The sequence below is a fragment of the Spermophilus citellus genome, assembly GCF_964194105.1.
Source record: "Spermophilus citellus genome assembly, chromosome: 5".
Taxonomy (NCBI): domain Eukaryota; kingdom Metazoa; phylum Chordata; class Mammalia; order Rodentia; family Sciuridae; genus Spermophilus; species Spermophilus citellus.
The window spans coordinates 102244288-102388466 of NC_138186.1; positions in this window are offsets into that span (position 1 = coordinate 102244288).

The window sequence follows — 144179 nt, forward strand, 5'->3', positions numbered from 1 at the left end:
TGTTCATAGTTGCTCTCATTATATCAAAGAAGTCATTTGGTATTTGTTTTTTAGGGATTGGCTAGCTTCACTAAGCATAATCTGCTCTAGTGCCATCCATTTCCCTGAAAATTCTATGATTTTGTCATTTTTTATTGCTGCATAGTACTCCATTGTGTATAGGTGCCACATTTTTTTTTATCCATTCATCTATTGAAGGGCATCTGGGTTGGTTCCACAGTCTAGCTATTGTGAATTGTGCTGCTATGAACATCGATGTGGCAGTATCCCTGTAGCATGCTCTTTTAAGGTCTTCAGGGAATAGTCCGAGAAGGGCAATAGCAGGGTCAAATGGTGGTTCCATTCCCAGCTTTCCCAGGAATCTCCAAACTGCTTTCCAAATTGGCCGCACCAATTTGCAGTCCCACCAGCAATGTACAAGTGTACCCTTTTCTCCACATCCTCGCCAGCACTTGTTGTTGTTTGACTTCATAGTGGCTGCCAATCTTACTGGAGTGAGATGGTATCTTAGGGTGGTTTTGATTTGCATTTCTCTGAGTGCTAGAGATGGAGAGCATTTTTTCATGTACTTGTTGATTGATTGTATATCCTCCTCTGAGAAGTGTCTGTTCAGGTCCTTGGCCCATTTGTTGATTGGGTTATTTGTTTTCTTATTGTCTAATTTTTTGAGTTCTTTGTATACTCTGGATATTAGGGCTCTATCTGAAGTGTGAGGAGTAAAAATTTGTTCCCAGGATGTAGGCTCCCTATTTACCTCTCTTATTGTGTCTTTTGCTGAGAAAAAACTTTTAAGTTTAATTAAGTCCCATTTGTTGATTCTAGTTGTTAACTCTTGTGCTATGGGTGTCCTATTAAGGAATTTGGAGCCCAACCCCACAATCTGTAGATCGGAGCCAACTTTTTTTTCTATCAGACGCAGAGTTTCTGATTTGATATCAAGTTCCTTGATCCATTTTGAGTTAACTTTTGTGCATGGCGAGAGAAAGGGATTCAGTTTCATTTTGTTGCATATGGATTTCCAGTTTTCCCAACACCATTTGTTGAAGATGCTATCCTTCCTCCATTGCATGCTTATAGCCCCTTTATCAAATATAAGATAGTTGTAGCTTTGTGGATTAGTCTCTATGTCCTCTATTTTATACCATTGGTCCAGCCGCCTGTTTTGGTACCAGTACCATGCTGTTTTTGTCACTATTGTTCTGTAATATAGTTTGAAATCTGGTATCGCTATACCGCCTGATTCACACTTTCTGCTTAGAATTGCTTTTGATATTCTGGGTCTTTTATTTTTCCATATGAATTTCATGATTGCTTTATATATTTCTACAAGAAATGCCGTTGGGATTTTGATTGGCATTGCATTAAATCTATAGAGAACTTTTGGTAATATCGCCATTTTGATGATGCTAGTTCTGTCTATCCATGAACAGGGTATATTTTTCCATCTTCTAGGATCTTCTTCTACTTCTCTCTTTAGGGTTCTGTAGTTTTCATTGTATAAATCTTTCACCTCTTTTGTTAGGTTGATTCCCAAGTATTTTATTTTTTTTTTGAGGATATTGTGAATGGAGTGTTTTTCCTCATTTCCATTTCAGAAGTTTTGTCGCTGATATACAGAAATGCCTTTGATTTATGCGTGTTGATTTTATATCCTGCCACTTTGCTGAATTCATTTATTAGTTCTAGTAGTTTCTTTGTAGACCCTTTTGGGTCTTCTAGGTATAGAATCATGTCATCTGCAAATAGTGATAATTTAAGTTCTTCTTTTCCAATTTTTATGCCTTTAATTTCTTTCGTCTGTCTAATTGCTCTGGCCAGTGTTTCGAGAACTATATTGAATAGAAGTGGAGATAGAGGGCATCTCTGTCTTGTTCCAGATTTTAGAGGGAATGCCTTCAACTTTTGTCCATTCAGAATGATGCTAGCCTGAGGCTTAGCATAGATAGCTTTTACAATGTCGAGGTAAGTTCCTGTTATCCCTAGTTTTTCTAATGTTTTGGACATAAAGGGATGCTGTACTTTGTCGAATGCTTTCTCTGCATCTATTGAGATGATCATATGGTTCTTATCTTTAAGTCTATTGATGTGGTGAATAACATTTATTGATTTCCGTATGTTGAACCATCCTTGCATCCCAGGGATGAATCCTACTTGATCATGGTGCACAATTTTTTTGATGTGTTTTTGTATTCGATTCGCCAGAATTTTATTGAGGATTTTTGCATCTAGGTTCATTAGAGATATTGGTGTGTAGTTTTCTTTCTTTGAGGTGTCTTTGTCTGGTTTTGGAATCAGGGTGATGTTGGCCTCATAGAATGAATTTGGAAGAGCTCCCTCTTTTTCTATTTCCTGAAATAACTTGAAAAGTATTGGTATTAATTCTTCTTTAAAGGTTTTGTAAAACTCCGCTGTATACCCATCTGGTCCTGGGCTTTTCTTGGTTGGTAGTCTTTTGATGGCTTCTTCAATTTCATCCATTGATATTGGTCTGTTCAGATTGTGTGTATCCTCCTGACTCAGTCTGGGCAAATCATATGACTTAAGAAATTTATCGATGTCTTCACTATCCTCTATTTTATTGGAATATAGGTTTTCAAAATAATTTCTAATTGTCTTCTGTATTTCTGTAGCATCTGTTGTGATATTGCCTTTTTCATCCCGTATGTTAGTAATTTGAGTTCTCTCTCTTCTTCTCTTCTTTAGCTGCTTTCTGATAGGTGGCACCAGTAAAGGCTCTAGGACAGGCCTGAAAGGCTGGACTTGCTCTATCTTCTTCACTTTCTGGTCCTGACGACATTTTCCCAGTAATGACCCTTCTCTCTGGCAATGACAGTGTTACCACTGCCTACTTTTTGTGTTGTCTTCTAGAGCCCTTGAGGTGCAAAGAGCTAAGTTCTTACATCAAAATTCTGAGTCCTATTTCTTTGGGGTCCTCAACTCATCTTCTCTCATTTTTCCAAGCCCTAGAAATGGTGGTTACTTTTAGAAGATTCTGTGTCTGTGTTAGCTCAGTGTTTCCTGTTTTATTCTTTTCTAGTTCTCTAACATATACTGAATTAATTCTTGATTTTGACTTCTTTGTATTTAAATATCATATATGGTTTCTGTTTTCCCAACTGGACCTCTGCTGATATAGTAGTGTAAGCAATAATTTATGGCTATTTCAGAACCAATAAATTATGACTATATTTGATTGTAACATGATTTACTTAAGAAAAATCTTTTCCTGCAGCCTGTTAATTAAAAATAATTTTCTTGGTTATAGAAGAAAAATAAATGTTACCATTTGGACTTATGAAAGTCTGCATAAAAGTTCTATTCCAGAATCCTGCAACTGCTTCAAAAAATCACAAGGGGTCATGCTTGTTAGATAGTAAGAATAACATTCAACAAATATTACTAATATTCATACTTCTAAGAAGGCATATTGCCAGAGTATAAATTATAAATAATCTGTATTTGTAATATAAATTAAGTGAGGAATACAATTTCATTAACCATTATAAAGAAAATAAACAGCATACTAATTTATTTTCAGTGATAATCAAGACAGTGAAATTCAAATATTTTATCTATGTTTGAATGTTTACCAATCTAAATATTATCTTCGATTAGATATTATTTTGAAAAATACCAATAAAAAGTTTGTTTCAATATGTAAATGTGATTTTTTATAATAGTTTTAAGTAGTTGGAATGACCACTATATTGGGATTCATAAATTTGATGCCTGTGAAAAAGCTTTGTCATAGTTTCAAAAATCCTTAATATACATTTAATATTTTATATCAAAATTAATTTCAGTCTACAATGTGAAAATCCGTATATATGATAATTTGTAACATATTTGTCTGGAGAAAGAGTACAATAGCAATTCTGAATATAATTTATTGAAAAACACATATTAAGAAATTGGTCCATTGTACTGTAAATTTTAATAGATTATTAGTCAGCATTTTTGAAATTAGAATACTTGAAAGCATTGTGTTATTTTGTTTTCAATATTTTTAAGCAAGCAGTGAAATACAAACTGATCATTTTAATATACAACATATATAAAATATAGTAGGATACAAGCTATAATTAAATGATAGGATATTATTTGAGAAATGAAAAGGCATTTGTGTAGCATATGAGTTAAATGTTTCTATTGTGGAAAATCCCAAATCTGTTGGACTTTCCTTATTTATTAATGGAAAGAGTGCTTCTTAGTGAAAGGGTTTGTATTATTATTTACTCTATTGCAACTGCTCTCTGAATGTCTAGTAATTTTTAATTGCTAAATCCACTGTCTCACTCTGAGTCTTTAGAGGAGCATTGGCAATGATTTTATTTTTTTTTTATTGATTATTTAAAACATTACATAGCTCATGATATATCATCTTTCATACATTTGACTCAAATTGTGTTTTGAACTCCCATTTTCACCCCAAATACAGATTGCAGAATCACATCTGCTACATATTCACATTTTTACATAATGCCATATTAGTGACTGTTGTATTCTGCTACCTTTCCTATCCCCTACTATCCCCCCTCCCCTCCCCTCCCCTCCCCTCCCATCTTCCCTCTCTACCTCCCCTGGTGTTGTTCAATTCTCTCCCTTTTTTTCCCTCCCCCTTGCCCCTCATAACCTCTTATAATTTTATGTATCATTGAAGGTCTCCTACCATTTCCATATGCTTTCCCTTCTCTCTCCCTTTCTCTCCCCACATTCGTCTTTGTTTACTGTAGTCTTTTCCTCATGCTCTTCCTTCCTGTTCTGTTCTTAGTTGCTCTCTTTATATCAAAGCAGACATTTGGCATTTGTTTTTTAGGGCTTGGCTAGCTTCGCTTAGCATAATCTGCTCTAATGCCATCCATTTCCCTGCAAATTCTATGATTTTGTCATTTCTTAGTGCTGCATAATACTCCATTGTGTATAGATGCCACATTTTTTTATCCATTCATCTATTGAGGGGCATCTAGGTTGGTTCCACAGTCTAGCTATTGTGGATTGTGCCGCTATAATCATTGATGCAGCCATAATATCTGATACCACATTATAGTGTGGTATCAGATATAGATATAGATTATAATGTGGTATCAGTTCACCAGGATATATTTTAATATATGTCCAAAATCACTCCTTAACAATTTGAGTGAACTTGTTAAAACTGTCATTAAGATTTCATTAACAAAATAGTCTTTCGGTATCTTTTGAAAGATGCAGATGAGTGGTGGTATACAGGATTAGATGAGTGAAATATTATTCCTTTTTTTAAAAAAATAATTTTTTAGTTGTAGATTGACACAATACCTTTATTGAATTTATTTATTATGTGGTGCTGAGGATCAAACCCAGTACCTCACACATGCCCGACTAGTGCAGTACCACTGAGCCAGAACCTAGCCTGAAATATTATTCCTTTAATGCAAGTAAAGTGCACTTAGAAATTCACTGCCTTCCCCTAGGGAAAGCTGGCCACCGGTGTTTTCTTTTTAAAACAGCCAACTGATTTTATCCACCCCCAAGAGGTATGATAAGAAAAAAAAATGAGTGTAAGGTTCACTGTGATCCATTCTTTGAGAATCATGAAGGTGTATTTACATAAACAATGGGGAACCCAGGATAAATAACTACTTTTCCTCCTTTCACTCCCAGGCAAAATGGTAGAAGATTACCAGTGGTGATTCTCTGCAAGGCAGGAAAGCATTGAATCCTGTTGTTTGTTTGTTTATTTATTTACTTATTTATTTTAAAAGGCTGTGTTTCTGTGCTATCCGATGCGTATACCTGTCAGAAAGACTCCTTGAATCACTTTTTTTCTGTCACATAAAACCAATGATTTCACTACACCCATTAACACATGTGAAATGATCTGGGAGTAGGTAAAGACTTGAGGCCACTTCAGTTTACATTGAATTTATCAGGCTCTTTGTTTATGACAATGAATAGATTTATTATTATTGTAGTTGTTATTTCTAACTTATGGTAAGAAATTGTCTTTTTAATTCTAAAATGTGAGTCATATAGCACATTATTACCATAGTCTTTTCTTCTGTTTGCAAATGAGCAGCTACTATATGGGTAAATCAGATTGAAGCCCTCATTATCATCAGTGATTATGACAGTTGTACAAAGATGCTGAAAATTGATAGGAAACTGAATATTCTCTCACAATGACAGTCTGTGAGTGCTAGAGGTCCTGATTTAGATCTGGAAGATAATCAGAAAAGAATGTGCTGCTCTTCTTTTCTTCCCTCATGAAATTTTGAAGGAACAGGTTGAAAACTACTGACTTATTGCCTCATGAATTCATTTGAGGTGGCATATATTGAAATTGAAAGCACTATTACATGGGTACCTCATTGTACATGGTGATAAGAAAGCTATTACTTAACTTGGCTGAACACCTGTCAAGAATTGCTCTTGAAATCATCTTGGAATTGCACACTTGCACTCTACTACAAGAAATGGAAACTTATTCTTCATAACAAGAGATGCTAAGTCATGGTCCAAATAAGAGTGCATGTCCACTTCTCCATGCTCCTGTGAGATGGATGTCAGTACCATTTAAAAATTAAGAACTGGAAATTGTGGTTTATACAATAGAAATAGTGAATACTTTTTAATAAATTATTGCTATAATTATTCAAAGTTGATAGTTTTAACAGTCAGGATAGATTAAGCACTGCTGTGGTAGCAAATGAACCCTGAAATCTCAGTGGCTTTAAAGTACAATGATTCACCATGTTACATGTTCACTGCACATTAGCTTTGGCTCCTTTCTGTGCCTCTTCTCTCCACCTAGAGCCCAGTATGACACAGAGCTTCTTTTATAAATACTGTCATGCCAATGAGCAATTGGAGGGAAAGCAAAGTGACCAGACCTGTCCTTAAATTTCTGGAGTTTGCTGCATCTCCACTAAATATTGAAGTGTTCAGAGAAGTTTATTAACACAAATATATTTTAAATATATCACTATTGAAAATAAAATTATAAGGGAAGGGATAGAGTCACGAAGATATGTTATCAATTTAATACATCTACACTAAAGCACATGTGCATGCACACGTGCACACACCATCACATATCACAGAAAAAACTGGCAGCCAACCTTGGATGTAATTATGTCATCACATTTTCCACAGCATTAAGAGGTGTGCATGTTTGCATTTGTGTGAAAAGTAAAATTACTCTTAAAATTTGAAATTTTACTACTAAGGTTTTTTTTCATATTTCTAGTATGCATTCTTATTTATTCTGTATTTCTCTTCTTGCCCATTTCTGTTAGTCTGTTTGGGCTGCTAAAACAAAATCCCATAGATTGAATCTCTTAAAATTAAAAACAGTTTTTTTCTCATAGTCTGCAATCTGAGAAATCTAAGATCAAGGTTTCAGGAGATTCTGTGTCTGCTGAGGGCCTGTTTTCTCTTTCATAGACCATCTCTTCTTCTCTGTTCTCCGATGATGTAAGGGGGAAACAAGATCCTATTTGCTTCTTTCTAGGGACCGTAATTCCCCATCTGTGACATAATCACTTACTCACCTCTTCATACCATCATATTTGAGATTGGCATTCAACATAGGAGTTCTGAAAGGACCCATACATTGAGATCATAATATACTTTTTCTTTTGAAGTATTACTGTTCTCATTTTTATTGCTGAAAACTCCTGTTTTAAATATCAAGAGCAGTGATTCCTTGTCATATTTATTGTCCTTGATATTTAAAACAGGAATTTAAAACTATCAATTTGTATTTAATTTTTATTTCAGTTTTGGTTTTGACTTAAAATATTGACACTATTTCTATCCTTGTTTAATTAGTTCCATTTAATGTTAACTCATTCAACTGCCTGAACAGGCTACAATTTTTATATCTTTCATTTGAATCCTTTTATTGAACAATTGCAAAGTGTATATTATTTGGTGAGTACATAAATAACATTGTTATATGGGTAAATATTATTGCTACATATTTCATTTTTTCTACTTAAAAAATGAAACACTTTAAAAATATCCATCTTTATTAATATGTCGCCTTTTGTATTTAGCCAATTGCTGCTAAATGTCACAAAATACCTCATTGTGGGCATTTGTTGTATTTTATCTGACCATCTTTCTGATTTTGGACACAAAAATTGTTAGTACCTTCTTTATACTGCACACTCCATGAACCATGTTTATATACACTCCTTCAAACGAGAGATTTTGACCAGAAATATATATCTACAAGTGGATTTGCTGTTTCCATACTGTGTATACATGGTTTACATAATATGGCAGAGTGTTACTTGAAGGCTTTCCAGAATGGTTGTCTCACTTTACACCAGCAGGTTATGAAGGATCCTAGATCTTAACATCCCTGCTAACAATTAGCATCTTCAAAAATTTTTTGTTCCCATTACAGTTTAATTTGCATTTTTCTGATTATTAATGATTTCAATTGTTTCATCAATTACTAACTGAGCTGAACTATATGAAATTGTTGATATCTATATTTTTACTTATAAAATATAGCAGTGACATACATTTCAATCTAATAACTTCATGGGTTTCTTCTGCTCTAAGTAACCTGTTTTACCCCTTTGCTCTCAGTTCTACCAAGTAGTTCTCTTGTAATGTCTTTTTAGAGTTTTTTTTTTTTTGGTAGATTAAATGTTTATCACTTGTGAGTTTTAGACACTACAAATAATCTTCTTCCTTTCTCTCACTTATTTTCTATTTTGCCTTTGGCATCTCTCCTTCAACAGAAATCCTTGATTTGGGCACAGTAGTAGAAGTCACAGCATTTGCTCTTTTTACATGTACATGATATTATATCATTTAATGAATATTTTAAAATTGAGAAAACTGAGGTACAGAGAAGATAAAGTATTGTTCAAATTCACGTAACTAGTAGGTCATGGGTCTTTTAATCAATGAGAGAGAAATTTCTTATGATATGTGTTCTAAAATTTGTTAAATGACACTTTGTACTTGGCATTATAAAATTTCACCTAAAACATATATTAAGACTTCATCTTTTATATGGTTTTGGCAAAATTTCTATTTTAGTTTCCATATACTAGAAATCTGTCCTTTCCATACAGATCATAGTTCCTTTTAATTTTTTTTTAAATTCTCTTCAATATGGACCCATCTCTATTCTATTCCATTGGTTGATTTTTCCATTTGCTTTGCTATTCATGTATCTTTATTCATCCATATACATTTCAAAGTAATTTAAAAAATATGTTTTAAAAAGTCAGATCAGGTATATTTAAGAAAAGATTATAGTAATAAAATAAGAATTTTAAAGTAAGAACACTTGGGGAGGCAAGACCTTGTAGGGATCTAGTCAATCTAGAGAAGAGTCAGCTCAAAATTTTTTTGAATCAGATTTAGCAAAAATTAAGACAAATGGTGGCAAAGAATGACTATATGAATATTTCACATCATTTATGTGGGGGAAGTCCTTAAGCTTTCAAGCTTGGAAAGTTACTGTGACCATCTCTGTTCTTATACAATTTTTAAAAAAAATACACTAATAAGAATTATACTCAATCTTATAAAATATGATAAAAATATAAAAATTATTCAAAAGATATTTCAGTAGTATAGAAAATGATACTAAGTTGTTGTCACACAAAACATGAACACAGTATCCTAACATTTCCAAATAACTTACCCAAAAAAGGTAAATCCTTAAAGCCTGCAGGGAATGACACAAATCAGAATGGTAGAAGAATAAGATTACAGAAATACAAGGAAAAGTGAAAGAATTCAGGCTTAAGAACCAAAAACTGGGAGAAAAAAATATTATGAAGTAAAGAACAAATAGAGAAAAAAGTTATAGTTCATAAATAATCATGTAAAACATAATGATTAAGGTAAAAGGGACTGCAAAACTAGAAGTAAACATAGTGAAAAAGTGATTGATATAGAGAAAAAAGATGTCTGAAATATGTAATTGTAGCACACCAAGAAGTGAATCGAAGCCAGAGGATAATATTTTAAACTATAATTTAAATAAAACATTACAAAAATAATTGTGAATTTTATTATTATGATGATGATGATGATGATGATGATGATGATGATGATGATGATGCCAGGGAGTTTGAATCCAAGTGGCAAATTCTGAGATATACACACATAAAATAATCAGATTTTAAAGTTTTAAAGAATATCTTTTGGAATATCCAGGAAAATGATTAATGATGACCAACCACTGATCAAGACATTCATTACATAAAGTCAAGAAAATCAAAGTAGCACTAGCTTTCTTTGTTAGGATGTTTTCCATTTATGTGGCAGGAGAAGTTAGAGCAACATTGGTTTAGATTATTAAAAAAGGAAATGTGAGCCACTCTGAGGTTTGACCACTCTTCTGAGATCACAGACAAACATTTTTGGACATGGAGGGACTTTGAGAATATTGCTCCTATGTGTCCCTCTTGAATACCCAAATGGAAGACAGCTTTAAAAGATGATTGATGGATCTTTACCTGGGTTCTGTTGAGAATCAAATAATTTTATCCCTAAAATGAAACAATGGGTACAAAGACTACAGAAATGATAATAGAGAATTAGTGTCATGGTCAGATGTAAGAAGAGGATAGGGAAGGTCCCCAGAGACTAGAATTAGCTCACTAAGTACTCCCCAGGTATAAACTGGGATTAAATGATGATCAATTTAAATTGGCTAAAATACATGAAATTATTTTGAATAATGGTAAAAATAATTGCTCTACTTCTTTTGCTCCTAATTATATAGGGCCAACTTTTACTGGTCCACCCTTAATTTTTTTTTCTATTTTTAATCTGATACTAGGATTTCATGTAAAAAATAGGAATTTGGGAGGAGGGATTTTGTAAAAGCATTTATAAGTTATTTAATTCACATAAACTCATAAACTTTTTAAAAATTGTAATTGTAGATGGACAGCATCCCTTTATTTTGTCTATTTATTTATTGTTTTATGCAGTTCTAACAATTGAACACAGTGTCTCATACATGCTCTGCCATTGAACCCCAGCCCCAGTCCTAATATAATAAAGTTTTTGTTTATGCAAGAAATAAAATGCATTCTACTAATAAATTTATTTAACAATCTATTGACTCTTGTAATAAATGCTAATCATTACTGTCTTTGAAAGTATGAAACAAATTAAATTAAACTTTCTAATTGAAAATCTTTTTTAATATTATTGTCTGAATTTTGGTTTCTTCATATTATCTCTTCCTATTTTGCTCTTTAAATATGTGTGTAGCTTTTAAATCAATTGTGACAATTGGCAAAAATAGCAACGAATTTTAGCTTTTATTTATATTGACCAGCTTCCCCAAAATAGATTACAGAGATTTCAATTTTGTTTTATCAGAAACTTTATGGTATAATTGATATTTCCTTATAGCAAAATTATATAAGCCTACCGCTAATTGCTATTAGGATCATCTGCTTTGCAACCAGTTACAGGAAGATAGAGGAGTTGAATTCCAGAAACGTTACAAAAATACTGTTATAATTAATTGGTTTAAGATATGTAGCTGAATAAGTGCTATTACAAAGAGAAAATATACATAAATTCCTTTTAAAGTTTGGTAGCTGGGCCATGCTTTTCAAAGTTACTTTTAAAATTCTTGATTAGAACAGTTTAAGAAAATCAGCCAAAATTTGGTGAAAAATCATCTGTGTATTCTTTTTATAAGGTTAACTATTTTGTGATGTAAGAAAGTCAGAAGGTATTTTTATGTGTCCTGCTCCATTTATAAGGTTATTTATTAACAGCATATTTTAAAAAATTAGTTATAGATGGACACAATAACTTTATTTTGTTTGTTTATTTTTATGTGGTGCTGAGGATTGAACCCAGGGCCTCACGCATGCAAGGCAAGTACTCTACCACTGAGCTACAACCCCAACCCCTTAACAGTATATTTTTTACAGTGAATTGAATCCTATTTCAGATATCTATTAAAAGAATATTTTTAATGTTAGTAGAATGTAGAATAGAATCACCCTAAACACCTTGATGTTATCATGGTTAGAGTTCACAAGGATGCCACATTGGTGAGAAAGATTGTTACCTTCATCATTGATCTTAAATGGATCAGAATATCGTCATTACTGCTTTGTTTATCCAGAGTAGATTTTCTGTAATTGCAACTCTTACCTTAGCCGCTCACCAAATCTGGTGTGAAAACTTTTGGCTAAAGATATGCAATATAAGTGTGAGGAACTCACTGGAGACCCTAGCCTATCTTAGGAGTATAATACAGCTTTAACACATACCAGATAATTGACTGATTTTAAAATGTTTTGCATGAACAATTTTGTCTTCTGACAGCTCAAATAGAAATACATATTTTTTCCATTTATCTTATCACCAGGTATCACTACTTGCTCTCACAGTCTCCTCAGCGTTAGATGTATCTCTTCTTTGGTACTTCCCCGAATACCATTAATATGAATATGCATTCAGAGTGATGTTTACTCACCTCAATCTATTACTTTCTGACATTGCCTTTTGATCTCTTCAACCTTGGTAACTATTATCACATTAAGTAACCTTTTACAATTATTAGTATTTAGAAAAGAATAACCCAAGGAGCAATTAAATGTGTTGGCCTTCTTACAGTCTGTAATTTTCCCCTTTCCTATTAAGTAGTGGACTTAAACTCTTCAGTGACATTCTTCTGATTCTCAGGCACTTACAGTAAATGTTTCCTTATTTCCTTCAATAACCTCTGCTAATCGGGTTTCCTTCTGTGACTCTGTCTCATGACTTTGCCCTAACACAGACCAAATAATTATTACTCTTACATTTTTACCTTGTAACTACATTTTCCATGACTTTTTAATGTAATTTCAATAGTGCCCTATACTCAAGTTAGGGCACTCTAGGTTTCTGAAGGTGATTTTCTGAGATGAGACATATAATCAAAGTCCTAACTACTTCTGTTCACAGCACTTACTGCAATACATTGCACACTAATCTTTCTGCACTTAAAAACATCAGAACTTGAAACATTTATTTTGAAAAACAAATTAATATTATGATGAATATTTAGTTTATTTTTCATGAGCAATCTTCTACTAAAAGTCCATATTTGAATATATAAATATGTAACTAAATAGGCACAAAAAGAACAAAATAATGCAATTATACTTCACAAGTATGTTTGGTTGGTTTTACATGCATATATTTAATTGATTCTGTAAAAGCATAAATAGCAAGAAAACAAGAGGGAAGGAAGGAAGGAATCGATGGAAAGAGGAAAAGAAAGAGGAAAAAGATAGGCACTATAATATGAAATATTGTCAATTAAGTTATATGTTTCACAAAAGTCTAGATATAACAATTGTTTTGGTTCATTAAGAAGGGTGTTCATGAAGAACTGTAGTTATGAAATTGAAGGCTAAGCTATTCATATACTGCAGGGGGACAATCTAGTCCCAAACCTTATTCAGCATGGTCAGCCACAAGTCTGGCCAGTAGACTTTGACAGTAGCATAAAAACTCCATGAAAGAATCTACTGTTTATACCCAAAGTGGTTGTTCCTAGAACTTTAAGTTTACTATCTTTTTGTATTATCATTGGCTTCTAGGGCTTATAAAGGTAATTTTTCGGTAGTAAACATCCTGTAGGTAATTTTATTTCACAGAGAAGAGTCTTTCTTTCTTTTTTCTCTGTCCTTCTCTCTCCATTTAAAGTTTAATTTTAGAGTCACTAAAAGTCTGTTCATTGTAATGCTAATCTAGTGTTCTGTTCATCTTTTCTTCAGTTTTCAGATGCTCTGAAAGTACCATTTGAAACACTAAAAAGTCCCCTCAAACAGAAAACAACCACCTATTTTCTTTTGGAAAGTGGTAATTGGGATTCATCAAAACCTAAAATAGAATGTGCAAAGATACATTTGCTTTGATTTATGGCAATGTGTACATTTCAGCTTAATGAAGATTTTGCTGTTGGAAAGGGAGAATGGATTGTAGTGTTTTGATACAGAAGGGCAAAGATGATCTTGTTTTGTTCTGATTGGTTTCCCTCTTTAATCTCAGACAGTCTTCGGAATTGTGAAGCAATTGTAAAGCAAAAATTGAATATTTTTTTAAAAAATGAGCCAAGTTTTAGAAATATTTTATATAGAAACTAAAACAAGGAAGCCAGCTTTGATTGGATTATGAAACATTTGTTTTTTTATGCATTTGCACAGTAACTCATATGGGAGAAAAATGCAATTGTCCAGCAAAATCTTTGTCCCACCAGACATCTTTTCATATTATGAATTTTTATCATTTTTCGGGAATATAAAAGAATCATGATTGACAACTTAAAACCTAAATATGCTGCCGAGGCAGCACCAGGGCAGCAATGGCGCAGAAGAGAGGGAAAGAGATTGAGTGACTGTCAATGATCATAATTGTGTGCATAGCACAGTCTAAATCAAATGTCTCTCTCTATGGGTCTTAGAGTCTGACGTGATCACACTGACAACCAAAAAGGAGCTGCCTTATTTTTTTTCTTTGAAAAAGGAGTTTCTTTTTATTTCCCTTTGTCATTCACTTGGTAGTGGCATCTCCCTGTCTGAAGGAAATGCCTGAAACATATTGGAATGATAAGCATTCAAAATAGAGCTAAATAAACTTTGGTTTTTGAGTTAAGCTTTAGTGTCTTTTTGCTATACAAATCAGTATAGTCTATTTTAGATAATTCAAAGTAGCACAAAATAGAATCTCAAACTTACCTATACCCATATGATACACAGTTACTGTCTGTTAATATTTTATTAAGTCTTTCCAAATGATTATTTATCAACCATACATCTAAAATTGGTAATTTTTGACACAAATGTAACCAAAGTCTATATTTTTGATATATTGTAATTTTTTAACTCCATGTATCACTAACAATTCCCCACTGTTTTAAAAATTCTTCTCTGTGATGACAGTCCTGATTTTGGCAACGTTGTCTTACAGATGCACCAGAGGTTATTCATAAATCAAATATATAAAAGAAACACTTTACTTCTCAGGGCCCAGAATAAGCATGTCTAAAATTGTAAGCATTTTGTTGGTAAGTGGAGAAACATATCACTCATTTTTCTTCTTTTTCTGTCCTGTGTGTTAAAGATGTCTTGCTTTTTGTTTTTCCACAATGTTTCAGTTCATTGTGTGTTTTATTAGCACTCATTCCAAAAAGAACATCTTCTCCTTTTAGCCAGAGAAGATTCTATTATACCACTCATAATTTCTTGCTGTTAATTTTATCAAGAAATCATTATTATAAAAAGGAAATTTATTTATAATATATATACATAGAAAATCTTATGCCTTAATATTTAATGACTCTTGATAGCTTAAGAGAACTTCTTTAGTGTTCCTATTTTTTATTAAAGGGTACATTTTTGTTACAAGTCTGCCTTGTATTGTGCAAATACATTCATTTTACATTGACATAGCAGAAGCTTTAACCATCAAATTGTGTGTGATCTTAGAAAAGATAATTACATTAATACTATTTCCTTGTTTAAAGTAATGAAGCCTTTTATCCTTTTTGTAGGAAATGTAATATCAAGTTCATATGATTTTTAGGAAGTTTAAGATATATTAATTACATGTTTTATCTATATAGAAGTTTGCTTAGGTGTAAAATGGGTACTATTAAAAAACTGAGATGGAAGCCACAGTTTAGATATCCGAAGGCAAGCCACCTATAACCATGTAGCTGAAACTAAAGTCACCCCAAAATGCTAGCTAGGTCTATCTGTACATAAGCACAACACAAAGCTTATAATTTTGACAGCAAGCTTCAATGAAATTAAACCAACTGTTTATAGGTAAATCAGTTTAAATAGTTCTGCTTGTTTAAACAGAATGATAATGTATAATAACTATTATAAGTTCAAAATTTCCCCTTTTTATTTTTTATGAACTTCTGTTACTGTTAAGTGGGATTTATCACTTTTGGTTTGAGGTTTCCTGATTTACAAACTGTTATTTTGTGCACACAGCAAGCTTGAATGTTTTTTTTTTGTTTAATAATCTAATTTTATTTTTCATAGTACTCAATGAATTGTAGATATTAATATATTAACAGTCCATTTCTGCTCATTCTGTTCATAATGAAGATACTTCAGTAGCTCAGCTTCTCTTTTTTTTTTTCATCTTACTCCCCATAACTATAGGGGTAGGTTATATTTCTTTAACAAAGAGCCACCCAGAAGCCCTATAAAAACGATCCAAACGTTACAGAAACATTTTTTCCCCCCACACAATACATTCTTATTTCCCTGTGAAAGTCTATATACCTGATTACTTACCTAATACTGTTTACCACAACCTTATTTCCAAGGACATGGGTTGCCACTGTTAAATGTTAATTGTGCAAATAATTATGTTCCTTCTGCCACAGCTGATTTAATGTATTTTCTTCCTTGTTAATGAACATGTAACAATCCAAAGTGGTGTTTTGAAGTGGTAGTATAAAAATATAACATTCTACCATTTTCCCAAAGAATTATATCATACAATCGATAAGCACATATTTTTGGTTTGGTTTGAATGCCATGGCTTTCAATATTTTTCCTGGTTAAATGTCCATTAAATGCAGAACTGTGTCTAAAGAGTCCTATTTGCAGAAACAAGCAGAATTTCCAGATACTTAGAGGAGAGTGGAAAAAAACAAAACAAAACAAAAAAGACAACCACGACAAAACATTGGGTTTAACATGGAAATTATAAAATGATATTAAGGGGGGGGGGGCTATGTTAGAAGTTCTGCTAGGATGAAGAGAAGAAAGGTCACGCAGCTTGAAATCTGAAAACCTGTGTTCAATTCCCAGAACTTCTACTTATGTGTGTTATGGTATTACAGAAGCCACTTAACCTTGCTTAGCTTTGCGGTATTGTGAGTCACTTAACCTTTTTAACCTTAGTTTCCTCATTTATAGATTAAAGATAAATAGTATCTATTTTGAATAACTTATGAGAATTAATCGAGGTATTGTGCATTTAAGTGGTTTGTATACTGGCAGTGTGTGTGTGTGTGTGTGTGTGTGTGTGTGTGCGTATTTTTTTTTTTTTAATAAGCATTTCTTTTTAAATAGTAAGAGGCAACTGACTGGGTGGTTCAAAACTAGCATAGTCATCAGCATAAGGAATGGATGTAAGATAAAATTTAAAATTGAGTCCTTACATGTAGTCCATGTTAAAGGAATTATGCAAATGGACTAACTATAGGTGAGGGTAAGGGACTCACGAGTACAAAAGGCTTTCAAATTTAATAGGCATATTAGATACTTTACTCATATCATATTTCTCAATCTTTAGGACAACTGGAGAATAGATTTTATTTTATTTCACAGATGAATAAATAGATAGAAACTAAGTTTTCTAAATAACTTATCTAATATTACATAGTAAATGGAGAGGAAAAATCTTGGAATCAACCAAGTCAAGACAATTATTTCAAAAACATGTTCTTTCCATTAGATCACTATTTCAGCACAACCAGAAAAAAACATCCAAACGTATAATGACAATTTACTTATTATTTTATTGGATCTTCTATTGGCCAATAAGATAAATAATGAGTAAGAAAATGCCCTTTCTTTAGTGAAGCTCTCAAGTAGAACAAGTTCTCATTAATACAAAAGTCCAAATATTAACACATCATTTAAACATATTAACAAAGAACTCCCCCTTTTTAGTGACAAATTGCACAAAAAATTCACTATGAGCTGGGTATGGAGGCACATGTGAATTGGAATACTGAAGATGGCATTTACAAGTTCAAAGCCAGTCTCAGCAACTTATCAAGGTCCTCTGCAACTAAGTGTGACCCTGTGTCAAATAAAAAATTATAAAAGGACTGAGAAAGTGGCTCAGTGATTAAGCACCCATGAATTCAATCCATAGTACAAAAAATAAAAATTAAAAAGTTAAAATTCAGTGTCATCTCAAAAAAAGAGATTTCTGATATACTCAACTACTTGAGAATTGTTTTCTTCAGTTTTCAAAAGTGAGAATACTTAGCAATCTTTGATTTATAATAAATTTGTATTCTCTCAGAGATGAGCAATCTGCACTGTGCTATAATCAATATTAACTGCTTTGATGTGCTATTTTCATGGCAATATGTGGGAACCAATAACTAGATTATCATAAAAGTTTGAAAGAAATCATATTTTCCAATATACTTTCTTAAGAAAATTGTGATAAGGATAAATATTTGAGAACAATAGTAAAATAAAATTGTTCTTAGATGTGTAAACAATTACCTAAAATATCTCATCCCAAATGGTGGCCCGTAGTTGCTGCTTTTCACCAATTAAACCCTTGGGAAATGACATGACAAAGCAGTAGCTATGAAGATCAAGGAAAGATGAATTAAAGGACAAAAAGGAAAGATGAAATTACATATTAGGAATAAAGAAACGTATTTACACCTCCATAAGAAGACCTCACTTTACTTTCCCCAATATGGACTGCATAGAATTCCTTTGATTTAAAGTAGTTGAAACTTTTTAAAAATTATACAAGTAAAAATTAATTTAGGTCATAGTCTGGATTCAACTTAGGAGCATAAAACTTTCTATTTGCCTCAAGTAATTGAAGCCAAGAACTCTAAAGGAATCACTGAACTAAATGGGTTGGTCATTTCTGTATTACAATTTCTCAGGCTGCTGGAGGCTAAGCTCTGTGGTACTGTGTCCGAGAATATGAAATGAACATATGACATGAAAGCATTATGATGTGTGATTGCTTTGCATGGGGTGTATGATAAAGGTTAACAGACTCCTCTTTCCATTTGGCTTTTCAGATTTGCACACACTTTGAGGAAAGTTGCCAAAAAGCTTTCTTCTTGTTTCTCTATTTTTTAAATTTATTCATGCTGAGAGGTGAATCTTTATATGTTCCACTCTAAGGCAAAGATCATGGTTACAGTACCTTTCCTAGGATTTGCAGGAAACATATGGAGAGCAGATTATTCAGGTTGTAAAAATTACCACTTCAGATTTGGTTCACTTGACTTGTCATCCTTCCTGTCAGCCAGTACTCTCTTTTCACCCACCATGTAAACATCACTTTGGCACAAGGTTTCACTTCTTAAGTTGATGAGATCTCATGGGCTCTCTCTCTCTCTCTCTCTCTCTCTGTGTGTGTGTGTGTGTGTGTGTGTGTGTGTGTGTGCACGCATAGGTGTGTAGGTGTGTACAAATATGCTGCAAATTATGAACTTCTGCTTTAAAATCAGAGGAAAGGACTAATTGATTATTTATCCTTCTTTTTATAGATAAGTGCAAAGTCAGTATTCATTTGCTTTTAATTGAACCTCAACTATATTTAAGGAAAAAGGGCAGAGACAAAATTGATATCATCACTGATACTGATGAACATGAATCTACTGTCAATGAAAGATACATTGATTAAGACTACAGTATAAGGTGGAAGAAAATATCAAAAGGAAAACTTAGAGTCTTGATAATTAAAAGATGGAGATCGTTCTGACCTGGAACTTAGAAGATTTATTGGAAGAGACAGACATTGAAGAGGGTTTATAAAGATATATACCAGTCAGCCTGGGGTATAAGAAGTTTAAAAGGATAATCTTTGTATAAAAAGATGTGATCATAGACACAGAGGCAAGAAAGCATTAAGCAGATTTGTAGAGTTGCCACTTTGATAATTAAGGCTATTGGAAAGCTGATTTGGGGCATTCTGTAGAGTCCTTTGCTTTGAAGACTATTTCTAGTCAGGCATGGTGACACATGCCTGTAAGGCTGAGGCAAGAGAACTGCAAGTTCGAAGCCAGCCTTAGTAACTTAGTGAGACCCTAAGCAATTTGGCAAGACCATATCACACAGTAAAATATAAAAAAGGCTGGGGATGTGACTCAGTGATAAAGTGCCCTGGATTCAATTCTAGTATCCCCTCCCCCCCAAAAATAAAACCAAAAAAATTCTGTGAAAATGGAAATAATGAAGATTTTAACAACAAAAAAACTATGAAAAATATTAATTAGTAAAACTATTTTTGTAATAATGTAAAATGTAGATCAGGGAAAGGGAAGTTATAGTGGGAAAGGCTGTTTAATAGGCTATGTCAATATTCCAGAAAAAAAGCAAAGCAGAAATTTGTGTGGTTGTGGAAAGAAACAGCAAAGAGGGATTATAACAAAAGAATTGCACAGAGACTCTGCACAACATAACATATCAGATGAAGATATAGTTGGAGGGGTTAGAAATTAAAAATTCTCAGTCATGTAATACTTGAGGTGGGTGCAGAATCTGAATAGATAAGTAACTAATATGGAGATCAACTCAGTTTACCTTAAGAGTCCGCTATGTTAGGATGAGGCAGGGATCTGAAAATATAGTTTTTAAGATTAGAAAAGATCAATGTTTTACTAAAGGTCAAGAAAGAAACAAATGAAGAGAAAGTGTTTGAAATACAATGAAAATAATGTTATTGATGGCATAAAGCAACTAGAAGACAATAAAGAGTTAAAAAGGGCTTGGAAAAGAGGAGGTCTTTTTGTTTTTTGTTTTTCTTTTCTTTTCTTTTTCCCCCCCTTTAAGTCAGTAGAGAAGAAAAGAATGGGTGAAATACATGCAGCTATTTTCAGGTGAGACGGCATAAATTTGAGGAATATAGAGTCAAATAGCCTAAATCAAAATAAAGTGCAGGTGAAGTTATTTTCCAAATTATGAGAGAATTATATTTGTAGCTGAGAGTACAAGAGTGGAGTAAAATGGAGAAGACTCACTGGGGAGTGTGCAAGATATGCAATGGCATCCAGGAGATTTTACAGCTGCATACTCTTCTTGAAGAAGTTCACACCTGCTGTGGAAAATTGGATTCACTCAATGTGTCTGTGTCAACAATTTTGCTATAGTTCTCATGAAGTTTGAATACCAACCACAATAAGTATGTCATAACAATTTTTGAAAATATGTCTTTTCTATGTTTGGAGCAATTTTTCTTTCATTTTTCATTTATAATCGTCCCTTTTAATATCACATTAGATGTATCATCTCATTTAAATTTTTTGAGGAATATACAACATAAGTATATATCTTCCCTCTTTAATTGCAGATTTATATTGCTATAGTCTTGCTCAAATGTTGTTCATTTAAAATCCTTTTTCTTTTCTAAAATAGAGATAACAGTCCTATTACTTAAGCTTCATTGAAGGGTATATAGGGGAAGAGCTGGTTTTCAATTTATCTTTTTTTGGGTAAATAATACATACTTCTATTCATATGGAGCTTTCATATACATAGAGATTTCACATATGTCCCATGAAAGTCTTCTAGCAACCCCGATGTAGGTATTGCTTTATTACCTCTGACAAAAGTGAGTTGTAGAGAGGTGAAATACTTCCCTCCATCTCTCCACGATGACTTCACCCAAACTTTGATCTTCATGTTTCCAGTCTGCAGTATGTCATTTAATTAAATTGGAGGTTGGGGGTCCATATGTAATTATTACTCATTATTAGACTTGGATTTACATGCAATTTGACTAGTAAATCATTAAATTATTATTAAGTACTCACATTTGAAGATTTCCTTCAGAAATCAACTACTTAGGTGGGAGGAATATCATTGTGTTCCTAATGAATTGATATTCTGTTTAGGAAATTTCAACATATGTATGTATTTTTTCTCACTACAGGGGTCTGAGAAAGAAGTTATCTGTACTACATATTCCTTTTTATTTACTGATTTCCTGTACAGTGTTCATTTCATATATATATATATATATATATATATGTATTTTTTACAAAAAGATTTTTTTAGTGGAATAGATGAATTTGGCCTCAGATTCATCAAATGACAAAATTATTTCATTTGTTCAGGAAAAATAAACTTATTTGAGTCTTATTATGACCAAACACAGTAAATATCTGCTAAGATAATTCTGTTACATTGAAAATATATTTATAAATAAAATAATTCTCATATCTGATCTGCTGTGTGACTCAACACACTTTTCTCAGTCTCTGTAAAAAACAGTACTAAAACTGTACATGGGCAAATAAAAGATAATATCTAGCACAAAAAGAATTCATCAAAATTATACCTTTGGTACAGAAATTTGCTTTTGGATTCCTTTAGAATATGAATTACCAGTTTCCTATTCATTCTCAAAATGCTACTTCTTTTTTCTTCCAATTCTAATTAAGATCTATTGCCTTTCTTCATCTTTTGGGTAAAAAGAAAGAGTAAACAAGCTACTATCTTCCAAATATTTGGTGTTAGCCACATGGTACCCACTAAAATAAGCTTTCAGCCTTAGTAAAATTTTATTATGATATGTTCCATTTTTCTTATTTACTCCTGCTTAACTCTCCGGACACTTAGTTTAGAGTAATGAAGACAAAAAAGAACATCCAAAATGATATTGATTGCTTAATGTTCCCAAATTTAAAGAGAAAGGCACGTTCTTTCTTGAGCCAAAAATTGATTTCCTTTTTATGGATTCTATGACAAGTGCACTAGACATAGAGAAATTTGCATGTCCTATATATTATATAAACCCAAGCTTTCCCAATGGGTATAGGATTGAATTCTATGTCCCTATTTCAGCAATATCCATGTCATACACAAAGTATGATTTAGATATAATTTAAATTTAATCCCTAATGCTTATGTAGTCTTTCCTATCATCTGACACACAGACCTTGTTTTATGTTTCCTTTAGTATTGTCAAGATGTTCTACATCAATTGATCTTGACCAAAAAATATGTATAGTCAATGGCCCTGAGCCAATGATGTCTTTTGCTTAATAAAATTGCACTCTGAATAGTTTAAAAGGTGCCTTATTTAATGGCGAATATAACACTGGCCACTCTTTCCTTGCCAAATTGCCTTCGGGTTCAAGGTGTTAAATAGGATAATGAGTTTGGTCTCTTCTAATACTGAAAATAAAACCCAAGAGAACTTCCACTGACAGAGAGTTTTAGAATGGAAGAGGATAGATTGTTGTGAATAGGACTTTTCCCAAAGAAGAGTGCTTCTAATTTTTCAAGGCCATGCTCATCCTCCCAATCCATTAGGTGACCAGAAAGCTTTGTCAGGTAAAATTGTTAATGTGTTTTGAACATTGGCTCCCAATAATGTTCATCTTTCTCTCTTCTGTTTCTGCTTGTGTGAACAGTGCTTCACTCAGATCAGGTGATTTAGTAAAATAGCTCTATCTTCCTAAAAAAATCAATTCTGTGTACATGTATGAATTAAATCCTTCATAAATCCTAAATTATAGTTTTAGTTTGTATTGAAAAGATGTTTTTCATCATTGTGGAACCCTTTTGGGGAGGGGGAAAGAGAGCAGTATTGATTATAAGGCATGACTTATACTTGAAAATAATTCCTGTAGACTAATAAACACTAACACAAATATAAAAATTGTCCTTTTGTTTTGACCTTTAAAATTACTTATTAACTACTGTAAGGGAATTAATAGCTAAGATTAAATACCATAAAACATTGTTTTAAAATAATTCTTATGATATGGACATTATTACCCTGTATACATGTATGATTACACTACCAATGTGACTCTGCACCATGTACAGCCAAAGGAATGCATTGTGCTCTGTTTATGTACAATGTGTCAAAATGCATTCCATTGTCATGTTTAACAAATTATAACAAATTAAACATAAAAAATAAGGTAAAAAATAAAATAATTCTTGTGCCTTTTAAATTCTTACTCTATTGAAATTTACTTCTTATATACTTAGAAATCAGGCTAAGTTTCTACAGGAAAAGACAAACTGAGGATCAAGAAGTGAAACCCAAGGTAAGAAATTTCTAAAAATAAATTCCTTAGTAAGCAATAAGAATGATATGTGTGTGTATTATTATATGTATATACACAAAGAATTCTGTAGGTTTTTTATATCAAGCTATACATTGTAATATACAGTGATGATGATATAAAGCAGATGTTTCCTAAAATGGCTGAGAAAATTAAATGTTATTTTCCAAACTAATTTCTGATAAAATGTATTTGACACAAACTGAATTAAAAAAAAAAGTTAAACAGGTTTTATATTTTATTGCAGGACTTCTCAGAGCCTTTTTTAATGATGAAACTCATTGTGATTTTCTAAAGTAATGAAAAGTTGGAGTGTACTTCCTAAATGATTTAGTTAAAAAAAAATGTAATACATAAATCCTCTCTTGGAATATTCTGTACAAAGCCTAGATCTAATTCTTACATAATCTCACAACAATAACAACAGCAACCAAATAATAAGAGCAAAACCCATAAAACCCATAATAGTTTCAGTTGGTTTCCAGAATATACTTCAAATTCTAGCACCACTTATATTTTCCTCTTGAAATTGCTCTCAATCTATTGTAATTCTTTATTATAAACATCCCATTATATCTTCTTTGTATCCATTAGAATAAAATAGAAACTCTTAATTTTCCAAACAATCCAGAGACTCATGACTCCTGTTTATTGAATGATTAACTTTTGTCTTTTTAGTGAAGAAGAGATTGCTGTACTTGAGAGACAATACAGTATTTCCCTTGGGGTGCATGGTCTGAGACTATCGTCCAAATGATCATCTAAGGCTTTTTCACTGAAGTTTATAACAATTATGGCTGCATAAAGATCGTCACAACAATAAATGATACTGTAGCAAAATTCTAGTTTTCATGTGTGTGTATAACTGATATATTCAACTGATTTAATTAAGATATGCTAAAATTGAAACCCTATTATCTTTTCTTTGTTTGATGAATTCCTCAGACAGATACCAGAATAAAATTATGAGGATCATAATGCCAAATTTTTATGAAAATAATGAATTTTAAATGCATTAATTTTTAAATTAATAAATATATAAATTAACGGTCTCTGAAGGAATTCCATAATTGTAATTAAGCCTCAGTAAGTAAATTAAAATTTCTGTGAAATTGACAAAGCTTCATTTATTAAACCTCTGCTAATTTGTGATCATGTTCAGAAAATATTGCATTCTATTTATGAATAATGGATTTGGTACATAAAAAGTGAATGAGTTATATCTAGTCACTCAGAGAGTAGGTCTCATAAAATCATTGAAAATACTTTGTAATTTATTTCAAATTATATGAGTTAAGTAAACAGTTATTAGCTAATTTATAGTTGTTTCTGTGAAACAAAAATAACTAAAAAACCTTTTCATTAATTTTATCAAATTTATAAATAATATGTATGCTGTGTGATTATAATGTTAAAGAGCAGGATATTTTCATGACATTAGTTACCAGTTCAAATTCCTTATCTTTTAAAAATTAATATATTCATGTTCTCTTATTTATTTAAAATATTTACATTTTTAATCCCCAAATACTCTTTGTGTTGTAAATATTTTTCCCAGAATGCCTCTTGCTTTGTGGCTTTCTTTATCAGGTCATTACAACACAGAAGCTTACACTTTCAACCTGACCGGTAATTGTTCAATGCCCATTCTCCAAAACTTTAGGATCATTTTCCTGACACTTTGCCATGTGTTTGCATTAGTTTTGTTGTGAATACCTGATATCTAAACAATTTGCTGATAATAAATCTAATCAATTGAATCTCGGATAAATGAAGAATTTGACTGTTTATATTCCCTTACACTGCATCTTCAGCTCCATTTGGTTTGTAAAACAGTCTTAATTTCTGCTCTTGCTTAATATTGGGTCACTAATTCATATCTTTAAGCCAATGTGTTCTCGATGCTCTTGTAATTGCAAATATACTCATCCAGGATTCTGCCTATTTGTTCCCTCCTGTCCTTCCTTATTTCTGTATTTTTAAAACATTTTTTAGAATTAATTTTTTTTTAATTCAAGGAGTATAATGATCCTAATTTGGTTAATATTCAGAACACATTTCTGTTTCTGTAACCAAAACTGACTATTGCTGATTAAACTGAAAATTACCATTGGCAAATTTGGGGAATCCAGGAGATGAGTCTCTTGACAAATTAGTTTTTACACATTGGTGTTTCCTTTCTTTTGATGGGGCATCAAGCATTGTAAGTTTTTTAGGCTGCAAGGTGATTGGCTGCTTGAGTTATAAATGACAAGGCAAAATTTTGTGCAGCCCTGAGGAGTACAGGCTTTGGTCAGACACATGTGGTTTTGAGGCTGAGCCCTGATACTCAGTGGACACACGTGACTTGCTACCCAAGTCTTATTTCTTCATTTTTACATACCTTATGATGCTTTATCTGGAGGATGGTTCTAAGATATGAAATTAAGAATTATTATTTATGTGATTGTGTGATTATGATTAAACGGACACATTTCATTACAGAGTCCTATAGTTTTCTACAAATACACTTTCTTCTGTGTTTTCAACATCACAACCCCACGAGCACTCAAAGAAGTATGTGCTAGAATCTAGTAGGTGCCTAAATATACCCTTCTTATTTTCTTTTACATCTGTATCAATCAGTATTTTTCTTGAATTATACATTTCTCCTGTAGTTGCTAATTACCTTTGTTTTGCTGAGAAAAATATTAACACATATTTTATTTCTCCATAATTATGTCATTCTATTTCTATTTGTACTATAACTATTTCCATTCTGTTTTTCTTCTTGGACTTGTACCACTCCTTCTTTGTTGTACACTGTCACCCAAAAAAGTAATCTGTGGCTTTTAAATACAATCATTTATTTTCTATGAAGGGTCAGATTGTCTGTTTTCCCCCTGGTATTCTGTGTTGGTTTCATATCTCCTACTTCCTAATGTTTCCATTATAATAACTATTTTGTAGATTATCATCCTCTTGAGAGCTAATGTTTTCGCCTGTGTGGTGGATCTAAAGGGTTAGATCAACTTATCCTTGGATTCTGTAACTGCTTCATGCATGTTGTACTCCTTTGTGTGTTACATATATCCTCAGAATCCTCCTACAAGATGTACCCAGGAAGTTAGAACATTTTCAGGAATGAAATGTCTTTGTTTTATCTTCATATTTCAGAATTTGAATAAATGAAGAATAAAATACTTATTTGTTCCCTCAAACAGATAAGTCAGCTCAATATCTTTGTTATTTAATTTCCATATTTAACTTGTTATTCCAAAAAGGGACGCATAGTGTAAGGTGTGGATCAAAGTTAATTTTGCTTCTGATTGGAGACATTTTTCTATACCCATTTGTGAATAATCTACTTTATCACCTAACTTAACCAGTGACATGTTTTAAATACAACTGTCTCTATCTAAATAACAACAATAACAATTTTGGGCCTGTCAGTTGACTTTATACTAGTACTATATTATATAAATTATTAAATTGTTTTTAAGACTTACTACCTTAAAGTCTTTCACTTTCCATTTTATTATGACTATCACTTTTTCTAATTAAGATATTTATGTGTTTCATTTGTCATTCAATACATAAGAATAAAATGAAGATCTAAAACCACTTTAATATACAGAAAATGTTAATATATAGTGTATAGCTTCCATTTATTGTTATGTATATGGACACAATAAAAAATGCATACATCCATCTGTCTATCCTGGCTGCATCACACTCCTATGAAGCTGCACCATTTGTGTAAATGATGCACTTCTAATGGACATTTTAATTAAACCTCATTTCATCTATAGAAATATACTATTAGTATGGGTTGCCCTGTAAACATGGCTTTACAGTTGTCAGATGACTTAATCTCATAAGTAAAATTCCAACATATGCTCATGTTATAATTGTGATAGATTTTCAAATGTCTACTTGAAAACAGAATTAAAAACTTATTAAAATGCTTTGTTTCTTTATTATACTTTTAAATCATTACTATTATTGGAAAAATAAAAAGGTGTTTCTGATAAAAATGTTATCTTCATTATAATTTGTCCCTATTTTATTACTAATAATGATTATTAATCATAATTTATGCTCAATTCTATATTCCTATTATTTTTCTATTTTCTTTTAAACAGTAATATTTTTGTAATTATATGTGGAAGCAGCCTGTAGTTGACTGCCAAATGTTGTACATTTCTGTTGGTTTATCCTTTATATCTTAATCATGCTGTCATACTTTTACACAAGTAGTGTTCATTTTAAAAATCAATTTTATGTTTTCCTTCTTTCTGGTTTCAGTTTAGAATTAGAAGGGTTTTTTTGAGACCCATATGGCTTTTTATTTCCATTTTCATTTTCTTTTAGAGATTTTAATATTATAGTTTTCATGTTTTATTTAAAAATGAAATGGGATTTATTCAGGTATAAGGAGTAAAGTAGTGATTTAGCTATTTTTCACAAATGGGTAGTCATTTGTCCTCATGTCATATTTTCCCCACTGATCTTAAATATTGTACTTATCCTATTTTTTATAATCTATTCCTGTTTCTGGTCTTGATTCTGTCTCAGCAATATACATTTTATTTTTGTGCTAGGTTAATGTTTTAAAATTCATAAGGTTCCTAAAACATTATGTTATTATCAATTAGCATGATATGTCCCCAGTGAGACATTCTCAATTTGTACATTTGAAGGCCTAAGTTCTCTGTCCCAGTATGCCTAGTAAATTTGCTTTCTTTTTCTGTTTCTTGTATTGGCATATGGAAATTACTGGTCTCCCTGGGTTCTCAGGCACCTTGTGATTTTTTCGGAGTTCTAGGCTTTTAGATTCCATTAGGAGAGATTGTACAATCTCACACAACTTTCACAATGTTTACAGAGAATTATCCGAACTGAAAATAACTTCTATTGATGACCCTTTCTAATACTTACAGAACACATTGGTGTACCTGGAACTTCCAAAGCAAGGGATACCGAAACCAAATTAGAATTCAAGTTTTCCTGCTTGGCTTCCCTGATTGACACTAGCAGTCTCCCAGAGCACATGAATACCCATATCTATTGTCATTACAGGGCTTTAATGAAATGCCACACAACTCACTTCTAATGTAATTAATCTGAATCATACTCTGCCATTTTATTAAGTGTTTCAAGTAAGAATACTTGATTCGTTTAATAAGATGTTTTTAAACTATGAATCTCTGGGGCTGGGGATGTGGCTCAGGCGGTAGCGCGCTCGCCTGGCATGCGTGCGGCCCGGGTTCGATCCTCAGCACCACATACCAACAAAGATGTTGTGTCCCCCGAGAACTAAGAAATAAATATTTAAAAAATTCTCTCTCTCTCTCTCTCTCTCTCTCTCTCTCTCTCTCTCTCTCTCTCCTCTCTCACTCTCTCTTTAAAAAAAAAAAAAACTATGAATCTCAATAAACACATCTTTCTTTAAACATGTGTAAGATGTTAGTTACCTTTACGCATTTTCTAAAGTTGGGCTCACCTTCTCTACATTATACAATAAGTAATAGTTTATGACTTACAATCTCTTTAAAGTATTGTTGTATATAGTAATATTTATTATGTCTAAAGTCACTTATTTATATGTAACATCTATATATGGTGTCTACAAGTCTATTAAGAAAAAATAACAACATTTACTAATATTCACTCAGGCTCAGCTATGTGGTTAGTAGCTGTCAAAATACTGAGGCTTCCACTGTGTCTCATAGAACTTACCCTCCAGTGGTCAGACATGCACAATAAACATTCTAAAAAATAAAATCAAAAACTTTCACATTGTCATTAGACAAAATGTGTCTGTGTGTTTGTGTGCATGTATGTGTATGGTTGATTGAACTGGTTAGAGTACCTGGGCAACAGGAATTTTGAGCTTTCAAGGAAAAAACCTGTAGACTTGCCACTTGAATTGGTACTCTAGTAATGAGGTTTGGACATCTATTTTTTTTAAATATATTTTGGATGGTGCATAATAATTATATGTAATAAAGGGATTGGTTGTCACTTGTTTGTACATGTACACAATATAATAACATAATTTGTCCACTTGAAAATATTCTGAAAAAAATGTTCTAGGCAAGAAGACACAATCAAAGTCACAAGAGAGTGTTTTTTTTTTAATTTTTTATGTAACCTTGTAAGTTTAGTTGCTCAGAAATTATAAAGTTATGGAGGAAAATTAAAAATTTTCTGTTCTCTGAGATGTGTTGCCACAGTCTCGGCTGGGCACAGAATCACGAGCCACCACACAGCTTTGTAGATTCAAACAGCAATTCTTTATTCCCGAACTCACACCGGCCTCCACACACGTTCTGGAGCAATCCCAGTTCTTCTGCCACCCAATTCACAATTCCACGAGGCTTTTTTTTCCCAAAATGCTCTCTGAATCTCACGAGAACTCAACGGGAGCTCAGGCAGCAGGAACGCCCTAATTCCAGCAGCAATAATCCTCAACATCGAACTTCCCTAAAATCCAAGGTCTTAAACTGGGAACGCCCTTAACCCAAGGAGCGGGATACTTCCTCAAACTGCAGGATACACCCTAATCCTGGATCCTCCCTGGTCCTTGAGCAGGGTCACCTTTCTCAAACACACATGCAAGGTCAACAGCGAATTTAACATGGGGTACACTGGCAAGGAAATTTCCTACTTCGTAATGGCCCTCAGCAATGTGTTTCAGTGGGAAAAAAGAATAGAGTTGTTTTTTTCTTTTTAAATTTTCTATATTTAAAATAAATATGAGTTTGAGTTAATTCAGATTTTCAAATTATTTCTACCATGTGTGGAATATTTTCTCATAATTTTTCATATACACTCTGATAGCTAGCTCTTTGTAATTTCTTTCATCAAGTAATTTTCTTCTGGAAATTTTTCTAAGATTTGCTCTTCTTATTTTTATTGGTGAGTTCTCATACTTTGTAAGATTCAAGGTTATGAATCATCAGTTCTTTTCTCTTTATTTGCTTCCTAATTCCTTTATTCTTTAAGCATTATTTTCTTATACTTTATTTTGAACATCTTAGATAAATGTTTAACTAATAAGTTACTTCCCTGTTAAGAAAACTTTCTGAAAGCATCACATAAGTTTTGATATATAATATTACAATAAGCAGAAATTTTATCTTCCCTTTGATCCAATATTATTTTAGTAAGAGAATCAAATATTTTAGGTTCACATCATTCTTTACATAGGCTGCATTTGGCCATTTTATTATTAATTTATATTGATTATTTTAAATTATATATAACATTAGGTACAGTTGATATAATCCAAAAACATGGTATATAATTTTTCCTAATTCAATCCCCAGCATTCTCCCCCCCTTCCCCCATTTCAATCCATCTATTGGATGTTGCAGTCTCCTTTTAAGTTTCTTTTGTTTTTAGGTATGTTTGTCTCACGGTTCATAGAAAATTGTATCAAGCTAAAGTTCATGAAAATTGCTACATCCTCATTAATAGAGTTGTGGATACAAATAAACGTACATAAATGTACATAACATTTGCAAAGTTCTGCAAATTCCACTTATTACACCTTAAAAAAAAAGGAACTGAAAAGGTAAATGCAACAACAAGTATACACACAAGACACTAATTAAAAAAAGTAAATAAATTGTAGAAACATTCATTCATTCATTTATTCATTTTTTTTTTAAAAAATTAGTTGTCAAAGGACCTTTATTTTATTTATTTATTTTTGGGTGGTGCTGAGAATCGAACCCAGTGTCTCACACATACTAGGCAAGTGCTCTACAATTGATCTACAATGGTAGATCCCAGCGCCTTATTCATTCATTGTTAACACATATATTGATTGACCCCATCTGTCACTAGTCATTGTCCCAAGAAATGGAATAAAGCTACAAGTAAAAGAGAAGAGCTTGGCTTTATGTGGCATTATAACTATAATTTATAACATAGATAAAGTGAGAAAAATACACACACCTAGAAAGATACTTCATCGCCCACAGTGCAAGTCCCCAGGATGATCAATCAACATGTTGTTGTGTTCATTTTCTATTTTTCTTTAAAAACTCTTAAAATAAAGATCTATTGGGAAAAAAAAATTCAGTCACCTTTCCCACCTTTTAAATAAAACTAGCCAGATTTATAGACAAATGCACTTTAAGAGTCTCAAGGTGGGTCAGATAAGAAACCCAAACTATTTGAACCAATGTCCTCAACCTTTCTGAAACTGGAAATGAGCCAGACTTTCTTTACTGCATGTTTTCCATTAGCTGTTGCTTAACAGAGAACATTTTGGATGCCTCTTTTTGCATTGCTGTCTTGAGTTCCTTTTTTTTCAATTTCAGCAGAGTGGCTCATAAATAAACATGTTCACGGCTCAGTTTGGGAGTGACAGTTTATTCCTACTATTTTGATGGATTGTACAAGATATCTACAGTTCTCTTTTCTAACTAAACATCCATGCATGGACTGTAAAATTAATCATAACATGGCAGAATGCCTAAGAATTTGGAACTGCTTCACTATTGGTGATGCTTAGTGTCAAAGTGAAACTTTCATTGTAGTAACAATAATTAACAAAACCTTATTGGAGGGGGAAATTTCCCTTCAACTGCAATATACACTGCCCTTCTTTGAACTACAGCTGCTCTTACACACAGTGTCACATGTGCTCAGCTGTTGTTAGATTCTACTTGATTAGAACGTGAATATCTTCCTTTGGTCATTGAGTCATTACTGATGCTTTTCATAGAAACTTGTTGTGATATTTTTCACATATTTGCTGATGACCTTGATGTCTGTGTACATAGGCAGGGTTGCCTCATTAAAGACTGGCACCCAACTGTGGTAATGCCCTTCTGTGAACTCCAGCTGCTCTGTACCTTGAGAACAGGCTTTGCCCTAATTGCAGGGGAAATGGGAGGTAGAGAGAATGCTGCATGTATAACTTCTGTCCAACACAAGGGGATGTCACACTTGTTCAAATGTTTACACTTTCTTTTTATTCTTCTTCCAGCTGAAGCCTTTCAACTCACTGGGAAGAGGCTGGTACTTGCTTAAGATCTGAAGATCATGAATTCTATTGCACTGGCAGTCTTCATGGATGTGGTTAGCAGATGACTGTGATGCCTGGATTCTTTGTATATAGGGTCACAGATCATTAAGCATCACTTCAATTAACATCTGCTTCTGTCTTTCAACAATAATGTATGTGAGCCAATGTAATGTCTTAAGAGAGGAAAGGTAACAAATTTATCAGCCCCACTCTGCAGGCAAATTTACACACATACACACAGGAGGCTGCACATTATGTAATAATCACTAGAGAGATTTTCTCTTCAATGGTACATAAAATAAAAAGACTGAATGAGGACTTAGAAATAGTAGAACCTACTTTCTCTAGAGCCTACTAATACTACCTGCATGTATCGCTTTTACTTCTCTCATGTCCTATTGCTTACTCTTCATAGATAGTTCTCAGCTATGGCACAACCTCTAATTCAGCTAAGGCATGACCTCTAATGTAATCTCCACATCTCCACTATGTCTGTGTCACATGGTTCTGTTTTAGACATTCTTTTCTTTTTACTGACCTTCTGGTCAAAATCCATCTATGACCCTTTTCTTGACATAACACATTCAGACTTTCGTGTGATTCAAATTACTCATATTATAAGCTAACACAGACTTTTAGTCATTATTTGTTACTGCTACACTACACACATTCTCCTTTATCCAAATATGTGGGCAAGTGTTGCACAGCAATACTCAGGGCACAAAATTTAACAAACCTGTGGTTTTAGCATTAGTCTTATCTCTTACATTGCATTTTTTAAACAATTAAATTTTGAGTGTGTACTTCATTGGGGAAAAATACCCCTCTAAATAGATAATTCAGCAATGAAGGTAAAGTTCCTTCATGGAGCTTGAGATGTTCTGTGAATAAGGCTGGCAGTAATAGTAACAATCGTAGCAAATCCTTCCAGCTATTAGCTTCCTACCATTTTCTTTACTTAAGTCCAATGCTTTGGTTAAATGATGTTAGTATTCTTATGAGTTTTTAAATGATTATTACTCAATTTTACAATCAAATTATTTGTATCATGAGTGTTTTAAACTGTCTTGTTTTATACTCCCTTTCAAGATTTGAAGCTTCTAGAAGTGAATCCCTTTATGTTATATTTGTTGTCAGGTTTCTGCTCTGGTAGTAACTGAAAAATTCAAAGAGAATTTGATGTGGATCTTTTGGTAAATTTACCTACTGATACTATGGAGTCAGTGCCATATCTCTAAGGAATACAGCTTTGTGACTATATTAAATGAGCTTCAACATTTTTATGTGAACTTCCACTATTAGCCTGAGGTCACCTTTAAGTTTAACAAAGGTAAATAGCAATTACTAGTTGGTGAAAAGCCGTCTCAAAACAGCCAAGACTTCACTTCAATTTCAGCTAAATCTGATACATGATACACATCCTTTTTGAGTTGAATCATAGCACCAAGTTATTTTTATCCACTCAATTTTGTGTTGGAAACATGTTAATCCCCATATAGCCATATAGTTCTGAATGTTATATTACTATCCCCAATTTACAGATAACTACAACATTAAAGCTCAGACAATATGAAAGTACATTACCAATGTTACAATATGGTGTAACCTTACCAACATCTAAACATATTCATTGTCACTTTAAAGGAATTATCTTGGTATTCCAGCATCTTAAATTTTAGGAGACTTATCTAAATGTAAATAGTTATTTTTATAGATGGAAATATTTGTAAATTTGCACTCCTTTGTTCTTCCTTTGGGATGCAGTATAATCTGTGATTAAATTGGATTTGTCCATGTGAGTTTGATAGTGGAATATAAGAAAATATTTTGTGAGTGGAGCCTTCAAATGCGTTATATAGTTTCACTGGACTTTACCTTTCTGCTGTGTATGCTCTGGCTGAACACCTATCTATTGAGTGTGAAGGAGTCAAGCCCAGCCTAATCACATCTTGAAACACAGCTTATAGAGCCAAACTATAGTGGCCAATAGACCCATGAACTTAAGAATTAAAAGTTTGTTTGTGAGTTTGAGCATGGTTTGATAGGGAGCATTAGCTTAGTAATAGCAGAACAATCTTCCAATAATTAGATGAGCTAAGATTTGAAATCAAATCTGTGAACGTCTACAGATTTCCGACCATACTACACTTCATTAGTCAAAATATACAAAGAAGAACTGCATTTAGACACTTATTAAAAATCCACAGCCCATATGATTTCATATTGATTAAAATAACACTCTGCTTTCCTTACATTGCTGCGAGAACATATTGCTATGAAAAGCCCTCTGATTGTCAAAATGAACCTCACTAGAAATACTTTCTTAATGTCTGCAAATCCATATTTTTCCATTTGTATAGATAGGACATCCAAACTACAAAATTTTTGCTTTAAATGTCTGCTCTCACATATGTATACTACCTAAGCAAGTCCCACATGAGATGGATTCATTACCACAAGACAGTTGTAAATAAAACACAAAGATGAAGAACTTATTATGTATTCACCAATGATAAACAGCAATTTTTCATAGGTAGAGGGTAAGCTACTTACTTTAGAAAGTCACATCAAATTGGAGAGTGGGTGATTAACAAAATGTTAATTGCCAAATATGGTAGGTAATTGAAAATGTGATAATTGACATGTAATTTTGGTTATTAACACATCACTCACTGCTTCTAATATTTCTATGGCCTTCTTGTGAAAATAGTGCCTTCCTAGAATAGAACTCTAGCAAAATTGAACCAAATGGAATCAGAGGTATCTGATTAGCTGATGCTCACTAGTAGTCCCTAATTGGCATTTTGTACTTCCAATATTTCAGCATGTTCATTGGCACTTTAAAAAATTATTTTGGCATTCCCTTATGTTAAATAGCAGGAGACTTATCTAGCAAATAAGACTTATCTGAAAACTATTGGGTTTCAATGTCTGAAGTTTCATATACTGTAAATTCCTGTTAATTACCTCTTCTCTTTCCATAAGTGCTAGCATGAATACTGATTGTGGGAGTTACCTGCAAAGATGACAACAATTTTACATATTCCCCACCATGTAAATACAACCTCCCACCAATGGTGAAATCTATTGCCCCTTGGAATTGCTTTGATCAACAGAATGTGCCAGAAGGGATACTTTGCTAGTTTCAAGTCTAGGTCTTAAGAAAGTTGGTTGCATTATTCTTTTTGCTGTCTTGGCATTCAGCTTCACTGCAGAAGTGGGGTTCAATGTCGTAATTATGGAGGACCACATGTACAGAGTCTCAGCCATTCCCGAACCTCATGCATCTACTCTGAGGTCCCAAACATGAGAGTGGAGTCATCTAGAATCCACACCTCCTTCCTCAGATCTTGATCCCATAAGAACCCTGCTCAGATGGCAGAAAAATAAGAAATATGGCTATTTTTTAAACTAATAAGTTTTGAAATGTTTTGACATGGAAGAATATATAAACAGTGATGTAAGATACAAGAAAGAGACTTCACAATATTTAAAAATAATTTCTATGTATGACCTCAGTTCTAATAAAATAATTTCACCAATTTCTCCTTTTTAATTGAAGTCATTAAAGTGTCATACTTTATTGCATTGTTTTCTAATTTTTATTTTCATTTTTAGATAGTGAACTATCTTTTGATCATATTTTTCTATTAAAATAGCATATTTAGCAGGAAAAATTGAAGGCAAGTTATATAATATAAACACAACAATAATATTTATTTTAATGATTGTAACTTGATATTGGAATAATATATACTGAAAATGTGTTATTATGGAGTATTTGGTGGTAGAGGATAATTACTTAAACTGAAAAATATTTACTTGAAAATATATTGATATTCTCTGAATATATTACTTTATGCCCAAATCTGCCGTAATATGACATAATTCTTTCATAATTTATATATTTAAAAGTAAATTATAATTAAGCCCTATTAATTAGCAAGTAGCAATAGAAAGAATAACATTTTAAACTTATGATTTCTTTTATTCTATATATGAGAATGTACATAATTGAGAAAACATTTTTTAAATCTTTGTACAGATAATTATGACAGTAATAATCCTAGTACATTAATTATAAATTCATGTTCTCCAGATCACCATACAAAACAAAGCATTGAAGCAATGCTTCAGAGCAAATAGAATATGAATATATTGCTATATGTACCAATACACATAAGAATCGTTTCACCTAAGTTTTCAGGATTGAAGAAGTCTTTATTAAGTAGAAAAGTCAATGATAAAAAGGCAGTTGATCAATATGAAAGCTAATATAGTCAATGTTTGGCTATCACTACGGATCAAAAATTAGTGTCACTCACATAGAGACAGTAAAGAAGGATTCAGGACTTCTATGGTTTCACTGTCCTGATCTCACTTGTGTATTGAATACAAATTATGGTGCTGGAATTCTGGACTCAGACTGTGTAGATGAACACTGGATGTAGGCACCTCAAGAGGCACAAGAGGACTAAAGGAAACGATCAACCTCAGGTTCAGAATCTGATTATATTTGACTTTGACTCTAACAAGGACAAGCTCAAACATTAAACAGCTTTAAATGTTTCACGATCTCAAGTGATTCACTCTTTTATAAGAGTCATGAGATAAGAAAAGGGTCTAAGAAATGCACCCTTACACTGAATGATAAGAGGAGGAGCCATAATATATTTGCTATTATAAAATTGGGCATTAAAATATTCAGAATAGTGTAAGAATATTGAGCTTCACTCAAAAAATCTGAGCTTTTGTCCGAGTAGGGTTTGAGAATTTAATTACCTGAACAGCTGGTTTCAGAATCCTAACTTATGGAAAGAACTGTCTTTGTTTGGGGAAAAATACCTTCTTAAGCCTCCTGAAGGTGGAAGGAAAGACTCTGAAAGCACAGTTCTGCAGGAGTCATGCCGGTGAAGGCAATTTAATATTTCCTGTACTAGATATAAACAGAAGTACCAGGGGTGTGCTAAAAAAATAAGGAGAAAGGTGTAAGGGGGATTACCCAGCAGCATGGCAGGAGGATAAAACCCGAACCAAGGGAATGGCTGTGAAGCTTTCATAAAAGGCATAGTTCCAATGTGGAATTTTAAATTGTGAAGGTTTCTATATCTTCAGTCTCCCCAACCCTTAGTAAACCTTTGTACACAAGATATACTGAGTTCTTCATCAGTGTATGGAAATCTAGACTCTTAGCTTATCTCTAAATTTAAGTAAGAGAGCAGAAAAGATCTTCAGAAATCAGTTAGAATTTTGAGGAAAACATTTGATTCTCCATAATCTGTGTAATGCATATTTGAAACAATTTCTCAAAGAGCTGAAAGAACAAATTTTAGAGTTATCTGGATTAAACAAACTACATAATATCTTTAACACACTTGTTGATGAACAAAAACAAAAGCTTTCACTCTAGCTGTGCTAGGAGTTGCCATCTCGAAATTTGATAAATTACACCTCTTTTTTTTTTTTTTTAAAGAGAGAGAGAGAATTTTTAATGTTTATTTTTTAGTTTACCCAGCACACAACATCTTTGTATGTGGTGCTGAGGATCGAACCCAGGCCGCATGCATGCCAGGTGAGCACGCTACTGCTTGAGCCACATCCCCAGCCCAATTGCACCTCTTTGTAAGCTCAATCAAAAGACACTCAGATCACTCTTTCCTTTGCGTCTGACAGAGTTCTGCACACATAAACTGGTCAATCAAAACCTTAAGTGGGTTGACCTTGAAGTGATACTTTTCCTATTCATAAAGAGCTGACGATTTTTGACATACATATGTATTCTTTTTGTTGTTGTTGGGACTTTTTCAAATACATGGAAAGAAATTCAGAGTACTGGTTTCTCTGAGAACATTGCTAAAAACAAAACAAAACAAAATCAACAACAAAAGTGTCAAATATTTTTTTTCATTCAAAGAATGGTATTTTCTGAAAAAGATAGTCATTCAAACCACACATAAAATAAATCAGCATTAAGCTAGATTATGATAGGGAGTAAGGCAGTCTGGTACAAACAGCCTTGGGAGTATAAACTGAATGGAAATGTTAGAAGAGAGATAGATGGAAAGAGAAGTAGGTCATTTAGTGTAAAATCTGGGAAAGTGACGTGGGAAGGGAAGTAAAATAGGGACAGCATAGACAACAGTAAAACAGAAGAAACGAGCAGCATAGTGGGTCTGAGTATTACCATATGAAGTTTAACCTACATAGAAAATAAAAGGGTTAAAACTATAGGGAAAGGGAGGAAAGCACACCCCAAATACCTGCCTATACAACATACACAACAAGGAGAGCAAAGCTTAACACTATTAGTGTAACAGAAATAATTAATGAGACTGTGTAAGATAGTGCCTAAGAACAGACTCTAGATCCAGTGTACTTGGATTTAAATTCTGACTTTGTTTTGTACTGGATTTGTTAATTTGGGTTACTTAATCAATCTGTACCTCAGTTTCTTCATCTGTAAGATGAGGATTACTTTCTCATTAGGCCATTAAAAGCAAATGAGTTAATCTATGTAAAGCACTTAAAACAGTGGTAAGCAGAATATGGGTCTTTAATAAATGACAGCACCAATAATATTCAGTAATATACAATAAATATTTGTATAAGTAAATTCACTATAATGCAAAATACCTTGAATATGAACAAGACAGTATAATGGCTAGTTGAACAAGGAGATTTATGAGGACAACTATTGATATATAAAAATGTAGCTCAAGAGTAAATGACACAAAAGAAGACAGGGACACGGAGCTGAGTTTCTTTCTCCAGTCCTAAACAAAGAATCACATACAGTCTATTCTAATTCAAATCAATCTGCATATTACTTAGTTAGATGTGATCAAATGTCTTGGAAAATTGGCTTATGCCTTTGTAGTATACTGTGCTCACTGGACAAGTCTCAATTATGCCTTATTTGCATATACTTTCACCTTAAAAGTCCTAAATAGAGGCCGGTGGGGTGGCACGTGCCTATAATCCTGGTGGTTCAGGAGGTTGAGGTAGGAAGAAAACAAGTTCCAGTCCAGCCTAAGCAACTTAGCAAGACTCAGTCTCAAAACAAAAAAATAAAATGGGCTGGGAATATAGCCCAGTGATATGGCAACCCTGGGTCCAATCTCCAGTACTCCCTCTCCCTACACACAAATCTTAAGCAGAAAATGTTACATAAATGATGCCTGAGTTAAATTAAATTCTTGTCACTTTGCACAGGAGAACTTCAGGGGTCAAACATCCATATTAGCAAGTTTTTATCCACTTATATGTTAATGAGTATCTTGATATTTCTATAGCACTAATGGGGACACCCCTCACAGGATCTACCTATCATTAGTGTAGAATGGACATTATCTTTATAAATCATTTCCTGATGATATATCTCTGTGAATGATGTTTTCAGTATTACCATCAGTCTGTGATCCTAAGTGTGAAATATTTATTGTTCATTATAAGTTTTCAGAAATTGTCGATGACAGAAATCATAAAAGATGTATAGTTGTATCATTTTGTAAACTAAAAAAAGTACATGGATAAAAAGAAATGTGTTGGATGTTCTAAGATCCTACATCCTAGACATAAAACCAAGACAACAGATAGCATCCTACTCTGCACACATTTGATAAACCGCTCTTGCTCATAGGGTGCTTTGTCTATCCATACAATGATCATCGTTTTCAGAAGCCAGGATAAAAATGACAATACAAAGTTACCAAAAGGAGTAGGGACAAGACAATGTTTAGCTCAGCTATGGAAATACCGTCTTGGAAATGCACAGTTTGCACTCTAAACAGTTTTCACACGGATTGCATACATAGATTGCAATGTATGGTTGAATTCAGGGGCATTCAACCATTGAAACACATCTCCAGCCTCATTTTGTATTTTATTTGGAGACAGGATCTCACTGAGTTGCTTAGCTCCTCACTGTTGTTGAGGCTGGCTTTGAACTCACAATCCTCCTACCTCAGCCTCTGGAACCACTGGGATTACAGTTGTGTGCTGCCAAGCCCAGCACTGAAGTTTCCTTTGATCATTGCTTTTTACCAACCTTTACATTTTAGATGTCTACAAAGTTTAATTTTTGTCCCCTATATTGCAATTTACTTTGTAATAAATTATCCTTCAAGAAGGTTATTTAAAGAAAACAAGTGATAATAAATAACCAAAAAATACCCTTTTCAATTCTACTTTTATTTTGTTTCTAATTAGTTTATGTATATGTGACCATATGGATAAAAAGATATGTATTGGGTGTTCTAAGATCCTACATCCTAGACATCAAACCAAGACAACAGATAGAATCCTACTCTGCACACATTTGATAAACCTCTCTTTTCATGGGGTGCTTTCTCTATCCATACAATGACCATCGTTTTCAGAAGCCAGGATAAAAATGACAATACAAAGCATATGTATATGTAAGGGTATGTCTTACGTCTGTATCTGTATGTGTTTTTCTCCTGTTATCTGTGTGTATTTGAATGTATGTGCCTTTTGTTGCTTATTCTTGCTTTCTGTATTTGTTCTATGCATCTAGGCAACCAACTACATTTTGGGGAACATATTTCAATGGATTTATAGTTCCTAAGACTAGGATAAGACAAAATGATAACTTCATATGCAGAGAGCACTTATTAACAGAAATCGAGGTTTGGGAAAGAATGCTCCAGAAGAGTGGGGAAGAGGTAAAGGGCAGAAGGACAGGTCCCAGGGAAAAGGAGAAGTCCATAGTCTGGGAGTGAATCTGAATTCTACAGTCAAGAGACAAGTGTGAAGATTTCATGGCAGAAGTGCTGAAGACTATTTAAGAAAACATAATTTCTTATAATTAAAACTTTTGTGATTTGTGATGCTCTAAACAGTAACTCTTCTGTTTTCCAAAATTCACACATAACTTTGTCAAATGTACATTCATTATGGTGTTTCTTTGGAGAATGAAATGACCAGAGTTGTACCTGGAGGTGTAAACTCTGTAAAAAATGGACTCTGGGCCCAGGAAAGAGATGTGAGGTGAGAAGCAGTTGGCACATATGAGGCTGAATAGTGGAGATGGGACACACCAAATACAGCAGTGGAAGGGGATGTTGGAAGAGAGATGACAGAAGGACATTCAGGTTACAGAACAAGTAACCATCAAGGGCCACTGCAGAACTAAATGCTAACGTTATAATTATGTACATTCTCTGCGAAAACACTTTATTCTGCAAGCACAGATACAGGCTGCAAAGAAATATAATTATTCTCTCACTACTTTCCCACTAGGGGTAACTTCATAAGAACTCCATTGTGAGAGAAACTTAGTTTATATTTCATGATATTTCATATAATAATAATGTAGTTCCTGTGTAACTGTACCACTAAAAATAGTACTATATCTCTGTAATTGCTAGCACAGTTGATAGCCTTTGTGTGTTAGCAGGAATGTGTCTCATTCCATAAATCATTTACAACTGCAGCAGTGATCCAACAGTTCATAATCTTAAGCAAATAAAAATGAACATCTGTCTACTCCCCAGACAACTGAATGCATATACTGACCCTCAGCTCTTCTCCAATTTCACTGTTTTTGGTTGAAACCAGGAAAATAAAAGTTTATTTTGGTCACTTTTAATGTTTTTCTAGTATTCTTTTAGATCTTTATCTCCAAACAAAGTGTAGGAGAATTCTACATGTGGGTAATGTGGCTTCTCTAAAACCTGTGGTAGAAAAGCTCAATAGTTTACTCAGTTACATGAATTAGTGTTTCATCCTTGGTGAAACTGTATTCACAAATGTATAAGATTTACCCTAGAATAATATTCCCTAGTAAAAATAATCACCATCATCTTTGACCATTGTGGTTATTTTAAGCCTGAACCTTGCCTCAATAGTGCTCTTGTGAAGCAAGAAGTTATCAAAGAAAGAGAAAGATTCATCAGTGTTGAAAGTATGACTTTCCTCTTCCTATGACTATGTTGCTGAGAGGCAGGGGAAAGCTTTATACCCTTATGATACCAGTAGCATAGGATACTAGTTTTTTTTACATTAAAATATAGCTTAAAAATTAATCTGTATAAGATATGTGACAATGCTAATATAAATAATTTTAAAAACTACACACAGTTACAAAAACTCCCCTGATGCAAAAAAGTCACCAAGACTGATCTTTTTTCCCCTGCACTGACTAAAGGTAAGAAGGACCCCATTACCATTTAATTAACACTCATGTGTCTCTTCCATTCATTAAAAAACCCACATGAATTGGTAATAGAATTGTACCTAATTTCTACATTTTTCCTGGTACTACATAGAAAGTGAATAAGTATTTGTAGTAAACACAGCCAGGTTTTTTGAACTAGCATTGCAGCCATTGACATCTAATTTTATTTTAGGGAGTCCTTTACACTTAGCACATGCTATTTGAATGAGCCTGAGCTTACTCCCAATCCACAGTATAGACCCACACATAGCTGTTTGCATATTCTTCAAGTGCCTTTTCCTGGGCAAAAGTGGTATGTGATTCAAACAAGTACAATTAAGATTCAATTCTAGAGTATTGATTTAAATTTTGAAAATAAAAAAAATAAGCCATAAAAATAAAAATGTTGGCTGTAAAATTGATAGGAACCTAGAAATATCAGTGTTCTCCACATCAACATTGTCCATTTGACAAAGAAGTCAAAATGAAAATAAAGAGAGAGACAAAGATTGAGAGAGGATAAATTTGGGTTATTTCATGCATTCTTGCCATACCTAAAGACAAATACCTCTACATTTTTCAATCATTCAATCATTATTTAAAATGTGAATAGAGTGATGGAAACTTGTCAGTAAAAGAATTCTGATCAATATGTTTTAACATTTTTCATGTTTTCTGTAAAGTTAATAGTATGGTCCACTCTTGAAACAAAAATGTGCCATACATGCCACTGTCTAGTAGGTCATATGTCTGGGACTGGATGGGAGAGCTGAAGATTACTTTCTTTAGATCTATCTAAATACGATGCCTTAGAAATTTTTGATAGAGGAATGAATTATTTTTATTTTTTCCAACTATGCCTCTTAAATGGGAGGGTGTAATAAGCTCCTTCTAAGGTAACCTGAAATGATTTCACCTGCAGGTTTTCATGACTTTGTGGAATCTCTCCTCTTGAGCATGAGCTTGATTTAATGACCAGTAGAAAAATGCACAAGTGTTGTAATGTCACTTCTGAGATTTAATAATAGAAAGAGTGGCTTCCAGTCTTGGATCTTCTCTTGTTCTGTGTTAGAGTGCTTGCAGTGTTACCATGTCGTCCTGTGGAAGGGCTTATGTGAATAAAATTGGAATTAGATCAGCCCCAGTTAGTCTTTAGAATTGAATGCCGCTTCAGACCGCATGGTGATTACAAACTCAGAAGAGATCTTAAGGCATGACACCTAGGTAAACTGAACCGACATCCTTGAACCACAGAAAGTGCTAAATAAGAAATGGATGCTGACTGGACCTGGCAGCACATGCCTATAATCCCAGTGATTTGGGAGGCTGAGGCAGGAAATTTACAAGTTCAAAGCCAGCCTCAGCCACTTAGTGAGTCCCTAAGCAACTTAATGAGACCCTGTTTCAAAATTAAAAAAAAGAAAAAAGGATTGGGATGTGGCTCAGAGGTAAATTGCTCCAGGGATGAATCCCCAGTATCCCCAAACAAAAGCCAAACACAACAAACAAAAGAAATGGATGCTGGTTTTTATTTTTATTTTTGAGGGGATGGTACTGGGGATTGAACTCAGAGCCTCATGAATGCTACTCATGTTCTCTACCACTAAGCTTCAACCCAAATCCATGGATGCTATTGAAGTGTTAAGTTTTGGAGTAATTTGCTACACAGAAATACATAACCAATACATGGGAGTAGAATCAGGATCAGTGCTAATAAAATGGAATCAGAGATTCTCTGGTAAAACTGAAACCATCTTTTGCCACCAACTAGCAAAAAGAAAATCAAAGAAGTAAAATTTGACCTGTTTTGACTTCATTTGAATTTATCAATGGCCACTCTCATGAGGCGGACAAGAATGATGTCATATCTTTTAATCTGACTTGACATGCTCAGTTTTTCTATCTTTCAATTATTAGTGGGTCATTATGTTATTCTATGTAGTGTTTTGAAACTGGGGCAGCTGAAGTCACTATTCTACTATCTTCCCTAAATATCTTTAAAATACAAACAGATTGTGTAAAGTAATTGCAAAGAAACTTCCCTTTTGTGGATATGCATAAATGAAATGAAGCCTGAAAAATCTGAAGGCTATCCAGGCAGAAATTTGCTAAAAAATTTCCCCAGAGAATTTTTATGTCAACCACATTCAGTTAGATATGTTCACTTTTAGAGTTAAGAATTTCATAAAACTTTTGTGAATTGTCTTAAGGTCCATAGCTGTTCAGTTTCTAAAGTTAGTTTATATATCTAAGATTTCAGAAGCCTAATCTTGCTAAAATAAACTATTTTTGGAGCAAGAGAGAAATCTGTAACAATATGCAAATCAACGGACAGCAGAGAGAGGAGAAGGAGGTGGAGGAACAGGAGAAGGGAGAAAGAAACTTTTAGACCTCTATTTCCAGATCTTTCTTTTATAAAATACTATTTTATAATAAAATTGGTACATCAGCAACCAGATTTTTCTGTATATCAATGAGCAACTAAATCCCTTCTTTCAAAAGAGAGTTGAAAAGAAGGATGAGACATGTTAATCCAATACTTCTCTCAGTGAGAAAATCAGAAATCTACTTTTTATCAGAGTGTTAAAGGGATAAGTGATAACCATAATAGATATTTTTTTCCATCTCATTGTACCTTCTGTTCTAGAGAGCTATTAATTTACTTATTCAGTAAGGCTTTTCAAACTTGAGTGCACGGAGATATCACATGGAGTCTCATGAAGTATGAATTTGATTCACTTGGTCTAGGGTGCGGTTTGATATTCTGCTTTTCTAACAAGTTACCAGATGATGTCAGTCTATGGACTGTATTGTAACCAAGAATTTAGAATATCTGATATTTTTTGAAACTGTTGTTTTTTTGCTACTGTTGTTGTTGTTTTTATATTCCTGGTACTGGGGATTGAACCCAGAGGTGCTTTACAACTGAGTTATATCTCTGGCCTTATTTACTTTTATTTTTACTTGAGACAGGGGCTTGCTAAATCACCCAGTCTGGCCCCAAACTTGCAATCCTCCTGACTCAGCCTCCTCTGGAGCAGCTGGGATTATCAGCCAGCACTGGGCTGTAAAATTCTTTAAACCATTACAGAAGTATATGCAGATTCTGTTCTCAAGGAACCCACAGTGTATGCGAATAGAAGAGTCAATCTGTGTCTAAGAATAGTTCACTTAATAACAAAATTAATAGCAATTAGAGCATTGAGAAGATGCAGACTGGGCTGATTTCATGGGCATTTGACCTAAGCAGTCTCACAGGACTGAAGGGCCCACACTTGTTTCAATGCCTTTCTATTCCTATTTTTTGAAATTCTCAGTTTTAAGCAGAGACATATCATCTTCATTTTGTCCTGGGCCCCACAAAGTGCATAAGTAGTCCTAAGTATGGATAATGTTCTATGGGGCATGAAAAAGGTTGAAATCACCTCCCACTGAAAGAAATAAGAAGTAATTTCAAAAGGTAGAATGGCAAAATCTGAACAGAGGTATATGTGGTTAAGCAATGGGGAAGAACAATCTGGGCAGAGAGGTTGGTGCAATCAAAGGAATGAAGACTAACAGGACGGCATGTGGGAGGAATGGCAAGTAGTTTAGTCTGACTAGAACATAAAATGCTGGACACATAGGAGGCACTCAATAAATTTTGGTTGAATGAAGGTCTGCTGAATGAGTTACCCTGAGATCAACGTCCTGTCTGTATTGCCAACCTAGGAGAAACAGTGACACCACTGTGTAACTCTGTAGCCAGTATTGTAGCCTGCACTTTTAGAGGTTCCAAAGTGGAGATGGTTGAGAGTAAAGATTCTAATAAGGTTTCTTAACAGATGCACTCCCCAGTCATCAAAATGGTAGGCTCTTTACCTTGTCACCACATGTCCTTTAGGCAATTGGAGATGGGGTGGTAATTTCCATTCACTAATGCATTATATTTTAGATTCTGTCCTTCTGGAAAAGTTTTATTTTACATTTTGGACATTTTAAGGGAGGTACTCATTGAAACAACAACAACAAAAAAATGTTGTTGCCTTTGAACAGAATTAGAAACTGAGGTTAAGCTCTTACTACAATGAGTAATTTTAAGTGCGAATAGCAATGATCCATGTGGGAACGAGTGCTCATGTTATACATGAAGAAATTCATGCAGAAGAGTGTGAAAGGGCAGAAATAACCACATCACAGTGGAAGAGCAGTGCATAATTTTTTACTATTTTTTCTCCTTATTAGATGTGCATTGTGAACATAGGCCTTTATTTGTCTGTTTTTGTATGAGGAAGGCAGAACTTTGAAATAAATTCACTTGGGCAAGGAATACAACTTGCTAAGGCTTGTCTTTCTCTTTTAAAATTAGTGTTTTGTGTTCAAACTGACAGCTGGGGAAGTTTCATCCCTGAGAATCAGTGCTGCTTTGCTTCCTCATTCTTTAGGCCTCTCGGAAACTTTGGGATCTCACCCTCAGTGACCTCCTCCTTCAGGCCTGTAGGGATAGATTAAGTAGACAGGACTAGGGAATGCCACGGGCAGAGTCACCCAATCAGTTCCCACTTGAGAACTTACAGGCCAGAATATTCACCACATTGCCAACAAAAACCTATCTCTAGGGCCAGCTCTGTGCCAAGGCTCTTCTTGAAACTAAGAGCAAAGCAACAGGCCTTATTCGTGGGGGATGTCACAGCAACAAACTATGCTCTTGACCCCTAAATCCCCTCTACTGGCTACCCCATATGTACTTTTGCACAGTTTGGTATTGGAAGAATGTTTTATAAAAACCTTGCATAAACTAGGTCTGATGCTTTACAAATGATATATTAATTAGTTCACTTTTTTCTTCCTTTTTTTTTTGCAATTGTTTTAATTGTAATTATTTTTCATATCTCTAAGACAGTTTCACAAAATAAGATCTTTAAAGCAAATGGAGTGTGCTTCAAAAGCTTTTTTTTTAAATTTCTATTTGTTCTATTTAGTGATAGAAGACAGTAGAGTCTGTTTTGATATATTTATGCAAACATGAAATATATCTTTTTTTTATGTGTATTCAATCAAGTTTGGTCTTTGTATTTTTTTCAATGGGCCATCAATTTTAAAATATAACAGTCAAAAGGATCCCAGTCTTGTGGATATACATGGTGTTGAGATTCACTGTGGTGTGTTCATATATGTACATAAGAAAGTTATGTCAGATTCATTTAATTGCACCAAAAGCTTTTAGAAAACCTCAAATATTTAGCCTTATGTGTTTTTGTTTGTTTGTTTGTTTGTTTTGGTTTTTGCTTTCTTACAGGGGAAAACAAAACAAGAAAAAAATCCTAAATAGAATGATGCAATGAAGCAAATTAATTTGCAGACATCTGTATAGAAAGTATATGTGAAGATAAAATCTTTTCTCTACTTTTTTTTTTTTTTTTTTTTTTTTTGATACTGGGTTTGCTAAGTTGCCAAGGCTGGCCTTATTCTTGCAATCCTACAATCTCAGCCTCCCAAGTAGCTGAGATTACTGGCATGAGCCACTGGGGCCAGGTTTCAATAAACAATTGTAATTCACAAAGTATGAGATGAACTATTACTGAATTGCAATAAAGATGGATCAAGTCATATGTAAAATGTTTATTTCTTCATCTTCAGAGTCTTAAATTAAAAAAAAAAAACAAAAACTTTTTTTTTGGTCATATGTCTTGGTTAGTGCTATATTTCTCCTGTCAGCTAACTTTGCACATACAGTTTAAGTATAGATACTTTCAGAATAAATTTCAAACTTGGTCATATGGGTAAACTTTAATCCTATATGGTCTATTTTGAAGGTCTTCATTGCTCCAACTAAGAAGATAGTTTCTAAATACTACTTTCCTTCTGTATCTGAAATTAAGTGAAATGTGCCAGCTGAAGAAAGACATTAACTTCTTGGTCCTGGGTCTTTCTGGCTTTTGAACAGAAATAAAACAGAGCCATTTTGCAATGCTATTGCTTAAGATTGTTTTCATAGCTATCATACCTGGGACAGTCATTCCTTAGAAAGTACATCCTTTGTTATGGAGACATTTGCATGCACAGAGAACAGAATAATGTCATTCAATTGGCAAGTCTCCACAGTCAGACTGAAGTGTGAAGTGCTGCAATTAATTGGGATGTTTCAGACAGAAACCTATTAGCCAAATAGTTTAAGGAATTGTGGGATAGGAGTTTCTCACTTCAGTTATTCAATAATTACTTTCAATTTCATTTTGGCTATGAAAATGTGCCAATGGATATCAGATTTGGGTCACTTTGGTCCGAGTGAACCAGCCAGTACTGTTGCCATAGTGAAAGATTTAGGAAATATGCACTCAACTGATGTGTGAGGATAGGGGATTTTTAATTTATCCTTAAATCCCTGAACACATGTTTGTATGGTTTTCCTTTCGCAATTAAACATTTTGTATTTCAGGGACCATAACCAAAAGAAATATGTCTGAATGAAATAATTGTTAGGCTTTAGAAAAAAGAAACTTAAGCAAGTCAAAGAAAGACATCATTACACACAGCTTTGATCATGTCAAATATACTTAATTTATTTTTTCAACTTAACCTCATAATTTCTAGGAAACATCTAAAGATACACAAAGAAAGTGTAGATCATTTTTTGTGGTAATAATGTAGTTCACATGCAGCTTGAAAGAATGACCAGATTCATCACTGGAAGTCTGAGGTTGTCATTCATGAAATATTATACTAGCAGAGAGAGACTTGAAAAAAACAAGCAAACATTTAACTTGAAGGGGAAAATAAATCCCTAACGTTATGCTAAGAAACCAGTCACAAAAGGCCACATATTATATTATTCCACTTATGTGAAAAGTCCAGAATAGGCAAATTTATAGAGATAGAAAATAGATTAGGTTTGCTTAGGGATGGGAGATGGTTGGGGAGAACATAGGAGACAATGGCCAAAGGGTACAAGGTTCCCCCTTCGTGGCGATGAAAACATTGAAAAATTGCCAATGGTGTTAATTCCACATATTTTTATAAAAAAATCATTGAAGGAGTATGTGCATCATTTCTCAATAAAGCTGTTTTATAAAAATACAAACCTTTAAGTCATGTACCATTTCCATTTAATCATTTACCATACTTCTCCTCTAAAATAGAAATGTCTCTGTAATTTTAATGTTTAAATAGCCCATATGCCTGAGTATTTGTCTGATTCTCAACTTCTAGGTGGGACTGATAAATGTAAGTGGGAGAAATGGGAGTGGTTTTTCTCCACAGGGCTCTGATTTTAGCCCAAATAGTTATATAGACATCAAAGAGCACCCCAGGACAGTGAGAATAGAACAGCTGCAGACCTCCTTTGATCTCTGCTCAATGACCTCTTCTCACATTTAGTGTCCCTTTTAGTGTAGGATATTTTTCAAGTCCCCATTTCTTCTAGGAAATCTACAGTCTTAGGGCTGGTGCTAGTTACTGAGACATTTTACACAAGCAAGAGTCCTGTATTCATAAGTGTCTTCCTGGTAAGACTGTGTGTGTTCTCTACGCATACTTGGGATTAAGATATTTGATTTTCAAATATTCTCTTCCTGACATGATAACTTCCTTATATATTGTAATTGGGGTGCAATTAGAAAGGTTCAGAGCATGTCATTTATGGGTTGTCTTGATCTTTTGTTTCTACAGTATTTAATCATTCCACTGAAGTTGTTCTTTTTATAAGGTAAATTAGAGGAAAATAAATTCTCAAATCAGACAATTAGTGATCAGTTCTAACAGATTACTTGAAAACTAAGCAGCTGAAATAAATAGAGATTTTGATTTTTCATTTCTCTCTTTCTGTGAAAAAATAATTATCATGGTTATGATGTTTGTACAACTGTGGACCTTCTGTTCTTATTCAGGCATGCTTTCTGAGGCTTATTACTTCAAATGTAAATATGACTTATTTTATAGAACCCATTTCTTTCCAATTAACCCACCCAAAATACATTAGGTACAGATTTTGGAGAAGACACTCTATTTCAGCTTCTGTGGAAAAATTAAAGGATAAATAAGCAAACAATAATAGGGGATCCTACGATGTAGTAGACTTTTCTTTACCCAAGAAAAACCTATGATACAGAAAGGAAATGTGATATGCCATAAATGATTAAAAAATAGAAGATAGATTTATCCAGTTTGATAGGTAGAGTTCTGGCTTAATGGAAAAAGTGAAATTTGAACAATTCAGCACTTTTTGTCAAAAATACATTATGCAGATAGCATCTGAGGAATCTGAATATATTTATGCCTCTATTTATTCCCAAGTGTATCTATCTGAAACAAAGAATGATCTGTGGATTTCTTGTGATATAACAGAAAATTATTTACCACTTTAATGCTTTGTTGAGCCTACTATGGAAAGAACTTAACACATCTGTGTCCATTAACTTTTTTTTTCTTTTTTTTTTAGTAACAGAAGAAAAACAGCAAGAAGAATGTATTATTACACATTAATTAATGCAATCAAGCAGTACATTTATTTCCTTCTTATTAATAAAATTCCTGTCCTAAGAGAAAATTAAAATGTTGATCATGTTGATAATTTTCTCTCCAGTGTATCAGGGATAGGTTCATAAAAGTGTAGTGGCACACACCTGTATTCTCATGGGCTCAGGATGCTGAGACAGAATAATCACAAGTTCAAAGCCAGCCTCAACAAAAGAGAGGCACTGAGCAACTCAGTGAGACTCTGTCTCTAAATAAATAACAAAATAGGACTGGGGATGTGTTTGAGTGCTCCTGAGTTCAATCCCTAATATCCCCCTACCACTCCCCCCACCCCCCCCCGCAAAGACCCTAAGTACAACCCCAGGATTGCCAACTAAATAAATAGGGGCATTCTTAAATGAAGACTGTCCTCTCCTGCTGAAGAGGTATAGATTATCTATCAGAAGTTCCAGTGATTCAGCTTTTCTCTAGATCCTGCAGCAACTGTAATTTTGGGTCAGTTTGTTTTAATTGTTAAAGTGAAAACTCTTTCAGGGTAGAGCCTTCTTCCGGTTGCATGCTTAGAAATATAATAAACAAATATTATTTCATTAGTAAATGAATAAAGAAGAATCATGGTAGAGATATAGATTACGGTTCTTAAGAGTATGGCATTATTTTTTTAAAAAAAATATTTGTTTTTTGGTGTAGATGGACACAACACAATGCCTTTATTTTTATGTGGTGCTGAGGATCGAACCCGGGTCCTTCCCATGCTAGGCGAGTATTCTACCACTGAGCCACAATCCCAGCCCCAAGAATATGGCATTATTTTAGTTCACACATTTATTTGAAAAACTGGGGTATTTATTTCTTCTTTCCATGCCTTAAATGTACTTTTCAGGCTTCTACTCCATAGTATTCTGCATTCAGTTTCTCTTTGTGTTGATATGACTGTTTCTCTTGGTTGACTTCCAGATCTTGTTCAAGTGTCTGATGAAAGAGTGCCTTAGTGAAGCACAGTATTTAGAAAGGCTTTTTGAGAACAGGGATCTGGAAAACAAAAAGGAATATTTACTGGAAACTGAAGTGTGTTTACTGGAAGCTGAAGTGTGAAATGGTGTGGAGGATGACACAGGTTAGTTCAAAAGCTGTTTTCTTTCACAGCCAAACTTAGAAGAAAACAAAATCAAGAAATCAGGGTTTTGTGAGGGAGAAATTAGAAACAAAGAGTAAGGAGGAAGAATGGTGCCCAATCAGGACCCAAATCAGCCAAGGAACCTGAGTTGGCTTTTTTAAGGCCAATTACTCTCATGTTCATCATTAAATTCCCATCTATGATTACAACAAATACACTGTATCAGAAGAGGTGTACTTATCCTCATTTATAGATTGAACAATGTAAGTTTAATACTGAAAGCAAAGACTTTGGCTATGTTGAGAGCACCAGTGGTTCATGGAGCATATGTGAAAGTATGGAATGAAAGTTTTCTGAAAGGAATAGTTAATAGCCCATCCATTAGGCATATGGGGGATAGCTGCTATTGGCTTAAAAGGTAAACATAACTGTTAAAATACATTTCTTGGAAAAGATTTATCTTTTTTATATACCAAATGAAATACTATTACATTTGGTCTCTGATCCTCAATTGTTACTAGTGACTAATTCTTCTAGCAGTCTACACTCTGTTTTGAGTAGATGGTTCTTTCAACCATCTTGAATATTTTAAATTAAAGTTAAAATGTTTTCCAAGTGTACGCACTGCTCCAGGGCTTGAGGCCAATATCCATCAATGCTTCGCTCTTTTGGTTGAGTGCGAGTCTCATCCATGACAGCTTTCTGTAAATTAGAGATAAAGACGTTTTCTGCCTTTCTAACATTTTCCATGCAGCTTGATAACTTCTACATCTTTTCTTTTCTTGAGCCAAAAGAGAAGATAATTCATGTTAAATTTACTCTTTCTTTCTCTGGTCAGTTATTTGCCTCACATTTATATAAAGTTTTCTTCATATTAGCAATCAGATTAAAAATCACAAATTATGGTCAGATGCACACTGTGTTCCATTAAAAGGAACATGTGTCTTTTTATAAGACAAATGATTTTTAAAACCACTTTTAAACATCACAAGATTTAGAAACTGAGATATACATTGATTTTACCATATGGCATTTGTCCAAGCTTTGTGAAGCTATCAAAAATATCTTATCAAAGCCTATCTCATCCATTAGTATATACCACTTAGTCTTTGTAAGAAAAATATTCCTCAGCCATTTAAAGTTTAATTATCTTTATCATTCTAATTATTGTTACTGTAATAAGACTTTAAAATATAATTCCTATTTACTTGAACTTAGCATTTGTTTCTTTTCCTTTATTAATTAGTAGGTATTCTAATTACTGAGAATAGGAATATAATTTTCACACTTATATTTAAAAATATAAGGGAATTTTATTGTGTAATATAATGATGAATTTCTATTGCATTTATGTAGAAATTTGCATTTCTATGATTTGTATTTTCGTATTAACTATGACTAAATCTTGCTATTTCTGTCAAGATATATTACAAACTAAGTCATATTCAGGATGGACTTTGACATTTTGGACCATGTGAATGATTGCCAAACTGGGATGCTAAGTATATAGGAAGAATACAAATCCTACTTTGGTGACCTTCTGGACTCTTATATATGCATCCCTTTAGTTTCTTATATCACGTTGTGAGATGTATATGTGCACACGTTGTCTTCCCACTCAGTATTATCCATAAGTTATGTACAATCCTCCTACAGGCCCCCTTCCAGTCATTAGAGTAGTTGATAAATGAGGCAGACCCAAAGGGACTCCACAGAACACACTATCTCCCCAGACCTCCATGCCCACCATCTCTGGCTAGGATTCCATTCCCTTTATGTGTTGCTTCTCTTCTTTTTGGATAGTTAAATCTACTAGAAGTGTTTTAAAGTATAATTTCACCAGACACTGTATCAAATGCTTTACTAAAGTGCATCTACCGTCTCCTTTCATCTTCTGTTCTTGTCTTACTAACATGTAGATCCTATGTGCTGCCAGATGCTTCTACACCCCTCTCATGAGCCAAAATGGAGCCTGCAATTCCCTACAGCTGTGGCAGGCTCCCCCCTCCCCAATTCTCTTTTCATTCTCTCATTTTAGGCTGTCTCCCTGACAGGAGAAGCTCTCATATCTTCCTCTCTCAGCTGCACACAACTTCTTGGAACAGCTCCCAGCAAAAAAGCCTAAAGCTTCCTCCCTTTGGCCACATGATTTAAAATCATTCTTCAGCACAGGAAGGCCAGACTACTCATCCTTATTCTAAAGAAGTAGTCTACCTTTGTGTCACCCCATGGTCCACAAGATGGAGATCCTGGCTGAAAGAAGGATCACTACTTCATTGTATTAGAAGCAACAGCGCCTTATAAACATATCAACTACTATGCCTTTGATACGACAAAACTTGAAATTGTTCAGGTTTTGCATTTCAGAATGAGTATGAAAGATAAAGGAGACACAAAGTTTGAGCAATGGTTCATGTCAAATAATGCATGTAGAGAAGAATATTTTCTAAAATGCCAGGACAAATGAAAGAAAACTAGTTTAATAGAATAACTTAAACACCAAGTCTAGGAAGAAGGTTGTAGGCATATGATTCTAAATATCCTTGTGAAGAGAAAAAAAAAACAAAACATGTGTTGCCATCACATGTTTTAAATGACTGGGTACTTCATTTTTGCTGGATATTTGATATTAGGTGGGTATATGTGAATAGTTACAATTACGTTTTCCCCAGACTTTCTAAGTGTTTACTGAAAATAAACATTATAAAAATAGGTTTTAAAGGGAGGGGGATGAGAAATACTGGCCAAATTCCATACTACCACATCTCAGCACAGATTCCTTTTATCCCTTGAGGGTCTGTGAAATCTGACACTGCTCTGCAGGAAGGCTGAAGCAGTGTGTCCAGAACACCATCCAACATCAGAGGACATGTGGCTTCGGCTTCAACAACCTCGACAGATGTGCACATCTCCATTATAGAACTAGGGCGCACAAGCTTGTAGATGCCCTTGCCCTTGGTTACTTCTGCTTTATAAATGCAAATACCAGCTTAATTAAATCATGGACTCAAATAAGCTTCCCAGAGTACAGAAATGAGCCTCCACTGAAAATATCTTGATTTGAAAAGAGTCAGAGGAAAACACATCTATGTAGTTTAAGAAGCATTTAGAAGGTCGTGTTGTCAGAAACATCAGTGACCTGCTGCAAAGCTTTTCCTAATTTTAAACTGTGAGGGATCATCGACACACAGGCAGCATGCACTTATAAACCAAAGCACAGATAGGTTTGATATGATACAGTGGTTTTAAACTGTGCTTTAATTTGCAGCTATTTGAACTACTTCCATTTTTTACAGATATTGAAAATTGGAAATGAGTCAAGCAGTAGCTTGTTCCAACATATTGCTCCAAGTAACAGCATATCAGTTCACTATGTACAGTGAGAGTCTGAAAATTAATAACCAAGCAAAAGACACTTAGCTTAAAAAATCACAAAATAAGTGACTAGAACAGGCTTTTATTAAAGCCTTCTATGGGGGGGGGGGTGCTAAATAGGTAGAATCTAGAGGTACGGCAGTGTCACTTTGTGTGAGAATGGTCAAATCCATGTCTTCTCTGAGCCTCAGTTGTTACATCTATTAGATGAGAAACAAGCCAGTTATTTGTATGCATAATCAGTGTGAGAATGAAATAAGATAATGTCTAGATCCATTATTATCATTGTAACTGTTACTATTAGCCAGTGAAATCTGTTCTTACCCAATTATTTATATAAAGATTTTCATATTTTTTCAAATATCTCTTTTGCTATATCCATTCACCCATCTGTTCTTTTATTATCAAACACCAAATTACATATATACATACACACACTCACACACACATACATACACACACACACACACACATACACATATATGTTTAGTTATGTTTTCTTTCCTCATGAATCTCTTATCTGATGGGTGAGACTGACATAATATTGTAAAAACTTATAAATAAAAATAGTTGCACACAGTAAATGGCTTAATGAAATAATAATTAGCCAACTCTTGCTGGAGGAGTACTTAATTACTTCCAAGAGGGTGTCATTATAAATTTTCTCTATTTGGCTGCATTATGGGGTTTCCAGACAGTTGGTCAAACATTTTTGTGAGTGTTTATGTGAAGGTGTTTTTAGGTGAGATTAATATTTAAGTGGGTGGGCATGAGTAAAGCAAATTGTCCTTCATAATGGGAGTGGGCCTCATTCAGTTAATTGAAGGTCTAAATGGAATAAAAAGGTTACCTTCTCCTGAGAAAGAGAATTTCCCAGCTGACTGCATTTTATTCTTCTTGAACGCTAAAGAAAATATTTTTTAGAATGAAAATCACATAATTAAAACAAGAAATAACAGATTAAATCTCAAAAGCAAGCTGTAGTTACAGAATTCTAAATATCTTTGTGAGGTACAAAACTTGAGCATATATCTCTTTCTCTTGAGAAACCTAGTATACTCAGTTCCACTTGTGCAAATTTGAGATGAGAATTTGAGATGTAAATTGTGAGGTAAAAGATCTTAAAAGTGAAAAAAGCTGAGTGTGAGAAATTAGAGTTGAACTCCAAACTCTGTGGAATGTCAGGATGGGGGATTCCTATGGAATCCAGAGGTAAGAGTTGAGTGTGGGTGTGAGATCATGGAAGTGACTTGTAAGCCACACAAAAGCATTTAGATGTTAACCTATAGGAAATGAGAAGCCATTTGAAGGATTTAAACAAGGAAATAGGATGATTAAATTTGCATTTTAAAAGATTACTATAGCTGCAGTGTCAGATATGGATTAGAGAAGGTCAAGGCTGCTGGTTTGGAGATTATTGAGCCAGTGTAAGCCAGGATAATGAGGTCTTGCACTAAGTCAGCAGTGGTGGAAATGGAAATGAGATGAATATAAAAGATATGAAAGAGATAGAATCAACAAAATTTAATAAGTGGTTTGGCATGGGGATAATAAGAGTTTTAGATAAGTTAAGCGGGATGCCCAACATTCAGGCTTGGAGCAGTAGGTGGAAGCTCTACTATAATACAGATGGAAGGGGAGGTTTGAGAAAAATGAGACTTGGTACTTTTAAGTGAACCAAGTGATATTTATGACACGTGTAGTAGCCCCAGAAAAAGATGTCTAACCGGTAGTCATAGATCCAGATAAAGAGATAACTGGAAAACTCAGGGCTAAAGATATAAAGTTAGAGATTTGTTACATAGAAAAATTATGATTGTTGTTAAGATCATTCAAGAAACCTGTGAAGAGTAGAGAGATGACAATGACAGGCAGAATTCTTGCTAGCTAAGCACATGTCTGAGGTTAGGATTAGGGTAAAAGACCCTTTATAAAATATTTCTCAGAAAATAGCAAATATTTTATTTAAACACTAGTTATAGCTGATATAATCATGTAGTTTGATACAGCTTTGCACGCTGTCATCTATCTTTTAACTTGATTATGAATTCTCTCTGCAGAGTCGGAAATACAAGAACTTTATTAATCTTAGAAAATAGTCAATGATTTAACATTGATGCTCTAGAATTTGGAGGCTGAGGAAAAAGGATTCAAAGTTTGAACCAGTCTGGGAAATTTCATGAGACTCTGTCTCAAAACAAAAAGTAAAAAACAAAACAAAACAAAACAAAAACTGGGGGTATAATTCAGTGGAAGAGTGCTTATCTAGCATGCACGGCCTCTGGGTTCAATCCCCAGTACTTGAAACAAGAATTTAACATTCTATGTCCTGTGGTACCTTAGAATATTATAGAAGGAAGCATATATGGGTTACATTAGTTTTTCATAATATGTTCCCGCAACTGAAAAATAACACAACTTCTTAAATAAATGAATGCTACTATTCTAAAACAAATGACTATACTATTGAGTCTCAAGTTTTCGTTTTTGCAAATAGCACAACAAAATTCAAAGAGGTTTATTAAAATAGGTTGAAAATCATAATCTGGTGATCATAAGCTAATATATTACTTACTATTAATTTACATTAAGTAATAATATATTTTAGTTATATTCTTCTTATTATATACATATAATTATAGTATAAACTATACATTATATTTACATTTGTATAGGAATTCCACATCTGGGACAATGGGACAAAATGGATTAAGGTCAAGTCTAGTATTAATGATCCTTGGTTCTATGGTTAGTATCCTTCTAATATTCCTAAATTAACATCTTCAAGGCTGCATTACTTTATTGTATGTGATTATCAGGCACTTCAGGCATAATCTGTAACTTAAGGTGGCTTTAAATACAAAGATTTTACAGCACCCTGTGTTCATCCTCATCAGTGGCCATGAAAAAGATAATTTCTGTGACAGTAGGAACTATAATTCTTATGGAAGTTACTGAAGTGTAAGTCTTACAAAGCTTTAAATCTTAAAAGCTTTACAGAGCAACCTATGTGCCCCAACACAAATCTGGTTCAGGGTCAGCTTTTCTACAGCTCCAAAGCTAAATATAATTATATTTATATTGTTACAGAATAGGAGTAGTAGAAGATGAAGAAGAGCAGGAGAGGAACTGAACAGGAGTAAGGGAAAGAAGAGGTAAAAAAAAGGAGAATGGAAAGGAGAAGGGGAGGTGTGAAATGGGAGAGGGAATAGCAGTGACAGAGATCATATATGACCATAGAGCTAAATCTTCTATCAATATCTTCCTTGTCTATCTTACTAACTTTAGAGAGAAAAGTTGCCGACACCGGCATAAAATTTATATATATAAACAAGCCCACATCTGAAAACAAACAGATTAATTTAAGAGCAAAATTAATCCACTACTGCCAAAAACCAAACAAGAAAAAAAAAACCTCCTTTCTTTCTTTAAACTGGCATAATATAATAGTGAAATTTTATTGGTTCTCCTTCACCTGAAATCCCTTTTTGTTTGTGAAAGAAGTCTTTGGGGGAGGTCTGATTTCCATCTTCAGCAGAAGGCCAAACTTACCCAGATAGACTCCATAAGTCATCTCCAATTGGAACGCATTGCAAATGTTCCTCTAGTCACAGGTGTAGCACTGACCTAAGAAACAGCCTTATCACCTACTTCAATCTTTGCTATAATCAGTAGGGGTTGGTTCCATGCTTTTGTGATTATGTCAAGTGTATCTTAACTAAAGATTAGTTAATTGTATCATAATTAAAAATAAAAAAATAATAAAAAACCCACAATGTTGATTCATTACTAATCATACAAACAAGTCCAAAGTTCTAGGACAACAAATATATCAAACTCAATACTTTAAAACAATCAACACATTTTAAACTTTCAACGGTTTTTGAAAATTTTGAAAAAAAAATCAATTGTTATTCTTATAGATGAGAATACCATAATTTTTTGAAATTATAGCTTAAATGTTTTGTTTTGTTTTAACAGCTGTTTTTTTTTATTGTTCCACACTAACTTTTAAATGGCTCTGTTTTTCTTCATCTATTCTTCAAAAAATTCCTTACCCCTTCACTTCTTACTTGCTCCCTGTTTCCCTCCTCCTGAGGTAGGTGGTGGACAGGAGAGGAGCTCCCCAATAGCAAACAAAACAAAGCAAGACAAAACAAAACAAAAAACCTGACACACCACGCACATGCACATGCGTGCATTCCTATTTTTCTGTGTTTGTCCCTCCTTGCTTTCTATCTTACCCTGATGTTCACTCTTTTGTTTATTTTCTTCCTTAGAATAAAGATTGCTTATACTACTCTTGTGAGAAATAAATTTTCCAAGGCTGTTTTTAACTTCTTAAAGTTTTGAACAGAATAATAGTGTTTATTACTATTAAGAAAGATACTTAAGAATCTGTAACAGAACAGAAAATATAGAAACATTTGCAGTAGCAAATGATTGCATTCATTAAAGAAAAAAAAACATAGAAATGTCCAAAGAGATGCATTTTGTCCCACTGAATAGAGAGCTAACTATAATTTAAAAGGCATTGCAGAATCCTACACTATCACATATGATTCCAGAAGATGAGGTATTGGGCACTTCTCTGATTTCCAATTATTTCAAACTCAAGGAAAATTCGATTAGCAGTGCTCTTCTGCATACTCATCATTTTCCTATTAAAGTTTGTCTTATCATTTAAAGATATCAAGGACCTAGGGAGATGCACTTATGCTGCAGTAGATAGTACACAGAGGATCCAAAGAAGCGATAATTTTATTTTTCTTAGCCTAATAGGCTGCTAACCCAATTTGTTGATGCAATTTTGTAAGGTGTACAAAGGCCACTCGGACAAGGGAAATATAATAAGTCACTGAAACATCAGTCAGAAGAAATGACCTTGAGCTCATGTTCCTTTTGAAAGAGAAAAAAATTCCAACTTCTGGAGAATTATAAGAAGCTCTGGGGTGCAGGCACAGTTGTGCTTTTCTGCACCCCCAGTGAAGCCTGTGAATGTTACTCAATCCCACTGCAGTGTGGTGGATCGTCTTACTGTTTCCACAGCTGCCAGGGTATTAAATTCTGACTGCATCCAAGGCTGTGATCATCGTAGTGTGTCTAACCACACAGCAGTCAAGTGTTGGATCTAGTGCTGGCAAAGGATCTCTGCTTCCTGGAGGCTGTCAGGCTCTGATAAGTACAAGTTTTCTTGTCCTCCAATTATCTGTCCATCAGCCACAAGGGCTCCTTACCCACCATCACTAACCTTTTCTAGCTTTTCACAAACACTCTATGATTTCCTGTTAAAAGCAAGTTTTTGAAAGGAATATTAATCATGTCATCTTAAAAACCAAAGGTTTACTTATCAACAGAAAAGGGAAGTTTGTTCTTTCTTTTAAGTGGGGGATGGCAGCACTCACCACCACCTTAAAATCTTAAATAGGTATTAACAAATAAAAGACAGAAAATGAAGATAAATGACTTGCACCTGTTCTCTACCTCACACAATGTGTGACCATATTTTCAGATATTGTCTCTTTAGAATACCAGGTCTTGCCATTTACTTTGTATTGCCACACAAAGACTATATATATCACTTAGAAGAAATAAGACTATAGATAATATCATTTTTAAAATATGCTATCAAGTTATTACCCAATCATTTTACATTTTAAAACATTTGCCAAAATTTGTGGCAAATGGTTACAGATGTTATAATGTAGTTATCTAAAGAGGTATTATTTGGGTGTCTAGGAAAATAGTTTTCTAGTTGGTTTTAAAAAAAAATCTATTCCTGTTAAAGTTTGTCTTACCATTGAAAGATATCAATAACTTAGGGAGACACACTTATACTGCAGTAGATAGCACACACAGGATCCCACGAAGGAATAATTTTATTTTTCTTAGCCTAATAGTCTCTTAACCATTGTTGATGTAATTTTGTAAGGTGTACAAAAGCCCACCTTTTAGATGCCAGTTTTAAAAAAAATCTATAAAACCTTTCTAGAAGAAAATATATTTATAATCTGTTATTTATAAATTAATGCTATTTAACATATTAATAATAAGTTTGTAAAATACCTAAATTATTATATCTTTATAAAAAGGTGTATGTGGGCTGGGTTGTGGCTCAGTGGTAGAGAACTTGCCTCATTTGTATAAGGCACTGGGTTCGATCCTAAGTACCCCATAAAAAAAATAAACAAACAAATAAAATAAAGGCATTGTGTCCACCTACAACTAAATATTTTTTTTAAAGTTGTACATAAATTTATACACAAAGTGTCTCCTTTTTATAAAACCATAAATTTATTTAACTTTAATTTTCCAAGAACTATTGGAATTCAAAGCTTCAGATGTGAGTTTTTGTAAATTATGAAAGTACTTTGGATTTCTTCCTCAGTAGTAACTGTTTGTATAGGTATTGAAAATATTTATGACAAATACACTTTGAAACAAGAAGGAAAAGAATTAACATTTATGGATAACTAACTAATTGCATTTTTTAGAGTTCAAAAATATCAGATAAAACTGTTCACTTTTAATAACTAGTTTATCACAGTTGCAAATTAGAGAAAGAAAAACCCCTTAAAACCTAGTAATTAAATAATATCAGAATTAACATAGATTTTGTTTTATTTTATTTTGTTTTTGCAGTAATGAGGATTCATTCAACCCAGGGGTGCTCTACCATAGAGCTACATCCACAGTCCTTTCTTTTAGTTTTTAAATTTTGAGACAAGGTCTTGTAAAGTTGCACAGTCTGGCCTAGACTGTAAAATCCTGTGTCTTAGTCTACTGGTTTGCTGGGATGATAGGCATGTGCCACTTCATCACACACAGAAATGTTTTAAATACAAGTTACTCTGAGTTATCTATAAAAAATAAATAATCCAACACTTGGAATTAAAAATTAAGATGTAGTCTGGCATGGTGACAGATTTAAACCCGCAATTTCAAGGTCAGCCTGGGCAGCACAGTGATACTTGTCTTAAAAAAAAAAAAGTATATATATATATATATATATATATATATATATATATATATATATTGTATATAAGCCTTACATTTCCAGTAGATGTTATGATGTACATAATGTTGTGAAATTTTTTGCCAAGTATATAAGAGTAATTTCTCTAGTGTTTCATTATGATTTTTGAGACATAAAAATTAAAATCAGTGATTTGTTTCTGAAGAAAATAGAAGGAAGTAAATGTGTGAAGATGCATGCTGAAATTGGACACATGGACAGTTCTCCTGATCTGAGTAGTAGCCAGAATTCACATTTCTAGTTTGTAACTTTATCCATATTACATACAGGTAAAAGTGTCTATTCTCAGAGAATATTCAAAAAGCTAATAGAAGATTACAATGGAATTATGAACAATTTTTTTTCCAAATGTCTAATAAACCACAGCATTGATCATTTAGATTATCCTCACAGGCAATTGGAAATAATGATAATAAACCAATGAGGTTTTTGAGTACCTCTTGTATGTCAGGCAATGTGCTTTAAACATTATATGGGTTTCCTGTTTTAAGTTTCACAACAGTATAGAAACAATATTATCATCATTCTTATTTTACATAAAAAATTCCTTTTTAGAAAGGTAAAGAAATTTCTATAAGAACATATAGTTGGGGCTGGGGATGTGGCTCAAGCGGTGGCGCGCTCGCCTGGCATGCGTGCGGCCCGGGTTCGATCCTCAGCACCACATACCAACAAAGATGTTGTGTCCGCCGAGAACTAAAAAATAAATATTAAAAAAAAAAATTCTCTCTCTCTCTCACTCTCTCTCTCCTCTATCACTCTCTCTAAAAAAAAAAAAAAAAAAAAAAAAAAAAAAAAAAAAAAAAAAAAGAACATATAGTTATTCTGTGACAGTCTTTCTGATGCTGGTTGCCCATATTTCTAACCATTACTTAATTCCATATAAAGGTGAAGATAACCACTCGGGTGAACAGGCAATGTTTGTAAGCTAGGTGAAAAAATATTAAAAAAGCAAAATAAATGTTTTTGATATTTTTCCTAGAATTAAGATTACCATTACTTTAAATTCTTCATTTTATTTCAGTATTTCCTCACTTCATTTAATTGACTTTCATGGAAAGAGGGCATGCATTTTGACTATGCATTAGAACTTTTAGGAAGCATTTAGCTATTAGTGTAGTTAAAATGAATTTGCATTATGCATATCCAATGGGAAGAACATGACTATAGGATGAAAGCATAGAGGGTAGAAAACCAGTCCTAACATTCAGAGGTTGCTAATGATTCTCTGAGATCCCCCCTCTCATATCCTAGGAGTGATAGTTTGACTATTTTAATCCCCTTCAAATCTCATGTTGAAATTTAAGTCTAATACAACCATGCTGAAAAGTAGCACCTGGTGGGGGGTGTTTTGGTCATAAAATATGACCATCAAAATGTCCTTATGATTGGATTAATGCTGCTATAAAAATAGCTTGGATAAGTGGGTTAACTGCCCTCTTTTTCTGCCAGCTGAAGTACAGTATTCTACTCTGGAGGACGTGCCATTCAGTCTTGGAAGGGGAAACTGGATGCTTGCCAGACTCTAAGCCTATGGTGACTTCAGCTTGGACTTCTCAACTTTCAGAATACAAAATATATATTTCTATTTTTTATAAATTACTCAGTCTTAGGCATTCTGTTACAGCAGCACTAAACAAACTTTTGATGGTAGGCTGCCTTCAATGTCACATCTTCTGGCTTTTGCCTTTGACGGCATCATTCTATGATATTATGTAAAATGTTATTCCACTTGATTTTTTTTATTTACATATATCTCCCTATACAACTAAATTCACATATTCAAGTAAGCAAAATTTTATTTCCTTCTGTATCTTCCACTGACAATATGCTGCTCATTACTCCAGTCAGAATGGGAATTGTCAAAAATATGAGGAACAATAAATGTTACCCTAACATTGAGATTTGTCAGTGCTTTGTGTGCAGCTATAATTTGTGAGATATAAGTTAGAAAAGGTAAAAATTAAATAGCTTAGATTGAGTACTTGAGTACTTGAAAACTTGGAAGAAGCAAAATGAAAGCATGATCATAAGAGGTAGGGTTGGAGGTGGTTCTTGTACTTGTGATGATTATAAATGGCACAGAGAGAGGAGGGTCAGCACCAGGAAGCACAAGAAATAGGAGAGCCTTTGGAGATTCAGTGACTTAAATTCAGGAAAAGGGAGGTTAATTTTTTCCATGACTTGTAACTTATTGACCCTGTGCGGAAAATTGGATGCACTGAATGGTAATGAGAAATTAATTTAGATAAACACAAGAAAAGAGATGAGAGCCCTTGAGGTTAGTAAGGCAAGTATGGGTATGAGATGTTTTGTGACGGGCAGTAAGTGGTTATGTAAGGATCCGAGGGAGAATGTTGTCACTATAAGTAGCATATATGGGAAAGGATATAGAACTATGTGAGGGAAGTCAGTCATTAGCAGTGTTTGTTAAGTTTGGAATCAATCACGAAGAACATGTGCTACATGGAAGGGACAGAAAGGGTAAGACTGGGGATGTGGCTCAAGTGGTAGCGCGCTCGCCTGCCATGTGTGTGGCCCGGGTTCGATCCGCAGCACCACATACCAACAAAGATGTTGTGTCCGCCGAAAACTAAAAAAAAAAATAAATAAATATTTTAAAAAATATTCTCTCTCTCTCTCTCTCTCTCTCTCTCTCTCTCTCTCTCAAAAAAAAAAAAAAAAAAAAGGTAAGACCAAGAGATAACTGCTGTAGGGGCACATCTGCATAGCCTCCTGCAGAAGGGGTGAAAAAAAAAAAAAACGTTAGAGTCCTGAAACACCCAAGTACTATGAACCTAAAAAGGAAGATCTCTCCTTTTAAGCAAAATGTTAAAAAACCTATCCCAATTCTAGAAAAACTTATTGGTTAATCACTAGCAGAGGAGAGGGATAATGATTGAAAATTAAAGGAAAGTACAAGATAGTTGTTTTATCATGCTTTTTAACAGGCAGGATTCTGTATAGGTTTGGGGGCTATTTGGGTAGGGAAGGACAAAAGTAACCAAAGATATGGAAAGAGGGTAAAAGTGCAATAAGCACCCTGAATGAAATAGTTCATTTATTTAAAGTCAAAAGTATGATAAAAATGAGCTACCACCCCTATTTTACCACCATTGGTTTAAATTGCTAGCTAATCTGCAACTTATGCTGCTATAAAGTGTTTTAACTAATTTATCTGTGGCTAAGTTAGTCCGGTTGCTTCAAGCATGACATTCTTGAAGTCAAAACATTGGATCTGATGCTTCTGCAGAATAATTAACTTTCCACTAACCTGTGGTCACAGCTCATATCCCAAACCTTGGCAAGTTGTCTTTGGTCATGAGGGGGCCAAATGAGAGACAACTACGGTGAGAACAACAGCAGAAAAATCCACTCAATGGACAGGAGTTGGTAGTGCTATATTTATTTATAAGAGATGTGGTTTGGAAGCTCAATTTTTAAGTATGTATTTAAAAATAAAACAAACAAAAACCTTGTTTATAAAGTATAACATCAACTTAAATACTTATAAATTATGTAACCCAAATAATTAATGTGAATATGGAAAATATTAGAGTAAGCTAAGCACCTTATATGCCATATATATCATGATTGTAATATATATTACATATTATGATTAAGATAACTGTAATTAACTTATATAACTAAATATTACACAAAATAAAGCAGCAGTTTCTAGTATTATCTTTTTTTTTTTAAGAATGTTATCAAGATTTTGGTTTGGTAAGTTAGACATAGGGCTTTGCTTCAACCTTTGTTGTATTTCACTTATTGTTACTTCATTTATTTCTACAAAGTCATAAGGGGCTTAAAGGGGCTGGCAAACTATTATTCACTCTAAAGTAAGTTTGGGTTGTTTAAATTTTTTTTTCCTGTTTAAAAGTCAGAAAAAAAGTTTTAAAAATATTTTATGTAATTTTTTCATTTAGAAATAAATATTTGTGTTTTATACGTGGAAGTCCCTTCTCTTATAGAATATATTGCTTTCTAATATTTTTTGTATATTTCTCTGATAAATCTTGAATGTTAGAATATTTTGTATATTACTCTTTACTATCACAACAATGATTCTGTGATCAAAAAAAGGTAGGCAGTTTTTCAATGTAACCTGTTTGGTTCCCTTAAACAGACAATGAAAATGCTAATGTGTGACACCTTTTGTATTTTTTTTTCCTAAAGTCAACATGCTTATGCATATCATGTTTGAGATGCAATTGAGTTATAAAAATATTTTCTGGCTTTCCTGAAGAAATATTTGTATACTGACTATATTCTTCTTCAATATAACTTTACTTATTCATCCAGGCCTCTTATATAATATGTACCTATCTGATTTGGAATTGGAACCCACATTTTTTAATTAAAAAAACTGTCATTATTAAACAACAAATTTTATCCATTTTCCTTTTTTTTATAATCTCTAATGAAGGAAGGAAAATGAAGATGGCTTTCACCATGCTCATGAACTCATTATCTTATCGATGTCGGTGTAAATTAAGCAGGCCAGAAAAGAAAGTGAAAATCTGCACATGTTAACCCTGATTTAGAAGGGCGTGGCTTAGATGAGGAAGCATAGCAATCATAACAGGTCTAGATCTGGGTAAACTAATGTAGGGATCAGCAAATAGATTTTCAAAACATATTTATTTTTAGAATAGCTTTAGCCTTATAGAAAAAATGAAATGTTGGAAAACAGTTTCCATATACCCCATTTTTACTTTTTCCTATTATAACTTGTACAGCTTATGAGCTACAATTAATGAAAAAATACTAGTAGATTATTAACTAAACTCCATATATTATTCAATTTCATTGATTTTTACCTAATGTCCCTTTTAATTTTTATTGTTTCAGAATTTAGTGCAGGCTTCTCATTACAATCAAGTACCATGTCTATTTAGGTTTCTCTAAGCTGTGACTATTTCTCAGATTATTTCTAAGTTTTGATGACTTTGATGGTTTGGGGATCACTGATCAGCTATATTAGGGCATGTCTCATAATTGGGAATTGTGTGCTGTTTTTGTCATGAGTTGTTTGGAGTTATGGGTATTAGGGAAGAAGTTCACAGAGATAAAGGGTCATTTTCATATATCATATCAAAGCTATATGCAATCAATATGACTTATTACACTTAATGTGGGCTTTGATTTTATGGCTAAGGAAGTGCATAAATTTGCTAGGGCTGTCATAACAAAGTATCATACTCTAGAAGGCTAAAGCAACAGGAATGTATCATCCTTTGGTTCTGGAGCATAGAAATCTAAGATCAAGGTGTCAGTAGGTCAGATTCCTTCTACGGGCTGCAAGGAGATTTGCTCTTTTCCTTTCTCCTAGCATCTAATGGTTTGCTGAATATCTTTGCCACTCTTTGACTTACAGATCCGTCATCCTGTTATGCTTTCCCCTTCACACAGGATAGAGGGAAGAGCCTGGAAGTTAACAAACATACCAAAGCTAACAAACATATCAAATACTAATGGTGGGAATGGGGCTGTAGCTCAGTGGTACAGTGCCTGCCTTGCACATGTGAGGTACTGGGTTTGATCCACAACACCACATAAAAAAAATAAACAAATAAATAAAACAAAGACATTGTGTCCATCTACAACTATTTTTTTTAAATACTAATGACACTTATTTTTGACATTTGAAACAACAGTAACAAAAATAGTATATACATCCAGAAGATTTCACAAATTCAAATACTACAACTTCCTGCATTCCTTCTTCTTACTGTATGAGCCATGTAGGTTCCTGTTTAAGGTAAGTCTCCTGCCTATTCAATGACTTTATCCTAGAAAGTTTTTTCACTGGCCTTTTCCTCACCACTCTCATTCCTCTCTGCCATCTGAGCCCAAGTCACAGTCATCTCCTTCCTGAATGACTTCAGTAGCTAGCTCCCCAATCCCAATTATTTTTCCTTGCGTTTACCCTTGACTTCTCATAAGCTAGACTTAACAAAACAGTAATATTCTTTAAACACACCTATCAGATTATGTCTACTTAAAACCCTCTAACAACTCTGTATTTTACAGAGATTAGAAGCCATAGACCTACAAGTCCTTGCATGATTGTCTCTTCCTTTGCTCTCTGACATCTTTCCTATTTTCTCTCTCCTGCAGTCTTGACTAGCTGGCGGCCTCCTTACTATTCCTTTAACTCAGCAGATGGTTATGTCTGGACCTTTGTGTTGCCTGTTTTGCTAGGTTCACTTTGTCATCTTCTAGAGTCTTTATTCAATATAACTTTCTCAGATCTATCCTATCCACACTGCTTAAAAATATGACCACCTGCTGTGCAGGTAGTTTCCATCGCACTCATTCTGCCTTACTTATATCAATAACCATTCATCACTTTCTAACATGCAATATACCCACTGATTTTGATGTGCATTTTCTTTCTCTTTCTACATGAATATGAGTTTCCAGAGGCAAAAAGTTGAGTATCTTAAGTTTACTTGTGTGCATGTTCAAAAACTAGATCAGTACCTGACACTTAACAGAGAATTTCAACAACTTATTTGATAAATTCAAATATAATAATAATAATAATAATGTAATGATAATGTTAACACCTTAAACATTTTCTTTGTGCTAAAAATTATTTTATGTCCTATGTAATAAATAATCTTTTAAGTTTTTTTTTACACACATTAAGACAACACTACGATGTAGGTACTATTATTTCTCATTTTACATATTAAGGAACAGGTGAGGTTCTCAAAGCTAATAAGTAGAAATATCATGATTATTTTGTTCTTATTTATCCTAATTTCTATTTATCCCCAAAATTATATTGAATACATATATCTTTTATTCCAATGGTTCCCTAACAAATATAACTCCTTTCAAAATATATCAGTTTGAAATCTGTTTCCTTTTCTATTTCTATATTTAAATGTTAAATTTCTGTATGTCCTTTATAACTAACTAACATTAACTCCTGTAACTCTAATTGCTTTATAAAACACACACACACATCACCCTGCAATTCTAATATAGTGCCATTTATTGATGTATTGAATGAATATGGTGTGATAAATATTTGTGTTTATCCATCTTTGATAAGAATGTGTATGCTTGTGTTTATTGAAGATAGAAAGGGAAATAAGTAGTATTTATTAATATATTGACTTCTGTTATTTTAAGTTGAAGGATAGTATATTGAAAGCATTTATCAAGCTAAAATGTCTCTACGAAGCCCTTTAAAATATGTGAACAAAATAATATAGGATAATTATTTTGTTCCATTTTTAAAGATGGCACATAGAAGCTAAAGCGACTTTCTTGAAAGCAGAACATTTACATACTGCATTTTTAAGTATCTTAAATTAACTGTGCAATTTACTTCTAAATTTTTTATGAATGTATATATGGTTCAAAAGCTAGCAACCTGATAATTTGGAAGGCAAAGAACCAAGAAGTTTATAGTAAAAAAAAGAAAAAAAACTAATCACTAACAACCATTATAATTTCAATCTGCTAAAATGGCCTATAATTGTAGTCATTATTTAGATGAACTGAATAATGGAGGTTAATTAGAAATCAGCACACTATAAAGAAAAACAGAATTTTGGTTATTTAAAATATTCTTTGGAAATCAAAATTCTATAGCAGATTAATCTCTTAAAAATCCATCTAAGAAAACTAAATGGAGTTTAAATGCTATATTTTATTTGGTACATGAAGACTTACTAGAAGATTGATGTCTTACAGTATTAATCTATGCCTTTTGTGTGTGTGTGTGTGTGTGTGTGTGTGTGTGTGTGTGTTTGTACTTAAAACAAGACTCATATATGAGGGGTGGTTTTTATAAAACAATAGAGACAAAAGCAATTTAGCAACTGAAAATATAACATAGCTTTATTTTTCTAACAAGATTACTAAACATTTAATGGAAATTCATGAAGACAGCAGATGACTAAAAAGTGATCTTGCTTTTGTATGTACTATGTATGATACAAAGACATAAAGAGAATCTTTATTAAAATCTGTACTTTACTAGGGTACTAACTCAGTGTGTCATTCCTCCATGGAATTTGTATGCACCTGCAGTGGGGGTTTCCCTGAATACTGTCCTCATTTTCTTCCCTCCATCTATGCACATGCCACTTCTCCTTTGCTTCTGGGCTAGACTTAGTGATTTGTCTAATACAATACAGGGGAAGTAATATTCTCTGTGTTTAAAGATTATGTCAGAAGAAGTCTTGTATTCTGCACCCAGGTCTCTTGAATGATTGCTTTTGGGGTGTTTGCATTTGGAAACCAGACTTCATGCTGTGATTAATCAAAGCCACCAAGAGAGACCATGTATAGCTACTTTGAAAGACAACAAAGATGAGCTCCTAGGCAACAGTTATTGTCAACTGACAGCAGTACGAATGAGCCATTTAGATATTTTGCCCAGTAGAGCCCTCAAATCACCCCAGTCTCAGCTTGCAAATCTTACTCTAACTTCATCCAGAAATTCAAAGTGACAATCAAAAGCTGAGACTAGCCAATCTATGGGCAATCTAAATAGATTCTCTTAAACCACTAAAATCTGGGATTTTTCTCCACAATAAAAAGTATGTGAAATAAAAATTAGTACCAGAAGTGGAATGCCATCATCACAGAAACTTAAAATATGTGATAATGATTTTGAGACTAGGGGCAAGCACAAATTGGAGGGAGGCCGAGAAGATTATGATAGATTTGAAGGCATTATTAAAGAATGACATGATCCATATACATAGTAGCAAAATGTTTGGCAGCAATGTATAGCTGGCACACCATCATTGTAGGAATTTTATTTTTTGCACTTAAGCCTGAGACCCATTGATTTGAATATCAATTAATAATGATAATTGTGTCTATTTGTGTCAACATGACTTAACTCTTTGCGTGAAAGAATAGACTGTGCATCCTTAAACAACTTCACTATTTGATTAAAAAATTCATTCAAAAAATAACTTTGTCTTATCGGAAAACATTATCTCTCATCAGGACAATAGAATGCTCACCTAGATTAATATTTCAATTTTTACCCAATGGTTTTCTTATCAAAATTAGTTTGAAGACAATTGTCTTGACATATTTACCAATTTTAAACTATCAAGTCATGCATTTTGTCAATTCCAATCCATTCCTACTTTATAACAACTTGTTTTGTTGCAAGACACCCAAACCTTGTGAGTATTCTTGGTTGAACTTTCCCTTCTGAGACACTAGTGTGTGTCTGTCAAGATATCTATGGATTATGATGGTATTCTATCTTAATTAATGCAATATTTCTAATGAAATTAGCTTTGCTCAGTTTTCGGGTTTTCCTGGTTGGAAAGTCAACATTCAACTATTTTAAGTGAGTTTACAGGTATTGCAGGATACTACATTAATATTCTTCCTATCCAAATTTCACTGATTCTTCAAAAACCCATTAAACAAAATAGTTATAAAGTATCTTTGCATTCTAAATTTGAGACTAAAGGCCACAAATCTGATATAGTAGCTATAGTGATCACTTGTCTCCAGTCTGCTTAGAGGAGATTTTGGAGAAGCTTAAGAGGAGGATTCCCTTAGGGAAAATGTCTGAGTGCCATGGATTCTCTCCCTCAGTATTTAAATTTATGTCCTTATACAACTCATGTTCTCAGTAAATAATATATATTTTATTATACGAAGAATAAATTACTATAGACCAAATAGTATTCTATGTAATTTAAATAAATATGTATTCATATATGTAATATACATAAATAGACAGATAAATACATCTCTATATATTGTAATATATATAAATTAACAAATTGTTTCTTATAGAGTAATATATGCTAATGTAATTCCCATGAATTTAAATATGAAACTATAAACATTGTAAATTCACTTTCAATGCTCTCATCTACATCCCCTGAATCTGAAAGGCAAAATTAGTAAAATATTTAACAAACCAACAGGAACAAGATAGATATCAGTTCAACATACTGAAGGGCCCCAAGCACATAGGGATGTTGCACTCACTAGTTTTTTCCATGACCGCCATCAAGTACTTAGGAAAATGACTGGAGTAGGGAAGGAAACCACAGAGATCTCACAATGGTGACAAATGTAGGAGCTGATGGGTGATTATAAAAAATACTGTATGCATCTGTGGAGCCTTCTTTCACATGCAACAGATTTGAACACTTTGAAGGGCAGGAATCACTCTAACCCACAAGGTTAAAGTGAAATGGTAAGTGGAGGTTTAGGGGATAAATGTAAAGCCCAGATATATTAACAGTATTTTTTGCTCTAATGATAAAAATATAGCAAGACACATGGGGAAATGGAAGTAAACAAAACCTTATTGAAGAGTTAGAGGTTATCAGTAGGATCAGATTCAGACATGAGTCAGATAGTGGAATTCAGAGATGACTAAAATACTAGAACTTTAAAGAGCATGATTAATATGTTAAAGGATGTAATGGAAAAGGCAGGTGACATGTGCCAATGGATGGGAAATGCCCTTGGAGTGATAGAAAACGCAATAAGGAGTTTGATAGAAATGCTAGAAGAAGAAACTAAGAAAAATATCCACTACGTAAAAGATACAGAATTCCTTCAACATGGCCATCATTTTAACACAGACTTGACATTGAGGAAATATCAGTGAATTTGTAGATAGTTCAACTCAAATAACAAAAAATAAATTCAAAGAGATAAAGAATGAAACAAAGCAGAATATTTAAGAGCTGTGGAAGGGCACTGAATAACCTAATGCATGTGTAATTTGATGCTGCAGAAGAGAATGAAGCAGAATAAATATGTAAAGAAATATTGAGTAAGATTTCGCCATACATGATGAAAGACATCAAACTATGGATCCACTAAGCTCAGAGAAATCTACATAGGACAAATAGAGCAATTTTATAACCATTCACAGATTGACAATCAAATCATCTTGGCATATTAGAGTAAGACTACTAAAAATCAAAGAGGAAGATAATATTTTGAAGGAACTAGAGATCAATAACAGAAAAGAAGAAAAAATTAATAAGTTAACTTCCCAGCTGAAACCAGGTAAACTAGAATACAATGGCCTAAAATTGTAACTGTATAGTCGTTTCTCCTTTTCTGTGGAAGATACTTTTCAAAACACCATATAGCTGAAACCATGAATAACAGCAATAAAAATATGCTATTTTATACATATATATCTATGACAAATTTTAATTTGTAAGTTATATAAGAAGAGATTAACAGCAATTTCTGATTCTAAAATAAAACAATTAAAATAGTATACTGAAATAAGACTGCCAGCACCACTGGTTTTCAACTTTGGGATCATTATTAAGTATAATATGTATTACTTGAACACAAACATGGGCATACTGTGATATTCTATTAACTGAGATGGCTACTAAGTGACAAAATGGCAAATAACTTATACAGGATGGACATGCTGGATAAAGGGTTGGTTCACATCCTTGGTGGAACATGATGGGGTGGCACTCAATTTCAACATACTAATTAGGATGGTATACAATTAGATTTCTATAATTTTCTGTTTAATATTTCCAGATCATAGTTGGCCACTAAAATCATGGAAAGTGAAAATATTGATAAGAGGGAATTACTATACCGAAAGAAGTAAACTGGAAATATGGAATTATTTAAATCTAGTAAAAATATCTTTCAACAACAAAAGCAAATTAGGATTTCTTTTTATAAGCCAAAAAAAAAAAAAACAAACCAAAACAACAACAACAACAACAACAAAAAACCTTGAGGATTCATTCCTAGCAGATATGTACTACAGGAATTTTCTTCCTACAGAAGGAATATGACAAAGAAAGACTTAAACCTACATGAAAGAATGAGGTCTGAGGAACAGTGTAATTGAAGGTAATGGTCTTGGGGTGTAGCTCAGTGGCAGAGTGCTTGCCTAGCATTTGTAAGGCCGTGGGTTCAATCCCCAGCAGCACAAAAACAAACAATAACAACAACAAAATTAACAACAAAATACACACAACACACACACACACACACACACACACACACACACACACACTAAAACCAGATTATTGACACATGTGTACCATTATGTATCATGTTTAACCAGTTTAGTTCCTCTTGTTTTACCTCTTTCCTTTTGGAACACTGGATTATACAATGGAGAGAGAAGTCCTTCTATAAAAAACTTTTGTGACAAATACCAATTCCAAAGCTTCCCTAAATCACCCCTTATTTAAACTTTTGAAAGGGAATAGCTCCCTTCAGTGTCATCAGCTGCATTTGGTACAAGTTTTGACCAGTTTGATCATGTTTTTTAAGAAGTTTTCTACTTTTCTCAATCTACTTTCCCTTTTATCACTTAGACAGATGGGGACTGTACTTCCACAGGGAGTAGAAATATATAGTTTCATTCAGCTCTGCCTTCTGTGGAACTTGGGAAACGCCCTAGGCAGTCATAGAAATGGTGGATTAACCTATAATACGTAGTTGTATAGGATTCTACACCACCATTATCAGGCTGTAGATTACACTATGATTTTGGATTCTATGCTCATGTTAAAAATCTAAGATTATAAAAAGAGATTTTATCATATTGGAAAACCTTGTCTAATTGCCACCTAAGCAGAATATCCATTATGTATGATCAGATTTAACCATTTTGCCAACCAGGCCTAAAATAATCACTGGCAAAGGAAATGAGATACCATGGTCGATTTAATCAGCTAATAATGCATTCATGGATGGTAGATGATGCAAATAGAGCCAAAAGACAATTATTTGGTTCATCAGAAGGAACATCTCATTTATGAATTTTGGTCAGCCAGTGACCACCACCTTTTATTTCCAAGAGTTACTAAAAAAGTCCTGGATGTATAACCAATGTGATCCTGTAATCTGTACACATGGTAAAAATAAGAATTCATACTCCACTTGAATCAAATGTATGAAATATGATATGTTAAGATCATTGTAATGTTTTGAGCAACCAATAAAAAAAGTCCTTATTAAAAGTTGACAGAGAAGTCAGCACATAGAAAGCAAGAAGAGATTTCTCAGACAAAGTTGAATATGTAAGAAAAATCCTACCCATCAACTAAGTAAGCAATGCAAGTCTTTGGAGTGTTGAGTGTGTATTTGATAGAAGGGAAGCTTCTTTAGCAATGAAAACTTGACTCAAGTGAACCTGGAGCAAATCTGAAAGTAAAGGTTAATGATATGTGTCCTAACAGAGGGAAATGACCAAGCCAGGACATACTGGAATGAAATGTAAGTAGTGTGGAAAGCAAACAGCGGCAAAGTTAAAGGGGCACAACAACAACAAAAGAAATATATGCCAAATCAGAAAAAAATTGTGCTCTTTTTCAAACGTTTAGAAATGGTCACTAGAATCATGTAGGATCATAAAGGTGTTCAGTCTATTTATGACAATTCAGAGTGACACAAGTAGGTTTGGTTGTTTCTTCCTATCTTTCCCTCTTTGTCTCTCTGTCCCCTGTCTATTTCTCTCTCTCTCTCTCTCTCTCTCTCTCTCTCTCTCTCTATATATATATATATATATATATATATATATATATATATCTCACACACACACACACACACACACACACACACTCACACATACACATGTTTATATAGTCTGTAGTTATATCTGGTATACATTTGGATTGTGTAGGACTTACTCTATAATTTTTAAAAATTGGCATAGCCTTATAAAGTTACATTAACAAGGCACCTATTCTGTTTCTGTGTTATACATTATAACAGCACATTCCCTCTCTGCAACAGCAGTCACTGAACTTCCTTATTGTGCTCTATTAGGTTTTATAGGCATATACGACATTGTATGCCATTAAAAATTACTGATGGTTTACTTTTTCCTCTGCTGAGACTAATTTTTTTCTCTTTCATTGATCAAAATTCCTCACTTTTAAATTTCTATTACATTTCTAAACATGTGTATTGTTCACTTATCTTTCTTTCTTCAGGCTTTTTATTTTTATTTGATGGACTAAAAAGCCATTAGTAAGTTGAAGTTAATACTTCAGAAAAGGGCATGACTTTAGAATTCATACTTCTATTACAATAATATCTTATGTTTGAATGCATCTAAATTTACAAGCAGCTTATTCCAAAATAGAGTTTCATAAAGGAACAATAACCAGGGTTTGAAATTTTCCCAAGATTAAATGGCAAAAATTGCAATTAACAATATTGTATTCTTTCAGAACCATTTATGAAATGCCTTATTATTTATTTTATTCAAAAATTGTGTACTTTGGAGATTTAATTATAAAATTTATATAGATTTTACTTAGGAGATATTTTACAAATGTCTATACCTCTGAGATTAAGGCTATAATATGACATTTAGATGAATCACTTAGAAATAGAATATATATAATTAACCTCAGGATTATTATTAATATAATAAGTAATATTGGACTATTTCTGTTACATATACCTCTTAAATATGATATTGTTCTAAACATCAATAATTAACATATCTGTCCCCACCAGTAGAAACTATACTTAGATTACTGCCTGATACATGGGGCTACTGAGCCTCAATGTTTAAAGTATGGATAAATGACATAGATACATAGATAAATGAGTACATCTATAATCTGTTGAATGCTGTAAAATAAAATTAAACAGGTGCAGTAAATGTTTTGCTTTTAACAAACAAGCAAACAAAAAGTCTTCCTCCTGGACATGTCAAGGGTAACTTGATCAGCTTGATCAGGGGGGAAAAGTAAAGGCACTTTCTTCCTTTTATTCACCACCACTGAGATTTTTTGTTGTGAGATAAGTTCTTAAATATCCAATATTTCATCCAATCTTAACTAGATATATTTTTTCATTTTTTGTCTGTCCATGTTTATTTTCCTTAAAAATAACTTCTGTTCTAGCCTTACATTGTGATGGTAGTTTGTTTAAATCAAAGTAACTGATGGTTATAGATATGTACAGGACAAAGCCAGAAAAGATGAACTAAATCTGGGTAAACTGACCCAACATCTCTACTAACTTACTCCATGATTATTCTTCAGTTTTTTATTTTCAAGTCAGTGCACATTTTTTTCTTGAAAACCACAGGACCTTAGTTATAATATATCTACACACATTGTTGAAAATAAAATTTCTTTGATATAATTATATAGGAATGTCTTGTCCCACAAATGAAGATTCTTTTGATTTAAAATTTCCTGGTAGAACCAGCAGTTGTAAAAATATTTTCAATCACAATAAACATCTCCAACTAGGATAAATTAATATGTAAATTAACACCACAGTGAGAAATTTTAACAGAAAATAATATTAAGATGATGTATTATGGCAAATATATATAAGTGATTAATACTCAATTCAGATATAATTTCATGAATTCTTGTAAGTACTCAGTTTTCAAAATATCATAGGTACAAGTGAAGTTTATGTATTGTTTTATAAGCTCTAATTTTAGGCAATAATATATTTATCAAATTTATATCAATGTTGAATCAAATTAGTAATTTGTCTGATAAATCTATATCTGTGTATATGTTTAGATACTGGGTGAAACATACTGGCACATGATTTATATGCAACTAGGAATATTAACTCTCAAGATTACCTCAGCTAAGATTTTTCTTTTTCTTCCTTTCTTTCTTTCTTTCTTTCTTTCTTTTTTTTTACAAGTCTTCTTAGTTCAGTAAGTTCAAATCCATCTGGAGGCAAAAAGAAGGGAATTGGCAATCAGTGAATTAAAAGGAAGAGACTATATTCCAGTACACAGAACTAAGTTTTTATTTTATTATTTCCTTAAATGTAAGGACTGAATAACTTATAATAACTTATTTCATTAAAAATGATGGTGCAGTAAGTTTAGAATCTCAATTTGCATATTAGTTCTGCATCTATGAATTAACATTTGATGTACTCTCTTTAGTCAATTTGTGCATATGCACAGACAGATTTTCATTAGATCTACAGCAAGCTGCTGCCTGAGATCCTTCAGGCAAAGGACAGATCCTTTTCAAATTGCTTAGAAGAAATCATCAAGATTAACAAAATGATAGTCAAACCTCCTGAATTTAAAAATTAGAGATGAAAGAAGAGGAAAGATAACAAAAAAAAAGAAAGAAAGAAAGAAGAAAGAAAGAAAGAAAGAAAGAAAGAAAGAAAGAAAGAAAGAAAGAAAGAAAGAGAGAAAAATTAAAAAGTATACTGACAGTTGGTTCAGTTCTTCTGTGGTAAACTTACTGTGGCAATTAAATATTCTTCCAGAATATAACACACAAAGCTAACAAAGTCTCTAAAAGTGAACTGACTGTAAATATGAAAGTGTTTCTCTGGAAACTGTGATGACTTCAATGAATTGTTTGAACACAGAAAATAATATAAAGGGAGCTTTAACACAGCCAAGAGTAGACACACTTATGTATAAATTATACATATTGTTTCAGTGAAAAATCAGTGATCTCCCTAGGCATTGAGTCTAGCCCTTACAGGCAAGGCCAAGTTGTTTCTTAAGGAAAATGACCTTTCTTCCTCTTGAACACCAATGCAGCAACTAGGCAAAGTCCCCTTCATGATTTCTTAGCTTTTGCAGCTAATGTCATTCTAAACACACTGGCTTCTTTCTTACCAGTGAATAACAGGTTTCTTTAACATATTGCTTAATAGAGTGTGTGCACCTATTAAACTACTTTTAGCACTGGGTAATAAAGATTCAAATAGATAGGGTTCTAGATTTCAAAAAACAAAAAAAGACCTGTATTTCCTTTTGCTGAGAGATCCAGCTTCTCTAAAAGTGGCTTTTGGGAGGATGGGGCCGGGTGGGCTAGGGCTTGAGGGGTGTGTGGGGAATAGATAATTTCATTTTAGATTTCCAACAACAAGGCTGGAGGCCAGAATTTGAAATTCCCATTTAACAGGGCAATCCCACGAATTTAGTAGTTTGGCTTTTCTAACAGTTTACCGAACAAATTATAAATTGTTAGTTTTCTAAGAGTTTATTCAACTACTGTTTTATGCACTAAAGCTACTGCCCTAAAACATGATTAAAATGCCTGCAGGTTGTATGTGAATTCATTATTAAAACATACACATTCGCATCCTGAAAATCTTCATTCAACATGGAATAGAGTGATCAGTGAAATCACAATTCCTAAAAATTATCATCACTGCTTTTTAAGAATAGGAGTGGCTATCCTGAAGGAAATAGTTGTGAAAGTAACTAAATTTGGGTTCTTTCTCTGAACTAATGTACATCCAGAAGTATTGAGCTAAGCAGCAAAATTTGGAAAAGACTAGAAAATGTTCCAGGTTTTTAATTAGTATAATTAAATTTGGCATATAATGTGCATGATTGTTCTCATGATTAGATTAGGCAGCTTCTACATTTTATATGAAGAATTAGATTACTAAAATTAACCAGTAATCACAAATGCAAATATCTTGAAACTGTAACTGGGCCTAATTATTTTTTAAAGTTTAAGCTTTTTCAGCTAAGAGCTGTCCTTAATGTAATTAGATATTTTAGCTATTTAGTCTTGTTGAAACATGTCCTCTTTTTTTTTTTTAACCGCACCCCAAGCTGCCTCCCCACCCCCCACCCCGCCCTTTTGAAACAAAAGGATTATGTAGGCTTTGGAGAGGATCTGGGAAAATCACAACAGATCTAAGGTTCTTCCATCTTCATCTTAGCAAATCTCTAGCCTGGACAGGACCAAGAAGTAATGCAGCTTTTCATGCTTATAAAGAAGTCCTAGTGAACTAATCTTCCGAGCATGGCATAAAAAGGCAGGAGCACACCCGGGTTTCTCACTTCACCCTCACACTGCTGGATGCCGTTGAAAGAAATTAATCTGAGCAGATTTAGGACTGAGGGCTTTATGCCCATATGGATTGGCAGTTGGTGAGACCTCACTATTAACGGTGCACAATTAATAAATAATATGTCTCTGTTTGCTTCGGTAGCTGTTCAAGCAATAAAAAGCTTATAAAAAGATTGCTTAGACAAAAACTCCACATATGGGCAAGGTCTTGATCCAGGCTGGATGTCTTCCATTCAGGAATCCTATTAGCATTTTGCACGGTACATCACCCCCCAAACACCAATTTGTTACTCATTTTACCAGGATGGACCTGAAGAGTTAGGTTCAGTTATTAATAGTTATTTTACATAAATAAGTTGAAAATGAGAAAATAAATACATAGCATTAAAAATAAAAAATAACAATTATATCTCAGAATGGCATAAGAAGGCAGAGAGGGGAATCTTAGCAGAAATCGTTTAACAGGGCGAGGTTCCAGCTTCACAGGACACCTTTGTTCTCTTGCATGATAAATGATTCCAAGGCATTACTTTAATTCTGATCTCAGAAGCAAATTAAATTTCAAAAAATTAAAACAAATTTAAATGTCTTTTTCATGAGACTAACTGTGGAACACCTTACTCAGAAAATCTGCAGGCTCTGTCATCCTGTAATGTTTTTTGTCTGATTTAAATCCTAGAACTAAAAAGATTAAAATACCAACAATTGATAATTTCCAATAAAATATCTCATGCAACAGAAGAGTAAATCATGTTTGAGTAGTACTTGTTATTTGCAAAATCTGAGTCCAAATTATATAAATGTTAATGCATAGGTGGATGTCTTTCAATTAGGCTTATTGGTATTGATGTCAAATGAGCATCATTTAAAGAAGAATAACCTGAACACTTTATATTTGTAGTAATTTTGGAAACTAAAAAAAATAAAATAAAATGAAATAAAACACCTGAACCTGATATTATCTAACACTGATTCAGATATTATGGACATAGGTTGACATTTAGAATATGGTATTACAAGGACACCTTTACTTTTTCTTTCTGTAATTCTTCCAGGTGAGAGTGTGTCTGTATGACTTTCCTTTGCCCTTCATCTTCTTTTTTTCTGGAAATGCTTACTCTTTTACAAGTAAACTTTCTAGGACAACCTTTCTGGCATTGAGGTTACATGAGTGACATTTGCAAATATTGAGAATAATTCAGTTTACATTAAAATTGGTCACAGTTTTTTTCTGTAAGAAATTCAGTTTAATGGCTTGATGGCTGTAGGGAATCTGCAGATATATCAGAAAGGTTATTTTGGATGTACTAAGTAAAGCCCCCTACATTAACTTATAGTTTTTGTTGTATTACTCTATAATGCACACAATGAAGTATATCATAAATTTTAAAGCATTGCATTGCATTTCCTTTTACAATAACAAATTATTTTATTATTTCAGTTAATTTATTAAATTAATTCACTTCAAAAACATCTGGGAAAATAAACAAAGAGACATTAAATAAGAAAGAAAGGGAGGGAGGGGGAAAGGGGAGTGGAGAGAGAGAGAAGAAAAAAATACCTACAACCTCTTTTTTCTAAAATAACACTTCTTGATCTTCAGAAAAAAATTATTGAAAAAGTTGCTGCATCCTTTTAGAAATTACATGGTTTGTAATGTAAACTTGATTTCATCAGGATTTTCAAGTGCCAATGTATAGGATTAATTTTTGTTACACCAGGTCCCATCCTGGGACTGGGAAAAAATTACTTTTTACATTGTAAAAAGTAAATTTAATGTAACCCTGGTAAAATGTGACAGGCCAGGCATTCTGTCCATCATTGATTTACTGCATAGCTCTAGAAAAACACTTTAGAACAATGCAACCAAGACCGTCATAAGCCCTTCTTTATTGTCAAGGTGTCAAAACAGTGTGTCAGATAGCCTCTAACCTTAAAAGTGATTTAGGAGAAAAACTCAAATGGAGATTAGTTTAGCTTTATCATCTTAAGAACTGCATGAAAAAAAATTAAATTATATCATTTTTTCTAGTCTGCACAATACAACCCACAACAGAGCAGTTAGTTCATAGAAAAAAGAACATACATTATGAGAATGTTCTAAATTTTCACATTTTGTTTGTTTTATTGCTCTTAGGTTAACATGTGGTACACTTTTACAAAGCCTGATTGTTCACATATTTAATTTCTATGCCTTTACATTAAGCCATATATTTTTTAATATGATCCAACCAGCAGGAAATGATCAGACTCTACTAAATATTTTAATATTAGCCTGAAGTTGTGAAGCGAAATATAAGAGGAAAAGTGGTTTTAGAGCCTGCGACATTTCACACTATTCCATCAGTAATAAAGTTATATAAATCAACTTTTCTGCAATGTCATTTGGGAATTTTAAAATCCTAATACCTATACTATAAAATATCAATGAAATATGATATGTAAAGTCAACAATGAACATAACTCAAAGTATATTTCTTTTTGTTATCCCTTTTCCAGTATTAAGGAAAGAAGTTTTAAGAGACAAAATATTTGATACATAAATAGGAATACTTGTTGTTTTTTAAGTTGAAATCCTCAATTATTATTATACCAAACCTATCAAATTGCTGATCATTTTATATAGTTCTTTTTTTTCACTTTGACTTTGACTTTTTAAATTTTTCTATATTTTTTATTGTGAATTATAGTGGTATACTGAGTTTTGTTGTTACATGTTCATATGTGTACACAATATGACAATATAGCAAATATATTTCTCAACTTATTTAGCTCTAAGTTTTAATCATTTTAAAGAATTTATAATTCTCAAAAATTTTACTTTTATAAAATTATTTTCTCCCTCCTATCATAAATCATTTGAAGTTCATATCACCATTTTGTAGCAGTATACTTACCTTGTTGATCATCCTAAGTACTTTAAATGAAGTAAGGATTGATGCAATCCTTGTGTAATAAATTTTAATGCTCATATAGAAAGTTCTATAAAGAGAACAACTAAAGAATTTTTGACTCAACTTCTACAGAATAACAATGAGGAACAAAAATATATACAATGATATTTTTGTTTTAGTGATGAGAGTTATCTAAGTGAACTCTTTTTCTCATATACTACCCCCCCTAAAAAAAAAGACATTAAAGAGACTATTCTCACAGAAAATAATTTGCAAAATATATTAACATTGGAGAGGAGTCCCATCTCTTCAAGATTTGCATGAAATTGTTTGGCACGAGAAAGAGACTAAACAATATTTGAGACAAAATGTTTTTTAGGATTTAAGCTTAATTTTTTTTATTGGTTGTTCACAACATTACAAAGCTCTTGACATATCATATTTCATACATTAGAATCAAGTGGGTTATGAACTCCCATTTTTACCCCAAATACAGATTGCAGAATCACATCGGTTACACATCCACATTTTTACATAATGCCATATTAGTGACTGTTGTATTCTGCTACCTTTCCTATCCTCTACTATCCCCCCTCCTCTCCCCTCCCATCTTCTCTCTCTACCCCATCTACTGTAATTCATTTCCCTCCTTGTTTATTATCCCATTCCCCTCACAACCTCTTATATGTAATTTTGTATAACAATGAGGGTCTCCCTCCATTTCCATGCAATTTCCCTTTTTTCTCCCTTTCCCTCCCACCTCATGTCTCTGTTTAATGTTAATCTTTTCTTCCTGCTCTTCCTCCCTGCTCTGTTCTTAGTTGCTCTCATTATATCAAAGAAGACATTTGGTATTTGTTTTTTAGGGATTGGCTAGCTTCACTAAGCATAATCTGCTCTGAGAATAGGTAGCTCAATTAAGCTTAGTTCTATATCATGAGTAATATGTATAGAATGATATTGAGATTAGAGATGCAGAACCTGGGAGAGGACAAAATATTGGCATCTGGATATAATCTAGAGAGAAGATTATTGATGATTTCTGCATAAAAATCTTGAATATTTTCCTAATTTTCTGAGTAGAACCCACTTGACTTTCCATATTCTACTTTTTTACTATCTAATCTATCACCAATTCCTCAGTACAACCTGCTAACACTTTAATGTGAGCTGCCTCTATTGCTTTCTGCTTGCTGTGCTCCATGTTTGAAATTCTCTTTGTTTAGTCACCTGTTTCACTGCTGTGATCAAAATACCTGACAAGAACAATTTTAGTAGAAGAAAGTTTATTTGTGGCTCATAGTTTCAGAAGTCTCAATCCACAGACAATCAATTCCATTTCTGTGTGTTGGAAGTGAGGCAGAATATATGGTGGAAGGGTGTGGTAGAAAAAAAAAACAGCTTCCAAACATTCTATGCATTTCACCTCTAAACTTGCTTTCATTGTCTCCCAAATGAGCTTTTGGGGGACTTCTATTATCTAAACTAGAACACTCTTTTTACCCTTGCCACAAAGGAGAATTCTTGCTTTTTGAATGGGTAGTGAATGTCACCAATTTTGGGAAGCCATATCTGAGCATTGTAGATATTTATCTTTGTGCCACTCTTATGACTTTTGGGATTTTTATTGTATTTCTCATGTATATGCAATATTTAAACATCTCTCTCATATAGTATGTTTTAAGCTCCTTGGCAGAAAAATGATTATTTTCCCCATAACTCTATAACCAACTTATATAATTAATTTATTGCTTTTTACTATCTCATAGCTTAATTCTTTCTAGGTTTATATTTCAAGCTTGGCTCTCCAAAGGTCTTTAACCATTATCTAAATATAAATTCAATTTATTTTCCTAAATACATTTTATATCACAGATCATTTTGTTTCTGTCACTGGCATTCCTAATCTCCAAGTCTCCTAGCTTCTATGCCACTGTCTTTACAGATATTAAATCAGCATGGCTTTTCCCTATTTAATTGTATGTTTTCCTTTTCTTCCTATTTGATCCACTTTGTCCAACCATAAGAGACATGGAGTAGACATAGACCTTCCTGTAAAACTCCTTTGACATAACTTTCCCTTAAATCTTTTAAAGGTAGATGGCCAATGAGAAGATCTCCCATTTTGCAACTTACTATTGGACATCCTATCCATTGTGGCTACATCTTATCTCTCTGACCCGTTGACTGTCATATTTTGCTAAAACTTTCCTTCTATTGTAGCCTAATTTCATTTCTAGTTATGCACACTTATCTTATTTTTATTTCTAAAATGGCATTGCAGTTCTTGACTTTTCTTGAGTATCATATGTTCCTTGCCTTTTCTTTGTTTTTTACTATGAATTGCACCCAGGGATACTTTACCACTGAACTATATTCCATATATATATAATTTGGAGACAGGGTCTGGCTAAATTGTCAAGGCTGGCCTCAAACTGGTGATCCTCCTGTCTCAACCTTCCGAGATGCTGGCATCACAGGTGTGTTCCACCATACTCATCTTATTTGTCCTTAGGTTTTGACTTATGCTGTTACTCCACAAAACTCACCTAACCATCCTATCTCATCCTTTCTCAATTGCTTTTCTACTTGTTGTCCATGTCACTCATGGGGAATTTAGCATATGCTGTTCTCCACTTAAATTTATAGTTTTACATGAATATCCTATTTCTTAACCGGCTGCAAATATTTGATAGCAGGCTTTAAAAAAATTTTGGAGTTGCGGATAGACAGCATGCCTTTATTTCATATGTTTGTTTTTATGTGATGCTAAGGATCAAATCCTATGCCTTACGCATGCCAGGCAAGTACTCTGCCATTGAGCTACAGCCCCAGCCCTAATGATAGCAGGATTTTAAAAATATATTTAAGTTTTTAGATTATATCTTCTATTTTTTATTCATGATTGAAATGATATGGTTATGATTTTCTCTTATTATACTGGATGTATACTTCAGTATCCATTATCTTGAATGGAGCACTGATTGTAGTTCTTCAGACAGTGATCTGTAGATTACTTATTAACACTGTTACTTGCTACTATTCTTTATATTATGCTCTCTGAATTCTGCCTGAGCACTACTCCTAATTGTTATTTACTGTAGTTTTCAGGATTACTTCTCTATCTTTCCCTTCTATAATATTTATTGAATATTATCAAACATACTCTGTGTAGCTTTTTAGTATTGATATCTGCATAATATGTCAGTACAGTTTTGTTAGACTAATGAAATACTTGATAAACAACTAGGGTTTATTTTGGTTCATGGATCTGGAGGTATAAGATCGAAGACCATATCTGTTGATGATTTGTTGCTGGCATAATCCATCAGGACAAAAGGCATCAAAAAAGACAGACAAATACACACACACACACATACACACACACACACACAGATAGAAAGAGAGAGAGAGGGGTCTTTCTTTTATAAAGCTACCAACATTTATTTGTGAGAGTGCTTCTAATGACCTTGTCTAACCCTCATTTCTTTCCAAAGGGCCCACCTCTAAACACCATGGTAGGATTAATTTTCCATTCTTAATACCCTAAAAATATTATTTCAATACAAATGTTTGGGGGTACTCAAAGCATAATCAATGTCACTATCAAACATTTTCCCTCAGATATAAAATTTGGTAATTTATTCTTTTTTTTTTTTTTTTGGTGGTGCTGGGGATTGAACCCAGGGCTTTGTGCATGTGAGGCAAACACTCTACCAACTGAGCTATATCCCCAGCCCAAAATTTGGTAATTTATATCATGCTTATCTTCATAAATCTTCAATGAATCATAAAATTTTCTATAGAAACTGGTTATAACTGCTCTGGTATCAATTAATGTGACATTTTCTTTTACACTTTCATATAATTGCAATGGTCAGGTCCAAATATCCAGTGTGGTGACCCCTGCAAACCACATGCATCTTTATGAATTTCTGCCTTTGCTAATGTGATTTGTTTGTCCTGGAATCTCCTACTGTAGTAAAATGCTAACAATCTGTTTCACACAAAACTCACTATGTTCATAGTACAGTTTTTCCTCTTTTTAGTCAGAGTACTTTTCTTGCCTTTCTATCATAGCATTTATTTCATTCATTTTTGTGTTATAGCATGCATGCATGCATGCATTTGACTTTTTTGGTTTTTGGTATTTGGGATGGATCCCTGGGGCACTCTACCACTGAGTCATATCCCCAGCTCTGTCTGAGAGACAGAGTCTCACTGAGTTGCTTGACACCTCACTTTTGCGAGACTGGCTTTGATCTTGTGATCCTCCTTTCTCAGCCTCCTGAGCTGCTGTGATTACAGACATGCACCAAGGTGCCCAGCTGCATATGACTTTTCCATGCTAAATTATAAGCTCTTTGAGATTTGTTGCTGCGTAAAATATGTCTCTATTCCCTGTCAATGTTTAGCTCCATTACTGCAGAGCAGTATGCTTTCACTACATTTTAAAAAACAATGTATTCTTCATAATTTAATATAGAGTTTCTGGGCTGGGAATATGGCTCAAGCGGTAGTGCGCTCGCCTGGCATGGGTGCGGCCCGGGTTCGATCCTCAGCACCACATACAAACAAAGATGTTGTGAACTAAAAAATAAATATTAAAAAAAATTCTCTCTCTCTCTCTCTCTCTCTCTCTCTCTCTCTCTCTCTCTCTCTCTCCTCTCTCACTCTCTCTTTAAAAAAAATAATAATATAGAGTTTCATTTCTTAATTTATGCTCTTATGGTGCCTTACAGTATTGCATCCTTTCTTTAAGTACAAAGCATATAGTGATAACAGGTATTTGTGATTAAAGCATGCTTCATATAACTGGCTAACTCTCTCTGAACATTCTCATGCCATCATCTCACTGATTACTTTAGTTATTTTTAAATATTTATTTTTAGAAAGTGTTATAACTCAGTAGCATGTCCTTGACTCTCTGGCTTCCATTGGTGGCAATTTGAGGAGAGTCACTTTGCCAGAAATTTCTAAAGTTGGTTCCTGGGGGGGAAAAGGACTTTATATGCAATTCTATGAGATTTTAGAAGAAGCTTATTTCTAATGGCAGGAGATCTCTTCATCTTTTCATGAGATTCTGTAGAATGGAGAGCATTTTTCATTTGCTGCTAGGCAGTTCTCACGTTCATTGGGGTTAATTCCACCAGCTATAGAGTTCAAGTGAAAAAGAGAGCTTTGTTTATGCACCTTAGTTGAGTCATTTGAAAACACTTCAACCCATCCCATTGTGGTGATGTATGCCACCAAATTCAGTCCTGCTATCTTCATTGTGCCTAAACAGAAACTATGTCAAGTCCAAACAAATAAATTGAAATCATCTGAAGTAGCAGTCATTTGTACAAATAATTTCTGCATCATATAATTAAATTTAGAAACACACTAGTCATTATAACATCCGTCTTATATAATTTTTATAACCACCAATATACCCCAGTGCACTGAACAGAATATCTGACTAGGACAAAAGTTGCCACCAAATGTGGAGTTCTTTTTGTTTTTAATTGTTTAGTTGTAGATGAACACAAAACCTTTATTTTATTTATTTATTTTTATTTGTTACTAAGGTTGAGTCCAGTACCTCACATGTGCTAACAAGCACACTTCCACTGAGCTACAACCCTAGCCACAAATTTGGTGTTCAGTAGAATGATCAAGTGAGCACAAGACAACTACATGGATTGACAATATCCATCAATTTACATCAACAGGCTTTTTATTATGCAGTATCAAAGTTCATGGGCCCAGTTGTGATATTTCCTCACACAATGTGATTATGGAGATTTTATTGAATTGAATTAAAATTCAGGAAATCTAGATGATGCCAAACATAATGGCCTTCTGCACATTACAAGAAATTGCTGCATAGAAATACAAAATTTCATGCCCTCTCTCACCACTTCGTTCAACATAGTCCTCGAAACACTGGCCAGAGCAATTAGACAGACGAAAGAAATTAAAGGCATAAAAATAGGAAAAGAAGAACTTAAATTATCACTATTTGCAGACGATATGATTCTATACCTAACAGACCCAAAAGGGTCTACAAAGAAACTATTAGAGTTAATAAATGAATTCAGCAAAGTGGCGGGATATAAAATCAACACGCATAAATCAAATGCATTCCTGTATATCAGCGACAAATCCTCTGAAACGGAAATGAGGACAACTACTCCATTCACAATATCCCCCAAAAAGATAAAATACCTGGGAATCAACCTAACAAAAGAGGTGAAAGACCTATACAATGAAAACGACAGAACCCTAAAAAGAGACATAGAAGAAGACCTCAGAAGATGGAAAAATATACCCTGTTCATGGATAGGCAGAACTAACATCATCAAAAATGGCGATATTACCAAAAGTTCTCTATAAGTTCAATGCTATCCCAATCAAAATCCCAACAGCATTTCTTGTAGAAATAGATAAAACAATCAGGAAGTTCATATGGAATAATAAAAGACCCAGAATAGCAAAAACAATGCTAAGCAGGAAGTGTGAATCAGGTGGTATAGCGATACCAGACTTCAAACTATACTACAGAGCAATAGTAACAAAAACAGCATGGTACTGGTACCAAAACAGGCGGGTGGACCAATGGTACAGAATAGAAGACACAGTAACCAATCCGCAAAACTACAACTATCTTATATTTGATAAAGGGGCTAAAAGCATGCAATGGAGGAAGGATAGCATCTTCAACAAATGGTGCTGGGAAAACTGGAAATCCATATGCAACAAAATGAAACTGAATCCCTTTCTCTCGCCATGCACAAAAGTTAACTCAAAATGGATCAAGGAGCTCGATATTAAATCAGAGACACGGCGTCTGATAGAAGAAAAAGTTGGCTATGATCTACATACTGTGGGGTCAGGCTCCAAATTCCTCAATAGGACACCCATAGCGCAAGAGTTAACAACCAGAATCAACAAATGGGACTTACTCAAACTAAAAAGTTTTCTCTCAACAAAAGAAACAATAAGAGAGATAAACAGGGAGCCTACATCCTGGGAACAAATCTTTACCCCACACACTTCAGATAGAGCCCTAATATCCAGAGTATACAAAGAACTCAAAAAATTAGATAATAAGATAACAAATAACCCAATCAACAAATGGGCCAAGGACCTGAACAGACACTTCTCAGAGGAGGACATACAATCAATCAACAAGTACATGAAAAAATGCTCAACATCGCTAGCAGTCAGAGAAATGCAAATCAAAACCACCCTAAGATACCATCTCACTCCAGTAAGATTGGCAGCCATTAAGAAGTCCAACAACAACAAGTGCTGTGGAGGATGCGGGGAAATGGGTACACTTGTTCATTGTTGGTGGGACTGCAAAATGGTGCAGCCAATTTGGAAAGCAGTATGGAGATTTCTTGGAAAGCTGGGAATGGAACCACCATTTGACCCAACTATTCCCCTTCTCGGTCTATTCCCTAAAGACCTAACAAGAGCATGCTACAGGGACACTGCTACATCGATGTTCATAGCAGCACAATTCATGATAGCAAGATTGTGGAACCAACCTAGAAGCCCTTCAATAGATGAATGGATTAAAAAATGTGGCATTTATACACAATGGAGTATTACTCTGCAATAAGAAATGACAAAATCATAGAATTTGGAGGGAAATGGATGGCATTAGAGCAGATTATGCTAAGTGAAGCTAGCCAATCCTTAAAAAAACAAATGTCAAATGTCTTCTTTGATATAAGGGGAGTAACCAAGGACAGGGTAGAGACAAAGAGCTGGAGAAGAAGATTAACATTAAACAGGGATGATAGGCGGAAGGGAAAGTGAGAGGTAAGGGAAATTGCATGGAATTGGAAGGTGAGCCTCAGGGTTATACACAACTCCATATAAGAGGAAAGGAGGAGTAGGAGAAAAATTATATAAGTGGAAGAAACGATTTATAGTAGAGGGGATGGAGAGAGAGAAGGGGAGGGGAGGGGAGGGGAGGGGAGGTGAGGGGGGACAGTGGAGAATGGGATAGACAGCAGAATACATCAGTCACCAGAAAGGCAATTTGTAAATCATTGGAAATGTAACTGATGTGACACAGCAATCTGTATACGGGGTAAAAATGGGAGTTCATAACCCACTTGAATCAATCTGTGAAATATGATATATTAAGAACTATGTAATGTTTTGAACAACCAACAATAAAATAATTAAAAAAAAAGAAATACAAAATTTCTATGCAAGTTTATTCCACAAATCTTCCAATCCAGTCTATCAAAGAATCACTCCTAATGGTAATTATATCATTAGTTCTCAAAGAACAAAAATACCTGGTCTGTTTGTAGATCATGGAATATATTTTTAAGTAAGTATATGAAGAAAACTAAGCCCAGGAAAATAAAATGACAATAAAATATAAGATTACAACAGAGAAAATACAGGTATATTTGGCCATGCACAAGATTCCAAAGTGAAGTCTATTTGTGATTTTTGGCACAGTTTATGAGGGTTTGTGAACTCTCAATATCCTTTCTTTATTTTCTGATTGACATGGCAATTTCTTCAGATAAGGTAAGGACTGGGCATTGTGAATTTTTATCATTTAGTGTATTGATAGATTCTTACTTCGTTTTTCATTTAGTGTTCAGCACCAGAGAATACTTTCTAAGCATTTACACTTCACTTTTACAGTTTGGCAGACATCTATTATTTTTGTACATTTCTCTAATGGGTTTAAAAATGTTAATATCTTTGTTTATTCTTACTACTTATTCTGTTGTAAAGCAATTTCAAAGAAACAGAAAAAGAAATAATATAATTTCTTTGAGCTTTAAAGTTATTTATGTATTATTAAATTCAACAGTACATCTTTATGTGTTGAGAATGAGGGAAGTAAAAGTAAAAATGATGATTTTAAACGTTTCTTTGTATTATAAATATAGTTACCCATTAGTATGACAAAGAGATTGAGAGAACACTCTTTGCTGTGTATATCTATGCTTTGTATATCCTTAACATCTTCTCAGTTTTTTAATTAAACTTGAATAAAAATGATAAAAATATGAAACTGCAATTTCTATTCAACAATAGATTCATTTGGGTACTATCATTAAATATATTATATCAAATACAAGGAAATTCTCATTATGTAAAACATAAGGCCTTCTCCAGAATAAAGGAATTTATATGTAAAGTTTAAAAATAACAGAATAAAAAATTAAAAGGAAACACATTTTTTAAAAGTTATTTTTTGCTTCCCCCATATTCTTATTTTTCCATTGAGTAAAAGCAGATAGATTGTGCATAAAAAGAATGAAGTAATTTAAATTCAAATTGCTGACTATTGTTCTTCTCTTTATGGTTTTTCGTAACTTTATTAATTTTCATAAAATTTTAATGACAATAACTATAGTATTTTATTCAAAGTTTTAGATATAATCGTGTTGATGACACACCTCTTTTAGTTAAGTGATACTATACTAATTTCACACTTTAAAAATCGATATGTGGAAAATGGATTGATGTCAAATATAATTATGTAATTTCTCAGGAGAGTAAAAAATATAAACACTAGGGTTTAATAAATATATAACTCATATTTTTCAAATTTATAATAGTGTGTTCTCTACATTTCCATATTTTGGACAGAGAGGCCTATGTATGTACTCTCATATAAAATAGCAAATACTTATACAATACCTCCCCAGGAGGACTCTCAGGTCTTGAGGTGGCTAGAGCGTTTGAAATGTTTCACAGTTTTTATTATATCACTGATGTATGAAGGATCACACATCTTTGGAATGTATGAATAGATAACTGAAGGAAGAACAGAAAATGCTACTTGGGTCTTTAAAATCGAATACTTGACAAAAGTGATGTTTCCTCAATATAAGAAATAAAAGAGACTACTTTATGGCAAGAATAATTAACTAGTCATCAATATAGGGCATTTGAGGTGCTTATGGTACAACCAAGTAGAAATGTCTAATAAGCAATAGTTTTAACAACTTCTTTTGTCATGGTGACCAAAAAGGCCTCACTAGAACATGTATAGGAGGAAAAATTTATTTTGACCCACAGTTTTGGAGAATCAGTCCATGATCAACTGATTCCAGTTGGGCTTCAGATGAGGAAGAACTTCTGGTGGGAGGGTGTGACAGAGAAAAGCAGCTCAGGATTTAGCAGTCAGGAAGCTGGGAGGGCTTAAAAGCTTATTTCTAGTGACCTACTTCCTCTAGCCACACCCTAACTGCCTACTATTACCACCCATTTAATCCTTATCAGTAGATTAATCCACTGATTAGATCTTGTGTCTCATATTTTATTATTCACCCCTGAAAACTTTTGCATTGTGTCACACATGAGCTTTTGGGAGACACCTTATATTTAAGGTACAACTGCACTTAATGTGATTTGACATAGGGAGAAAATTCAAGCATTGAATTTATTAGCACATATATATTACAGTTGAAACCATGAAAAGGGGTGAGATCATCTAGTGTAATGTGAGAAAAAGAAGACAAAAATCCTGGAGCACTAAAGGGATCTCATTGTAAAAAACATCTCATTTGAGAAATTCTTTCCATGGGAGGGGGCAGGGATAAGAAACAAGAGTATCACATAGATAAAAGCAAAATAGTTTGAAGATGGAGGAGAAATTGATCAAGATAGAATAGTTATTACTGTTCAAACCTGCACAGAACAAAGTCAAATTCAACAATCAAACTTGTCTTTGGATTTATTATCAGGGATGTCAATACTAATTATGTGTGAGACATTTTATAGCCAAGAAGCTAAGATTGATAAAGTATTGTCATAGATGGGAGTTGGAGGTTTGGAAATGGGACAATATAGAAAATATCCATAGGCTATGCTCTTATCAATATTGACTATGAAGAGAAAATATGGGAAAGAGGGCCATATGATATCGAGAAAGAGTTTTTATTTTGGCTTACAATTCTGAGAGACTTAAGCAAAGTTAAATTTTTGAGAGAAAGAGAAGAAAATGGGTAAGAGAGAAGATACAGAATAAAAAAGAAGATAGGAAGGTCAGTTGTCCATACCTGAGATTCTTGAGCAGCCCAGTGAAAAGTTTGCTCACACCAAAGGTGGGGGGTGGAAACAATAATCCCTGGATTTTTGTTACTCCTAGGTAATAGGTACAGGTGAGGAATGAGAGGAAGTAAGGGATCCACAGATTTGTTTTAGGATAGAATTAGAAGTTCAATAATACTTATTAAGTAGATATTTTCATTACCAAGATAACGAGGAGGAAGAAGAGGGGAAGATACTGGAAGAGAGGGAGAAGAGAAAAGAATGAAGGTTATAACTAAAGATTTTGCTAATTTTTAGACAGGATTTTGGAGATGATTAGCATCAATCAGTTGTCTAGAGCACACCTTAAATATAAACAAAGTTTTAAAATTTTGTTTTCATTCTACCTCTAGTTAGATTTGTGTGTGTGTGTGTGTGTGTGTGTGTTTGTGTGTGTGTGTGTGAGATGAATATCATCAACTGTTCACAAAAGATAACCCTGTCCCCATTAAATATTTCAACTGATCCATTCCAGTCCTCCGTGCTATGGTACTGTTTTGTTCATATACACAATTTCTCCATCTTTGTGGAGATGTTCTACTTTTTGTTGGTTATTTAATTTTCCAAGCTTTTACTTGCACTAGTGAATTGAGATGCTAAACATTTTAAGCAAGGCCTTTTAACCTCATCTTCTCCCAGGCAGTGAAAGCAGCAACATCCTTCTCTGTCTGTCAGTTGTCTCTGTGCTTTTGGCCCTGGGGGAATACCTTGACCTCTCAAGAGCTGAACTGTGCTTTTAGAATGGTGTTGTTGTCTGCTGTCTAGGACTTCTTGGTGTCTTGAAGAAGGATGATATTAATGATATCTTCCATATTACTAGAATTATAAATCTTTGTTTTTATTCTAATTCTATCAGCATTTTCTCTTTACTTGTATTTTGGGAATTTTCCTAACTCTATGCATGAATTTTAACTTCAGCATGTAGACATCTCAGTCATAATTAAAACCTATGAGAATTTGGAAAGGGCACAGGGGCGCTGGCTGAACTTCTAAGCTGAAGTCTACTGTGTGCATTCCTTGGTTTCTGTGTAATGCTCAATTCCCCCACACTACACTTTGCAACTATGGGATACATTTGTGGGATGCATACCTCCATTTCCATTTGCCCCACTTGGGGTTTTTGTTTCCTACTTGGCCGGTTCTCAGACTCCAATCTTAACTGTCCCTCAGAGTTCTCTACCCCAAGTATCAATGCACCCTGTCAGTTGGTGGCAGCATCGTGTCAATGGGAATATTCTTTCTAGGAAATATTCTTTTGCTGATGGAGTCTGAAGATACACTCAATATTCTACTTGAGGCTGGCTCAATGGTGCATGCCTGTAATCACAGTGACTTGGGAGGCTGAGGAAGGAGGAATGCAAGTTCTAGGACAGCATCAGCAACTTAGTGAGGCCTTAAGCAACTTAGTGAGACCCTGTCTCAAAATAAAAAATAAAAATAAATAAATAAAAAGAGCTGGTGATGTAGCTCATTGGTAAAGCATCCCTGAGTTCAATCTCCAGTAAAAAATGAAACAAAAAATTAAAAAAAAAATTATATTGAGCAGTACCATGATATTTCCCAATCTGTGGGAATATTTCCAAATTGCTGTAATTTAAGTCATCAGATTTGTGGTACTCTAGCAGATTAATATAGGTGATGATGATAATGATGATAACAAAAGAGCAACTATGGCTGTTTTTAAAAAATAATTTACCATTTATTACAGTTATACAATTTTAAAAAATAGATTAGTTTTGGGAAACTTTTACTATATTTGTTATTTTAGTAAATTTTAACTTTAAGGGGGATGATAAATGCAATTTTAATTCATTTTCCAATTTAATTACATGTGCAATCATTAGAAATGATATTTATGTATATAATATAATCTATTTCCTTTTAGAATAGTTCACTTTTCTAATTAGACAAAATATTCTCGATAAATATGTTTTTTATTTTTCCCGTATTTTTATATTGGTGCATTATATTTGTACCTAATAATGATATTTGTTCTTACATATGTATATATACACACAATATAACAATATAATTTAGCCAGTATCACTCCACAGTACTTTCCCTGTCCCTTTCTTACTCCCTCCCCTTGTCCCTTTTCTCTGTTCTATTGATCTCCATGTCCCTCTAATTTTCATGAGATTCTTCCCCCTCACACTTTTTTCCCTTTTTTTTTTCTCTCTAGCTTCCCAGTATGAAAAAAAATATGAGAAAACATACAACCTTTGAGTTTCTGAGTTTGTTTTATTTGATTTAACATAGTGGTCTCAAGTTCCATCCATTTTCCTACAAATGACATAATTTCATTCTTCTTTATGGCTGAATAAAACTCCATTGTGGATGTATACCACATTTTCTGTTTTTAAATTTGCTCTTTTTAGTTATACTTGACAGTAGAAGTATTTTAATATCATACATACATGGTATAAAGTCCTTTCTTAGCATCTGGATGGACATCTTAAGTGACAGCCATTTTAAGAAAAATGGTATTTCAAGGAAGTGTCACCACTCCCTCATAACAACCCTACAACTTAACTACCCAGAATCGGGACCCACGGGCTCTAATCCCTGAGCCTGCCCATAAAAGTTCCAAACCCTAAGCCTATATTGCCTCTCCCCATCTATGGAGAGATGGCTTTATTTGTCAGCTCTGACAAACCTTTGTGTGTATCTCTGCCTGGTCTCCATCTTTCATTTCTCACTCTCCTGACTCCTGGATCCTTGCTTTCCTTTCACATAGAGTGTAACTTCTCATTCTGTGGTTGTACACAATATACCACATTTTCTTAATTTATGCATCACTTATGGATATCTTAAATCCTAAAGGTTATGAATCTCCTAACACTATATGCAAATGGAAACATTTTTACTTAAAATCACAAGCCTAAGTCAAGTGCTCAGTTAGATACTTTAATTTATTCTATGGGTTAAATTTTTGAACCCTCCTAAGCACATAAAATACCCAAAGCACAAATTTCTTAACCCAAATATATAAGAAGTCATGATATGGGTACTCTGAAACATTCCTATACGAAATTCTAAGTATTTCTGGAGTTAAAATATAGAAGGAAACAAAAAGCATTTTATCCTCCAACACAATTCTGTGGTTACCCTCTCCATTTAACTGAGGTTATTTACAAAAGGGCAAAGTATGTCCAAGGCATGACTGGGTTTATATCTGTCCACAAATGGGAATTCTAAGCCATATTCATGGCCTACAGCAGACACTTTTGAAAGAAAATGGCCTTCTGTTCTATATTACTATAATTTGAGTAAAATGTTTACTTATTTTTAAAGTCAGAATAGATTCTTTACCCAACCCATGTCACAATATCAATTGATGGTTTTGTGTTTTTGTTTTGACTCTTAAAAAGTAAATATTAATGCAAAGTTAATAAAATGCCATGCAGGGATTTTTATGTATATATTAACTCATTTACTCAGTGAATTGTGACTCTAGTCCCAGTAGGGACTGAGCATCTTACCAGCATGAACAAATGAGGAATCTCAAATTTGCATGATCAAAATATTCTATAGCTGCATTCAAGATCCATCATTTGGTCCCTAATCATATCTTGGATCAACATGTAGAGTTAATTTGTTTAAATATAACTAATCCTAGTGAGGAGTGAAAGGAATATCCCAGGGCAGCAGATCAGCATCAGGGAATAAGAGGCTGTGCAGAGGGTAACAACTCTGAGTCTTAATAGCTCAAGGACACATGCTCCACAGCAGGGTTGCATTTTGTTTTTCCAGTCTCCTAATTCTTGAAGGTCAAGGTCTCTGGCTGGAGGCTCATACCTGTCTCAAATGAGGTTTGGCACAGGACTGATACACAGCGGGCTTATAAGAAAGAAAAGATCTATAATGAGGAGGTAACTAATGGGCCATCACATGCATCCCACCTAAACATTAAGGCATGGTGGCCTTTAACTCCCACCCTGCCGCGTGAATGTGTGCTGTTTATTTATTAGAAAGTTTGTCCTGTATAGATTAAAAAATTTTATAATGGAAATATTTTATGATAAATATTATAAATGTAAATGATTTAATGTATCTCTTGTAATTTCCTTTTGATCATATACCAGCTGTTGAATTGAACATAATATGGTTCAATGTAGTTTTCTGACCTCATGAATTTAATAATATTTTACATATACCTCAGTATATAATTATTTTAAAAATCCTATGAGTTTCAAGAGAAGGAACAGAGTCTTACAGACATCAGTGAGAAGGCTAGTTAGTTAGAAACAAAGTTCTGATCTAAACTCAGAGTTGTTTGCATCCCAAACTTGTACACTCTGATGCTACTTTATTCTACTTGCCCAGTGATTGAGTGGGCTTTTGGAGTTTTGCATTTGGTCTAGGAATAAGACTGCTTCTGGAATACAATATCTTGCACTTGTGGATTAAAAGAAAAAGAGCATGAGAATTTTGTAAAACTTCTCCTCCTACCCCATATAAAATGATAAGAAAATTAAAGATATAAAGTCTGATCAATAAGTAATAAGTCAGAGATCTAGTTTTATTTTTTTTTCCTATTCATGAGGAGGAAGTTTCAATTTTAATGAAAAAGAAGAGGAAAGGGAGGTATTCTAAATTTGGTATTTTGAGCTATGGAACTGGAATAATGGCAACAGCTCTCATCATGGCCTCATAATGTATACCAATTTTGGTGCAAATCTTCCCATTCTTGCCATGACTGAATATATGTAGAGTGACTTACATTTTATTAAGATAATAATTTATCACCACAAGTTTCTGCTTAAGCGAATTTTATCTTTTCCCCTCTAGTTAACCGTTGTAATTACTCCTATCAGTATATTCACTTATAGAATTATGTGCTGCTAAGGTTGTAGTTCTTCCTTTGCTTAAGGACAGGAAATATTTTTCTAGATAATTTATTTGTATCATTTCCTTTCCAAAAAGCTTAAGTTCATCTTTAAAGTAATATGTTTTATTTTTTTCTACCAATCTACAGATTGTAACCCTACCTCAATATGTTTACAATACCTCTTTGAATATACTGAATTCATGCCTTTTGCAAGCCAAGATTAATAGTTTATAACATTTTCAAAGCAGCTATTCCATATTTATTTATTTTTGTTGCTTGTTTGGTTCAAAACATTGTCATAGTCAACATTTAGCATGTTTAAAAGCTACCTAATGTTCTTCTCCTGGACAGCCTCTCTACTACTAAAATTCTACCATGAAGAAGGTAAGCATTTTGGTGCATCCTAACCCCACAAGTTTAGATTTCTCACTGGTGACTTAATGCAGAATGAAGACATCTAACAAAGTCTCCTGGGTCGATATCTCCATTTTCCTCAGAGATTCTCTGTGACCTTCATAGGACATTTCACCTCTCCTTTCTCATATGTAAGACTCAAATAGCATTTCAATTGATTTTTTGCAGAAAACAATTTAAAACAAAATTATTATAATGTTGCTTTTTAATTTTTTTTTTTTTTAGCTAGAAGTGACTCATAATAAAATTACATTTGACTTCAAGTGAGGTGTATTAATCATGGTAACTCATGGAACCCTGCAAAATAAAAAAAAGTAACCTAAAATTGCTCTCATATATCATGAATTTTTTTTTATGAATTCAAATTTTAACAATTAATGAAGTTGACATAAGGTTATGCATCTGTAGACATTTAATTAAAATTTTATCAAATATTTATTAATTTTCACTTTGCAGCTTTCTTTTTGTGTTTGGAGCCAATGCTTTCTCAAGTCTGACACATTTTTCTGAAGACCCTGTAGACCTGCAGATCCTTGGCATTATGTCTTTGAGTGATGGTGAATAAAATGATCACACTCCCAAGAAAAATAGCCCCAATATTCTCATACCTTTTACTCCCTGCCCTCCACTAGCAGAACACAGTCAGAAAAACAAAAGGCTGCCAATTAACAGTCTTTAACCTCTTTGAAAACGGTTTACATCACTTTCTTTCTCACATCATACAAAATCCAAAGTCCTCACAACCTCCAGTTCTCCCAAGATCTAATAAGTTCCCTTTGCTTCTTGCCTTCTTTTCCCCAATTCTACCTCTGATTCACACCACTCCAGTTGCACTGGCTCCCATATTGTTCCTGGAGTGTAGAATATCTGCTCTGTGCTTCCTCCCTGCTCTTCCTCCTGTCTGGTACCCTCTTTGCCCAGCTGTCTAGTGCCCACCTTCTCATTTTCCCTGTCAGTTCATTTTGCTCCTCAGCACTTGTTACCATTAAAACTTGTTATAAAAGAACTCAGTGATTTTGTCTGTTGTCTCTCTCACAGTCCCCAAATAGAATATAATTGTCACAAAAAGAAGATTTTAATTTTGTTTGTTTTGTCTGTACTGCACAATTCTGGGCTTTTAGTGCCTAGAACAAAACTTGGATCATTTCCTCTGTTATATTAGTATTAGTACATGTGGGCACATAATAATGTGTTCCTATCTAAAGGAGTCAATGAGAAGATCCACATGATATTTATTAATAGTACCCAGGCTTCCATCAATAAGACTCAAAATTTCTACCTCTAATCCTACCCCTGTTTCTTCATAGAGTTCTCAGAATGATTTGTGAAGTTGCTTTGTAGAGTTTTCCTTCTTGGGCTTGCGATTTCTCTAGGGAGAAGGTTTATGTTCCTTCTTTCTTGTAGGTATGTTGCCTTTTAATCACCCAGGCTATATGCAAGCCTCTTTTTGTTATATTGGCCAACTCTGTTGTGATGAATATCATAGAAATATCACTTTATATGAGTAAAGCTCTTGTTATATTCTGCAAAACTTCTCCCCTGCTCAGACTCATACTCTCTCTCCTGCTCATATAATTTCTGTTGCTTTTTGTAGGATTGACCATTCCTAAAGATCCTCAAATAGTTCTTGTGGTTCTCAATACTTTTCTACCAACACATGCTCTGTCTTTCCAAGTTCCAAAATCTGCATGAAAGCATATGACCACCTTTAATTAATGCACCTGGTCCAGATACAACAAATACTATCTAAATCCATTAGGTTCTTTTCAGATACTAGAGCAACATGAAAAATGCCTCAAAATACTCATCATGCTCTGACTGACCACTGAAAAATTGAATTAGAAAAGTTGTCTTTGGGTGAATATGAAATTTTTATTTTTCAGTCTACAGAATAATTTGTAGGAAATGTATCAGAGTTCTAATAAAAGCATATAATAATTAAAATAGAAAATTTTGAAAAACTATAGTTGTGTAAAGATGACTTATTTCAAAAGTGTTAGATGTTAATGAACTACAAAATGTATTGGAGTAACAAGGAGCTAGCAATTGGCAAGTTGTTCGAAAACCTGACCCTGTGGGAGTAGACAAAGGAGTCCAAGGGCCATGCTCAACAAGTACAAGCTGGCTGTATTACTGGTGCAGGGTCTTTGGTCAAGTCTCATAAAGAGTTAAGGGGGGTTGGGGATGTGGCTCAAGCGGTAGCGCGCTCGCCTGGCATGCGTGCGGCCCGGGTTGGATCCTCAGCACCACATACCAACAAAGATGTTGTGTCCGCCGAGAACTAAAAAATAAATATTAAAAAAAAAATTCTCTCTCTCTCTCCTCTCTCACTCTCTCTTTAAAAAAAAAAGAGTTAAGGGACCAAATATTTTTAAACATTATTCTCCCCCTTTACTGGAATGTCCACTAGCCCAAAACAACTGTACATATGAGAGCATGGGAGTTCTCCCATTCAGTCCTCTTTAATCAGTGTACCCTGGGTAGAAAATAAAAAAAGAAAAAAAATATGAGGAATGGATTTGGAGCAGTCAGCGCAAGAAGCTCAAAATGTTCTTTCAAACAATGTTAGTTATTAAAATACAAGGAAAATTCAGAAAAAGCAAACAGAAAACATTCTACCTAATAGTTTTTGATCATAATTTGAAAAGAGATAATCTTAGAATTTCTGAGAATACATTTTTTTAAAAATACTGGAGCCATCACAGATGGATATAGAAATTGATATGTGTGAATTTTTCTTTTCTTTTATAATTTTCATTCAGGTTTTCTAAGGTTAATGTATTTATTGCCTGCTGGGAATAAACTGTGACCCACAAGGCACTAGGCTTCATGACATAGCTCTGCAGCCCAGACTGACCTTACTAGGTCTCTGGTCTTTGAATTTGTCAAGAGGCTCCTTGGGGAGATTCTGGCTGAAATATGCAGTTCACTTTGCCAATTGATTTTGAGTGTGTAGATACCAGAAATAGATTTTCAAGTGTGAATATTTTTCATGTGAAACAGTATCTATTTTACAAACATTTTCAAATTGGGAGAATATTTATTTTCATGACCATTTTGAAGAAACCAAAAAGACTTACAGCTAAGATTGCATAATGACAGTTTTAACAAAAAAATGATAAGATTAAGGGTTGGTTAGAAAATGTGTATGTTTGTTTGCGTGAGAAAGACATGGGTTCAGATGAAAGCCAACTAAAGAAAAAGCTGACTGGTGTGTTTTACAGATGCATTTTTAAAATTTCTTTCTGTATAAATAAGCAGATCTCTGTCTTTTGGATAGTAGCATATATATTTCATGTTTTGATAAAAAGACTCAATCTTTTTTGATTTCCCATTAATTCAAGTTCTTTTGTATTGACCTACTTGGGGAGAAAAAAAGGAAAAGGAAAACATACCTCATATTCAAGTGAAGAAGCTGTCTAGGTCAAACTTTGGAGTGACACTGTGGACTTGCAGGGTAGGTAATTTTTGTAATAATCTTACTATTCTAGTGCATTTGAGATTTTATAATTGAATTGTAGCACATTCTTGTTTTTTTTCTTTTAGTTATACTTGGACACAGGACTTTTATTTTATTTATTTTTATGTGGTGCTGAGGATCAAACCCAACACCTTGCATGTGCTAAAGATGAACACTCTACTGCTGAGCTACAACCCCAGCCTAAATTGTAGCATTTTCCATTTAGCTTTGGGTATAAATTTGCCAAGATATTGCTAAAGCCAGCAAATCTTATTCATGGTCTTTTTCTGCCAAATCTGAAATTGTCAAATTGTCTTTTGTAATGTCTACTAGTGTTCTATTGCAACAAATTGTTTTCAGAATGTATTATTTATACTTATGGAGAAGGCAGATGATATATTCATCTTAATTCTGAAATTTATGTATGATTTTTGTGTTAAATGTTAACTTTTGCTATTTTAGAATGTAAAGTAATTATTGCCACAATTTATAATTTTTTATGATTTAGCAATCAATTTTTAGTTCTGTGTTTTGGTTGTCATTTTTGTTAAATTGATTTCTCACAGGTCTGAAGGCTACAGGTCTGAGTTTAGTGTGCAGTATTATCAGGTTTTGGTGACAACCATGGTTGAGGACTTCAGTATATGTACACTATGGAAGGACTGTAAAAGATTTCTCAGAGTTCCGTTTCTTAAGGGCCCTGATCCTGTGACATAAAGGCTTTACCCCTAGGACCTCATTATCCCCTAAAGTTCCCATTCCTAATATCATCACATTGGGACTTAGGTTTTCAACATCTACTTTTTAATAGGAGTGGGGAATAAACATTGTAGATAGTAATTTTTAAAAAGCATTAAGAGAAAGACTGATAAATTAATATTTAAACTAAAATCTGCATACAATAATAGATGTGACTAACTAAATTAAATTAAAGATAGGTTGAATCAGACTGAGAGAAGAAATTTTCCAAGTTTATAGTATACCAAGAATTGTTACACAGAAGAAGGAAAATAGTTATCCTAGGAATAAAGGTAAAAAATACCATTGACTTAAATGGAAAAATAAAACATGGGTATATGTTATTTAAAAGAAACTGAAATAGGTAAATTTGTATGGAAATACTAAATTTTTAATGAAAATTAAAGAAACACTATTTTAAATTAAGATGATGCTTTTTAACTATTGAATTGGTAAACCACATATATCTGAAAATCCCAAAGTGTCAATAAAAATTGTAGACGCAGAAATCCTACTATCCTTCAATTGGGAGTGCACAATGCTACAAGATTAAACCAATGCACCAAGGTTATGAATGCTTATGGCAAGCAGAATCCTAAAATGACCCAAATGATCTTTGCTACCTAGTCTTATGCTCTATGTGAGCTTCTCCTCTTGAGTAGGTGGGACTTGTGACTTATTTGTAAATAATGGAATATGATAGAGATGATAGAACTTAATTATTGGGATGAAGGTCCAATATACAGTCTTTGTGTGATTCTGCTATGTCTAAATTTCATTTATCATAGTTAGGTAAATAGTACTAGTCCCCAACTAAATACCAAAATTTAAATAGCCATGGTATCTTCACTGAGCAATTGCAGAAATACAAAGTTTGCTGTAAGTTCTCTATCCTAACTATCAGTATATATATAACAGGTGTGCATTGGGGTCAGGAACCAATCATGTCACTTCCTTTAGAGGCTGTTGGCAAATTGGAGATTACATTGTATCGTCTAGTCACTTATGGCACAGATAGTAAAGCATGCAGTTGTATTGCTTCTGTCTCCCCATAATAAAATTTGTAACACTTTTTAGAGAGGAGCAATTATAGAGGGAATTGACTAACAAAGATGAAAGTATACTAAAGAAATGAAGTCAGATCACTGGGAATGAAATTGGACTTGATTAGAAGATTTCAATATGCAAACAGCAAAACAAGAGTAGAACAAGGCCTATCCTGATATGAAGCTACTTTTTCAACAGTACTGAGGAAATGCAATGAATATATAAAAACAAGGCAAAATTGCCTTTGATGCTATAGGCCCCCTTCTCATCTTCAATATAAATTGCACTGGGAATGGAGCATTTGCTTCCACTTTGGATTAAAGAGTATAATAAAATAAAAATCCCAGTTTGTTTAGTTTTCAGGATAAAATGTTGAAGTTGTTCTTTAACTAAGAAAAAAGATAATTACTGAAATATTAATCTTTGCTTCTATTAAAGGTTGATTTATTATTTCAAAAAATCTATAAGTTAATTCATATTCTCTATTGGGCGCAGTTGCTAGAGTCAGTGAGGATGTGGCTGTGAAACTGCAGCCAGATTCCAATGATGGGTTGAGGTATATATGATTGTCAAATATTTAATGTTGACAAGACAGGTCATTTTTAGAAGGCAATCCCATTGAGAATTTATAGAAAGACAGATATAGAATTGCCCAGGTATTGTGAAAAAAAGAATCTAGACATGCAGCTTGAAGAACTTAATGAGGGCAATTCATTAACGTGAATGAGAAAACTGATGATGGAAAATATAGAGTTGACCAGAGGAAGTGATGTTGGGAAGCACTTTGTGTTAAATGAACTCTTGGGGATGGGGACATGCCATAATACTAAAGGCAAAGGATACAAATGATGATCACTTGGGTGCTTGTTAATGATACCAATCCTTGTGCCCACAACATATTTCCTGAGTCAGAATTCTTAGGAATTGTAGCCAGGGATTTTCCTTCTACAAGCTCTCTGAAAAAAATTGCTATTTATTATGCATTCTTTTCTTTTTAATTGTGTGTGTGTGTATGTATACATACATATATATGAATTGCTTTGCAATGCTGAGGATGGAACCCAAAGCCTCATGCATGCTAAGCAAGTGCTGTACCATGATTTTATTGAAAGCTCATTTATGTTTTCAACAGGTGTCTGTTATTTCGTAAGCACTTTTCAAATTTTCTAGTACTGTCAAATAATCTGCATTAATTTATTGTTTCTTTATCCATAGCCTTTATTTATTTTTTTTTAGGGGCTGGGGGGGCGTGGATGGAGGGAGTAATGGGATTGAACTCAGGGGGCACTCATCATCTGAGCCATATCCCAAGTCCTATTTTGTATTTTATTTAGAGACAGGGTCTCACTGAGTTGCTTAGCACCTCACTGTTGCTGAGGCTGTCTTTGAACTCATGATCCTCCTTCTCTGCCTCCTGAACCACTGGGATTACAGGTATGTGCCACCATGTCCAGCTCTTCAAAGTCTTTCAATTAGCCACTTCTCCACATTCCCTGACTTATTTTAGTGTGATATGGAATTCTAAAAATGAAATGTATGCCATCTGTTCATATCTATAGGTGAATTTGCACCCAGAGTTAATATTTAGGCCTCTAAATTTGCCCCTCAGGAATTTCCCCTTCCTTTGCTTATTCCATGTTTGTATCTCTTATCATTCAAGGTGAAAATTCTGAATGCAAAAGGAATAGTTGGAGAACCATTTCTAATATAGCAATGTGTGTGAATGTCCAGAGAACAAACAGCACTCCACACACGCCCTTGGGAAGGTGACAGGAATGTGTGTGTTCCCTTCATTCTGTGTAATCAGATATACTGCACACTGCTATTCAATGACTAGAGATTATTATTAAGAAGATTTTCATCTATAGTGGAAGGAAAAATAGGAACCATTGCCTTGTGAATGTATTATTCTGGGCAATCAGAGCTAGTTTATTTTAGGCTTCTTCCTTCTACTCAGGGAGTATTGTCAGAGTAAAGGCAGAGGCTGATTTGTATACCAGATTCTGTACTTGATTACAGCTTTGTAGTTTGAAGTTGGGTTTGTAAATGACACTTTCTATATGAAAGCAAGCTGAATATTCTTCTCTACAATCTGATAAGATTTTAGTAAAAATCAGAAAATATCAAATATAAAAATAAATTATATTACCCACGCTGAATATTTCCATACATGATTCTGGAAAAGGAAAATCAACAGCTGAAAGGGAAAATCATTATTTCTTAAAAATATTTTTCCTATTTTAATTATGTAAGTATTAAAATAAAATAATTTCATTTATAGGTTATACTTTTGTTTCTCTTTTAATGCAAAAGCTATAATGATGATGACCGTACTGGGTGCTATAACTATGACATCCCATGCATTATAATGTGTAAGTCTGAACTGATAATGTATCATAACTTTTCCTAGGCCACCAAGTGGTAAGTGTTCAAACAGACAAGATCTCTCTGGTTGAATCCATTTTATATTGAAGTACTGAAGTGTGTAAATCAATAATTTTATTTTTTTGAAGTAAAGTCGAATGTAGCTAAATTTTAATTTTTATAATATATGTAAGTTTTCATTTTAATTTAGTACTTTCAAACAACTATATTTCTTTAAATTTAATGGTTAAAAAGGGAGTGAAATATCATTTTCTATTTTTGATTGTTATAATCATAACAAACTTATCATAGAAAGAAACACTAAATTATACTGGATCCAAAGTACTCATCATCATTAAAAAGCACTTAACAAGATTTCAGAATTATTTGAATATATAGTGTGTATTTTAAAAGCTTATAACCAATGTCAGTCTAGAAATAGCTACCAATTATATTAAGATGTGAATTTTCTTTATTAAATTATTCTTCAAATATTTCTTGCATGTGTGTTCTACGTGTTAATCAAAATTTATTATTATATAGGACTCTCATGAAACCATTCTTGTCTTAAAGTAACTGCCTTTGCATATATTCTTTCAGCTGGAGTCAATTCTGAGTAGTCTTTGTCCCATAGACAACTGGACTATACAACTGGCACTTGTCATTCATCAGGGTGACTGGAAACCATCCTAAGTATTGTTTGGTCAATGGGCAAAGGTTATCACTGCAGGAAATTCCCCAGATTTGAAATTAGAAAAATTTCTATAGTTAATCAGAAAGTCTTACTGCAAATTATCTAAAAAGAAAATTTGAGAAGAATCCTACTCAATTCTTTGGGTTTATACACTGTCTTGCATAAAAGCATTATTATTTCAACTATGAAAATAATTTGACATTGAATTAAACACATATAAATGTTTCATTTCATTCTAGAGTGTTGGGAACTTGTTCTTTACAAGAGTTTGAGTGTGGTATAAATAACATTTATTTAATTTACCTAATTTTTGATTAGAGTAAAGGTAAATTCTTGCTTAAAGTGGCATAATTTGGAAAAGCAGATAGAACACAAATGCAGAGGAATTAATGCATAATAATTATAAACCACAAAATATGATGAGGGTCATAGCTAAGCTTTATATGTCACATAGCATATGTCTGGTACAATGCACAACTTTAAGCACTGTGTATATTAGTGTGAGTCATAACTTCTCAATAAGGCTAGCACCATTCTAATCCTCATTTTACACGTAGCAAAAATGAGTCAAATAATGGTTTGATAACATGCCCAGGATCACACCATTAATTATTAGCAACTATGCTAAATATATAGAGGTTTATATGAACATTGTAAGATACAATTGAAGCAACTTGCCTTTGGAGGATAGATAGATTTGAATTTGAAGCTCATTTTCACAATCCATTGTTTTTTTCCTACCTGTATAAACAAGGACAAGTTATTATCTTTTCTGAAACTCTGGCTACTTATTACACATAGTTCTTTGTGAGTTTAAAAGAATTTTATGAGAACTCAATACAAAGAAACCAGTACTCACAGCTGACACAAGAAGGTTGTTTTTCAGTATTTTTTTCATTGCCTCATTTGCTTCTTTGCTCATATATTTCCTAAATTTTAATCTCTGACTCTCTATGCCCTTTCATCTCTTAGAAAAATCACCTTATTTCTAAATCACAAGGAATTCACTATTGGTTTTACTTTATCAATTTTACTTTCTTTGATTAAGAAGACTAGTAATTAAGACCCAGTTGGATCCTTATTTATAATCATGTATTCTTAGGCAGAAGTATATAAAACTCTGACAATGTGTAAAATGTTAAGTAGTTTGTGACTACTAAATTGTATACTATAGACAGACTACCTTAATCAAAGTTTACCAAAGTATCTATTAAAATGAAGACTCCTGTTTCACTCTAAAACTTTTGAGTCAGTATCTCTGGCAAAAGAACCACTAATGTGCATTCTTAGCAAGTATCCTGGATGCTTCTCATCACTTGAGATTTGAGAAGCACTGTGTTTAAAGGCCAGGATTATGTGTATTTCACAAACTAGTAGACTGACACACGGGTGCATACAAAACACTAATATCTGACTGAAAGTTTAGATAAGTAGAAATCATTCTCATTTCTGAAAGAAAAACATTTTTAAGGTGAACTCAGCACAAACTGTACAGCTTTCAGTGTCTACTATTATAATATTTCTTCATCTCAGACAGTGTCAGGTAGATGGGTGACAGGAAATGGTATGCCCTGTTCCAGTTATGGAACTTCACCTGAGCTGACTTCCTGTCAGGTCACTGGCTTCTCCTCTTTCTATACTACCCAGCACCACATACCTCATTTCTTTATGCAAAGGCAAGGCCTTTCAGGGAATTGCAGTTGGAATGTTCTTACTGGAGTTTTTGTTTTATTTATTATTGATTTATTTTATTGATTCATTTTAGAGATACGTGACAGTAGAATGTATTTTGACTTACATATATGGAGTATAAATTACCCTTCTTGTGATTGTGCATGATGTGGAGTTACACTGGTTGTGTGTTCATATATGAATACAGGAAAATTATGTCTGATTCATTCTACTATCTTTTCTATCACCCCCATCTCCCTTCCCTTCATTCCCCTTTGTCTGATCCAATGAACTTCTATTTCCCCCACCCACTCTATTGTGTGTAGCATTTACATAGCAGAGATAATATTTGGCCTTTGGTTTGCTGTGACTGGCTTATTTCACCTAGCATGATACTCTCCAGTTCCATCTATCTACTGGCAAATGCCATAATTTCATTGTTCTTTATGGCTGACTAATATTCCACTGTGTGTGTGTGTGTGTGTGTGTGTGTGTGTGTGTGTGTGTATATATAATATTTTCTTTATACATTCATCTGTTGAAGGGCACCTAAGTTGGTTCCCTTGCTTAGCTACTATGAATTGAGCTGCTATAAACATTTATTTGGTTGTGTCACTTTTGTCTGATGATTTTAAGTCCTTCAGATATATACTGAGGAGAGGGATAATTGGGTCAAATAGTGGTTCCATTCCAAGTTTTCTGAGGAATCCCTATACTGTTTTCCGTAGTGTTTGTACCAATTTGCAGTCCTACCAGCAATGTATCAGTGAATCTTTTCCCCCACATCCTTACCACCACTTACTGTTACTTGTAGTCTTGATAATTGCCATTCTGACTCCAGTGAGATGAAATTTATGTGTACTTTTGATTTGCATTTCTCTAATCTAGGGATGTTAAAGTTTTTTTTCAGATATTTGTTGGCTATTTGCATTTATTCTTCTGTAAAATGCCTGTTCAATGATTTTACTTCTGGCACTTTTAAAGTCTTGTTGAGGAAGTCGGTTCCTAGGCTGATATGATAGAGAGTTGGGCCTACATTTCCTTCTTACAGGAGTTTTCTTGCTTTAGACTTTCACTCCATTTCTACACACCTTTGCTGAAGTCCCCGTCTCCAGTAAGACTACCTCCTTGCTCAGAGTTCCTGCTCTACCTAACTTGTTATATTTCTGTACAAAGCACTTATTACTTTCTTATATGATAGATTTATTTATTTGTTGCAGTGCTGGGAATTGAACCTAGGACCTATGCATGTTAGAAAAGTACTTTACTACTGAGCTACATCCTGAACCCTTTATATATATATATATATATATATATATATATATATATATATATATATATATAAATATATATGCATTTATATTATATTTATTTTTTATATTAGAGGCAATGGCTCCGCTCACTAAGTTTTTCAGGCTGGCCTCAAACTTGCAATTCTCCTGCCTCAGCTTCCTGATCATCTGGGATTACAGGTGTGCACCACTATACCTGGCTTAATATACTTATTTCTTTGTTTATTTTATATCTCCCTAAATGGGGTAACAAGCTCCATGGAGGAAGGGCATTAATTGAATTCTGTATAAAGTAATTTTTCTTTCTATGTTTAGATGATGATCAACATGACAAAGAGAGATAAGCAATAATATTTGACTTCCTTTTTAGTTATTCAATTTTAAAAAAAATGCATTCTGAAAGTAAAATTGGTTTATTCCATATTTTATAAAGGTAAGCATTTACCTATGAGTCTTTACTTAAAAAACTAAAATCACTTAATTTCATGTATTAGTACACAATTGATTGGTTTTGTTCACTGCCATTAGTTAGAGTATGTAAAACAATAACTAACATAATTATTCAATAAACATCTGTTGACTATAATCTAATATTAAAGTTTTTAATTATCTGATATCTGGCATCATATAGAATTCATCTATATATATACATATATATGTATATATACACACATAAGTTATTTACTTAATTTTCTTTTGTAAATTGAATTATTAGGTGATAGATTTAAACTTTATTGCATTCTTCAACACATCAAGTGAAAACAAATTTTGTGCCTCACATAAATAGAAAGAAGGAAATGTGATTACAAATGAAATTAGATTAATGAAAATGTTGAAACTTCATAGTAATGTAACCAAGAAACTTGACAATTTATTTTATTCTTGTCAGTAAAAGAAATCTATTATCTAAATATCACTTTTGGTTTTCAAAAATAAAATCAGAAGACTAGAACTAAAAACAGTAATTTTAAGGCTTTTTTTTAAAAAAATTAAAATCCCTTGTGTATTTTAGTATAAGAGAATGCTTGTTCTTCTGATATGATGCATTTTAATTTAAATATCTTACAAATAATTAATATGCAAATTTTGAACCATTGGGGGATACATTAAACTATTTAGTTAATATTTATGGTAGAAAGTCAGACTCTTCCTCCCATCCTCCTGTACCCTCCTATATCCATTCTGCTTTCTTGTCTCCCTCTCGCCTCTACTGCCATTATAGGGCAAGCCCCCTTCACCTTCCTTCTACCTTCTTTACAAATTATACAAACTTAATATAATAATTTAAAATTTGTTGAAGAACTTTTCTCTTCTGCTTTCCTGATTATGTGACCTTTCTCCTAACCTTCTGTAAATACCTGTCTGTCTGCTTTAGAGTTCAGGAAGTGAGCTGTGTAGATTGTTGCTGAATGAATACAGTGGAGAAATATGGAAAATACATCCTTTATATTTTCATGAGTGTAATTTTGTAGCAAGATACTACTGTGCTGCTAAAGTTTTTGAGAAAGGATTATCTAAATATCTTTCTACCTGTATCTTTACAAGGGTCAAGGTTTTAGGACTCATTTTATAGAGTTTCCTGTAGTGCTGTTTCCTGGTGGTGGGAGGACTGGAGAATGGGGGAAGAATCTAAAAATCTGCATTTTCCTGATTTGGGGAAGAGTGAGCAATAGAGTATAGTGAGAGAAAAAAGAAGTACGGGACAGAGAAAGAGAAGAAAAGATTAACAGCACCTCTTTCTTTTATACCCAGGCCCATGAAATCAATAAGCTAGTGTTTAGAAATATCTAAATGATGTCTTCAAGAGGGAATTAGGGAGTGGGGAGGGAAACTTGAAGAGAGATGTTATATTTTTATTTAAAGAGAGATTTGACACCAGGATGAACTGTTTATAAAGCCTAATTACTCATTATACATAATCAATAATTTAGTTATTTCCCCCCTTGCTGGCCAGTGAGTGGAAGATAAGAAGTTAAAGGCAAATTATAGGCAAGCAACATAATCCATATTCATTGTGCACATTTGCATTGTAGTTTCAATTAAATTCTGTGACCCTGTTACATCTAAATAATATTATCTCAGTTCCATGCTTAAATATATTAATGTTTTTCTTTTAGTATCACATACAAATTTTTAATAAACTACACCAAATACGGCCTTTAGGACCTGATCTTTATTTACAGAAAAGAGATAATCTTGTTCCAGCTCCTGCCAGACTCAAAGGGTTCCATCAATTATATCAGTTCTTTAAATGTGCAAAACAGTGTGAAACATAGGGTCCTCCTAGAAGACTCTCTTCTTCACTTTTCACCTAAGGAACGTTAATTTCCAAAGCTCTATATTTTTCTATATTTTTCTAATTTTCCAGTTTATAATGACTATTAATTTATTATTAATAATAATTATTATTATTTTGTAATTCTCTATCTTAACAGCATATAATATTTCGTCATTATGCATTTATTCATACACATATCTGTTTCAAGTCTGTAAGTTTCATGCTTTGGGGGATTATACTCATTTTATTTATTCACCATTACCTTTTCAGGGACTAGTCAACACCCAGCACATAATAGACATTTCATATTTTTAAAAAATAAAAGTACTTTTCAAGATGGGGACTAGGAATAAATTGTTTTCAAGGCAGCTTTGATGTCTGCTTTATCTTGTCCCTTTAAATATAATGTCAATATTTTGTATTTACTTATTAATTTTCTTTAGCATCGTGGGTACTGTCTGGTCTTGTTGTAATCCAAGATATTTAACTTCTAACATGGTAACTTAGGTGAACTGGATTTTTAATTTTCTATGAAGTTTTCTTTAGTATAGGAATAAAAGATAAGAAATTATAAACTAGAATTAAATGGAAGCCATTTCTCATTACTGACTCACTTTCATCACAGGCATTTTAAACACTAAAAAGATGCTTTGATAGGGGTACTTTTATTCCTAGAAAAAAATTGCTATGCTTATAAAAGGAGTGCAGTTATTTATTTTCCTGTTATATTAACATTATGATTTGTATTTGGGAAAATGAAAAAGAAAAGTTTATTTCAATGCATTGATTCACCAAGACCTCTATGGCGAATTTTTATTCTCAATAAATCTCAACGACCCTGAGGGTGACTCTGGAATACAGCAGAAGCAGCATCACCTGTGTTGTTAGAGATTCCATATTTGTCATTCCTTAAGAGCTGAATGAGCTCAGGAAATTTGCTTAGTTCTCCGAACCTTAGAGTCACCAGCTCTGAAGTAGGGATATCTATTACTAGAACTGCTAATATGTATAATGCACTAAACACTGACTCTTCACACAATAGGCACTCAGCTCATGGCAGCTACTTTAAGCATAGAGTAGTACTCAGCTGAATGAGCATAAACTGACATTGCATAAGGTAGAATTTGGCCTATAAATCTTTTTATGGGCAGCACAAATACAAAGCACTATGAGGTCACTTTAACTATTTTATCTGAAACATCAAGTGAAAGAGATTTTATTTTCATTTCTTCCCTATTCTACAGAATAACAACTAAATTGCTGATGAGTAAATGACAATCTCTTAGGGCTGTTGAACACACATGGTAAAGCATTACTATTAAACTGGATTTAAGCATAGTATTTTAGTATATACCATCTGCTCAATATATATTTATTAGCCAGTTAATTTTATCTTTTAAAAACATTTATTTTTCTGTGTTTAACCTTTCAAATTTACCCTGAGAGTTTTCTATGCCTCTCAAATACTTTAATATAACTTGTGCTCAATTTTCTTTCAATTCTTTTAAGATTATCCCTTTTGTTAAGTTATATGTTAAAGCTAGCTCAATATACTTCTAGTCAAATTATGCAAGAGAAACAAGTTATAATAATTCTGTACACAAATACATATTAAATGAATCTATCTATATTTGAATAACTAAACAGATCTTGACTAATTAGTAACTGAATATTAATTAGCTACCAGCTGGGAATTTGCATTAGTCTGACCAGGACAGTCACCCTGGTTGAGACTAATTGTTTTCCATATAAGTATTTAAGTGTGACAACACTGATAACATTGGTGATTTATAATTTAAAAATATAGTCAAAATTTTAATCAAATACTTTATTTAATAGAAAATTAATATTTACAATAAATACTGGAATTTGATTTCTATGTATTGCTATTTTAAAATTTACATATTTCATTTCTACTACGTCAAGAAGATCCCTGTATAAGGTTTATACCCTTACTTTATTCTTTTTGAACATTTTTTTTTATTTTGACATTTGAATTTATTTGATCTCTCACAAGCATACGAAGTCTCTAAACAAAAGAATTGTTAAATGAGTGTCTTATTGAAGAACTTTGTAAAAAGGTTCTGAGTATTAATGATTCTGCAGAAGAAGGGTTACATAAAAATTACTTAGTATGAATAATAGAGAATAATCACTGACTAGAGAATCATTCAGCATCTTTATTGGGCCTAATAAAGTATTAATGGAAAATCCCCACTTTTACTTAGATGTTGTTTTACTTAGATGTTATTTTCAATTCTGGATGAAATAACCATGTTGTGGCCACTTTAACATTTAAGTTATCTACACTGCATCAATGCTGATTATTTTTAATAAAATTACACAAAATTCTAAAAACAAAATATCTATGTATTTGTTTCTCATGTGATGTCTGGTAAAACATCAACACAAGCAAATGAACTTTCAGTTTTATATACTTTGGTGATCACTGTAAAATGAAGCTACGAAATGAGACCATAGTCAAAGGAAAAGGCACGGTTGCTGATTTGAAATAATTAGAGCACTGGAAGACTGCATTGAATGTTAGTTATGTGACTTTGTCACGAATAAGACAGTGGTCATCATTCTCAAACTCTGAGGAATGTTTTACTAGGAATCATTTCAAGACAGAATTTCTTCAAGATATTTCCCCCAAGAAATCAAAAGAAGCTTTGAAGTATAGGGTTTATCAAATTCTGTTTGAAATGAAACACTCAGTTTTTCCCTCAATTTACTTTTATGTTAAGTTCTAGAATTATTTTTTATTTTACGAAGATTACCGAATTGGGAGTATGTTCATAGCTTTCACATGGAGATTATTGGAGAAGATTGAGTTGCCTTACAAATGGCTGAAAATTCTTGGTAAAGGGTCTGTCAGAGTCTAATGGCTCTGCCTTAGAGTTTCTGAATGTGAATTTTAAGGTTTATAATCCATCAACAGTGGACACAAGCATGCAATATGTGGCCACATAACACTGCTTTGAAATGTTAGTTTCATCAATGAAACCTGGTGATCAGGCATTTTGAAGATAATTTACATGAAGCACCTCTCTTACAGTGCCAGTTATCAAAACTGAGTGGAACAAATATTCAATCAAACTTTATTTATTTAGCTTGAATATATGAATTAGTTCCTGCTGTTTTAACAAGTATACAACTGGCATTTGTTAGAATTAAATGATGATCTCCATGTGAGAAATATAGTTATGTTGGTAATCATTAGCATTTTATTGACCAATTTGAAATCACTGAATAAAACTGAAATCAAACAAATGGTTGTTTGAATAGTAAATAAGAATGAGAAAAAAGAGAAGATATTTCCCATCTGGCACTGTTAATTGTTTTCAAATGATTAATGAGGAAATATTTACAGGAAGTAAAAAATAATACATCTATCAGATTTAGCATTAGCTCCCAAGGGACACAGAACATAAACTCAATTATTGAAATTTTTAGAAGCTTCCAACTATTTTTTTTTATTTGCAAAGCAGTGTTCTTAAACACAATGGAAATGTGCAATATTTATGATCTTTAGGAGAAGTTTTTTCAATTTGTTTACATACCTAATATCATAATATTTTGCATAAATACTTAAGCTATTATCTTTCCAAGATGGAAAAATGCCTTATTTATATCTTTCTAATAAAGTTTTCTCTATTTTGGGATAAAATAAGGGCATACAATGGGGCCTCCATGTTTTTGTAATTCTTTATAGTCAGAACACTTAGATGATTTTGAATCCTTGAGGTGCAGTGTAGATTACAGCATTAATATTTTGTAAGATTACACTGAAATGTAAAAGAAAAGGAGAAGAAAAAAAAGATGTGGTAAAGATGAGAGGTCAAGTATTAATAGTGAATATTTCTGTTCATTAGCAATATTGCATGAGTTCTCTCAGTTATTCTTAATGCTTGCTATGGATACAAAGCAGTAATCTAATTTTAAGGATGAAACAACTGAGGTCCAAATACCCTAAGTAACTAGATAATAAGCAATTCTAGCAGAGGACATATTTGAATAGAAAGTTTTTCAATATACCTGTATGGTCAATGTTTCAAAACTCTAACCACTATTTGCAGCATCCTAGACTGCGTGATGTGGGAGGTCTTTCAAGTCACCCTAAATTTACTGGCAGAGTTCTGGGATTACTTATTGATATTTGTTTTGCCTGACACAGTGAGGTTAGGTGGGATCTGCCTAACTCTATCATGCAATCCTCACAGCATTGACATCTTCCTGAAAGATTTTCCCTTTCAAACATTATAGTTCATGCGAGGTTGGTTTCTGTCCTTCTGAGTATTCTACTTTAGAGAAGTCATAGAAAGCTCAATAGAGTAGTGGCAGGAATAAGACTGTCACTCCTATGCTATATGCATGGAAGTACATAGTGTTTTCACAACTATTCCATGTCTATGAAAGAGAAGATTGAGCTTATGCTTCATGATCCTGACATTCAAGCTCTGCTACTGGGAGAACCCCACGCTTTCCTCCTTAAAACTTCTTAGCCTATCCCACCCTCTTCTGTGACCTTGACTACCTATATTTCACAGACAAGATAATGTATTTCTCTGTTAGAGACTGATACTTGACTGTTTCAACATCAGTTTGTCTCTTCCCATCAGTAACAAGAACCCTGCTTTTATTTGGGTTGTCTGTACATATGATAATATTCATTGAGTATAAGTGTTGTTTGGGATTTCTGTGAAATTGATTTTAGAGGTCCTATACTGCTCCCCTTCTGCTTCTATGCTACCTAATATATAAGTGACATAGATGGAACCCATATGGGTTTCTTAAACCACAGGTGATCTTCGAATGGAAGATGATGTTAGAGTTATGCTCATATTGCTTTACATTTGCTTCTTTTTTTAAAATTATTTTATTGTTGGTTGTTCAAAACATTACATAGTTCTTAATATACCATATTTCACAGATTGATTCAAGTGGGTTATGAACTCCCATTTTTACCCCGTATACAGATTGCTGTGTCACATCAGTTACATTACCATTGATTTACAAATTGCCTTTCTAGTGACTGATGTATTCTGCTGTCTATCCCATTCTCCACTATCCCCCCTCCCCTCCCCTCCCCTCCCCTTCTCTCTTTCCACCCCCTCTACTATAAATCGTTTCTTCCACTTATATAATTTTTCTCCTACCCCTCCTTTCCTCTTATATGTAATTGTGTATAACCCTGAGGCTCACCTTCCAGTTCCATGCAATCTCCCTTCTCACTCCCTTTCCCTCCCGCCTATCATCCCTGTTTAATGTTAATCTTCTTCTCCAGCTCTTCGTCTCTACCCTGTGCTTGGTTACTCCCCTTATATCAAAGGAGACAATTGGCATTTGTTTTTTAAGGATTGGCTAGCTTCGCTTAGCATAATCTGCTCTAATGCCATCCATTTCCCTCCAAATTCTATGATTTTGTCATTTCTTATTGCAGAGTAATACTCCATTGTGTATAAATGCCACATTTTTTAATCCATTCATCTATTGAAGGGCTTCTAGGTTGGTTCCACAATCTTGCTATCGTGAATTGTGCTGCTATGAACATCGATGTAGCAGTGTCCCTGTAGCATGCTCTTGTTAGGTCTTTAGGGAATAGACCGAGAAGGGGAATAGCTGGGTCGATTGGTGGTTGCATTCCAAGCTTTCCAAGAAATCTCCATACTGCTTTCCAAATTGGCTGCACCATTTTGCAGTCCCACCAACAATGAACAAGTGTACCCATTTCCCCACATCCTCGCCAGCACTTGTTGTTGTTGGACTTCTTAATGGCTGCCAATCTTACTGGAGTGAGATGGTATCTTAGGGTGGTTTTGATTTGCATTTCTCTGACTGCTAGCGATGTTGAGCATTTTTTCATGTACTTGTTGATTGATTGTATGTCCTCCTCTGAGAAGTGTCTGTTCAGGAACTTGGCCCATTTGTTGATTGGGTTATTTGTTATCTTATTGTCTAATTTTTTGAGTTCTTTGTATACTCTGGATATTAGGGCTCTATCTGAAGTGTGTGGGGTACAGATTTGTTCCCAGGGTGTAGGCTCCCTGTTTATCTCTCTTATTGTTTCTTTTGTTGAGAGAAAACTTTTTAGTTTGAGTAAGTCCCATTTGTTGATTCTGGTTGTTAACTCTTGCGCTATGGGTGTCCTATTGAGGAATTTGGAGCCTGACCCCACAGTATGTAGATCATAGCCAACTTATTCTTCTATCAGACGCCGTGTCTCTGATTTAATATCGAGCTCCTTGATCCATTTTGAGTTAACTTTTGTGCATGGCGAGAGAAAGGGATTCAGTTTCATTTTGTTGCATATGGATTTCCAGTTTTCCCAGCACCATTTGTTGAAGATGCTATCCTTCCTCCATTGCATGCTTTTAGCCCCTTTATCAAATATAAGATAGTTGTAGTTTTGCGGATTGGTTACTGTGTCTTCTATTCTGTACCATTGGTCCACCCGCCTGTTTTGGTACCAGTACCATGCTGTTTTTGTTACTATTGCTCTGTAGCATAGTTTGAAGTCTGGTATCGCTATACCGCCTGATTCACACTTCCTGCTTAGCATTGTTTTTGCTATTCTGGGTCTTTTATTATTCCATATGAATTTCATGATTGTTTTATCTATTTCTACAAGAAATGCTGTTGGGATTTTGATTGGGATAGCATTGAACTTATAGAGAACTTTTGGTAATATCGCCATTTTGATGATGTTAGTTCTGCCTATCCATGAACAGGGTATATTTTTCCATCTTCTGAGGTCTTCTTCTATGTCTCTTTTTAGGGTTCTGTAGTTTTCATTGTATAGGTCTTTCACCTCTTTTGTTAGGTTGATTCCCAGGTATTTTATCTTTTTGGGGGATATTGTGAATGGAGTAGTTGTCCTCATTTCCGTTTCAGAGGATTTGTCGCTGATATACAGGAATGCATTTGATTTATGCGTGTTGATTTTATATCCCGCCACTTTGCTGAATTCATTTATTAACTCTAATAGTTTCTTTGTAGACCCTTTTGGGTCTGTTAGGTATAGAATCATATCGTCTGCAAATAGTGATAATTTAAGTTCTTCTTTTCCTATTTTTATGCCTTTAATTTCTTTCGTCTGTCTAATTGCTCTGGCCTGTGTTTCGAGGACTATGTTGAACAGAAGTGGTGAGAGAGGGCATCCCTGTCTTGTACCAGATCTTAGAGGGAATGCCTTCAATTTTTCTCCATTCAGAATGATGCTGGCCTGTGGCTTATCATAGATTGCTTTAACAATGTTGAGGTATGATCCTGTTATCCCTAATTTTTCTAGAGTTTTGAACATAAAGGGATGCTGTACTTTGTCGAATGCTTTTTCTGCATCTATCGAGATGATCATATGGTTCTTATTTTTAAGTCTATTGATGTGGTGAATAAAATTTATTGATTTCCGTATATTGAACCAGCCTTGCATCCCAGGGATGAATCCTACTTGATCATGGTGTATAATTTTTTTGATACGATTTTGAATCCGATTCGCCAGGATTTTATTGAGGATTTTTGCATCTAGGTTCATTAGAGATATTGGTCTGTAGTTTTCTTTCTTTGAAGTGTCTCTGTCTGGTTTAGGTATCAGAGTGATGTTGGCCTCGTAGAATGTCTTTGGAAGTTCTCCCTCTTTTTCTATTTCCTGAAATAGCTTGAAAAGTATTGGTGTTAGTTCCTCTTTAAAGGTTTTGTAAAACTCTGCTGTATACCCGTCCGGTCCTGGGCTTTTCTTAGTTGGTAGTCTTTTGATGGTTTCTTCTATTTCCTCTATTGTTATTGGTCTGTTTAGGCTGTCTATATCTTCCTGACTCAATCTGGGCAGATCATATGACTTAAGAAATTTATCGATGCCTTCACTATCTTCTATTTTATTGGAGTATAAGGATTCAACGTAATTTCTGATTATGTTCTGTATTTCTGAAGTGTCTGTTGTGATATTGCCTTTTTCATCCTGTATGCTAGTAATTTGGGTTCTCTCTCTTCTTCTCTTCGTTAGCATGGCTAAGGGTCTGTCAATTTTATTTATTTTTTCAAAGAACCAACTTTTGGTTTTGTCAATTTTTTTCAATTGTTTCTTTTGTTTCGATTGCATTAATTTCAGCTCTGATTTTAATTATTTCTTGCCTTCTACTTCTTTTGCTGTTGTTTTGCTCTTCTTTTTCTAGGATTTTGAGATGATATATGAGATCATTTATTTGTTGGTTTTTTTCTTTTTTTAAGGAATGCGCTCCAAGCAATGAATTTTCCTCTTAAAACTGCTTTCAATGTGTCCCATAGATTCCGATATGTTGTGTCTGTGTTTTCATTTAACTCTAAGAAGTTTTTAATTTCCTCCTTAATGTCTTCTATGACCCATTGATCATTCAGTAACCTATTGTTCATTCTCCAATTGATGCATGATTTTTCCTTCCTTCTTTTATCGTTGATTTTCAGTTTCATTCCATTATGATCAGATAAGATGCATGGTATTATTTCTACTCCTTTATATTGTCTAAGAGTTGTCCTGTGACATAATATATGATCTATTTTTGTGAAGGATCCATGTGCTGCTGAGAAAAAAGTGTAACTACTTGATGTTGGGTGGTATATTCTGTATATGTCAATTAAGTCTAGGTTGTTATTTGTGTTGTTGAGTTCTATAGTTTCCTTATTTAACTTTTGTTTGGAAGATCTGTCCAGTGGTGAGAGAGGTGTGTTGAAGTCTCCCATGATTATTGTATGGTGGTCTATTAGACTCTTGTACTTGAGAAGAGTTTGCTTGATGAACGTAGCTGCACCATTGTTTGGGGCATATATATTTATGATTGTTATTTCTTGTTGGTGTATGGTTCCCTTGAGCAGTATGCAGTGTCCCTCTTTATCCTTTTTGATTAACTTTGGCTTGAAATCTATTTTGTTTGATATGAGTATGGACACTCCTGCTTGTTTCCGGAGTCCATATGAGTGGAATGATTTTTCCCAGCCTTTCACCTTCAGTCTATGTATATCTTTTCCTATCAAATGCATCTCCTGTAGGCAACATATTGTTGGATCTTGTTTTGTGATCCATTCGACTAGCCTGTGTCTCTTAATTGGTGAGTTTAAGCCATTAACATTTAGGGTTATTATTGAGATTTGGTTTGTTCCTCCAGTCATATTTATTTATTTATGTTATTTATGTTACTAAACCTGATTAGTTTTCCCCCTTTACTGTCCTACCTCCCACTGATGGTTTTCAATGTTATTTTCAGTTTCCTCTTCCTGTAATGTTTTGCCAAGGATTTTTTGAAGAGATGGTTTTCTAGCTGCGAATTCTTTTAACTTTTGTTTATCGTGAAAGGTTTTAATTTCATCTTCGATCCTGAAGCTTAATTTCGCCGGATACACGATTCTTGGTTGGAGCCCATTTTCTTTCAGTGTTTGAAAAATGTTATTCTAGGATCTTCTAGCTTTCAGAGTCTGTGTTGAGAGATCAGCTGTTATCCTGATTGGTTTGCCCCTAAATGTAATCTGCTTTCTTTCTCTTGTAGCTTTTAAAATTCTCTCCTTATTCTGTATGTTGGGCATCTTCATTATAATGTGTCTAGGTGTGGATCTCTTATGATTTTGCACTTTTGGCATCCTGTAGGCTTCTAGGATATGGGATTCTGTTTCATTCTTCAAGTCTGGGAAGTTTTCTCGTATTATTTCATTGAATAGATTGTTCATTCCTCTGGATTGGAGCTCTGTGCCCTCCTGTATCCCAATGACTCTTAAGTTTGGTCTTTTAATGTTATCCCATATTTCTTGAATGTTCTGCTCATGGTTTCTTAGCAGTCTTGCTGAACTGTCTATGTTCTTCTCAAGTTGAAATACTTTGTCTTCATTGTCTGATGTTCTATCTTCTAAGTGATCTATTCTGCTGGTAGTATTGTCAATTGAGGTTTTAAGTTGGTTTATTGCTTCCTGCATTTCTAGGATTTCTATTTGTTTGTTTTTTATTACTTCTAGCTCCCTGTGAAATTGATCTTTTACTTCCTGGATTTGTTTCTGTAGTTCCTTGTCAATGTGATCTTTCATTGTCTGATTTTGCTGTCTCATGTCTTCGTTGAGAGTCCAGATCATCTGAAGCATGTATATCCTGAACTCTTTATCTGACATTCCATCTGTTGCAGCTATTACCTCTTCTAGAGTTGAGTTGACCTGCATTGCTTGTGGTCCTTTCTTTCCTTGTCTTTTCATGTTGCTTGTGTTTCTTTCTGCTTGGTGAAACTGTTGTGTTTTTGAAATTTTTCCCCCTGTTTATTTATGTTGCTCTTGTATAGTTGGGATATCTCTCTTGTAGGGCGGGTAGTGGCTGTGATCCTCCTCTAATCAGGGTGATCTATCCACTACGCTGGTTGGTCGTAGGTCTGCCCACCCTGCGGGCACGGGTGGCTGCTCTACTCTGCCCCCAGTCCAATTGTGGTGACGTTCCTACCACGTCCTCGGATCGTTGGTCCTGATCCGGATGTGGGCGGCAGCTCTTCTCCACCCCTACTCCAATTGATGTGACGTGTCTACCACGCTGGTTGGCCTCCAAGCCTGTTCCGCCGGTGGGTCTCAGATCTGCCCACCCTGCGGGCCTGGGCAGCAGTTCTGCTCAACCCCCACTCCCAGTGGGGGTACCTAACTGCCTCTCCAACGGGTCTCTGGGCTCCTTCCGGACGCTGGCGGCGGCTCTGTTCAACCCCCACTCCAACCAGTGTGACTTGACTGCCTCGATGCTACTCGTCCACCACACTGGCAGGCTGCCGAGCCTGTCCTGCCAGTGGGACGCAGGACTGCCTACCTTGCAGGATCAGACGGCAGCTCTTCACGGCCTCCACTCCAAGTGGGTTGACTTGGCTACCCTGCCGTCGGGTCGCTGGTCCTGTTCCAGGTGTGGGCGGCTACTCTCCTCGGCCCCAGCTGCAGTTGGGGTGTCGCGATACCACACCGGCGGGACTCTTAGCCTGCTCTGGGCGCAGGAGGCAGCTCCACTCTGCCCCCCAGGCCCCCGCAGCACCCAGCAGGACCAGGACCAAGAAGCAGTCCCTGTAGGATCCCCAATCCTGAGCCAGAGCTGCTTCGGGAGCCAGGAGCCGGTCTCACTGATCCCCGCCACGTTCTGCTAGGAGCAGGCTCCTCAGGGCAACTGCCGCGGGTTCCCCAATCCCAGGCCACAGCAGCCCTGGGAGCCCAAGCCTGGCCGCACCAGACTCTCCCTGCTCGTTGCACGCTCCGCTGGGAGCAGAGTCTAAGACGCACTTCCCGTGGGCTCCCCAGCTCCGGGCCAAAACTGTTCCAGGAGACAGAGTCCCGCTGCCCCTCGTCGGAAGTTTCACTTGTGGCTTGCCTCAGCTCACGGTCCCCGCAGGCTCTGCGGTCCTGGGCTCAAGCAGCCACGAGAGCCAGAATCCAGCCTCTCCGATCCCTTCCACACTCTGCTAGGAGCAGGCTCCACAGAGGTACCCCAGCCTCAGGCCCAAGCAGCCCCGGGAGCCCGAGCCTGGCAGTTCCAACCTCTCCCAGCTCAGTGTATGCTCAGCCAGGGGCAGGGTCAAAGACGCAGTCGCCGCGGGTTCCCTAGCCCCGGGCCAAAACTGTTCCGGGAGTTAGAGCCACGCCGCCCCTCAGCGCACAATCCACTTGTAACTGGCCTCCGCCCGGAGTCCCCGAAGGATCATCCGCCCTGGGCCAAAGCAACCCGGGGAACTAGAATCTGGCCGCTCAAAGTCCGGCGCCCGCCTTGCCAGGGGTGAGGCCCGAAGAGTATTCTCCTCAGATTTTCCAGTCCCGAGCCTGAGCGATCTGTCTGCGCGACGCAGGCAAATACCAGCCTGGAATCACCTGTTCCGTAGTTGAATGAGCTGAGATCAGAAGAAAACAGGGATGATTGCATCAGCTCTCCATGATGGCGGCTGCTGTCCTCCTCCGTGTTCTGACCGGTGTCAGGAATCGAACTGGACCGGTTCTCTCCTCTGTTTCAAAGCTGGAACTCAGCACTCAGCGCGGCCAATGCGCCACTGGCAGGAGCCTCCAGAATCCGCTTCACTGTAATCCCGCTCTGGTACCTCGCGGCTAATTAACTAGGGCGCGTCCCAGACTCCATCCATGGGGCGGTCTGCCAACCAGGTACTGCTTCCCTCCGTGCGGAGAAATCGCCCGAGACCAAGCCCCTGCAGCCGAATCCCGTGCGCTGGAAATCTGTCCTCTAGATTCTGGAGCACCTCAATTTCACTGGGGATTCCCACCAAGGTAGCCTTCAGCCATTTCACCTCGTGTTTCTCCTGCACAGTGGCGCAGTGCACTGGGGTGCTGCACTCCCTTTGCCGCCATCTTCCAGGACTACATTTGCTTCTTGAGATCCATTTTTTCCCAAACCCCCATGGCTTTCCTTTTAAAATGCTTTTTTTTTTTTTTGCTCTAAGAGAGACATCTATTGATAGCATCATAAGATTGCCTATCCAATGCAAATAGCTACTTCTAAAATGATATATCAATTATCCATTTACATTTGTCCTCTTTCTTTTGAAGTCTTTGAGTGATACAGTAATGAGAATCAGAAGTAGAGTCTCTAAATATGATGCTGAAGTTGGGTTGCAATCATATTTCCAACTTAGAATGTGAGTTGTATCCCATTTTGTGCAGCCAAAGGGTAAACAGGAATAATGTTTGAGTGTGAAAACTCAAGATTTGGAGACTAAAATCCCAATCTGACTCTTACCTTCTGCTTAGGTAAGAGTGGTATTGGGAAAAAACAATACTTTGAGATGTGGCTGTGGTCTAATTTAGGAAGACAGATGAGACTGATAATTTGAATTTTCAAAACTGTCTCACCATATTTCTTTTTTAGAGGTAGCCTCTTCTACCAGCATACTTCCCCATTCTTAACTAAGACAGGCACTCTTCTCTCACATTATCAAAAGTAGCCAAACAAATTTAACTGATGTTATTTGGTATAAGTACCTCATAAGGAGACTTGTATTCTCTCCAGTATCTACTTTCAATATCCCTTACTGACTCTATGCACAGAATGAGAAATAGATAAAACATATTCCAGACAGGTGGATCAGCTCTTACTCCAAGAGGTGATTGTTTTCACACCAATGAAATTGTCAACTTGTATGAATTATTTTTTACCATACATTAAGGAATACATTGTTGAGGGGGTGACCAAAATTTATATAAAGGACCACAATGTTCTCTGTAACTAGAAATGACAGTGAATTCTGCTGCAATGGATTTAGGATCCCTATGTGAAAATGATGGTGTCCCACAGTGATGGGGGTCAAGTAGTAAAATGTAACCCTTACAGACAAGGTGGGCACAATTACCACAATTAGCTTGAGATCTATAACCATGGTTAATTATTCCCAGGACCCCAGAGAGTTAAATAACTGTGCAGACTTCTAATATATTAACTTATGTAAGTAGAAAAATCTCAGGCCTGCTGAGCAAAAAAAAAAAAAAAAAAAACAAGACTTGAGGTACCATAGTGAGGTACTTGGCCTCTTATTCAATTCTAAAACTTAAACTGTCTTGCAGCCTTCAAAATTGATTGACAGGAGGCCAAACCCTTTCAGGGAAAGACCTTCAAAAAGGTCCTGAGTCACTTATGTGGATCTTTCTTTATGTTCTCTCCAGAATCTATAATCCCTTAATAATGTGACTAAGAAGAAGAAAAATCTGAACATTTTATGCATCCGGGTTGTGAGTGAAGCATGTGATCCAGTGCTCCAATTAGGGACTAATGGATATCAGGTGAGAGAAGAAGTCTCTATAAAGTCACTTAAAATAAATTCAGTGAGATTGCTTTTTCTGTTTACTAGTCCTAAAATAGTTGGAGTAAAATGTATACTTAGTAAATAGCATGTCCTTTCATTGGTTCTTTGTCCTAAGGAATAAGGGTTATTATTGTAGAAATGTCCCATATAATTTTCTCTTATGGTATTTTTCTTTAAAATACTATGTTAAAAGATGCTAAATCAAAAGCAATACCGCATTACTGAGAGATACTGCAGTGATTAGTACCATCATCAAGAACTTTAGAGATAATGGAAAGGATATTTTACCTATTTTAAAATATATTTTATCTTTTTTATTCCCAATTAATTTTCCCATTTGATTACTAGAAAAGTTAGAAGAATCTTGTAGAATGACTATGGATTATAACCACCTAATTCAGATAATACAATAATTTTACCTCTGATCTGGACATGATATCTTTATAGAAGCAAATAAACACATGCCTTAGTCATGGGAGTGCTATTAACATGGAAAACACTATCTTTAACTTCTAGCCAGTTAACATAATCAGAATCATTCTGTCTTCACATCTTAATGATAGAGCACTATTTGCCATCTAATTTCATGTCTATGTTAACTTTTTGCTCTCTCTCATAATCTAGTTTGGAAGAAACTGTTTTATTTGTTTTTAACATTCTATAGATCACATGTTGATCCATTATATTATGCTAATTGAAACAATTAAGAAGGAAGCTTTCAGCAACATATTTCTTTAGTTGAGTGTTTGGAGTTCTACAAAATCCATCATGTTTCTATGGATACCTTACTTGGGGCTTGCATGGGGATACTCCCTTCAAATGAAAGATAAGTTCCTGCACTTTTTCACTACCCCCCCAAAAAAAAATAATGTAATAGGCATAAACTCTTAATTTTGGATCAAACAAAATATACGGGCCTAATTTAATAATATATTAACCAGGTAGCCCATCAGACTGCAGTTTTGAGTGGAGCCCAGGACAAGTGAAGGCTATCCAGAAGCTCTAAGCTGCAGTAAACTTTTCACTAAGGTATGGACCTTAGGACACAGGTAACAAGTTTAAAAGTGATGATGAATCTCAGTGACTCAGGAGGCTTAGATGGGAGGAGCACAAGTTCAAAGCCAGTCTCAATAACTTAGCAATGTCTTAATAAACTTAGTGAGTCTCTGTCTCAAATTTAAAAATAAATAAATAAAAAGGGGCTGGGGTTGTGGTTCAGTGGTTGAATCCCTGGGTTCAATCTCTGATACCAATAAAAGAAAAAAATGGGGGGTGTACTGTGGCAGATCCGGATGTTTGGTCAGGTTTCTTGCAAGTCCAAACATAAGAATCACAGAGGAGATATGGGATGAAATTCATGCCTTATTCTGCTATCATCTATACTCCATCAAAATGTAGCTCCTGGCTTATGTACAAACATATCTTGGTAAATTCTAAATGCCTCAACATGAGAATTCTGAATTCTCAACATGGAACATCAAATGATTTTTTTTTTAACCAAACTTACCAAAATGGAATAAAGGTAATCACAGTTACTGAAATATATATATAAAAATGAGTTGATTATTCTATTTATTTCCCCTGTTCAATATTTATTCTTACTCTTGCTCTGTGCTTTAAGTGGCTACAAGTATCATCTGGGCTTCTGGTCCTATAATAACAGTATTTCCATCTTGCCCTATTAGGCCTAATAGCAGTGTTCGCTTCCCCATTGTGCTAGTAATCGGAATCTTCTTCACCATCTTTTATTGCTCTTAACCTTCTCTGTACCTCTGTAAATAGCTCTGTTATTCAATTCTCAACCATTAACACTTTGAGTATGAAATTATATATATATATATATATATTTTTTTTCCACAGAACAAAAAGAGGACTTGGGAAGATATTGGGTTTTAATACACTAGATACATAAATGCTATCTCTTTTAAGGATTTGGTTACTTTGAACATTTCTATTACAGGCAGTTAAAGCATAATGCTCAATGGTATAACTTCTCATGCTGATAACTCTTCCTATTGTCTGGAAAGCTCTCCTTATTTTTTATTGGCTTCATCTCAGCATCCATAGCATCCCATGTATCTCTCTCCTTCCTGTGAAAGAATAGACGTAGTGACTTTGCTGCTCACTTTGAATTCAGAATTTCTAAATGTGCCTTTATATGCCATTCACGCAACATGTATCGTCTATCAAATAAATTGTAGCCAATAGGCCTTGAGATCAGTAGGTGGTTAATATATATTATTGATAAGAATGTCATTTAGCCATTTACTTTGGAAGTAAGTAAAAGCCTTCTAAGTATGTTTAAGTCTTTGATAGTTTGAATATTTTCTTTCTGGATTCTTGCTATATGTCTATTTTACGGTAAGCTATTTACCCTCCAAAACTGATTAAAAGAAATATGGAATGCTATCATTGGGGCTTGCTTCAGAGGAGAACTGATATGACAATCCCAGATCCTGGTGCCTCTTCCTCCATGGTCATCTTTTGGCTAATCTTTGGAATTAACTTCCAAAAACCTTTCCTCTGAGTGTGGTCCTTTCAACATCTGCTCACTTTAATTGATTGAAATATTTTATTTTCTTTACTTATAGCCATCCCTCCAAAAACTGAAGATAACACTGTATGCCTTTCATTGAAGAGTGATTTTTTTGTCTGTGTATGTCTGACTGGCATATATCTCATAAAATTAGGGCACTTAAAAGGCAAAAACTTTTCTAATCTTGGGCATTTTTGTATCCTTAGCACTAACAAATGCCTGGCTCCTAACAGAAAGACAAAGAAGTAATTTCAAATAAATTAGTGAATATATCTTCAAGACCTCACACTGAATCCATCCCTGTACTCCTCCATAAAACATTCCCTTCCTATCATTCTCCATCACCTCTAAACCCACTGTACTAGATAGTTATTTTTACTCCCTCTGTGATTCAATAGTAATTTGTATAGATTTCTCTTATTTCATTTCCTTGCTTCCTCATAATTATTTATGTCTTTCTCACTAGGCTATGTAATTACCAAGTAAGAGGAGCTATAGCAGCTGAGTGTTTAAATCTCAGGCTCTAAATTGCAGCTTTTCTCCATCGTAGCTACTAAGTGTTAGTTAAGTTACTTAACACCTCTTAGATTCCATTTTCTTATTTTAAAAATAGATATAATTCATTCATTCACATAGAAAATGTAGATTATATGTTCAATTGGCCAGGTGTTAATGTAGGTACTGGAAATAGATTTACAAGGAAAGAAAAATAAGGGGAAAAAAAGGAAGAAAGGAAGGAAGAAAAGAAAGGATAAATGAAAGAAAGAAAGAAAAGAAAAGAAAGAGGAAGGAAGGAAGGAATAAAGAAAAGAGACTTGGGTATACCTCCTGAGTGTTCCATGAGGGCAAGAACTGACTCCAGTATATGCTCTCTATAAAGTCATTTAAAATGAAGCCCTTGTCCTCATGGTTCATACAGTCTGAATAAAGATGCATTCACATTCTATATTCTCTATCTATTCTCTATGTATCTATATTCTTTATATCTCTAAAACAAAAATATAATTGCGCATAAGTATTCTCGAGAAAATTTAAGAAAATTTTGAAGAGAAGGCAGGACATTTTTTGGTGTTTATTAGGAAAGCTCATGTAGGGAATGAAAAGTCACTCAAATCATTAGGGTTATACAAAAACTCATATTTTTTTTTCTTCCTGATGAGTTGTAGGTTTGAACTTTCTACACTGTTTGGACTAGGTGATTTGCTTTAGCCCATGGTAATTAGACTGCAAGGAGCTATACACTGGGGCTTTAACCAGTTCATGCTTTGTCATTTCCTTACCTTTCTGGGTTTGTCATGGGACTCTTTTTCAGTTGGGCCTTCACATCAACCCACGCTGGACATCAGTGTGTGACTTGGGTATTTCTTCCCTAGAGTACCTGCTCTCCTTCTTGACACGAGCTCACTATTATTATTGCTACCATCACTACTATTATTGTCTTTTATAATATTGTTTGTATTGCCTACATAAAAATATATTAGGGGTACATAGCTTTCTCTTCAGTAAGTATGTGTCTTAAGGTACTGAGATATAATTTTTTTGATACTATCTTCACAAATGGAAAAAGTCCAATTAATTAAAATTACATAACAAAGGGGGCAGAGTGGCAGCACTAAGATTCATAAAAATTTCATGATTTGGGAAAAATTTAACTTTATGTTTTGAATGCTACTTTCCTATTGATTAGTTGTATATGACTGGATACTCATTCTGTTGAAATCATTGGGCTTGGCAACCTAAGAAATCTTCGAATGCAAATAACATTTAAAAATGAAATACAGGGGCTGGGGATGTGGCTCAAGTGGTAGCGCGCTCGCCTGGCATGCGTGCAGCCCGGGTTCGATCCTCAGCACCACATACCAACAAAGATGTTGTGTCCGCCGAGAACTAAAAAATAAATATTAAAAATTCTCTCTCTCTCTCTCTCTCTCTCTCTCTCTCTCTCTCTCTCTCTCCTCTCTCACTCTCTCTTTAAAAAAATAAAAAAATAAAAATGAAATACACAAGTAAAAGACATTAAATGAAGTAAAATATCATCAATATGAGGATTAGTAGAATGTGCTTCAAAATGACAATATAAACTAACAATATTAATTCACTTTTAGGCATAGAAATTGAATCTTGAAAGATATAATTAAGTAACTTAATAGGACAGATACATGAGTTTGAACTGAAATGGAGCTCAGTTTCTCTTAAAACTTTGCAAGGGAGACACAGAAAAAAGAAAAAAGAAAAAAGGAAATAAAAACACTCTGGTGGCAGAAATTGCTAAAGCATCAGAGTAAAATTGTGGTTGTGAACATGTAAGGACAGATCTGGAGGGGTAGGGAAATGCAAAGCACATCAGAGGCAGTATTTCAGCAGATAAAATTAAATCAAAGGAGAAAGCAAGTTTACTGGAACATAAATATAAATGATAAAATAAGAACTACATTTTCTAAAATAAGTAAGTGTCCCTTTCATAAGTATTTCAGTGGTATCAACAAAATAAACTCTATGATTTAAAACTTTATAAATGAAATTGTAAGCATGCTATTTCTGATATATAATAAAAGCTAGAGACTTAAATATATTTTTCTCTTAGATCTTGTGTCTACCAAAATAATTAAATTAAATTGGCATCATGGATTCATAATAACCATAGAACAATCACAATATTAGCCCTCAGAAGCTTGACTTGAAATAATATATGAAAAGAGGTTTCATTAGAAAACATTCAGATGCTTTGTAGAAGTCATTGGAATAACTAATGCAACTTGTTCTTCTCTGGGAACTGAAGAAGATGAAATTATTATACAGACCAGCATGCAGAATTACATTGTACTTTTAATTTTCCTTTATTTGACAAGACATATTATAGTAAGTAGACGAGGTTTATAAAATGATAAGAATGAGAAATTACTTTTTGCCTTGTTTTGAGTATTTTCCCCTTATTCAGAGCTCTTAATAAACGAAAATGTGACTAGCAGAAGTCTTAATGCAGCAACAAAATTTTTAGCAAGTGGTTTCTAGACATAGGAGGTTCAGTCGCATTGGTATTAAAATAAGATATATATTAATGATATCTGACCTATGTCTGCCTTTTTTCGCTTAGCATAATGTCTTCATGTTCATCTGTATTGTTGCAAATGTCAGGATTTTCTTTTTATTTAAGGCTTAAAAATATGCTGTCATTTCTTTATTCATTTATCTACTGACGGACACCTGGGTTGTTTTCACTATTATGAATAGTACTGTTGTTGAATTGTTTGTCCAATTATCTCCTCCATAGCCTGATTTCAATTCTTTTGGTCATGTGTTTAATATTGAGACTCATGTATCATATAGTAGTTCTAATTTTAATTATTTGAGGACTCTTCATATTGTTTTCCAGAAAGGCTGCACCAGTCATATTCCCATATCCTGAGGAATTTGGTAGTAAAAGGATACAAAATTTCAGTTATGCAAGATGATCATGTGTAGAAATCTACTATAAAGCACAACATTCTTAGTTAATAATTGTCTAATATAAAATTAATTTTGTGAAGAGGATATGTCTCATGTTAATTATTATTTTCACAAAGTAATAAGTTAAAGGTGGGGGATAAACTTTTGGACTGACGGATATTTTCCTGATGTAGATGGTTGAGGTGATTTTATAGATGTATCTTTATTCCAAACTCTTCAATTTGTATACAATAAACATGCATCTTTTCCAATTATATCTCAACAAAGTGGTTAAAGTGCAAGTAAAATAAAATAACAACAACAACAAAAAACACAAAACTATATACATACTACTTAAAATGATTTGTATCAATTAAATTTGTATCAATAAAATAAAATGACTTTAATTAACTATATACACATTTCATTTGGTAAAAGTTTTTACATTCAGAAAATTTAATATAGTAGTGTTTCAAATAATAACCATAAAGAATAATTATTTTTAGTGTAGAGATATGTATATAAATATATTTGATATTGATCCATGTATAATATTTGTGTGTGTATGATTTAAATTTTCTATTTGTGTGCCATATTGGAAGCAATAAGAACAAACTTGAACTAATTTAACTATCATGTTTTCATCTGTTATAAAGTGAAAATATGGAGTGTGTCTTTTTTTTTTTTTCCCTGACAACGGACATTGCTTCAAATGGCTCAACACTACTGAGTTAACAGAGATAGTCAGATTTCCTTGAATTTTTAAAGTGTTTTAAAATGAAAGATTCTTCCACTAACAAATTCCAGTAGAATTATCAAATCCCTGTCACTGAAGTTTGGCCATTAGGTAGATGGATGGGTTTTTATTCCTCCTATCATTTTTACTTGTCATGGAATTACATTTATCCTCCCTAAACCAGTCAATGTATGCTTTTCTTGGTTGAGTTAAATAGGATACACCCCAGTAAAGACAAATTATTCTATTATCACTAAAACCTTTATTAAACTTTCATATTTTGAGGAGGCAGAAATGAATGATATAAACAGAAAATAATTAGACTTAATTCCTCTCTCTTTGGAGGTTGCAGATATTTGAAAGCAATGATATAGAAATGTTAAGGTCATGGATTTAACACAGGGATGCATTCAACAGGGGATGCAAAGAAATGAGCTAAGTAACCTTTTACCATGAACATTTACTCCCTTGAGCAAAGTATATAAGTGAACTGGGTGAAAAAAAAAAGACCCCTGAGAATTGCATGTTGTGATTCATAGGCACTCTTTCAGTCACATAAGAAAGATCTCTGCCAAAATTCCATGACTTAGCTGAATGCTGTCCAAATGAGAGCATGATAATAAGGGGTAGGCAAATCTTCATATCCCTTCTCAGAAATTACTAAAGGTAAGGGATTGTCGACCTGCATCTGCTTTACATATCATAAAAAATGCCTTGAATTTTGTGAGCAAGAGGATTCAAATATGCAATAAGGTAGTTATTAGAAAACAATACAAAGAATTACACAAAATCTGTGGATTCATTCCATACTGATAGAGATTTAAGCACATGCTTGAAGACTTAAACCCTTTTATAACTTAGTTATCCTTCATATACCAACATTTCATTGCCTCTCTTATATTCCTAATCTCTAAATGGTTACCTGATGTTATTAATCCTACCACATCTCTGTTTCAAACTAATCCATTTTTCACTTTTTGGGGGGACATCTTTTCACTGTGAATGATTTTAATAAGTGCCAACTCATTTTTCTCTATTTTCCATTGTAGTATTCTACAGGGCATTTGTTTTTGACTAAATAACTTGCTTTACAGTCAAAGAGGTGCAGGAATATGCCCATGCTCATGAAATTCACTGGTCTTCACATTATACATCGCTCTGGAATAGCTGAATTAATAGAATGGTAGAATGCTCTTTTGAAGACACTGTTATGGCACCAAATTGGTAGCACTGTCTTGCTGCACAAGGTTCTCTGGAAGGCTGAATATTCTCTGAATCAGCTTCCATTGTAGGAATCTATTTCTCTGATATTCAGGATTCATGGCTTCATGGATCAAGAAGATAGATGGGAGTGGTATTTCTCAACATTACCCTTAGTAACCCACTAGAAAAATATTTTGCTCCTGTTTTTATGAATTTATGCTCTGCTGGTCTATAGGTTTTAGTTCCACATAAAGAGATGCTTCTATCAGGAAAAACAATAATAATTCCATTAAAGTTGAAATCAGGACTGGCATATGGCCACTTTGGGTCTCCATGTCTTCGAGTCAACAGGCCAAGAAAGGACTCAGTTTTGTCTGAGATGATTGATGATTATTACGTGGGTACGTGTGACTAAAATTCTACAATGGAGGTAAGAAAGAGTATGTTTGGAATACAGGAGATCCTCCAAGAGTTACCATGCCCTGTCACTAATGTTACTGAAAACTTACAATAATTTAACCTAGGCGGGACTACAAATAGCACAGACCCTTCAGGTTTGAGTCATTCTGTAATGATAAAACAATGAATAACTGAAATCAACAGGGATACAGAATAGGCAGTAGAGAGTAGCAATTAATAATTTATATGACCACTGGACTAGTTGTAAATAAGAAGACAGTAATTGTCATGAGTATTTTATCCTTATTTGGTTATGAAAACATAAGTGTGTATGTATTCATATAATAAGTAAACATTTTTGTTTTCTTTGCTCTCACATTCCCTTGTCATGTAACGTAAAATGATTTGACTTTATATTGGTATTTAAGAGTTGTATCACATTATAGTATTTATGATATGGAATATCAGGAGAAGAAAATATGTCCCTCAAGAATGTTACTCCCTTTGACCAGAAAAGAATTAGTGCATTTTCACTCGTACCCAGAATTGTTGTATCAGAGTAAGTTGAAATATGCCATTGTTATTATCTTTATTTGGAATTAGGTATAGTTTAAGGTAAAATACATGGGTTCCATCTTTACAAGGAGTGAGGCTATGATGGCTTATTTTATGCATTAATTTTCTTGGACTGAGAGACTCAAGAGAGCTGGTAAATCATTATTTCTAGGTTTGTCTGTAAGGGTGTCTCCAGAAGATAACAGTGCTTGAATCTCTAGACTGAATAAGAAGACTTGCCTTCATTAATGTGGTTGAGCATTATCCACTGTGTTGAGCATCCACATAGAAGAGAAAATCAGAGGAAAGGCAAATACTGTTTTTGTTCTTGAGCTTGGATACCCATCTTTGCTGGCTCTTGAACACTGGCACTACTGCTTCTAGGTTTTTGTACTCTGGGACTTGGAAACTAGTTCTCCCACCCTCCACCCAATACAATTTGGCCTCAGAGTTGGATGTAAACCACTGACTCCCCTGGTTCAGGAAGCTAGATTCCAAATAAATTACACAATCAGCTTTCCTACGAATCCAGCTTTGGGATACTATATTGTGGGACATCTTAGATTCCATAGTCATTTGAACCAAGTCCCTTATTTCCTATAATAATTATCCTCTTACATATACAAATATATATCTCATTGATTCTGCTTTTTCTGGAGGACCCTAAAAAATATTGCCCACATCTTTAAATGGTTGCCAGATAATTCTTCCATCTCTCTTTCTCTCACTTTTTCTAACTCATCCCTTCTTTACCTTTTCCAATATAACTAAATTAATATAGATTGTAAATATTTTCACTCTGGATAATGCTACTGATTTTCAGGCATTTTTTTATGATCTATGGTCTTTCTAGCAAAAAATCCCTTGCAATAGTTTCATACTACTGACTTGACACTATTTTTTCTTTTTTTCTTTTTTCAAAAATATGTATCATGTACTGGGAATGTTGCTCAGTGGGTAGAGTGCTTGCTTAGCATGCATAAGGTCCTGAGTTTGACCTCCAGCACTGCAAACAGATACACATACACACACACATACACACACACAAGCGCTCACACACACCTTTCACGCACACATACATATCATATTATAAAACTTTGACTTAAAAATATCTAAGAATTTTCCATCAAATAGGCAATAAATTTGACTCATCAGATTAGAACTTATAAGGCTCTAATATGATAGGTTTTTCTTCAGCCACCTCTCCTTCACCTCATTTTCACTTCCACATCTCAGTCCCAGGTTTGATGAAGGTTTTATGATATTTTGTGCTCATTAATACATGTTTATACTGTTCCTCTGTTTGGAAAACTACTTTCTTCTCCACCCAAAGAGCTCTTACTTTGCCTCTGATAGTGTGTCCAAATGTTATCCCCTTTGTGTAGTTTTCTGGTGTGTTCCAAGGCAGCTGAGAGCTGTTTTTCCCACAATGTTTTATTTTTCTTATTCTTTTAATATTCTGAGGACTCTTAGAAGTCAAAGCCAGGGTATTGTTCATATTTTCTCATTTGCTAGCACTCTCAGTGCTGTACCGACTTCTCATTACATGTTAGTTTTGATTTTCATATTTTTTTCAAGCACATTTTATGAAGTACTGCAAAACAGATTTCGTTACCATAGAACAGCAATATAACTAAGTCTTAAAATCTGAAAATATAAGGGTTTTTAATTTTTTCTTAAATATTTGCTTTGTTTTACTTATAGCTTAGTGTCTTTCTAGCAATCTTTCTTTTTTATTAACATTGTATTTAATCCTGTGCAGAAATATGCTTATGTTATTTCTGTCCATATTTCCTCCTGTGGGGTAGAAAGTAACATTGCTCCTTTGTACAAGATTTTCTTTTAGCATTCATTAAGATCAGCATATTATGAGCTAAGATATAATCCCAGCATTTATTTATTTAATTGACTGTCTAACCTCATCATGACATAAACTACAGCTTAACAAATAATCAAAACAAAGTATTGTACACAATGTAGACAGGTACTTCAAGTTAATTACTTAAGAAATAATTTATAGGGTCACCTACTAAAAACTGAGCATTTCAAAAGCATTGGTACAAAAACTGTAGTAGATCATATCCTTCCTGAGATGAAGTATCTATAAATTTATTTGATAATGCCTATGTCCACCAGTATTTTTATTTTTTCCAATGCCAAAGATAGAACATTAATAAAGATGAAAATCTGTGGTTAATAGAGACAAATGTAAAAGGAGCTAATTAATGTTGTTGTCCCTACATTTCTGTTAAAAATAACAAGATTTAGTTTTCATCCTCTACTGAGTGGGGGTGTAGAATAGTATTCGCCAAATATACAAACTCCTCTTTTTATTCTAGAATTAGAGAAACAACATTCAGCATTTTTGAAGGAAAGGAGAGGTAAATGACCGGATATTTGCTTTTATGGGAAAATACTATGTTTTCATACATACCACAAAGTGTTCCCCAGAGTTTTTAGTGGGGCAGATTGCTTCAGTGCTTCTATAGTATCTGTTCTGTATTTGTCCTGGTTCATTCATTCAGTTGCCCAGTTCACATTTGTGTGCATAGCCTTGCATTTGTAAGTGGATGCCTGGAATCTGTTACTGAGTTTCCTCTGAATAATTTTGTAAGTATAAATATCTCTTCTTAACTGAACATTTAGAGCAATGTTTGGTAAGAAGTGCAAGATTCAGAAGGGAAGACATAAATCAAAACTAAAATCATGATTTCAACACCTTGAACTCTTGCTATATATTTTCTTTCATTCTTGGGATTTATTGAAATGGTTAAAGAGACCCAAATTATTTAAAATGCATAACCACAAAATCTAGCAGAAATGCAACTACAGCTGAATAAAAGGCTATTAAAATGATGAAATCATTATATTGTATCCAAGGATAAAAGACATTGTAAATATTTAGTCTTTAACAGTCACAAATTTCTTAAATGAATTAATATAGCTGCCCACCCCCCCTTTTTCTGGTTTATGGTTCTAATAGCCGCCAGGAAATGTCAAATTCATATGCTGTCCCAGAACACAAGATTTAGCTTTTGGACTTTTAATTTAGCTAAAAGATGTGTAAAAGCACACAGTCATTCAGATCCCAATTGGCTCCACATCTGTGTAGGATTATATGCAAACAGTATTTGAGCTAGCATTGTCAGTCACATAGGCTCACTAACTTGAATGTAATTAATTGCCTTTTTTGAAAGATAGAGACAAAAAGAATGAAGGGAGACAATTTGGAGAACCACTGTATTTAGTAATAATCCTATACATGAGGTAAGGCTCAAAGTTGCCAAAATGGAATCTGGAAATAACGATCCATCAGTCTTATGTCTAAAGTAAATCATAATTGTTCTGAAAATGATTAATGCTGGGTGACAGCCAAAGTTCCTTTGATAAAATAGTACTTAGTCTGATTCTACAATTGAACAGACAGGAAATGGCTCACCTTTTGGTAATGAATTAACTCTTTCATACACAGCTATAGTAATTCCAAAATATAAGCCACAAAAATGTCTTGGATGTCAGGATATTAAACTGAGTTTCCAGGTAGTACAGACAATTGGTTATTTTTCTATCACTTTCTCACATTCTTTTTACTTTTACTCTTTTCTTATCTGCAGATTTTGGTGGAAAATGTTCCTATTGCTCAAGGGCCTTCTTAAAAATTCTCTTTGGCAATTTGGCTACTTCATATTACAAGTTAGTAAACAATAGCACGACAGAACTTTAGTGATATTTCAGCTTGGGAAATTACACAAATATTTTAAGTACTTTGTAACCAGATGGGTCACAATCAGAGGAAATTCCCATAATCTGTCAAAAGCACTAATTTAAATTGTAAAAGATCTTGAGATTTCTGGATTCCCAAAGTGCAAATAATTGCGAAGTTTGGTCTCTGTGATCATACTGTGTATTTAAGTACTTCCTTTAGACACATGTCTCTGAATTCCACACCACACTTTCTATGTGCTATGCTGCCAAGTCCAGGCACTTCCTTCCCACAGGTATAACTTAAATTCATCTAAAAATGATTTGATCTGCAGAGTGCATATCATTTTAAACTAGAAAGAAGAATAAAGTCCTGGAGACAGCACAGAATGTGGTTATTGTAGTCCAAGTTAAAAATGATCAGATCATCAACAGGGGATTTGGCTGCTAGACTAGTGTGGTTATTAATGGACAAATGCTCTTTCCTCAACCAGGGAACTGCTTCTACTCCTTGTGGTTATGGGAATAGGAAATGAAAGGAGACAACACTTTACTGGCAGACACATTACTGACCCTGCAGAGGCAGCAAGAATAATGATCAGGGAAGGCTTCAGAGAAGAGTCCTGCCAAGCAGAATAATTGCTGCAGGAAGTGCAAGATTCCTTGGACATGATGGTGACTGGGTTGGATGGATCAACAAAATGGGATATTGAATCCTCGTGTGTTAAAATCACTGGGTAAGAAGCAAAGGCATCCTGAAGCAAAGGCATCTACTCATTTATGAGTCATGGATGTTCAAAGGAATTGACCTCTCACTTCCCATATAGACAGCCACATGCTGTCTTTATATGTGGGATAAGCTTGAGTTCAGATATTCCTTTTGTAATCAGAATATATGTATTGAGTTTTTGCTTTAATAAATATAGCTATAAAAATAATGGAAAATGAAAATTTTAGACAAATATGTACTCTCCAACATAATGTTTAACAAACAAACAAAAATGGTTACTGTACTTTTTTCAAATGATTTGTCTCTTATAACTGACAGATGAAATTATATGTATTTATCCTATACAATATAATTTTTGAAATATACATATGCTGTGGAATGGATAAATCAGGTTAATTAACCTGTGCATTCCCCAACATCGTCACTATTTTTCTAGTGAGAATAATTAACATGTATTCTTTTAGTTATATTTTAAGAATATATCATCCTCAACTATAGTCACCATGCTGTACAATTGATTTCTCCTCCTTATTTCTCCTAAGTATGATTTTGCAGGCATCCTTTATCTAATCAACATCTCCCTAACCTCAGCCCTCACTCCAACAGCCTCTGGTAACCACCATTCTTCTCTCAATTTCTGAGAGATTAACTTTTCATAATTCCATTTATGAGGGGATCATGATGTCTTTGTCTTCCTGTGCTTGGCTCATTTCACCTAATATAACAATCTCTAGTTCAATCCATGTTGTTACAAACAACAGGACATCCTTCCTTTTATAGCTAAATAGTATTCCACTGTGTACATGTGCCACATATTCTTTATCCATCCATTCATTGATGTACACTTAGTTTAATTCCATATCTTGGTTCTTGTGAATGCTTCAGTAAACACAGGAAGATAGATGCCTCTTTGACATACTGATTTCATTTCCTTTGAATATAGACCAAGTAGTGAGATTGCTGGATTTTACAGTAGTTCTACTTTTAATATTTTGAGAAACTTCAGTACTGCCTTTCCCATCAAGAGTATCTAAGGGTTCCTTTTCTTTCCCAGATTCTTAGCAATACTTATTTTGTCTTTGTGACAATAGCCACTCCAACAGAAAAGAGGTGCAGTCCCATTGTGGGTTTGTGGGTTTGATTTGCACTTTCTGATGATTAGTGATATTGAACATTTTTCATATACATTTTGGTCTTCTATATATCTTCTTTTGAAAAATTTATGTTTATATCTTTCACCTATTGTTCAATTGATTTGTTTTCTTGCTACTTAGTTATGTGGCTTTCTTGTATACAAACTTTTTTAAATTGCAGATTTTAGCAAATAAATTTTTGTTAGAAATAAAAAAATATTAAATTCATGTTTTCAGATTTAAATTTTGTTATGTCACATCTCAAAATTGTTTTCTTATAACAGTAATAGAATACTTATGAAAGCATGTTTGGGAACTAAGTCAATAGAATATAATGCACAAAACAGATAAGGTAGGAATCAATAATGGTAAAACATAGATAAATAAAATTAAAGAAGACAGCAAGCTATATTCCTGTAGGCTAGATAATATCTAGAAATGGCCTCTCTTTATGAGTAGATATTCTGTTTCTTGTTTTTCCTTCTCTCTTTCACTATTATAAAGGGAATACAGAGAATAGCTTAGCTTAAGAACAAAGCCACAATTAAAAGGATTCAGGCAGAGGGACAAGCAGATATTCACCTCTGCTACCTTGAACTTGAAAGATAAGTGGAGTTTCTGAATCAATATGACTTCTACAGAACTATACTTTAGAGATGATTAAAATTCTTCCACTAATGATGTACTCTTCCACTCGTGATATATTATTGAATTCTAGAGAAGAAATTTATCAAGAGGTTTTGAAATATCAAGAGATTACTTATTTAAATGAAACAGCTCCCAGAGAGGGTCACAGATTTATCAGAAAGTACTTAGCCAGTTTTGTTTTGCTGTAATGTTAGAAAACATTGCTTGCTGGTAAGAGAAAATAATAGCCATCTAAGGAGCTACGGGAAAGGAAAATTAGGCACCTAATTTGGAAAAAAAAAAAAAAAAAAAACTTGGAAGTAGAAAGTACTAAAAATGGACTTCCCTGGACGTGTGACTTTTCTTAGTCTGCCCCGTTCTACCTACAAAGGGGTCCAAGTCTAGCTGCTCTTCCCTGGTGATATGATTGGCAGTCAGCTGAACGTCTGCACAGAGAATGTCACAGTCACGGCTGGATTTTTTTCTGTATTGAAAAAACAGAGACCAACTTCTTGGCACTCCATCACAAACGATATGATTTCCTAACTAAAGCAGAATTCTCAATCAGAAGATTTTGGAATTTTTCCCTCTGCCATGGAACCTGGTGAATGTTTTCATTTTTTCCAAAATCACTTGAAATTTAGCTGTGAGGAGGTTGTGCCGACCATTCCAATTTCCCTTTCAATTTTGCATTTTGTTGGATGCTTCCCTCAAGTTTTCCAGTGCAATTTAGTGATTAGTCAGAGCTGGAAGGTTTATTATTTATTTTGACAGTCATCAGCCTATTTTGTCAAACAGTGCACATTTGACAGGTGTTACTCTTAAAATCCTTCCGTTTCTTTTCCCTCCTTTGTGTGCAGCGATTGTATCTGTTGTCTTGTTTTCCTTTCCAAAAGAAGCGCAATACACTTTCTGCTTGATAAAAGCTTTGTTGGCTTGCTATTTTCTCAATGACAGACTAAGCAGCCATTGGTCAGGAATATTTTTCTTGAATTTTAATGAACAAATGGGAGATAAAATAGAAGAGCAGAGGTGAGGGTAAGTAGAGGCAATGTAAGCAGAGGCAAAAAACGCACTGGCATTTCCCCCAGAGTCTGTTTCTTGCAGAGGATACCAAGGCTGTAGCTGCTGATTGGGCTCTGAAGAGCTCCACATTTCCTTGTGTGAGGTTTCAGGGGAAGAAGGCTGTGTTATGTATTCTAAACCTCCATAGAAGAAAATAGAGGGGTTTATGCTGATGTAGAGGAAAGAACTAACCCAGCTTACAGAAATGAGGCCTCCTGGAGAAGATGATATCTGAATGGAGTTTCAAATATTGATAAAAATATAGACCAATAAAAAAAGAGCTGATAAAAAGGGCCTTCTATATGAAAACCAACACAAGAAGAACAGTGAATTTGGTTCTGGATATGTGGCTTAGGACATATCATGCAAACATTTGGATATTACTGATTTTCTGATATCAGTGCCTATTTGTGTTATCCGTTTAGTTCTCTAGCTTCCTTTTCTGCTCAACTTTTGCCTCCTCTGGGAGCCATCTCTGGCCAGTCCTTGTAAATATTTCTCTAAAATCTCTCTGATAGCTTTCCATCTTTAAGTTCGGTTTTGTTTCTTAATAGGATGTTTCATTACCTGTCAGGAAAGAAAAGCAAATATTTGTTCAATTAATTTTTGTTAGTCATGTTCTTTTTCTTTGCTGTACTGTGCAACACATGGTCTTAACACTTAGTGGTTTATTTATCATGATTCTGTGGTTCAGGAATTTGAGTTGGGCTTACCAGGGATAGTTTATCTCTGCTCTGTGTATTGTCAGCTAAGCTCAGTCGTTTCTGGC